The sequence below is a fragment of the Pelobates fuscus genome, chromosome 3, assembly GCF_036172605.1.
Source record: "Pelobates fuscus isolate aPelFus1 chromosome 3, aPelFus1.pri, whole genome shotgun sequence".
Classification (NCBI taxonomy): domain Eukaryota; kingdom Metazoa; phylum Chordata; class Amphibia; order Anura; family Pelobatidae; genus Pelobates; species Pelobates fuscus.
The window spans coordinates 383,042,231-383,145,443 of record NC_086319.1 but is presented as its reverse complement, the minus strand read 5'-3'; the positions used below and the strand labels follow the sequence as shown (position 1 = coordinate 383,145,443).

The following is a 103,213-nucleotide window of genomic DNA, read 5'->3' as shown; positions in this document are numbered from 1 at the left end:
AATAATTTCCTTCACAGCCAGGATTATCCCCATTACTGGCAGTAATTAAGGTTTAATAAAGAGGTTTTTTTTTTGTAATAATTTCCCTCACAGCCAGGATTATCCCCATTACTGGCAGTAATTAATGTTTAATAAAGAGGGTTTTTTTTAATAATTCCCCTCACAGCCAGGATTATCCCCATTACTGGCAGTAATTAATGTTTAATAAAGAGGGTTTTTTGTAATAATTCCCCTCACAGCCAGGATTATCCCCATTACTGGCAGTAATTAATGTTTAATAAAGAGGGGTTTTTTGTAATAATTTCCCTCACAGCCAGGATTATCCCCATTACTGGCAGTAATTAATGTTTAATAAAGAGGGGTTTTTTGTAATAATTTCCCTCACAGCCAGGATTATCCCCATTACTGGCAGTAATTAATGTCTAATAAAGAGGGTTTATTTTGTAATAATTTCCCTCACAGCCAGGATTATCCCCATTACTGTCAGTAATTAACGTTTAATAAAGAGGTTTTGTTTTTTTAATAATTTCCTTCACAACCAGGATTATCCCCATTACTGGCAGTAATTAATGTTTAATAAATGTGTTTCCAGCATTATCACGTGGATATCTGGGATTTTTCCTTGTGATTAATAATAATTAATGATTAATATAATAATTCCTCTCATTATCTGATACCTGTTAATTAACTCTTTACAACCCGAGGTTCATATTGAATACAGACCGCGCCCTGTCGCTCCCTCTCACACCTCGGCTAACCAGCTCGACTATTCCCGCCAAAAATCTGACACCGTGACGTCACCTTCAGCGTAGCACGACGCTCGGTGCACCCGGAAGAGTCGCGAAGGATGCCGGGATTTGTAGTTTTGCCGCGTTCACGTGACTGGCCGCCTTCAGACGCGGAAGTAGCTGTTCTGGTTGACAAAGTGTCAGCCAAAATATTATTATTTAGTTTTATTTGTATTTATTTTTATTTCCCCCGGTATCTGTTAACAGCCACAGAGGATGAACGGCCGGAGAGTGGCTCGAGGGGGAGGAAAAGGACCGGCACCCAGGGGGGTGAGACTATTTCTATTAATATTTATATACCTGCAGCTACTGGGAGGGCTGTCATACATCACTGCAGGCTGTATGGGGACCCTGTGTATTGTGGGGACCCTGTGTATTGTGGGGACCCTGTGTATTGTGGGGACCCTGTGTATTGTGGGGACACTGTGTATTGTGGGGACACTATGTATTGTGGGGAGACTATGTATTGTGGGGACACTGCACACCTTGGGCTAACAAGATATCCTAGGGATCAGTGATAACCAGTGTGTAGCCCTCCACATGATGTGGAACTGCAACTCCAATGATGCCCAGCCAGGCACAGGTACATTCCTTCTCTTTTTATTGTGTTGGCCCAGTGTCATGGGACCTGCAGTTCCACTAACAGAGAGCATGGAAAAACAAAAAGAGGTAAATTCCTTATCGGTTAGGTAATGGTTTAAAGCAGGGATAGGCAACCTTTGGCACTCCAGATGTTGTGGACTATATCCCCCATAATGCTGTCTAAGCGAGGTGTAGTCCAAAACATCTGGAGTGCCGAAGGTTGCCTATGCCCGGTTTAAAGGAACACTCCAAGCACCATAACCACTACTTACCTAGGTCCTGCCAGTCGAACACCGTTGCCCTTGGAAGCTAGCCGATGAGTTTGCCCGGCATAGTAGGGAATACCTCAGGGAAGCCAATAAAAGCGCTTTGCTGTAGCTTACGGATCGAGGGGAGGCAGTGACTGGTTGGTTCCCCTTGAATCCCAAGTAAGCTGTCAAATTTGTAGTGGCCCCACACTGACAGTTGAGATCAGCATCCAGTACTTTCAATTAGGGATTTCAATTCACATTAGATACCTGGGACTCTCCTCTGTCAGCTGGAGGCATTTTTAGTGCAGCAGCATACCACTCTGTTTAAAATTCTCTTTGCTAATATCAGTGCTGATATTAGCGGAGGAAACCTTTTGGGATTAGGATTAAGATTAGGTGTAGAATTAGTATTACGGTAGGTTTATTATTAAGTTCAGATTTAAAATGGTTTTAGAGGTAATTTTAGAATAGGGATTAGGTTTCAGATTAGGATTAAGACCTGCAAGGGAATCTATCTGCTGAAATCAGTAACATAATTCCTATGCTGACATCATCAGAGTTAATCCTTCTAAGACTATTTATAAGGTTAGGATTAAGGTTATAATTTGGGTTAGACGTAGGATAAGGGTATTGGTTAAGGTGGGGTTTATTATCGGATTTCGGTTAAGGTTTAGTTAAGGATTAAAGACACATTATGTGCACACAGACCACTCCAGCTCATTGAAATGATCTGGGTGCAGTGTCCCAGTCCCCCATAATCCTGCAATGTAAATCATTGCAGTTTTTGAGAAAGACAGCCTTTAGTGGTTGTCTATCAAACAGCCAGTAGAGGCACTTCCTGGATTCTAAGGAAATCTCTGTTCCTTAAACGATGCTGGACGTCCTCACACTCTGCATGAGTATATCCAATGTTGGCTATTTCCCCATAGGACTGCATTGAAACAATGCTTTCTTATGGAGAGAGGCTAATGGGCTCGCCTCATCGCTGGAGGAGGCTGAGCAATGAACCAATGCAGAGGGAGATTGGTGCTGGAATCGGGTAAGGGCAGGGGGGTGCAGAGCGAGGTATAGGGCTAGGAATACAGCTTTGTATTCCTAGAACCATAGTATCCCTTTAAAACTGGGATTAAGATTGTTACTTTGCCAAGGTATGGGGTATTGTCGTATACAGGAGATGCTGCTGAGTTTAGTTAATATAATTGTATTACAATGGGATTTAAAAATGCAAAAAAAAAGGTGAGATACCCCAGGGTGTCCACTTTCACAAAAGGTAGGACTTTGTGGGGGTAATTTGAACAGTCAAACTGCTATATTGATTTACAAAATAAAGCCTTGTGCTCAAACCGCCACTGCTCCTGGGTGGCAGCAATGACTATAGTACACATCAGCCCCAATACATAGAACACACAAAAAAATCATTTACAAATCCCTATTAATATCACTCCAATGACCATTAAAGTGTAAGCTCATCTGTCACTTCAAGGAAAAACCTCTTAGGTGAGTCCTACACTAACAATTCACCTTGCTGCTAAATTGCAAAATCTTTACTGGGAGTGGGGGATTATTGGATATAAGAGCTGTGCTGATGAAGTCTGATCTATATAGGTTGCTGTAGCGTGCGGGAGCAAAGGGACTGTTTTAAATGTAATGTAACATTAATGCTACTGTCTGTGTTTCAGTGCTTAGTTTAGTCTTAGATTTATGAACAGAAAATGCTGTATTTCAATCTACTAAATTGCAGGACACACCTTCCTGGCTGACAGATTCTGATTGCCGGAGTGTTACTGTAGGGTTTCGAAACCAAGGATGTCACAGTATTGAGAGGTTTATGTGACAGTTCTTTTATAGCACTTTTATCCAGAGCACTTTAGTCTATATATAAATAGGACATTGGTAATTATACAAACAGTACTGTGCAATCGTTTTAGGCAGTTCTTAAAAGTGCAGTAACTTAAAACAGCTCTGTGCCCTCTCCTTTCCAAAATGAATATTTCATAAAGATAAAATATTTATGAATTGCTCACATTGTCTGTGTTAGAATTTCAATGAAATTTCTATGCAGTCAAAAGATATACTATCTCATTTCTAACATGAAATTGAACGCGGATAAGTCGGAAGCAATGCCCATCTCACTGAAGGAATCGGAAGTCGCCCATCTACAAGCCCAATTCAGATTCACCTGGTGCGCGACGAAGCTTAAATACTTGGGGATTTGGCTCACCTCAGACCCCACGCAGCTTTACTCGCAAAATTTCACCCCAATACTACTCACGCTGAAGCAGGACCTCACTCGTTGGGCCGGCCTTTGTGTGTCATGGTTCGGCAGAATGAATGCCATTAAAATGAACCTCCTCCCGCGTCTGCTTTACCTCTTCCAGACGATCCCGATACGAATCCCGACGACGTTCTTCAGTACCCTGGACACCGCTCTCTCCGGATTCGTATGGCAATCCAAGCCACCCAGAGTAAAGAGAATGCAACTGCAACAAGCAAAAACACAAGGTGGAGTGGGACTCCCATCGATCCTAACCTACTACAGGGCAACACACTTACACCGATTAGTGGACTGGCACACACAGAAGACGGACAAAATATGGATACACATGGAGCGGGAGCAGGCCGCAGGGACGCTGCTGGCCGCTGTCTGGTTGGACGAGCAGATGAGGAGCAAGCCGACGCGGACCCACCCCCTGATTGGGGCGACACTGCAGGTCTGGTACTCCATACGGACCAAACTCTCGTTGACCACGACACCGGGTCGGATGACCCCAATCACCCACAACCCCGCCGTAGCGGGGGGTCTTAACCCACAAGATCTCAGGACGCTTGGTGCAACGGAATTCACGTACATGCAGCAATGGTGTGCAGCGGACTCCCTTAAACAACTCCCAGACCTTATCCCAGACAGGACCCCGACAAGTCTAGAGAGATTCCGCTATTTTCAAATCAAGGCGTACTACACCTCACACGGCGGACGATGCCTATTCCACAGGAGCATGACGGAGTTCGAAGACCTCTGCAGGGCCCGCTCACGCCTGAGCAGGGGGATATCCACATTATACACGATGCTTCAAAAGGCGGCCTGTCCGGAACCGGCTAGGTACATGGCGCGATGGGAGGAAGCCACGGGAGTCACGCTCAACGAACAACAGTGGACGAAAATCCACATATTCACCCATCAAAGCTCGATGAGCTCAAAACACCAGGAGCTTAATTACAAATTGCTGACGGGCTGGTACAGAACCCCGGAGCGGCTACACCGGATGAACCCAGACGCTACCGACTTATGCTGGAGATGCGAGGAGGCTGTTGGGACAGACCTACACATTTGGTGGTCCTGTAGAAAAATAACCCAATACTGGACACAAGTCCACGCACAGATCAAGATAATTCTGGACACCGACCTCCAACTACAACCTCTCCAAATGCTCCTCCATCACACGGAGATGCCAGTATCGAAATACAAGAAATCGCTCACGAAACACCTGCTGAATGCAGCCAAGCTGCTCATCCCGGCCAGATGGCGTACCGCACAGGTTCCTAACCTACAACAGTGGATGGACAAAGTAGAAGAGATCCACGGGATGGAAACACTCACAGCTTCCCTACGGGGAACCACGGAGAGATGCCTACAGACGTGGATGCCGTGGACAGACTTCATCTCCCGGAGAGAGACCTAGAACCCCAGCCCCGCTCCCCGGAAGGAGGGAACATTGTTGAACAGCTTCGTCTAGTCCCAGGTGGAAATGGGGAAACACTGGACTAAGGTCGTTGGGGCCGGCGGCGGGAGGCGCACGGCGACGGGCCTTGTGGCATGGGCGGACGCCCGGGGGGGTAGTCTTTCCTTGTCCTCCACACGCCTAGCCCTCCCCTCCCCGTCCTACCCCAACACGTTAGGCGGACCGCCACATTGGTCCTAGCACCAACTCACACTTAGTACATATACGGCTCGGACATGATCCTTACATAAACCAGAACGACACACGACCCTAGCATCTGCACCTGCGCGGAGGCGGGAACCACAAGACCCTTGGGAGATCCGATTTAGAGGCCAATCCGCAATCGGGAACCCATCAGCCACATAGGGGGACCACAGACAGCACACACTCAGATTTTGAGGAGGGATATAGGAGGCACAGAGGGTCCCACAGCGAGCCCATTGTACGCTTCAAAGACAGTGGACTTCCAAAGAACGCTCTGAGGGAGAAGCAGATAGGGGGAACGGATGACGGATACCCCAAACAGTCCCCAGACAAGAGAAATCTAGTTAACGCACTAGACCACTGACATACCCCCCCCCCCCATACACCCACGCACGTCCTGGCCCCATACCCTACCAATGGACCAGACTTCAACTGGTAGCCGCCACACTCGAGCTAGCAAGATCTACAATCTTTCATAGCAGACTGAGTTCAGTAAGACCGACGTAGACCTGTTTACTCCCCCTAATCTGCATTACGGCCAATACAGCGGTTTCTTACTGGTAACATGGGCCAAAACTTAGCTATCGGCCGAGGACACCATGTCTGGCCACTTTGATGTATAGGTTGATATAGTACAATAGAAGTGAAGTTTAAATTGAACTTGTTTATCCATGTGATACAGACTTACTACAATATCCTTGTTCAAATCTCAAATGTCATGTAACTTTTCGCAATGTTGTCAAATAAACACAAATTAAATATAAAAATTGTAAAAAAAAAAAAGATATACTATGACAAACTAGGGACTATTTTGCTTAGCATTTTTCCTCTGGCTGTCAAAAAAGGTGGAGCCAAGCCTTGTCGAGCCCCCAGCCGTCACTAGTGCAAGTTGTAGCTATAAAGACTCTTGTCTTTGGAGGACATTCTGAAAATGGTGCAGTCGCCATTGAAATCATGCTGTGATGGCTATAATTCTGGGAGTCCCCTGGCACAACACAACGTTAACTGTCAGATCATTTACCAATCACTATTGGGTACTCATGATGCTTCTGTTCTGAGCTGGTATGCTACAGCTGAAGTTCATGCTTCCAAATTTTATTAAGACACGGAGGCTCCTATAATGCTGCACTCTTTCTTTATTTCCCTCAGCAGCAAAGAAAAAACTTTATATAAACATAACCAATAATAACATTAATAGTCTCAGGTGTATTCTTCCCAGCAACAGGAAACAGCCGATCAGGTTCCACTCCTCCAGCATAATAGGCTCTGGCAACCAATCCTCTTCCTCTTTCTTTGCTGCTCCCTCAGTTAAGTATATCTGATCCCTCAGGCTCCTTATCTGTGGGTTTACTGTTTTTCTTGTAATTTTATTACTTATAATTTTATTCTTTTATTGCCATTATATTAATACTGTTATTTATAACATCACTGTGTTATTATTACTATCATTATTGCTATTGTTAGTTCATATCAGCATTATTGCCATTGCTATTGATGACTCCTGTGTAGCTTCATATTCCCTATGTGTATTTTCCTATTTTCACTTCCCCCACTTTGGGTCTCCCCAGCCCAGCCTGACTCCCAGAGCCTAATTCTGCCGGGCTCGGGGACGTCGGCTGGAGCCGCACCCGCCCTGTCACGGCGCTTCGCGCCCTTTTTTACATTACCGGAACGGCCGCCACCCACGTCGGCTCCCTGCTCGCGGCTCGCAAATGTGTAAACATTTAAACTGATTACACATTTGCCGCGAGCTCTGCTTAACCCGGCGTACCTCCCGGGCTCTCCTCACCGCCGCTCACGGCGGCCATTTTATTGGTTTACCGCGCTCGGCAAGCAGCTCCACCCCCAACGACCGGACCTCGGAGTTGGGATTCAGCTGCAGTGGCGTTTCGGACGGTTCCTTGCCCCCTCTAGTGTGTATGATTATACCTGTTATATATATTGCTGTTTTCTGTGAGTAATACCCTTAAAGTCCTACCCCTTGTTTTTCCTCTGGGTTACTCAACCCTCCACTTTAGGTTCAATTGTTTTACCAATTAGGTTGCAATTGCTATAACAAATTGGGATATTGGCATTTTTTATATACAAAATGCCTGGTGTCAAAGATATGCCCACTCCTTCTGGGTCTCATGGCACCAATCTAGGGAGTGCAAAAACACCTACAGGAGTATCTGATATTGCAGCGGCTATCCCCACTGAATTTGATCCTGCTACTGATATGCAGTTACTGATTGACAGCACTATGTCTAATGTCATGACTAAGGCCATCACGTCAGCCATGGGACTGATGTCTGAGTCAATTTCACAGACTCTTACACATGCTCTGCTTGAAGCACACAAATTGGCTCAGCCGACCGTTACCCAGGCTTTGCCTGTAATAACCCCAACACAGCCTCACACTGGCCGCAAGGCCATGGCAAAAACTAAACATGCTTCAATCTCACAGATGGACAGCTACACACCTGTCACAGATGGCGCGCCTAAGGTACCACCGCGCAAAAGAGCCACTAGCCAGGCAAAATCGGCTAGATTATGGAAAAGGGCAAAAGCCCAACTAGACTCTGAGTCGGATCTCAGCGAGATTGAAGAAGAGACCTACATGGAAACAGAGGATCCATCAGATCCTGAGTCAGATGACATGGCCGAAGACCATGATCCCAGAGTGCACAATACGCCTCAATCTGATTCGTATGACATGGAGCTTAAGGCCCCAGACGATGCAAACAAACTTTTAGACCCCTATGGGGAACCTCTGTTTGACCCCGATGACCTGCGTCATCCAAGGTCGGCGGAATGGTCCCCTTCGGCCCATGTGGCCAAATACATTGCATCAAGAATTCGCAAGCCTTTAAATAAGGCAACGCATAAAAAGCTGCGGGCAGAATGCCCACGTCCCACTATCCCTGATGAGGCCTGCAGAACACCTGCAGTGGACCCAAAAATCATTCAATTCCTGGGCAAGACAGGTTGGAAGCCTAATAAGGGCCTAGATTCCTCCCTGCGCAACTGCCAGGATAAGATATTAGATATATTGGGCCCAGCAACCAAACTATTTGATATGGTCGAAAACGACCAAGAGTTGGATCGTACCGCCATAAGTGGTTGGATACAAAGGGTGATTTGTCTGATTGGCAATGCCAACTGTGCGATGGCCACAGAACGTCGCAAAGCGATTTTATTGAAAATAGAACCCAAATTGGTGAACATGGCTATAACCAAGCCGGGCACCCAGGCCCATGGTCTCCTGTTCGGAGACAATTTTGTCAAAGAGCTTGGCTCTTTTGTACATACTTTTACTGCCACTAGACAAGGCGCAATCGAATATGCGCAGAGTTTTCCACCCTAAGGTTTTTGGTTGGGCCGGAAGAGCCAGGAGCCGTCTGTCCGGCCGTGTTAACAGGGGTTCATTCCGACAGAACCGAGGCTCCTACACTGGACAATGCTCCTTCACGGAGCACCGCAACACCCCGGCCTTCTTCCCACAACGTGGGCGGCCATGGGTTGCTCGTGGATCACTACGCACCCGCCCTGGAAGACGACCTTATGGTAAGTCCTCTCATATTTCCTTCTTCCCTATGGGCAGTGGGGGGCAGACTCCGACATTTTTTCCATGCATGGTCACACATCTCATCAGATGCCTGGGTATTGAACACGGTAAGAGGGTATACCTTAGAGTTCCTGTCCCTTCCAGTACAACTCTCCCCACCACGGGAAATGCTGTTTTCCCAACAAGACGCCTCCCTTGTGTCCGAGGAGGTCTTGGAATTGGCACACAAACTAGCCATCTTAGAGATCCCTATGACTACCCCAGGCTATGTGAGCAACCTATTCTTAGTTGCCAAGAAAGGCGGCGGCGTCCGCCCAGTGATCAACTTGAAACAACTCAACACTTATGTTGCCTACAACCATTTCAAAATGGAAGGCATACACTGCCTCAGAGATCTCCTCCAACCGTCGGACTGGATGGTCAAGTTGGACCTACAGGACGCCTATCTCACAATTCCAATCGCACGACACCACCAAGACTTCCTACCATTCATATGGCAAGGAAGGAAATGGAGATTCACCTGTCTCCCATTTGGACTATCCTCAGCCCCATGGTGCTTCACCAAACTCATGAAGCCCGTGATGGCTCTACTACGAAGTCGAGGGGTTCGTCTCATAATCTAATTAGACGACATCCTCATCATGGTTCAGTCCACCCAAATTACCGAGACCCATCTGACATGGACTTAGACTCTTTTACAGAATTTAGGTTTCCTCATCAATTGGAAACAATCCATCCTAACTCCCACACAGCACATAGAGTTTTTGGGTCTCTTAGTGGACCCTACACTTACCGGCGACAAAATTAACCAACATAAAGGAGATCAGATGGACTCTGACGACCTCCCTGATCTCCCTAAAACAATTGGCGAGAGTAATTGGCCTCTTGGCGGCCTCCATACAGGCCATCTTCCCGGGCCCTCTACATTATCGAGCGCTACAGCGCCTACAAGCCTCCCATTTGAGAGACGGGACCTCATACACAGACATGATCGCTCTGAACACAGAGGCGAAAACAGAACTCAAATGGTGGCTCTCCCATATGGAAGCCTGGAATCGCCGAGCCATTTTCGGCACCGCACCAGACATAATAATAGAATCCGATGCGAGCTTGCACGGTTGGGGTGCACGCTGTGGCAATGTGTCTACAGGTGGCAGATGGTCCGAAGTGGAATCATCACTTCACATCAATTGCCTGGAGCTCCTGGCCGGTTCCTTTGCAATCCGCAGTTTTTCTCCGACTCAAGCCCGATGTGCCATCCTTTTGAAAATGGACAATATATCGGCAGTCCGTTATATAAATCACTTGGGAGGCACGAAATCGAAGGTCCTGGCTAATTTGGCATGGGACTTTGGGCAGTTTTGCCTGGCACAAGGCATCTCGGTCACAGCGGAGTACATCCCAGGCCTTTGCAACACAACGGCGGACTGGTGCTCAAGACACCTCATGGATTCCAGCGATTGGCACCTGGAACCCAGAGTCTTCCAAGACATCCAGTCCCTGTGGGGCCCTCTGGACAAGGAATTGTTCGCTTCCCGTTTGAACACACAACTTCCCAGATTTTTCAGTTGGAAACTGGACCCAGCAGCACTGGCAACAGATGCCTTTACCCAAGAATGGTCCTCCACAAAGAACTACGCGTTTCTTCCCTTTGCATTGATTCCCCGCTGCCTACTGCAACTATGGCAACAGACGGGAACTGTAGTGATCGTGGCACCATGGTTTCTTTCCCTCTTGGAGATGGCGGTAGACATACCCTGCCACACTTCGACTATCTGCTTTGGGTCCCCCCATTCCCTGATTCAACAAGGTTTACTACACCTCACAGCGTGGCTGGTTTCAGGGAGCCCTACTCAATCGAGGGAATTTTGGAATCAACTCTCCAACTTCTCGAGAGCGCATGGGCACCCGGCACGAGACAAGCTTATAAGTCTGCTTGGAGCAAATGGCACGATTGGGGCATGGAACGGGACTTGGATCCCATATCGGCTCCTCTGACTTCGATCCTTCAATTCTTAACCTCATTATTTGAAAGCGGCAAAGCATACCGCACGGTGAACCTCTACAGATCGGCCATTTCTGCCGCACACCAAGGCATCAATGGAAAACCGATAGGACGCCACCCGCTGGTATGCCGACTCCTACGCGGCATCAGATTTGCACGAACCCCGCTGCCACGCTATTCAGTGCTATGGGACGTCTCCATTATCCTCAACTTCCTCGAATCTTGGCCAGATAACGCAACATTATCTCTGAAACAATTGTCGGCAAAACTGGTTATGCTCCTCTGTCTCGTATCCTGCAAAAGGGTCTCTGACGTCAGGGCCTTAGACGTCACCGCACGTTCCTATATTCCAGAAGGGGTCACTTTCGATGTATCCCGGAGAATGAAAACTTCAACAAAGAGAGTGACATTCCCATCTTTTCCTGACAAACCTCTCTTATGCCCGGTTAAATGCCTTCAATCTTACAAACTTCGCACCACTGCATTCCGGGACCCAACTAAACATGAACTCTTCATATCTTTCCAAAAACCACACCTACCGGTGTCTACCCCGACCCTAGCTCGCTGGGTCAAATGGATTATGGCTACAGCAGGAATCGACACCTCCATATTTTCACCCCACTCCATACGAGGAGCGATGGCTTCCAAAGCCTCTTTGATGGGTTGTCGTCTGGAAGACATTTTGAAAGCAGCCGACTGGTCCTCGGAATCTACCTTCCGCGATTTTTACTTCAAGCCAATACACCATTCCGCAGGAACGGTAGTCTCTCAGCTTTAAACCAGCATAATAGGAGCCTCTGTGTCTTAATAAAATTCAAGGATTTTACTATTACCATGACGTAAAGTCATGATTTTATTAATGACACGGAGGCGAGTATTATCCCTCCCTCCCACCCGACGACGGTGGAAAGGTTGACAGAAGTTGGGTAAGCTGACCCACGGTAAGTCATTTTAAACATGTATCTGCTACTGTTATACTCGCTAAAATGTTAAGTTACCTTTGTGATTGGAACCAGGTAAGCCCCTAGTTATGATAATCTCATGCCTATACGGTCACCCAATTTATAGGTTAAACAACAATATTCCCTTTGGCAAGAACACTGACCAAACCCTATCTCGAATACCTATGATTTATGCGTACACCCAGTATTCTGCTAAGGTATTACTATATTTTCCCTCTCTTACAGTCTAATCTACCTCACATCGAGTGGGACATTCCCTTTGTAACCGGTTCAATGTTTGGTTGGATAATTTTACTTCTTCGGGACCGCAAATAAAGAGGAAGAGGATTGGTTGCCAGAGCCTATTATGCTGGAGGAGTGGAACCTGACTGGCTGTTTCCTGTTGCTGGGAAGAATACACCTGAGACTATTAATGTTATTATTGGTTATGTTTATATAAAGTTTTTTCTTTGCTGCTGAGGGAAATAAAGAAAGAGTGCAGCATAATAGGAGCCTCCGTGTCATTAATAAAATCATGACTTTACGTCATGGTAATAGTAAAATCCTTGAATTATCATACAAACTCACTGATTGCTTGAGACCCGTGACATGAAACTCTCAGCCAATGAGAAAATGTTTAAACTTGATATGAGTTGTAGTGGTGGTATGAACGCATGCTCAAATTGGAATATGCATGGGCGCCCAACAGTGCCAGGTGAGTGTCAGTTTGCAAACGGTTTGACAATTTACTGTTGGACAGCGTCGGTGGAATCCTGGTACCATAACTACCACAGTATCTTCTATTGGTTATTGTGCTTAATATTCATTTAAAGGAATTGACCCCTATTTTCAATGTACTCTGTTTGTAATTTAAAAATAATAAATAAATAAACACTCCCATTTGAAGTGTCTTCATTGACTGCTGATCCCAAAGTATTGCAAAGTAAGAAGTCAAACTATGATATTGTGTACAATGGTACTTCTGGTGTGAGCAGGGAAATACTGCAGATTCTCTGAGCCAACTGTTTTCTCTACTCCATCAATCTCTATTTGGCTAACACGTTCATACGGTCTTCACTAGGCCCCTTTCCTCCTGGATGGGTTAGCTGCAGATGGTGATTCAGAGGATGATGGAAGCTTAGAGGCTGAACTTCTCGCTCTGACTGGGGGGCGCCCAGCTGGGAACAAAGAAAAACCCAAAGGAAAAAGTAAGTACCTTCTCAGAACCACCTGTATACGTTTCGGATACTGTAAGGCCGCTCACATTTGAAGCTGACTGTTTACCTTTCATCCCCCAAAGCTCCGCTTCCTATGGAACATATTGAGAAGATGGCTGCTTTGTGTATGCAGGACCTTGATGATGAAGACGATGGAGAAGATTTAGACGATGACGAGGATCTGTTGGTGAGAGACAAGTTTATGGTTGGAGGGCGGGAGGTATGTAGATTTTTGATAAAGTAGAACCTAACTTTCAAACTGTGATATTGCACCATGACAGGCAGAGTTGGATGAGGTCCTCGGGGATGATGATGAGAAGCTCACCGTTGTAGCCTCTCCTTCACAAGTAAGTGTGACCTCTGCGTTTTCATAACCTTGACCACAGACACTTGGTCTTGAGATTTTTCTGCTTCTGTTCCTGTCCCCATTATATAAGCTATATTATCCATACAATTTTTGTACTAGAGAAATTGGCATGAATATGTTTTGCTGTTTCCTAACCTTTGTTTGCTGTTGTAGCCTTCTCATTCCTCTTCCGATTTTTCCCTGCAGTTAATCATTTTCTCAGACTCCCCACCAATACCTCCACATCCAACCTCAGTTGTCCACTTCTTTATGTTTATTTCCTATAGGCTATTTCACACTCTTCTCAATCAGCCCCTTCTTCTGAAGGGAGCATGGAGAGTACGCTCACAGATCGTTTGGCCATGTATAAGGACGCTCTGTCTAATGCCAAACAAGCTGGAGATGGAAGCAAAGCTAGGAGACTGGAGAGAGGTGTGAAGGTAATATTTACCATTATTAATGGTTCTATATTTAATTGGGTAATGTTTTCTACTCTAACGTTTTATGTTTCCTGCAAACACATTTTTCTACTAGACTTTGGAAGACTTGCTCCGTTCTGTCAAAAAAGGCAGGTCAGTGTCTCCGGATGACATTCCTCCTCCGGTGGCAGTCGGAAAGAGCCAGAATTCTCCTGTAACTTCTCCACCGGCCCCCGTGTTTACTGAACCCCCAAATCAGCCACTCTCAACCTCTGTGAACAAACCACCCTCTCCAGCTCCTACTACAATAAGGGTACCTCCCCCTGTACCTGTCAAACCCCAGAGCCTCCCCCAACTTGTGACACCTGTGGCATCAAGTTCACCTGCCACCCCAAACCCAGGTGAGTATAGCCATAAAGTGTTTGCCATGAAGGAAGTAACGTATAAAGACCTTAGATTGATTGTGCCAGATTGATGATTGTGGTGTTCTGGTAACCATAGAAACAGATGGAGACAAGGCTCGTGTTCTGGAGAGGCAGAGAGAGTACAAACTGGCAGCTTTACATAGCAAACAGCAAGGAGACACAGAGATGGCCAGCAAGTATTATCGCGTTGCCAAGGTAACCGATTCTCTTTGACATCCTGGACAACTTTTCTACTAAAGATGGGCAACCATTGGCCAACAACTAATGTGAAAACCCCATCTTTAGCAAAGTAGTTTTACGCTGATCTGAGGATCATCTGGAAAGCGTTATGAATCCTATTCTGTGTTGATATCTACAGAAATAAAACGTGTAAGATATTTATACAGTAAAATCATTTTCATCATACATACTAAACGAGGATTTTACAATGCCAAATCACCACGGCAACTAGTACAGGACCTGGCCCTTTTACATTTTGTTTATTTTGTTGATCGCTCAGTGTAGTTTCTAGACTGTCAGCCATTGTGGTTTTTATTTATTTTATTCCTATTCCCCTCATTCAGTCTCTGGATGCAGTACTGACTGCTTTGGACTCTGGACAGAAATTGGATCCGCGAAGCCTGCCGCCTCCTGCAGGTGAAAGCAAAATGAGCTTTCTCTCTGTCTCTCTGTGTATCACCATTCTTCCTTTTATTCATGTTTTCTTTTTTTTTTTTTCTTTCTTGTAGATCAGCTGCCAGTGAACAAACCTGGGCCCCCCCAATCTCCGGTGAGCACAGCACCGCCGCCGGCTGCACCAGCCCCAACCGCACCAGCCCCAACCCCAACCGCAGGTAATCACTTCCCATTTCACTTACATACACTAACTCCAAGAATGGCTGGCCTTTTATTTGTTAAGCTGTGAGGCATGTCGTCTAATGTGATAAAACTTTATAGAAGCGGTAACTGAAGAATTATTTTATTTATGGTAGTGAGGTACCTTAAAAAGCACTAGCGTATACCAAGTCATACGAATGCCCATTCTGATATGCATGTTTAATCCTACTTCCATACAGTGGACACTGAGCAAGCAACAACAAGGAAGATACTCCAATATTTGCCGGATCCTATCATTTTTATTTTACAGATTTTTGCACTTTTATTAGGCATTGGGTAAAAGTGTGAATTGTAGAGGCATTCAAAGGGAGTTTATCATTTTTTTTATTTAAAAATAGCCAAACTCCTATGTACTATCATATGGCTTTTGCATAAGCCTAAAAATGTTACTTTACCACAAGAGCTGCCATTGGAAAAATAAAGATTTAAATAAACTCCTACAAAAAAAAATTGCTAAACTAGCAATAGCTGACGGGAAGTATTATGTCAATATGGCTATTTTGGCTTCAAAGTGGAAATTCACTTTGAATTCCTAAGAATTATCTCGTTGGTGATCCGCTCTATATGTGTACGTGCTTACCTGTATTAACGTTGTGTCTGTCTGCGCAGATCCTCCACCACCACCTCGTAATACACAGGAAGCTTTGCAACAAAGGATGGAGCGTTACCGCAGCGCGGCAGAGCAAGCCAAAGGGCGAGGTGATGATCGCAAGGCGCGCATGCACGAGCGCATTGTGAAGGTGAGAATAGTCAGAGAATGGTTACATAGGGGGAGTATGTATAGTACTTTTATATTGTTTAAAGAGTGTTTCCTTTACATTTCGTGTGTTCTCTCCTTACATTTAAAATTGTTTTCATGTTTTCTGACTTCTTTCTCACAGCAATATCAGGATGCCATCCGAAGCCACAAAGCGGGTAAACCGGTCAATTTGGCAGAGCTTCCTGTCCCTCCTGGTGAGTATGGTGAATCCATGACTGACCGTTCGTTATTCCTTTTAAATACTGTACTTAACAAAAATGTCTCACTTGTCTGTTTTATAGGGTTTCCTCCCTTGCATGGATTAGAAGCCTCTCCCCAGGAACAAAGCATTGTGGGAGTTCTGGAGAACGCAATGAAGCTGGCCAATCAGCCAGACGGAGAGGGAAGCGACAGTGAAGATGAAGAAGGCGAGACAGACACAAGAAAGGTCAAAATCCCAAACAGATTGTATTGTAAACAGCCATTACTGAACCTCGTCGTGCCACATGGCTACCTGTAGCCATGACTAAATAGTTTTAGCTTAATCTTGGAATGCAATGCAGCCAGATAGCACAATATGAAATTCATGGGCTATCAGTAACCATGCGCCCTTTAACAACCCCAGGTTTTTTTACATTTCACATGCAATTTGCTTTTATTAATGGTCTTAAAGGGATAGGTAAATGAATTGGTTGGTTTGGTTTTTTTTTGGGGGGGGGGGGGTTCTTCATTTTAGTCTCTCCATTGTATACAATTGGCAATGCCGGACTATTAGTCCTTCTTATAATCGCAAATGGAAGTTCTAGGAACTCATAGCTCCTTAAGACTTTATTAGGGACCATGAGCACAAAGGTTGACAACGTTTTGGCCGAAACAGACTGTTAAACCTTGTCTGGGCACTAATCGTTCTGCTTGCCTGACGCACAGCCTACCCTGATGTGAAGCACTATGTACCATTGGTTATGGGTGCTATTCTGATATCAAGCTAGTGACCCTTAGAATTTTTAAGGTCACTGCTTCTGGTATAACTTCATCTGGTGGGACCCAAAGATTTGAATTGTGTTTTCTCTTCCTTGTATCTTATTACAGCTCGCTCCTCAGTCAGGACATGCATTACAGCCTCAGGTGGCTGCTCCAAAGGTCTCCCCATCAAAAAGTCCCAAGCAGTCTGGAAAAGGTGTGTGTGCTCTTTTTTATTTGTGGGGTTAGAACAATATCAAATATTCAATTTCTTCATTATCCAGATATTTTTGAAGCATTTGTGAAGAATTGCTTTTGCAAAGTGCAAGGCGCGGTTTTTTGGGGTTTTTTTTTTTATTGTATTGTGGCCCTTCCATTTATGAACCCAGCACAGTTGTCCACATTTATTATGCTGAATAGGGGAACCTCACACAATTAAATTATAAAGGAGATTCTACTAATTGTATTGTATAGGGGAATTCAAGTTAGCCACTCGTATTGCAGTGTTTAATAGTATTTCAATCTAGCCATTGTATTAGTGAATAATAGTATCTCAAGCAACCATTGTATTACAGTGTATAATAGTATCTCAAGCAACCATTGTATTACAGTGTATAATAGTATCACAATCAAGCCATCCTTATTACAGTGTATAATAGTATCACAATCAAGCCATCCTTATTACAGTGTATAATAGTATCTCAAGCAACCATTGAATTACAGTGTATAATAGTATCACAATCAAGCCATCCATATTACAGTGTATAATAGTATCACAATCAAGCCATCCTTATTACAGTGTATAATATCTCAATCTAGCCATTGTATTACAGTGTATAATAGTATCTCAAGCTAGTCATCCATATCACAGTGTATAATAGTATCTCAAGCAACCAGTGTATTACAGTGTATAATAGTATCTCAAGCAACCAGTGTATCACAGTGTATAATAGTACCTCAAGCAACCAGTGTATTACAGTGTATAATGGTATCTCAAGCAACCAGTGTATCACAGTGTATAATAGTATCTCAAGCAACCAGTTTATTATAGTATCTCAAGCTGTCTAGAATCTGACTTGTTCCCCTTTAGCCCAACAGCAGCTCCAGTTCCTGGAAGGTAGGAGGAAACAGCTCATGTCTGCTGCCCTCCGTTCCAAGCAGCACCGGGATATGGAAGGTGCCAAGATGTTCCTACGGCAAGCCAAAGGTTTGGATGCCATGATTGAAGCTACAAAGAATGGACTTCCAGTGGACATTACTAAGGTAATAGGGAGACTGGGAAGCTGGGCCTGATTTATACTTTCATTCTGCATTTCTTTACTCCATTAAAGGGAACCTATACAGGGTTATTTACTGACGCGAGAATTCAAGGTCCAAATAGCTGAAATGGAAACATTCTCTAAGGCTGCTATGCTTTGAGTTTGGCTACCCTGGCCTTCAATTTAATCGACTTTGAATTCACTTTAAATTCTCAATTTAATACCAATCATTAGTTTAGGACGATGGGTTCTCTTCTGTCCACCCTTCTTTGCTATTAAAAGAAAACAACTTTTAATAAAGCTCACCTCGTTTCCAGTGCCGGGACTGCTGTAGCCGCCTGTTATAAAAAATAAAAAACACGATGTTTTACGTTTTTTCGGTAAAATGACCGGACACCGCACCCAGACCATTTCATTCAGATGATGTGGTTTGGGTGACGTTAGTGGTCCTTTAAATATCAGTTTATGTCCTTCAGGTCCCATCTGTCCCTGTGAATGAAGATGATTTTACACTGCAGCGGAAAGGAGGAAGTTCCGTTCAGAATGCGGAGATGTACCTCAAAATGATGGAAAAGTTAAAGCAACAGCATGAGGTGAGGCTGGATTTAAAGGCTTGGGGAGAGATAAAGGGAACTAGGTAGGTTGTTAACAAATATTTAGTAGAAATGTATTTCTAATATTCTCTACCTCGCCTCCTATGCATGCTGCAAAGTAACCCAAGTACCCCCTTACCCCTTCCAACACTAATTATTTGATGTAGTATATGTATTGTTCCCTAAGGTCCCCCTGAAGAAGTGAAATGCCACCCGTCTCCTGGTTAAACACATGTTAACAGAACTGTTTTTCACGCTGTGGTTAAAGGTTTTAGAGTATCTTTAAATGCTGTCTCTCCCTTTCTCAGATGTGCATGTCGTATTCTCAGCAATTCACTCACCTGGGGAACATCACGGAGACGGCAAAGTGGGTGCTAATTCGTCTTTTCTTTCTTCTCTCTCCCCTAAAGTCTTCTTCTTCTCTAAAGTCTCATGCTTGGGGAAGCCAGCTTCTCGTTTAATACAATCCCAAATATCCTACCCAGATTCCACTTCCCAAGCCGTTACAGTGAAATATTGCTTGAAACCATTAAGCATGCTCGCAGTTATTGAAAATACACATCCAATGAATCCCACAAGCCTGGAGCCACTTTCAAACTATTAGTCCCATATTGCTTAGCTTGTCTGCTGATACTGTTTTCTGGAAAGTACATAGGTTAAAATGTGCCTTTTGTGATACACACAACTTATGCACAAATTAAAGAGTATATAAATTAATGAAATTTCATCAGTACTTTGAGATAGCAGTATTGTTTGAATATATATATATATATATATATATATGTATGTATGTGTGTGTGTGTATGTGTGTGTGTGTGTATATATATATATATATATATATATATATGCCACCTCCCCCCTTTCAATTGGAATCATATAGGGCTTGAGGGTAACATCTATACAGTCTTATGTTTGACTGACTTATTTCCCAAACTGGGAAGATAGGACTTTAAATCAGAGCTCATTGCCCTGCCAGTGATAGAGCAGGGAGATTCATATACATAATCGTGAAAATGCTATCACACAGCCCATAACTCTGGTTTTTGGTTGTAGCTTTGAATTCGTATATCTGCATAAACAACCTACAAAGCTTTTCTGTGAACATGTGTCCTCCTGATCTCTAAATCCTGGTACCTCCTCCTGCATGCACTCTCTACCTTTTTTTATTTTTCCTCTAACCCATTTCCCTTACGCTCCCTCTGTTTCCCATGTTTCCTTTCTCCCTCTGGGGGTCTTATATCATCATTCTTTCTCTCGGAGCGCTGTAATTTACTAATGGTTCTCACTCCTTTCTTGCTAGGTATGAAAAACTGGCAGAGGAGTGCATGAAGTATATTGAGCTAATAAAGCAGGCTCACACCAGAGGTCTCCCTGTGCCTCGCTATCACTACGAAGAGAGGACCGTCAGTGTTGTCAAGTGAGTGTTCTCTCATTACCGAGACCCAAGTCATTCTAATACCCATTCTCAGTATGAATATACCCAAACCATTCTAACCCTCAGTATCTGTATAATGAGACTCAAACCATTTCTAACCCTCGTTCTGTATAAGGACACTCAAACCATTCTAACCCTCATTCTGTATAATGAGACTCAAACCATTTCTAACCCTCATTCTGTATAAGGAGACCCAAACCATTCTAACCCTCAGTATCTGTATAATGAGACTCAAACCATTTCTAACCCTCATTCTGTATAAGGAGACTCAAACCATTTCTAACCCTCATTCTGTATAAGGAGACTCAAACCATTTCTAACCCTCATTCTGTATAAGGAGACTCAAACCATTTCTAACCCTCATTCTGTATAAGGAGACTCAAACCATTCTAACCCTCATTCTGTAAAAGGAGACTCAAACCATTTCTAACACTCATTCTGTATAAGGAGACTCAAACCATTCTAACCCTCATTCTGTATAAGGAGACCCAAACCATTCTAACCCTCATTCTGTATAAGGAGACCCAAACCATTCTAACCCTCATTCTGTATAAGGAGACTCAAACCATTCTACCCCTCATTCTGTGTAAGGAGACTCAAACCATTCTAACCCTCAGTATCTGTATAAGGAGACTCAAACCATTCTAACCCTCAGTATCTGTATAAGGAGACTCAAACCATTCTAACCCTCATTCTGTATAAGGAGACTCAAACCATTCTAACCCTCATTCTGTATAAGGAGACCCAAACCATTCTAACCCTCAGTATCTGTATAAGGAGACTCAAACCATTCTAACCCTCATTCTGTATAAGGAGACTCAAACCATTCTAACCCTCCGTATCTGTATAATGAGACTCAAACCATTCTAACCCTCATTCTGTATAAGGAGACTCAAACCATTCTAACCCTCATTCTGTATAAGGAGACCCAAACCATTCTAACCCTCAGTATCTGTATAATGAGTCTCAAACCATTCTAACCCTCACTCTGTATAAGGAGACTCAAACCATTGTAACCCTCATGCTGTATAAGGAGACTCAAACCATTGTAACCCTCACTCTCTGTATAAAGAGACACAAGCTAGCTTAACTCCCAGTCTTAGTATCACGAGATCCAAACCATTCTAACCCCCCACTCTTGGTATAAGAAGACAAGTCCTTCTAACAGCTTCTGTTCCCACAGGATCTTCCCAGAGCTTAGTAACTCTGATCTTGTCCTGTACGTTACCAGAGCCGTCAATTTGCCGATTCCTGCAGGTTGGTCAATCTATCCATCTAAATGTCAGTTTCCCTGTCTGATTGTCTTCACGTCTTTTATCACATTTCTTTTTGTGTTTTTAAGGAACATCTCACCAAGACATGGACACATTTGTGCGGTTTGAGTTTGGCTATCCCAGTCTGGTAAGAAGGGAATGGTTTGGGGTTTGTGTCACTGTGTTCAGGACATTTATAACAGCCACGTGTGCTTTGTAACTAGGGTGTATAGTCTGATACGAAGAGGCTACCAGGGTGATATGTTGCTGTTTAACATTTTGTTGGTGGGTGACATACTGAGAACTATAGATCCTTTAGTTTCTGTCACTTGCTAGTTACTTGTGCTCATCATTCCCTGTTGTTTCCCTGTTGTTGGGAATTATTTGTACTTGTAGATTGCACTCCTAATGCACAGTGCATGGAATATCAATTGCATTAGGACCCTTAAAGTCTCAGTGTCTGGTCAAAATCAAATTGGTCAAGAAGGTTATCATAATAATTATCTTGAAAACTCCTTGAAAGTCATGGATTGATTTAAACGGCCTCAGCCTCGATCATTGGAGAAAAAAAGTGATTGAAATTTTAAAGAATTACAGTAGCAAAACTGTGACTTTTACATTTTAGGAAGAAGCTCAGAAAGACAAAACAAACATTGTAAAGGGCACCAATTCTCCAGGTACGACATTGGGGGGACATCGCGCAATGTCTGGCAGCTCTGTCACTGAACATTTTATATAAATCTGTCTAAATTTTACAATTCATATATAATCTGCTAAAACGTGAAACTTAGTGAGCCTGAGTGTCTTCATTTTTTTTTTTTAAATTAATATTTAAAGAGGAACTGTTATTTCTTTGGAAGGTGACAGTTCCACATTCCGACACCCCAGTACATCATCTTACTGGATTGAGCAGCAGAGATAATTAATAAAACACCATTGTCCCTGCAGTACTTCTGAGCAAGTGATGTAGTCCTGTTTTGGACAATGCTGTATGCGATCATGTGCCACGCCGTACAGGCCACGTCCGTTTCCGTTTATGCCTCCCTTTTTTTCCTTCCTTCTGTCTTTTACCTTATAGTTCAAATAATTATTTTTGTTTATGGTTATGCTCAGCCAATATTGTTATTGTACAAAAATTGATCTTGGCTTACTTTATCTGCAACGTAATGACGGATCATTTTGTCATCTGTGCCTGGTATAGGAATTTAAAAAAAAAAAAAAAAAAATGCTCTGGCTGGGCTAGGCAACCTAACATACAGTGTCAATAAAACGTACAACCGGTCATACTGTGCAAAAACTGTTCCCCTTTAATTATACAAATAAACTCATTTTTATGCATTTTTCTGTAGTATACAAAGAGAAATTTACTCTACAAATTAACCGCAATCACCGTGGTCTGAAGAGGGCAATCCAGGCGAAAGGCATGAAGTTTGAAGTTATTCTGAAGGGGTGAGCAGACGCTGCCAGTATTGGTTTCTTCCAGAGGCTACGTATGCATGAAACAAGCAATTTACTGGCCAGTTCCAGACTTTACTCAGCCAAGACCTATGTCGTCTCATGCATTTTTATTCAGGTTTATTTTTTATTAATGCCAGCCATAAGAGGAGGAGAAACTGTTTTAGTCAAAATGCTCCCTGAAAAAAGTGAATGTGTGATTTTTGCACAATAATCACTGCATTTGGCTGTAGAGCTATGAAGTTTAGAGTGACCCTTTTAGTACACAGTACATCTGTAACACACTAACTTCCCCACTAGGTGGCAGCTCTACTCTCTGCAGTCTCTCACAGTTGGCTCAGTTGGATAGTGATAGATCTCTGACCTGTTTCTAACAGCCAGACAGTAAACCTGTGTTGTAAGTGAGGTGTTTTCTGATTGACCTTGGCAACATTGCTCATTGGGTTTACTCACTAAGCTTGGGGATTGTCAGAGATATAAAATTTTTAGTCCAAAAAGAGCCAATTTAGAAAATGTTTTGTCCAAAGTTCTCTTTCCGCATCTCCACAATTTCTGGTTCAGTGGATAATTTCCTATTATGTTCTGTAGGCTGTGTTTGTTCAGAGTTGTGATTTCCCATGACGGTGTTGGTGTTTGGGATTTCACTGTGTGAAATAGTGATATATGTGTGACACTGTGCCGTCTCTCCAGGGGTCTCTTTAAGTCTGATCGCCTGCTGGGGACCTCACATCTCAAGCTGGATGCTCTAGAGTCTAACTGTGAGATCCGGGAGATACTGGAGGTAAAGTGCTGTCACCCAGTTTTAGTATATTTTATGCCTGTTTTGCCGTGCAGTGACCTCACTCCTGTTTCTTCCTTTCCCAGGTGATGGAAGGACGCAAACCATCAGGTGGAAAGCTGGAGGTGGCTGTCAAAATCCGGGACCCCCTCACATCTCAGCAGCTCAGCACCACCACTGAAAAATGGCTGGTTATAGAGCCATTTACATTGCCTCCAGTAAGAACTCTCCTCCATCTACTTCCTCCTGTCTCTCATTTGAGCCACTCAAACACTCACCTCCTGTCTATCGCTGCAGCACAGATTAGTTGAGATTATTCTGAGACTTGATGTTAATGGTCTGGAAACCAACACTATAGCAGTATAGCTGTCCAGAATTTAAAACCCTTCACAAATACCAAGTGGTGCAACTACATCTCCCATCATCCCATGTGTAACCTGGTACCAATCTCATGCATTATTTGTGTCATTTCTGCAGTCAGTCTGTCTGTTTTTATTGCAGGTGTCTGCTCCGAAACCCAAACAGCCAACACCAGCTAAGTCTCCGGTCAGCAGGTTGGTGCCGACATATGGTGATCACTTTGATTTGGTGTCTGTTTCATGTTACTTTAATTCTTTACTCACACTTTTATTCTTTCCCTCTCAGCGGCCCCACCTTGTATTGTTTGAGTGTTTTGGCTTATGAGGAGGAAAAACTGGAAAAGAAGGTGAGTTGAACTGTTGTACAGCGTATCCTCTCCCCACCACCTGGTGAGCCACTCGTAAAATGTGTCCTCTCCCCCACCACCTGGTGAGCCACTCGTAAATTGTGTCCTCTCCCCCACCACCTGGTGAGCCACTCGTAAATCGTGTCCTCTCCCCCACCACCTGGTGAGCCACTTGTAAATCGTGTCCTCTCCCCCACCACCTGGTGAGCCACTCGTAAATCGTGTCCTCTCCCCCACCACCTGGTGAGCCACTCGTAAATCGTGTCCTCTCCCCCACCACCTGGTGAGCCACTCGTAAATCGTGTCCTCTCCCCCACCACCTGGTGAGCCACTCGTAAATCGTGTCCTCTCCCCCACCACCTGGTGAGCCACTCGTAAATCGTGTCCTCTCCCCCACCACCTGGTGAGCCACTCGTAAATCGTGTCCTCTCCCCCACCACCTGGTGAGCCACTCGTAAATCGTGTCCTCTCCCCCACCACCTGGTGAGCCACTCGTAAATCGTGTCCTCTCTCCCACCACCTGGTGAGCCACTCGTAAATCGTGTCCTCTCCCCCACCACCTGATGAGCCACTCGTAAATCGTGTCCTCTCCCCCACCACCTGATGAGCCACTCGTAAATCGTGTCCTCTCCCCCACCACCTGATGAGCCACTCGTAAATCGTGTCCTCTCCCCCACCACCTGGTGAGCCACTCGTAAATCGTGTCCTCTCCCCCACCACCTGGTGAGCCACTCGTAAATCGTGTCCTCTCCCCCACCACCTGGTGAGCCACTCGTAAATCGTGTCCTCTCCCCCACCACCTGGTGAGCCACTCGTAAATCGTGTCCTCTCCCCCACCACCTGGTGAGCCACTCGTAAATCGTGTCCTCTCCCCCACCACCTGGTGAGCCACTCGTAAATCGTGTCCTCTCCCCCACCACCTGGTGAGCCACTCGTAAATCGTGTCCTCTCCCCCACCACCTGGTGAGCCACTCGTAAATCGTGTCCTCTCCCCCACCACCTGGTGAGCCACTCGTAAATCGTGTCCTCTCCCCCACCACCTGGTGAGCCACTCGTAAATCGTGTCCTCTCCCCCACCACCTGGTGAGCCACTCGTAAATCGTGTCCTCTCCCCCACCACCTGGTGAGCCACTCGTAAATCGTGTCCTCTCCCCCACCACCTGGTGAGCCACTCGTAAATCGTGTCCTCTCCCCCACCACCTGGTGAGCCACTCGTAAATCGTGTCCTCTCCCCCACCACCTGGTGAGCCACTCGTAAATCGTGTCCTCTCCCCCACCACCTGGTGAGCCACTCGTAAATCGTGTCCTCTCCCCCACCACCTGGTGAGCCACTTGTAAATCGTGTCCTCTCCCACACCACCTGGTGAGCCACTCGTAAATCGTGTCCTCTCCCACACCACCTCGTGAGCCACTTGTAAATCGTGTCCTCTCCCACACCACCTGGTGAGCCACTCGTAAATAGTGTCCCACCCACCAAATTTCACCCCGTTCCAAGACACTCCTGTTTACCTTGTTTTTTTCACTCCCCTTCCCAGGTACATGTATATCGGCAGCAGCAAAGAGCGGTTCCTGATGACCTCTTTGCTCAGCTCAGTGATGTCAAGAAGCGTAGGGAGCGACAGATGCAGCAGCTGCGGCAGGGAGGACCTGTACGATCCGGTGAGTCTCACACACCACATTACTTACCATACTCACCAGCAAGCTATCTTCACTTCCTTATTTATCTTGGGGGTCATATTCTGTAATATCTGATATGGGATATGTTGTTTTCTCTCTTCCTCCTTGCTTTAAATTTTCTTGATCTTTCATGTTTCCTAATTTCCCTACAGCTTCCCTCCTTTCTCACGCCACCAGAGATATAAACCTGTTATTCTGGTGCAAGGTTGTGCCTGTCTTCTCCTCCACTCCAACTTATCTCCTCTTTATGTCCCACCTCTGAATCCACTTCTTCCATCCTTCCCATTTTCCTATCCAGCCTTTCTAACCTGGCCAGTGTTTCCCTTTATCTGTTTCTCAGAATATGTTCGCCAGCTACATCGCTATCTACAGTTTTATGAGGACTCTGCACGTCGACTTGGACAAGAAGGAAACAGGGTGTGTGGCTGATTTAAATAATTTAGGAGGGATTTTCAGTGTTCCATTATTATTTCTCCGTAATCCCCTTCTCCTTGTTTTCACTTTCTAGGAAGGAGCCAAGGAAGCGTTATATAAACGGAATCTTGTAAATAGTGAGGTAAGTTTAAAGTACGAGATGCGGCAAGCCAGAGAAAATGTTCATCAAGCAATGAGAATAGTCTAGTCTAGTCTAAATGTGCAGACGTCCAGTTTTTAACAGATCACAATGAATTTGTTTAATCTGTTCCTCTGAGTGAGGAATGTGTGTGAATGTTTAACCTAACTTGTTGTCTTTGTAAGAAAATGTTTGCAGTATCTGGACTTCTGAAATTTGGGTAGTCATTTGTTATATAATTTATTCTGTTGATACAATAATAGCAATACAAAATAATAATCTAAGGGGCATGCAGGGTTCCGTGTGTATTTCAGGGTAGACTGGCTTGCGTGATTAAGTATATTTTAATGTATAATTTTTCCAGCTGCAGAAAATGAATCAATGAAGAATTTGCCAGATGAGGAAGACCTAGGTGGAGGTGTTTCAGTGCCTTATTGCCCCCACATTGGCACCAATCAGTACCCCTGTCTCCATCTGCTTCTCCTGTCTTCCCAGCCACATCCGTGTGTTCTGAGAGTTGGCTTATTTGGACAATCTGACATATTGAGCACTTTTTTTAGTCATTGTGAACTTTCACTCTGAAAAATACACTACCAAAGGCACCAGCAGCATGGCAATGTGGGAGCTTGTGAGCAGCAAGATGTTTGTCATATTCTCTTATACTGCACTAAATTGAAAATCGTTTTTTCTTGAAAGCTGTGTTTTCTAGAATGGACGGGTTATAGAAGTGCGCATGCACGTCCGCTAGTGTGAGCATCTGAGTGCATGTGTGCGCGTGTTGTGATTTAAATAAAGAAGAGGAATGCTTTTTTTGAAGAGATAAAAGTAATCGCATTGTGAGAAATTGACTGCATTTCCAGCATGTACACAAAGATGATGTAAAAGCGGACAAATGCAGGTTTACACACGTCCACGTTCGTTCTGTGCACTCGTTCGTCCTTTAATATACTCCCTTTTTTTTTTATTCGCTGCATGTGTGTGTTGTAATGACAGCTCCAGCACCGAGCTATGTAACATACCTCAGCGGTGCCATGTTGTACATACATATAGCTGGATGTTGCTCCCATCTTCAATATGTACAAAGGAAATCTACAATTGTACTATTCGAGACTTTAAAATATTAAACACTATGCACTCTAGTTACTGTAGCAGCTCTAATTCAGATACAAATTAATTAAAATTTAAAGAAAGGTGGTTTACATGTATATTTATGTATAAATTCATTAAGAGACAGACAGGGCATTCTTTTAAAAATAGGTGTATGACTCATTTAGTTTGAATTAAATTTAAAAAAGGAATAACAAAAAAAAAAAAAATTCTCATGGCGTAGCCTCGGTTAATTTTTTCTAAACTAGTGCAGCTAAAAGAAACCTACCGCAAAGTAGAATCACATTATTTTATTTTCTTGATCTTGGCTAAATCTGTCATGCCTAGGATATTTCTCTGCTTTTGGCTGTCACGGGTCATATAAGAAGAGTATCGGTGATTTCAGATATAAATGTAATCAGAATTTGGAATGTTGGGCCTGTAAGCACAAACTACTACACACAAAGTAAATGTTCTTGAATAGCAGGCATCCCAGGGATCTGTCACTTTATTGGAAAGCACACTATTAAATAAAACCTTGAAAATCATAACTTGTGTTAAGCGTTTTCTTTTAAATGCATATTAAGTTTGACATCACAATCCAGTTAAGTCCAGGCATGGCCCGGGCATATATTGCATGGAGGAAAAACATAAACAGTGCTTCTGTCTCTACCTCCACATACTATGTTAAATGGCAAAACATATGACAATGATGGACAGGGAAGCACTTAGTGCCAGGATAGAGCATTGTACATTTCTACATTTAATTTTATTATTCCTGGCTAATCATGGCCGCATCATTTATGGGTAGCTCTACCCGCAGATCAATCAGGACAGGAAATAGATATCTAATTAGAAGCCTGCATGCATAAAAGGTCCCTCCTCCTCATGCAGCAATCTGTTTTTCTGTCCACAGACAGGAATTTATCCTCAATAAGTTTTATTTTTGTGGCCACCTTTCCATGTATACCATTGGTGTCAGAGATGATGTTTCCCCTCTCTACTTCTGATGATGCCAGTAAACATCCTGAATGAGCAGGACGAACTGGATTAGCTTCAGTTTAATATTGAAACACAGCGTGGGATTAATACGCAAAGTGTCATAGAAACAAAACCAGACTCGCAATACCTCACACAGTGGATGAATTGATACATAGAATGTGACGGCAGATAACAACCATTCGGCCCATCTAGTCTGCTCAATTTTCTAAATACTTTCATTAGTCCCTGGCCTTACCTTATAGTTAGGATAGCCTTATGCCTATCCCACGCATGCTTAAACTCCCTCACTGTGTTGACCTCTACCACTTCAGCTGGAAGGCTATTCCATGCATCCACTACCCTCTCAGTAAAGTAATACTTCCTGATATTATTTTTAAACCTTTGTCCCTCTAGTTTAAGACTATGTCCTCTTGTTGTGGTAGTTTTTTTTTCTTTTAAATATAGTCTCCTCCTTTACTGTGTTGATTCCCTTTTTGTATTTAAATGTTTCTATCATATCCCCCCTGTCTCGTCTTTCCTCCAAGCTATACATGTTAAGATCTTTTAACCTTTCCTGGTAAGTTTTATCCTGCAATCCATGAACCAGTTTAGTAGAACCTTCTCTGAACTCTCTCTAAAGTATCAATATCCTTCTGGAGATACGGTCTCCAGTACTGCTGCGTACAATACTCCAAGTGAGGTCTCACCAGTGTTCTGTACAATGGCATGAGCACTTCCCTCTCCCTATACCACCAAGCATTCAGCTAGCATTTCCTGCTGCTCTATTACATTGCCTGCCTACCTTTAAGTCATCAGAAATAATCATCCCTAAATCCCATTTCTCAGATGTTGAGTTTAGGACTTTATCAAATATTCTATACTTGGGTTTTTACGTCGAAGAGGCATTATCTTGCACTTATCCACAATAAATGTCAGTTGCCACAGCTGTGACCATTTTTCTAGTTTACCTAAATTATTTGCCATTTGACTTATCCCTCCTGGAACATCAACCCTGTTGCATATCTTTGTATCCGCAAAAAGACATACCTTACCATCAAGATCTTCTGCAATATCACTAATAAAAATTATTAAACAGAATGGGTCCAAGTACAGATCCCTGAGGTACCCCGCTGGTGACAAGCCCAAGCTTCGAATATACTCCATTGACTACAACCCTCTGTTGCCTGTCACTCAGCCACTGCCTCACCCATTCAACAATATTGGAATCCAAACTTAAAGATTGCAGTTTATTGATAAGCCTTCTATGTGCAACAGTGTCAAAAGCCTTACTGAAATCTAGGTAAGCAATGTCTACTGCACCACCCTGATCTATAATTTTAGTTACTCAATCAAATAAAGTGATTTATCTATTAGAGTGGAGGACTGGCCTAATGCTGGTATTTACAATTTAAGTCCCTATTGTTGTTAACCTAAACCTAAAGTGTCTGTCCTTTTCAGAGCTGAAATTCTGCCTATCCTTAGATTCTCTCGTTTTATCATTTCTAACTCCCACAGAACTGCCTAGCCCTGGTAAGACTTTTATATGTTTTAGCTTGTTGTTGTTTTGTGTTGAACTTCACGTTTTCTGCGGCTTGGGTGCCCACCTTCCCACTTATATCACACCTTCGCCACTGGAACCTTCCTGCTCCTCCATTATGGTCCAGTGCTGGAGAAATCTGTGCGCTTCGGCTCCCAGTTCGGAGACCATGCATACTAGCGTCAGTGTTCTCTGAACACTCCATGAACTCAGAATATGTTAAATATGCTTTTTACGTGGCGGGGCCTGACAGCCATGCTGAGTGTTCGCACATAGTGTGAGCTCCAAGCAAAATCTCTCTAAAAAGTTTTTTCCTGTATTATAAACCGTGAACTCTGTACATCTTGCAGTGGAGCTATCAAACATTCACCTGAGGCACTAAGTTCTGGAAGTGTTTGGCTGCTCGACTGGTATGGTAACCTAGTCTGATTGCTTAGCTGCGGCCTGCACGTGGATGCGAATGGGGAGAGATGGCTGATCGCTCCGCTGATTTTACTGCCAGAGTGAGTACGAGCAAAGGAGTCTTTGTTCTCTCTGGGCTATGAGTTCACTCGCCTACTATAGAAGATATGGAAGGAAAGAAGGACAGTGATTGCCAACATTCCAATTTGGCCAGCGAGAACCTGCTATGCACTCCTTACCAAGATGTCTCTTACCCCACCTTGGAAAATACTACACAGAGAAGATGTATTAGTCCAAGGCCCAGCTGTTCCCAACCCCTCAACATAGGAGTTAGGGGCATGGTTCTTGAAAGGAGATCCCTCCTAAGCCAAGGCTTGTCTAATACAGTGGTAAATACTCTTCTGAAATGAAGAAAATTCCTGCTATTATTGCATTTGGGATACCTTCAAGTCTTGGGGCAGAAGAAAAAGCAGTCGATTATCTTCAGCCTTCTTGCTTACATATGCTGGAATTCCTACAAAATGGACTAGACAAGGGCCTGAGCTCCTTAAAAGTCCAGTCGTGAGCTCTCTCAGTCCTTTGCAACACTTCTCAGGAAGCAGATCCTATATGATTTCTACCTTTCGATCTTAGGAGCTTTGATGGAACCTCTGTTTGCTTCATTACAAGATATTCGTACACAATTTGTAACTTACAAAGCTTTATTTTTAGTTGCAAACTCTACAGCTAAACATATTTCAGAGATGCATTCCTCCACCTGTCTGAACTCTTACACCAAAGTGTTTCAGGACAGAGTGCTTTTAAAACCCAGATCCTACTTCCTTTCCATTGTAGTTTCAAAAAAGTGGTACTACCCTTTTCCTTATAAGGTAAAGACTCATTCTACAAGGTCATTATCTACTTATTGTGCTAATGACCAGAAGTCCCTTCAGATGACATATGAAGGGCAGACACTTGTTCTTCTCCAGATTCCTTCATTAAGCACTGCAAGCTTGGGCTTTTTGCGTGAGTGGATTTTAATTCACAACTTGGCTGAGAAATTATAAACAGGTAGTGATATCCTTACGATATGCCTCTACTGCAGCATTCTGCAAAACATTTATTCTATGCAAAAACTGTAAAGATTAAGGCATTCAAAAAATATAGCATATTAATGAGGCCAAAACCAGATGTATTAAAGTAGTATTGGTGCCCGAAGTGTCTTCAAAATTTAGAAACAGTCTTGTTCCAAATTGGGAGACAATCCGCTCTACTCTCTCCATATACCCCACTTTTCCCGACTTTACACCAGAAACAAATCACTATCCTTCACAATATGGTCAACACACAGGGTTAAAGCGCTAAGCTCTTTTGCAGATTTTATTACCCAGAAATGTTTCTCTCTGGAGAGATTCAAAGAAATGCTTCTTAGACCCTCTACTACTTTCTATGATTGGAACAACCTCGTATTCACTTCAAACCCCACTTCTAACTCCATCTCAAAATGATATACACTTTTACGATACACCCCGACTGGACTAAAACCCAGACGAGCTTCGGGAAGTGGAGGACACGTTTTCCTGATGTCAGTCCAGAGGATATCCTTATTGCATACTGTACATAAAGCAAACCATCATCCATGATGTCTTACAGAGATATGTTCTTAATAACCATAAATGATGCCTATTACTCCCCTCATTGACTTCATGTAATGGCTAGGAAGGACACAGCAACTTCTTTCAAATTACACAAACGAAAGCAGACTTATATCGCCGTCTGTGGTGCTCTCTCATCAAATCCTTCTGAAAAGAATTCAAGCAGTAACTGGGCACTAATAATGTGCCCTCTCTACTGCTCAACCCGGGATTATTGTTGTTGAATCACATATGTATGTGCTGGTGAATGGCAACAGAACTTTGATTGACCGCTTGGACAATTCTGGGTATTCTTAGCGTAAATTACCCCAAAAAGCAATAAGAGAAACTTCTTTAAATATTTGGCTTAGATGACTGTCAGACGTTATATCAATCAGATTCTCAAAATCTACATCAGAAGAATTGGCTGACTTGTCTTTTATGAATGGATTTCGAACCCACTCATTATTGTTTTCATTCAAGAATGGAAAATACTGATTAATAGATGTGATTAAATGGCGAAGATGATCTACAATTTCATTGCCGATTTCATCTTCAAGTTCAATTTCTGATTCTTCAAGAAAATCCTTAAGTGTTGGCAAAGCGTTCAAATTATTTTGCTCAACAGATGAGGTCCAAAACTGCAGCTGACAAGACAGTGAAAATATTTTATCTCTTGCATTAAAAATATTAGTGTTTTTTCCTTGGAGTGATAAACATACGTCATTTAATTTTGTGAATATGTCTGCAAGATATGCTACTTTGGATAACCACAGAGTGTTTGTTAATCGATCAGATAATCCAAATTTATGATCCTGGAAATGTGCAAACAACTCTTGACGCAATTTAAACATTCTAACAGGGACTTTACCTCGTGATCGCCAACGGACTTCTGAATGCAAAAGCAGAGCAGAGTGGCGACTACCGATATCTTCAAATATTATTTTGAATAGTCGTGACTGTAATGGTCGACTTTTTACAAAATTAATAATCTGGACTGATTCGTCTAGCACAGTTTTAAGTGAGATTGAAATATTTTTAGCTACCAGTGCATGTCTGAAGAACACAGTGAGAACTGCAGCTATTTTTTGCTACATTTCTTATTCGTGTTACAGCGCCTGCCACTTTCCCAACCATTGCTTTGGCACCATCACTGCACACATCTACACATTTGTCCCAATTTATACTGTGTGCGTTCATGAATTTCTGGATACAGTTAAAGATGTTCTCACCAGTGGTATGAGTTTTCAAAGTTTTAAAGCAATCATTTTTTTTTTTTTTTTTTTTTAATTCTTTATTTTTCGTGCTTGATTTTACAATTTGGCCTGTAGAGCCACGACAGCACAACAAACCGAGATAAACAAAACTGTTATACAACGTCATGGCAGAAAAAATAAATGCACAGTTTTATATAATATAATCATGCTCATACTGTAGGGTTATATTCATATTGCTGTCCTGCACATTATTAGTAACCATAACTGATGTCTGGAGTGACCTTATGCAGGGAATAAATGAGTGTTTCAGCCAGCGGTGGAGTATCAGGAGATTCATAGTGGTAAAAAAATCGAACAAAAGATGTCGTAACTAACTGTGTTTGTGACACGCTTAACTAGGCTGCTGCTCTATCATAGTAAGCCGTGGTAGGCTAGGTTAGTAAAGCGGGTTGCGTCTAACTATGCCAGTATGTCGTCCTGCGTGCATGCAGGTGTAAGTGTGTGTGCAGCCTGACTCTGGTGGGTTAAACATTTTAGACCACTTTAAATTAAATGGAAACTGGCTAGCATAAGATAAATCATTGTGAGAGTGTTCACTGTGGTCTGGGGACCTCACGTGTATCCTGCTGCTCGGATCTGGTAAGTGGCGCAGCATGGTTACGATATGTCCATGTGACAGCACAGTCAGGATGCCTAGGGGAGCATCTCCGTCATCCGATGCCCTCTCTCAGGAGGTGGCAGAGGTTCGCCAGTGGAGCTCCGCAGTCTTCCGCGGTGTATGTGTGCAGGAGGGTATCCCTCCAGCCCCAGGCCTTCGTGCAATCCAGCATCTCTCGGCCGCCTGCTCGGTCGTCTTTGGGGTTAGAGTTGTCTCCGTTTGTGGGGGTAACAGGGGGTCTGACAGTTGGTCGTTGTTTGAGAGGTTTAGGCTTCCGCCTGCGTGGGTAATGCCTCTGGGTTCTTGGCCCTGTGATTCGCATCCCGGGTGGGGCAGGGTATGGATGGGGAGGTTGGTGCGGCAGTTGTGCGCCTGAGGGTCTTCCTCTCACCTCCTGTCCCCTGTGGTTCTGCTCCCCTGTTGTCTGTGGTGAGGGCAAGTCGCGACGAGACTTCATTTGCCGTTCCTTCAGTTTGTCCCAGAATCTAGTAAAGATGGCTTCTAGGCGTTGCGATAAGTCTGGTTGTCTTTGTGTTACATGCAATCTGTGCTGGTTGTGCGGGATGCCGCCAGTCGACATTTTGCCTGCGCCACGTGGAGTGCTGCTTTTACACCTCTCGGAGTCATGTCGCAGGAGAGGTCTTGGCTGGCTGCCCCAGATGTCTAGTGAGGACCGAGATGACCCCCGCCGGTCCATGGGGGGGGGGGGGTAGGCAGTGGCTTTGCTGAGGATTCAGTCCCAGGCTTCACCTGTACGGAGAGCGGCCGCCTCTCCTCGGTTTGACCGTGGGTAGGCCTCATCTGCTTGGTCGGGTTCCCGGGCATACTTCGTCTCAAGTCGGGTGTCTGCGTGTGCCCCCAGGTTTCCCAGTTTGTGTTCCTGCTGCCTTGCTGGTGTGTCTTCCGATTTTTGGGGTATATATCCAATTTTTGTCGCTTGTGAGCCGGAGCTGTGTCTCGGCACGTCTATCCAGCTCGGCGGTTAGGCTCCGCCCCCCTTTCAAAGTTTTAAACAGAAGCAAGTCTTCTTCAATCTGTTTGTCAACATGATATCTAACAAAAACCAACAAAAATGAAATTCCTGAAACATCTGTGGACTCGTCTAATTGCAGTGAGTACCCATCACATTTATGCAGTCGAGAAATTAGTTCAGTATGGATGTCATCAGCAAGATCATCAGGATGTCATCAGCTTAAATTTTTTTTACTCAACTTCTCCTTTAAAATACATGACACTATTTATTTTGCACATGGTTTTATTAGTGATTCCCCATTTGTGTGTGCTTCTCCTGTAAGTGCTATGCGGTAACTCACTCTGTAAGAAGCCTCTGTGGCTTTTTCATTAGCGTGTTGACATTTTTTGCTCATAAATGGTTTACTCTTCTGATACGCCTTTAGCTTTCGCTTAGAAAAGTCAATGTCTTTATCTTTGTACTCTACGTGGTTTTGCTCAAAATGACGACGTTATTTAGCAGGTGCTAATGAACTGTTTGGCAATATTTTATTGCAAAGTACGCATTGTGCTTCAGGACAATCTTAATTTCTGGCACTTGTGAATCCAAATTACAAGTAGCTATCATCATATTTTCTCTTCTTTGTTTGAGAAGAAATTGGCTAGCATTGTGTGCTTTTCTTTTTTTCTTTGACTTGTCACTTGTCTCTGCTATTTGAGGAACAGTAGGTAAAACTATTTTGGGCATGTTTTCTGGATTTTTAGTTGTATCTTCTTTCTCAGTTTCTATAAGTGCCGAACAGGTAGAAGTAGTAATAATTTTTCTCTGAAGAGTTCCCTGCTTTAACCAGCTTTCCAAATTCATGGTTGTTTGTTTATTGGTAAAAAAAAAAAAAAAAAAAAAAAAAAGTTTTGAACACTTTGTATCAATACAGATCTCCTCAAAGAGTCTTTCAATGCCCCTGGCAGAGTCTTTCAATGCCCCTGACAGAGTCTTTCAATGCCCCGGCAGAGTCTTTCAATGCCCCTGACAGAGTCTTTCAATGCCCCTGACAGAGTCTTTCAATGCCCATGGCAGAGTCTTTCAATGCCCCTGGCAGAGTCTTTCAATGCCCCTGGCAGAGTCTTTCAATGCCCCTGGCAGAGTCTTTCAATGCCCCTGGCAGAGTCTTTAAATGCCCCTGACAGTCTTTCAATGCCCCTGACAGAGTATTTCAATGCCCCTGATGGAGCCTTTCAATGCCCCTGACAGAGCCTTTCAATGCCCCTGACAGAGCCTTTCAGTGCCCCTGACAGAGCCTTTCAATGCCCCTGACAATCTTTCAATGCCTCTGACAGTCTTTCAATGCCCCTGATAGAGCCTTTCAATGCCCCTGACAGTCTTTCAATGCCCCTGACAGAGTCTTTCAATGCCCCTGACAGAGCCTTTCAATGCCCCTGACAATCTTTCAATGCCCCTGATAGAGCCTTTCAATGCCCCTGACAGAGCCTTTCAATGCCCCTGATAGAGCCTTTCAGTGCCCCTGACAGAGCCTTTCAATGCCCCTGACAATCTTTCAATGCCCCTGACAGAGTCTTCCAATGCCCCTGACAGAGCCTTTCAATGCCCCTGACAGTCTTTCAATGCCCCTGACAAAGCCTTTCAATATCCCTGCCTTACAGATTTCTATGTCCCTACCTAACAGAGCTTTCTATCTGGCAATAACAGAGCTTTAACTAACAGATCCACTCTCTTTCACTCCTCTACCACGAGTGATAGAAAATGGCTGACGGCAGGGCTGGCTGACTGCTGGGCGGGCTCTCTCATGGACGAGCTAAGTCCCTAAGTGGCTGGCTGATGGCAGGGCGGGCTCTGACGGCAATGCGTTCTTACGGCAAGGCTGTTGGCACGGCAGGGTGGGCTTAAGATCGCGTTCGATCTCTGCTGTTTCCGACCTTCCGGGAACAGCAGGTAGCAGCGGCCATCTTGGATGTGGCAAAGTGCCGCGGAACCCCAATTTTGGTATGTGGCTAGTTATATGGGTATGTGGCTAGTTGTATAGCTATGTGGCTAGTTATGTTGGTATGTGGCTAGTTATATTGGTATGTGGCTAGTTATATTGGTATGTGGCTAGTTATGTTGGTATGAGGCTAGTTATATTGGTATGTGGCTAGTTATGTTGGTATGTGGCTAGTTATATAGCTATGTGGCTAGTTATGTTGGTATGTGGCTAGTTGTATAGCTATGTGGCTAGTTATGTTGGTATGTGGCTAGTTATATAGCTATGTGGCTAGTTATGTTGGCATGTGGCTAGTTATATTGGTATTTGGCTAGTTATGTTGGTATGTGACTAGTTATGTTGGTATGTGGCTAGTTATGTTGGTATGTCGCTAGTTATATTGGTATGTGGCTAGTTATGTTGGCATGTAGCTAGTTATATTGGTATGTGGCTAGTTATGTTGGTATGTGGCTAGTTATGTTGGTATGTGGCTAATTATATTGGTATGTGGCTAGTTATATTGGTATGTGGCTAGTTATGTTGGTATGTGGCTAATTATATTGGTATGTGGCTAGTTATGTTGGTATGTGGCTAGTTATGTTGATATGTGGCTAGTTATAGAGCTATGTGGCTAATTATGTTGGTATGTGGCTAGTTATGTTGGTATGTAGCTAGTTATATAGCTATGTGGCTAGTTGTATAGCTACGAGGCTAGTTATATTGGTATGTAGCTAGTTATGTTGGTATGTGGCTAGTTATGTTGGTATGTGGCTAGTTATATAGCTATGTGGCTAGTTATGTTGGTATGTGGCTAGTTATATAGCTATGTGGCTAGTTATGTTGGTATGTGGCTAGTTATATTGGTATGTGGCCAGTTATGTTGGTATGTGGCTAGTTATGTTGGTATATGGCTAGTTATATTAGTATGTGGTTAGTTATGTTGGTATGTCGCTAGTTATATTGGTATGTGGCTGGTTATGTTGGTATGTGGCTAGTTATGTTGGTATGTGGCTAATTATATTGGTATGTGGCTAGTTATGTTGGTATGTGGCTAGTTATGTTGGTATGTGGCTAATTATATTGGTATGTGGCTAGTTATGTTGGTATGTGGCTAGTTATATTGGTATGTGGCTAGTTATGTTGGTATGTGGCTAATTATATTGGTATGTGGCTAGTTATATTGGTATGTGGCTAGTTATGTTGGTATGTGGCTAGTTATATTGGTATGTGGCTAGTTATGTTGGTATGTGGCTAGTTATGTTGGTATGTGGCTAATTATATTGGTATGTGGCTAGTTATATTGGTATGTGGCTAGTTATGTTGGTATGTGGCTAGTTATGTTGGTATGTGGCTAGTTATATTGGTATGTGGCTAGTTTTATTGGTATGTGGCTAGTTATATTGGTATGTGGCTAGTTATATTGGTATGTGGCTAGTTATGTTGGTATGTGGCTAGTTATATTGGTATTTGGCTAGTTATGTTGGTATATGGCTAGTTATATAGCTATGTGGCTAGTTATATAGCTATGTGGCTAGTTATATTGGTATGTGGCTAGCTATGTTGGTATGTGGCTAGTTATATAGCTATGTGGCTAGTTATATAGCTATGTGGCTAGTTATGTTGGTATGTGGCTAGTTATGTTGGTATGTGGCTAGTTATATAGCTATGTGGCTAGTTATGTTGGTATGTGGCTAGTTATAGTGGTACGTGTATAGGAATGGATTTGTAGCACGTGGAGTCACTAAGGAGGGAAAGGCTCGGCATCTATTGGTTTCAATGTCGTTTCCATGGATACTGCTGCCTTGCCCTGTCCTGACCCTGATTGGTCCAGATCCCCCGCAGGGCACTGTGCACTGTCCAAACAGAACGCAGGAAGCGGAGACCTCCGCCGTAGCCAATTGGCTGCCTCGGCCGCTGTGACGTCATCGGAAGAGGGGGTGTGGTTTGTTGCCGGAAGTGAAGGAACCGGCGGGGAGATGGCGCCGAGCTCGAAATCAGAACGGGGCGGGAACCGGAAGTGGGGCCCCAGAGACCATGTAATCCGCCAGCTAGACCGAGTAAAGGTATCGGATATCGCCCGGGGCCGTGGGAGACACTATATCCCGCTGAATAGGCGGAAAGCAGCTCTCCAGGGCCCGGGGCAGCCAGCTAACCAGAACCGAAGTGATACAGCTTGGTGGGAGACTGGGGAGGGTTAATGTGGCCCCTGGGATCCTCAGACAGGGGAGGGTTACCGTGGCCCCTGGGATCCTCAGACAGGGGAGGGGTTAACGTGGCCCCTAGGACCCTCAGACAGGGGAGGGGTTAACGTGGCCCCTGGGACCCTCAGACTGGGGAGGGGTTAACGTGGCCCCTGGGACCCTCAGACTGGGGAGGGGTTAACGTGGCCCCTGGGACCCTCAGACAAGGGAGGGGTTAACGTGGCCCCTGGGACCCTCAGACAAGAGAGGGGTTAACGTGGCCCCTGGGACCTTCAGACAGGGGAGGGGTTAACGTGGCCCCTGGGACCCTCAGACAGGGGAGGGGTTAACGTGGCCCCTGGGACCCTCAGACAGGGGAGGGGTTAACGTGGCCCCTGGGACCCTCAGACAGGGGAGGGGTTAACGTGGCCCCTGGGACCCTCAGACAGGGGAGGGGTTAACGTGGCCCCTGGGACCCTCAGACAGGGGAGGGGTTAACGTGGCCCCTGGGACCCTCAGACAGGGGAGGGGTTAACGTGGCCCCTGGGACCCTCAGACTGGGGAGGGGTTAACGTGGCCCCTGGGACCCTCAGACTGGGGAGGGATTAACGTGGCCCCTGGGACCCTCAGACTGGGGAGGGATTAACGTGGCCCCTGGGACCCTCAGACTGGGAGGGGTTAATATGGCCCTTGGGATCCTCAGGAGAGTAGGGTTGCCTCTGGGATCCTCAGCAGAGGGTGGAGGCTGGCTTCTTGCTCTCTAACGCAGGGCTTTGCAGCAGGCAAAACACCATGGCAGTTTTAGTCCTAAACGGCTGGGGCTTTACATTTTACCCATCCCAGCAGTGTCCATGGCAGATCATCATGGGAAATGTAGTCCACAATAGAAGGTGCAATAGAGGTTAGCAATCAGTGGATTACAAAAGATGTGATGCTGTAAAGGAACACACTGGTCACCAAAACAGCTTTATCTTAAAGCAGCATTATCATTAAAAATTAGTATTTCATACAGATAGTATCTTTATGAAATACTTATTATGACTGTGACACTGAAATACCAACCCTTTCAAGATGTCTCTGTATTTCTCCTGCATCTGACATTTCCTCTCACACATACTTTTCCCCTGCGGCAAACTAAACAGTGGCGATGTCACCATCGGTAGCCTTTGCTAATTCGGCTTTAAGGCTGCACTATCATCCCCCTGAAAAATCTGTATTTTATTCACTTAAATACCAACCCTGTCAATAGATATACAGAGATAACCTAAGGACTACTTTGTCTCTGTGTATTTCCTATGCCTTGATGTTTGATAAAAAACTAAAGATCTTTTAGGAACACTTGGCCTACTCTGGCCATGCCATATTTCTAATGCAGAATGTAAGCAATATATTGCCTAATGAAGGGACAAATGTGCTTATCTCACTTTCTTATAGCCCATGCTATTTCAGTGTATTACGCGGTCTTCATCTCCTCATATTTCAGGCCTCTGGATTAAATGCCACGGTCACCACAACATTCATATAATTCTAACAACATCCAGGAACTGTATCCATTAATTATTCGCCTCCTTGGCTGACATCGTCAGAATTGATCATCTCCGTCAATCGAATGCTTTCCCTCAGAAAAATCATTGTATTGGCTGAGATTGTCAAGGAGGCGGGGCCAAACACCGGCTTGATCTAATCAGCATCTCCTCATAGCGATGCATTGAATCAATGCATCTCTATGGGGAAAGTTCAGAAGAGACGAATGTCAGTCACACTGTGCAGCAGTGGCCACCATAGGTATCCCTAGGGCTTTTCTCTGGGTGGCTGCAGGGACATACTATGCTCGCCAATATAACTACATTAAGCTATGGTTGTTCTGGTGACTATAGTGTGCATTTAATTTATATTTGAACTGCAGCAATAAAGTGAGTGTGACATCCTTAAAAAGAAGACACTTCAAGCACCCTAACAAATACAGTCCATTATTATAGTCGGAGTCTATGGGTGTTGTCTTATGGTTAGTTTTTTTGGCAAACCTTTTGAGAGCAATGTTAAAACAAAGGCCTTTGCAGGCACCAAGGCTTCTTTTCTAGTTGCATTTAGAGTGGGCCAAAAATCAGAGCATGATTTGACAGGTAAATAACTCCTTTTCTTAGTGGCTATTTTTTGTTGTTGTTGCAGGTACATATTAGCCATGTGAGATTCCTTATGGGTAATTTCATGAAGGAGTGACGAGTAAAAATAAAGTGAGATATCGGGATATGATTGAAAAGTTTTATGTCCTGTTGTGGAAAATAGTCCTGAATTGTGGTTTTAACTGGACGGCTATTGCCTTTTTGCAGACAGAGCCACACTGGACATCCTCGGACAACTATTTCTTAACAAATTCCCAGATTAAAGGACCACTATAGTGCCAGGAAAACATACTTGTTTTCCTGGCACTATAGTGCCCTGAGGGTGCCCCCACCCTCAGCGTCCCACTCCCGCCGGGCTGGATGGAGAGAAAGGGGTTAAACTTACCTCTTTCTCCAGCGCCGGGCGGGAGTCTCTCCTCCTCTTCGGCTGAATGCGCACGCGCAGCAAGAGCCGCACGCGCATCCAGCCAGTCTCATAGCAAAGCATTTACAATGCTTTCCTATGGACGCTGGCGTCTTCTCACTGTGAAAATCACAGTGGGAAGCGCCTCTAGCGGCTGTCAATGAGACAGCCACTAGAGGCTGGATTAACCCAAATATAAACATAGCAGTTTCTCTGAAACTGCTATGTTTATAGAAAAAAGGGTTAACCCTAGCTGGACCAGGCACCCAGACCACTTCATTAATCTGAAGTGGTCTGAGTGCCTATAGTGGTCTTTTAAGTGGCCACCACATTCGCCTGGCCTTTTAGCTTCCAATTAATTTCCATGGAGATACGGAAAGGAGCATTTATCTGTGAACAAACCGCATACACTTGGGTGGTACACGGGAATATCCGTGCAGAAATGTGAGCACTAGAGCCTAAAACCTTAACTAATGTTATGAGCAATGCAATTGAAATAGACTTTGCAAGGCGCTGAATGGAGCTAATTTAAAATGTCACCTTCTGTACCTAGCAAGACAAATCTCCAAATGTTATGCTCTTGTTGCATATAATATAATAAAAATTGGTTAGATAAGTTATGGACTCTTCAAACCATCTGAAATTTGGCTCATCCTGCACGTCCACATTGTACATTTCAGTTGTTTCCAACCTGGACAGCTGTGGGCTAGGGAAATAATCGATGTTGGGGGTGTGGAGACGTACATATTACCAATGGGGCTGCAGAGAGTGTTGATACCAGGGGCAATTTCTGGTTCTATCAAACACCTAAACTTTTTGACAAAAATAATTGAATACAAAAACCAGTGAGACACTGCTCATAGCCTTTTCATCATAACCGCTATTCTGCAGTGATTATGGTGCATAGCCTGCCACTACCGTTAGACCATTTCAAACACACTCCAAGTTAGAAGTAGATTCCTGTTTTTAATTTGTTACAAACTGTTCTTTGCTTTCCCTCCCCCATGTAAGAAAATACATCGATTTAATTACCTTGTTACTCTGACTGGCAGTCCTCTGCTGCTCCTACCCTGACTGAGACTATCTCATTCAATGCACCTCATGTGGGGCTTCATGTAGAGCTTTTAGACGCTGAATGTTGGTCCTGCAAAGATTGCAAGAAGCCCCTCTAGTGAATGACAGCCACTAGAGGGGACTTTAGTAAGCATTGCCTTATCTTATAAAAGGCAGTGTTTACACTACTGAGATTGCAGGGAAGGACAGTTTCTTTACACCACAACCACTACATTTAGCCGGAATAATTATTCTGCTGTTTAGAGCGTTCTTTTAAATGTGAAACCTGTATTTTTACCTGACAAACTCTTTGCCTGCTGGCTGTGCTCCTCTGTTTTACATTTTACACACCACCACAATTCCCACAAATGGAGGAGGCAGCGAGGTAGACAATTGTATGCCCCCATGCAACAGCTGCCCAGTCACAATTCTATTTTCCTTGCACCCCCTCAATGCTGGATGGATGGGATACAGGGGGGTGGGCATAGACATGCACTCCCTTTTTCGAATACCCCATCCCACTAACAACTCAATTACCTGGTGGCTGCTCACTGTTCAGTAGATATGCCTCTAATCATAGATTGGGGTATATGGGAGGACGTATTCCTAGTATATTGATATGACAGTCATATTGTCCCCATTTGCTTTTTAAAATTCATTTAGTTTTTCTTCGTGAAGCCTATCAGCAACCACTGTAGAAAGTACAAAGTGAATCCGTGCACTGCTGGTGGTTATTTATTTGTGCTGTGCAGCCAGCACACAGTCAAACAAGCAAGTGTATTTATTTACAAAATGTGCCTGTCTCCAAAAAAAGATCCATCTGAAATGCGGTATCCATTCCGTTTTTTGTAAATCCGTTAACCCAATGTTGTATAAAGGATTTCCATGCTAATGGTACTTATTTCGCTCACTTGCAACCTTTGCCCTGACTTTGCCTTGTCTAAACCTGTTTTGAAGTAATTTGCTAAATCTTTAAATGGTTACTCCAACTGCTTTTAGACGTGCTCGTGGTGGTATGTGTCTGTGCGGCATTTCTGCCTAAAACGCTTCACATTCAGAGATATCTTCACTTTTGTACCAGGGGTGTAACTAGCCCATAGCACAGGCCACTTAGGCTCTGTTTTGGGCTGAATAATATCAGTTCTGTCAAAAATGACATCTGTTGTCTGCACACTGGTATCATACATTATGCCTGCAAGGTGAAGCTGTGATCCTACCTCCCTGCATTGATTATATTATTTATTTTATTTTTTTACAAATACCCTCCCCTACCTGGCTCAGTGTGCGCATGCACTCTGAGCTGGTACAACAGCACAATCAAATGTTTTCTCTTTAATCTCAACAGGGGCTTTGGAGATTTATAAAAGGGGGACCTAGTTAAAGGACCACTCTAGGCACCCAGACCACTTCAGCTTAATGAAGTGGTATGGGTGCCAGGTCCAGCTAGGGTTAACTAATTTTTTTTATAAACATAGCAGTTTCAGAGAAACTGCTATGTTTATCAATTAGTTAAGCCTTCCCCCTTTTCCTCTAGTGGCTGTCTCACTGACAGCCGCTAGAGGCGCTTGCGTGATTCTCACTGTGAAAATCACAGTGAGAGCACGCAAGCGTCCATAGGAAAGCATTATGAATGCTTTCCTATGCGACCGGCTGAATGCGCGCGCAGCTCTTGCCGCGCGTGCGCATTCAGCCGACGGGGAGGAACGGAGGCGGAGAGGAGGAGGAGAGCTCCCCGCCCAGCACTGGAAAAAGGTAAGTTTTACCCCTTTTCCCCTTTCCAGAGCCGGGCGGGAGGGGGTCCCTGAGGGTGGGGGCACCCTCAGGGCACTCTAGTGCCAGGAATACGAGTATGCTTTCCTGCACTAGAGTGGTCCTTTAAAGGAATACTTTAAGCAACAAAATAACTTGGTAAAGCTGTTTTGGTGTATAGATCATGCCCTGGAGTTAAATCGCTTTGTTTATACAGCTTTATCTTTGCAGGAAGATTTTAGAAAGGCTAACGTTTAAACTTTCATTATTGCACAGTCTGTTCAATTTACAATTTATTTTATTTCCTTCTCTGCTAATAGCCTTCTAGATCCTGTAGGAGCCCCCTGTATATGATGGAGTACTGTTTTCAGAGCAGGATATTTAAATCTAAAGCAGGTTAACATCTGATTGAAAATTAAACCATTTTGTTTTCATGCAGGCTGTGTAAGTCACAGCTGGGGGAGGTGTGACTAGGGCTGTATGAACAGTAACAAAAGTGATTTAACTCCTAAATGGCAGTGAATATAAATATATACATTTAAAAGAAAGCATCTTATAAAAAAATAAAGTTCTATAAGTGGCTTTCAGTGGTGTGAATTCCAGAGAAATTACGGCTTCTCTTTCAAGCAGATCTGTTTTTGTTTTGTTTTTCTCTTTTTACACAGGATAGTTTTCCTTAATCTAGTTATATGTTGACTGTTTTTTGTAAAATCTTCCATCTAAATTAAAAAGAATACTATAGTGTCCGGAACACAAACATCTATTCCTGATACTGTAAAGGTTAAAGGAACACTCCAGGCACCCAGACCAACTCCCACTACCCTTAACCCTGCAAGTGTAAATATTGCAGTTTTCATAAACTGCAATAATTACCTTGCAGGGTTAACTCCTCCTCTAGTGGCTGTCTACTAGACAGCCACTAGAGGGCACTTCCTGCTTCATAGCACAGGTTTTCTGTGCTAGAGCATCGCTGGACGTCCTCATGCTTTCCTATGGAGAGCTCTAATGCGCATGCGCGGCCTTGCCACGCATGCGCATTAGGTCTCCTCTGCCGGCGGATTGTTTTCCTGGCACTGGAGAGTCCCTTTAAATCACTATTAAGGTCCCATAGGAAAGCGTTGGGAGGCTATTGCGCGTGAGTGGAAAAACGTTGCTCTGCGCCATTTAGCATCTCATAGAGATGCTTTGAATCAATGCATGTCTATGGGAACGTTTAGCGCCTGCATGCAGAGCGTGGAGACGCTGAACATCATGAAGCACCTCTAGTGGCTGTCTGAGTGACTTCCACTGGAGGTATCCCTTTCTATGAAAAGGCAGTGCTTACAGCAGAAAGCCTGCAGGGACTGCAGTTGCAGTTGTTCTGGTGACTATAGTGTCCTTTTAATATGTAAACATTGCCCTTAAGTTTGTGATGGTAATATCAGACATTTATTGCCTTCATCATGCGTAACATGTCATCCTTTTCTCCAGATCACAGGTCAACTTTCATCCCGGCTGTTTAGAAAACTACCACCTCGGCTGTGTGTCTCTCTGCGCAACATTGTGGATGAGGAGTTCCTGCAAAAGGGGTACGTACACATATTGCTATTTCATTGGAAAGTGTTCAGATGTTGAGGGATGTCTTTATTGGCTCAGTCTGTGTTTGCTTTGGATCACAGCAGTAATATGTGATGTCTGACTGTTAATGGGACACTTTATTCGCAAATAAAAAAGAAAAATCACTATTTAACAGACATACCCCTAATGATAACATGCATGTAGGTTGGGGAGGCAAAACACAGCACACGCACATTACTCACAGCCAGCAAATATAATATATTAATGCATTACATGTAACCAGCAAACCTCTCACATTACAAACAGACGAATAACCATGTGAATGTCCAGCGTCTAGGCAGGGACCTGAAATCATTTTGAGTGTCTGGACAAGTAAATTGGGCTACTGGTTTAATCCCTTGGATAACTAGATAGACCCCTGAATCAGGAACTTCTCATTCTGGTAAATGGGGTCTGGTCCTCTCCATCAGAAGCTGAGATTTATGGGCTATTTAGTTCATCCCCCAGATGTGTGTAACTGCTGGATAAGCTGGTAGCAGTTATAATGAATCTTCTGCCAGCATATTGACAACACCTTTAAAACTCGAGCATTCCCAGTTTGGGCCCCCTGAGACCCATTGGGAAGGAGAATTAAGTGTCATGGGGTCACACACATTCTCTCCCACATTTACACGCACACTGTCACTCCATGCTGCAGACAAAATTGGAATCTAAAAACAAAATGCATTTTGGTGGTGACCTCCACCTAACACTACCATAGTTCTCTTTCAGGCTACGATTGGGGTTTGTCTAGGAAGCCACGAGGGATTCTGCCGTTAGATATCTCGGTCCATTGTCCCACTTAATAGCTGCACACAGAAATAAGGCCAACAAAAATAATGCAATTTAGCAGAGGCTTTAACATTCCTATCAAATTCCTCCTCAGTTCTACGTTCAGTCTTGTGTCCATTTACCAATAGCATAACTCCACCACATACATACATAACTCCAACACTAGGGAAAACTGTCCACTGTTAGCCTTTTCTGGTAAATAGTGATGTTCTTATTTTGCTAATATATCTCAATTGGTCTGTACCCTTTGTGTACTAGCATTGCAGTAATTCTTGCTTTTAAGATGGAATATCTGGTTCTCTGCAAAGGGAATCTGTGAAATGTCAAACTCTGTAGGTTTTGGGGTTGGTTTGATTAGGAGCCACTTACTGAATATCTTTCCCTGGTCCTTATTTCAGAGCTGTCCCACGATTCCTACTCTTTCCTGCCACTCTTTTTTTTTTGTACGTCCTTGTTTATTTCCCCTTCTTTCTGCTGCCTCTCCCCCTTGCCCCTTTCCCTCTTGTTAATGGTTTTTCTCGTTTTCAGTCACATCTTCCTGGGTTTCACCAAGTGTGGCCGTTTCGTGTTGTCATACACCAGCGATGTCCTTGATGATGATTTTTCTTTCTACTCGTATCACCTGTACTGGTGGCAGTTTCAAGTGCACAGCAAACTGCGTCTGGTGCGTCTCCCCTCCTACTAATCTTATCATTGCCTGTTTCCCCTGTATAACACCTCTTTCCAGCGCTGTTATTCTCCCAATAAACTCCAAATCCTTTGCTATTTACAATCCACTTTCATAACTTTTCGTGTTCCCTTTTATACCCTTATCTGGCTCTTTTTTTTTTTTTTTCTTTTTACTCGAATACCCCTGACTTCCTGTCTTCTCCCCAGGTGCGACAGGTCCGCCTGTTCCAGGATGAAGAAATCTACAGTGACCTTTTCCTGACAGTCTGTGAGTGGCCAAGTGACAGCTCCAAAGTTATTGTGTTTGGCTTCAAGTGAGTCTATCTTACTGCATTGTAGTTTATTCCACCCTGCTGTTGCTTTCTCCACTTTCCTCCTGCTTATAGTTTTACCCCGTATCTGTTTTTTTCCCCTACTCGCCTCCCTGGCATAGTTGTCTATTTCCCTACGTTTGTATGATCTGTCTAACCCATCTCAGATCTTTTGTCTTGTTCACACTGGGATTCTCTCCACCTTGCCCCTGGTGGAGTTATTTTGCTGCCCCATCCCCCCCTTAGTATTTGACTGTGTGAGTCATATTGCCCCGTACTCTTTGTATAATTCATCTTTCCCTCTGAATACCTTTAATGTACCTTTCCTACTGACTGTATCTCCCCCAGGCTGTCTGATTATACTTTTCATACTGATCCTTTCTTCTACTAGAATCACTGACTTCACTGTCCACGCTGATCATCCTTCTTCCTAGGAACTTGGACCTGAGACTTTCTTTTGTTCCAGGATCTCCAGCTCTGTTGTCCTTACTGGCTTTCTTCTCTTGTATTGATTCTCTTCTCCCTTTGACCTTGTTGTCCTTACTGACACATTACGTCCTGGAATATCTGACTCTATTCCCATTGATTCTCTTCTCCTAGTACTTCTGGAAATGGGATGTTAATGAATATGATGAGTGATGAAAACCACCGAGATATATATATCAGCATTGTGTCTGCCCCTCCAACATCACCTTGTACAGACTGCCGGGAGTCCACATCCGGTACGTACGTACACACCTTGTCACCTGCAGAACCTTCACATTTTCTCCCTCTTGCATGAGACTTGAGTCAGGCACTTCACCTCCAACAGCTATTCCCCCTCCTCGAATATCGTCATTCTGTCTGCATTGCTAATGTAATTCACACTAGGTTTTACCTGTGAGGAAATTATTCTATTTGCTGTAATAAAAACATAACATCGAGAAGTGTCTTGTTTTGGGGTTTAGTGTCTGTCTTTTCCTCTAGGTCCGTGTCTTCTACACAGCTTCATGCTGCACACCAAGTACCAGGTGGTCTATCCTTTCCCCACCTTCCAGCCAGCCTTCCAGTTGAAAAAAGATCATGTAGTTTTGCTCAACACAAGCTATTCTTTGGTTGCTTGCGCTGTGTCCGTGCAACAAGCAGGTAAAATATAGCCTAATTTTCCTGCTGTAAACATGCTGTCTTCTCTCCATGCAGGGTTACTCTTTTGCCATGGAGGTGTCATTAACAAGCTTTCTCAAATCTTTCTTTTAGGGAATACTGAACCCAACCAAATCTTGTACAGCAAACAAAGCCAACATCGAATTACGTGCAGCTGTTCATCCTCCTCTTCTAGTCCATCGTCCTCTTCTGCTAGCAGTCGCTCCCCACTTATGCCTGACCAGTTCTGCTCCAGTCCCCCCACTACTCCACCAGCCGTCACTCGTGCCAGAGAGTTTGTGGCTGGCATCTTTCGTCGTGCCAGAGAAGCCTCAGGGTTGGAATCCCAAGAAAGGGGAGAGAAGGCTGGGCCAAGCACAGAAAGTCCACCACGAACCTCTGACCCAGAGTCCCCCATATGGCATCGTCCTTCCAGTGAGGGGCATGGACGGCCAAACACTGGCCATACTGAAGAACCTAGTTATGTTAATTACACACGGCTACGATATTTCCTTGGAGAAGTGACAGAGACTGACCAAGAAAGTGGTGAGAGCTTCAGTGGGAACATCTTGTATACTCAGAGTAAGATGGAAGAAAAGGGGGTTAAAGAGATGAAAAAAGATAACTAGAGGGTTCCCATGGTGTGGGGGGTGTTAAATCAGTGACCGCGTGGAAACAGGATTAACTCTTTCTGTCTCTATAGAATATGAAGATGACAAGATTTCACTGCCATTCCTGGTCACTGATCTAAAAGGACGTCATCTAAAGCCAATTAATGATAAAGCTTCATTCCAGGTGAAACAATGTCCTTTAAACTAATTTTTAACTCTACCATGTCTCATTAATTTAATATTCATTATGTGAAACCCCTGCTCTTGTCTTAAATCCCCACCCCCAGGGCCAGCACCTGAACGTAGAGCAGTTGACTTTGGATTTTGAGTATGTGATCAACGAGGTGATCCGACATGACGCTTCCTGGTCCCGGCAGTTCTGCTCGTTTAGTGATTATGATATTGTCATCCTGGAGGTGAGGAATACAGGTGTATGGGTTTGCATTTCAATAGATTTTGTGTTAAATGAAAGACGTTTTATATTCTTTAAAATGTGAGCAGGATGGACGCATAGGATCAGAACATAATTCTACTAGTAAATCTTAAAAAATTATAGTGAGGGTGAGAGAGAGAAAAATCCACAGAAGAGTTAGAATAAATGTATGACGTCCATAGCCAGACAAATATAATGTCTCAATCAATGATAACAAGTTTAAATTATTAATGTATTTATTTATTTTTTAAAGTAACTTCCCGGCATGTTGTTATACGAATCAATTCAGTCACTAGCTTTTATCATTTTATCTTAAAGGGACACTACATATACCAGAACAACTACAACTTTAATGTAATTGTTCTGGTGAGTATAGTATATCCCTGCAGGCATTTGCATGTAAATTCATTAGAATTGATTATCTCAGTCATTCCAATGCTTTCCTGTGGGAAAGCATTAGATTGAGTGATATAGTCAATTTCGATGATCTCAGCCAAGGAGGCGGATCGTGTTGGCCTAAGTAGTGTTTTTAACAATATACGGTCAGGAATACATGGTTGTGTTCCTTAAATCTCGTGTTCACCTTTTGTGTGTGTTTTTTTTCTTTTTCTTTTTTATAAACCATTTTTTCCCCCCCCTCCTCTTTGCTTTACTCAGATGTGTCCTGAGACCAACCAGGTCATCATAAATATTGGCCTTCTTCTCCTTGCATTCCCAGGTCCCCAAGATGAGGGTCAACTGAGGTATGTTCCATTAACAGCCTCACTTCCGCTTTGCATTCCTTCTTTATAGTGTTACCGTGAACCAATTGGTCTGTCTGTCTTCTGTCTTAGGCCCAAGACCCATCACACCAGCCTGAAGGTTGCATGGGATCTACATACAGGGATCTTCAATACTCTCAGTGTGGGTGACCTCATTGAGGTTAAAGGTCAAACAAGGTAAACATTCATATTCTGCTGACTTTTATAAACCAAAAACAAATCCTAATTCTGGGCTGTAGTGGAATTTAACTATCTCCCTTCCTTCCAGTGGAAGCGTTTGGAGCACGTATCGAAAGAGCTGTGTTGACACCGTTATGAAATGGCTGGTCCCAGAGAGTGGTGTGCGTTATGTGAATCGGATGACCAACGAGGCTCTACATAAAGGTGAGTAGAATTTCAATTACTCAGGTTACTCAGTAATGGGATTCTGCATTATAATACATCAACCCTTATTTTTCCCACTCTCCCCAGGCTGCTCTCTCAAGGTGTTGGCTGACAGTGTCCGATATACATGGATTGTGCTGTAATCTGGTGTGTCCAGGTTTTATTAACGCTACCTCTGTGCAAGTCTCGTGGTGCATCTCAAAGGGGGGGAGGGGGCGGGGACACAACAGGAGCTTATCACCTTGCCTTGTTACACTGCCATCTAGTGACATTACTGTGCACAGCAACGATGCAATGGAGACTGTTAGGAGACAAGATGTATTTGCATGATTTATGAAGATTTTGCATATCCTGGAGCAGGATACATGAGTGGTTAAGATGTTGACCTGCAACATTCCTTGCTAACGTGATCTATCCCTTTTCATGCTACGGGGATAATTTCACAGCAGAATACATTTATTTTAATTTTTGTCCTACCAGAACAAAGCAGAGTTCTTATTTTTTTAATAGCATGTGTAGATATATATGTATAAAATTACACCACCCATTGTCCTATGTTGTGAAAATAAATCACATTATTTCTGATTGTGGTAGTCTTATTTGAGCACTGTGTCTCTGAACCTCATCTATGTATGAGAGGAATGTGTAGGAAACACACAGAATTACAGACAAATAGAGATGTTTGCTTCATAAAAATTCCAGAAAACGTTTTAGGAAGTGCACAAAAGAGTTACTTAAGTGACGCCTCATTAACAGCTCTGTGTCCTTTTGTAGCACAATTAAAGGGGCTGTCCAAGCAACACATTTCCTCTCTCCTTTTTTTTTAATTTTAAATGAGCTGTGTATGCTGCCGAATTCTGCTTGTGCTATTTTTACTGTAATGGCTTTGTATCATTGTATTTGTGCGTATATGCAGGGCCGTCTTTAATATTGACTGGACCCTGGGCAAAACATTTGCTTGGGGCCCCCTGGACCCTGTTCCTCCTCCCCAGGCGTGCAATCACGTCCTCCACCCCAACGCAGTGGCGGACCTAAATTAGAGCGGTACAAGAATTTTGGGGGGCCTCCCTGTCGCACGGGTGATTAAAAGGTAGATCCCCATCTGTCGTGCAACTCCAGAAATGCATTGACAGCTGGGGCTCTACCATTTACCCATGTTTGCAGGTCTGTATTTATCACTAAGTAGGTTTTGTGTGTTTGAATGTAAACAGGCTTTTGTATGGAATATGTTTGTATGTGGTGTTGGCGTGAGTGCAAGCATGTATTTGTGTAGTGTTGGTTTTTGAATGCAGGGGTGTATTTACATATAATTTTGGTGTGTAACACAGACATGTGTTTGTACGTAGTGTTGAAAATTGAATGCAGGGGTGTATTTGTGTGTACAGACATACTGACACACACACATACTGAAACACACACACATACACTGGCAGACGGATATACTGGCAGACGGATATACTGGCAGACGGATATACTGGCAGACGGATATACTGGCAGACGGATATACTGGCAGACGGATATACTGGCAGACGGATATACTGGCAGACACACACACACACACGGACATACTGGCAGACACACACACACACGGACATACTGGCAGACACGGACATACTGGCAGACACACACACACAGACATACTGGCAGACACACACACACACGGACATACTGACACACACATACTGACACACACACACACTGACATACTGACACACTGACACACACACGGACATACTGACACACTGACACACACACGGACATACTGACACACTGACACACACACGGACATACTGACACACACACACACACACACACACGGACATACTGACACACACACACACACACACACACACGGACATACTGACACACACACACACACACGGACATACTGACACACACACAGACAGGCTGGCTCGCGCACACAACATTTACACTTTAAAACCCACCCTCCAGTTTCCTACCTTTCCTACTGGTGGTTGAAGGTGTTGGGAGTTGGGGTCTAGCTCTCTCGGCTAGCCCCCCCCCCCCCTACTCTGCCTACTCTTCTTTCCCACGCGCTCCTCTATTTGTGGGAGGAAGTGATGCGCGGCTGTCACTTCCTCCCAGCCGGCTGCCGAAAAGCAAGGGGCCCGCTCGCACTGTTAAAGCGCCTCAGCGCGCTACCGTGCCCCTACTGACAGAAGCCCACCGCATGGCCCTTTGTGCATGGGCCACCCGGGGGGCCTCCTTAGTGTGCGGATTACCGGCCGAGGGGTGAGAAATAGTTGAAGCCAACAGGGCTCGCGGTGCAGCTGCTTCGGGCCCCCCAGGAGTAACTAGGCCCGGGGCAGCTGCCCCGTTTGCCCCACGTTAAAGACGGCCCTGCGTATATGAGCTATTATATTGTATATGTTCATGAGTAGTTTATGGTATTGTGTATGATACATATGAATGGGGGCTGCTTGTGGAATTGTGTATGTGGATGGATATATCACATTGTGTGTTTGGTAGTGTGTGGGGGCTGTTTGGGGTATTGCATGTGTGAAGCTGCGTGTGGGGTTGTGTGCATGTGTGTGGATTGTTAGTGGTGTGAAGCTGCGTGTGGGGGCTGTCCCTATTATTTGTATGAGGGGAGGGTTATTCTGCATTTCTGTGTATATCTAGCCGTTCCAGTGGGGACCAGGCCGGCCAGGTACAACTGCGAGCTGCTCTACTACTGTGTGGATTCCCATTCACAAGTGCTGGGAGGAAGTGATCTGAGATCACTTCCTCTACGTGCTGCAATGTATAAATTGAGGATTGTCCTTCAACTCCTTTTCGGTTTAGCAGATATCTGAAGTTTTACTGGGACTCCTGATAGGCCAGAACGTGTTTGGCTCTAGCAGCCTTGAGTGCCGTGCACTCCTGCCCCTGATCTAACCTATAGACTAGGTGCCGGAGTTCTTTTACTTGGTTCATTTTGTATACTATTTATAGAGGAGGAATTTTTTCAGCATTGTGCACCTTAATCATACATCATCTGCTCTTCATTCTAAAATAATTATTTCTACCTGGTATCACAGCTTTATAAGTGTGCCCTTCTTATCTGTTCCTCCTAACCTGCAGTGTTTCTCCAATAGCACAGGCTTGTGGGAGTTGAACTGCAAATAATGTATTCCACATGGATTCACTTCAGATACCAATATCTTGTATTTTGGATTGGTTCTTTTTATTCCAGCCTGGAGTGCAACTTTAAAAGTTATGTTAATCCAGATATATATATATATATATATATATATATATATATATATATATAAAAAATAAACACGCACCATAAGGTCTCTCCAGGCCCTTTCACTGTATTAGTCTGAAGAAGAAATAAGGAGGGGTGCGGGGGGAATCATCAAGCTCCTGTAGTATTTCTGGTGTTTATAGTGTCCCTTTCAGCCCTGCAAACTGCCATCTATTTGCTGTCAAGCCCAATCTGCCTCTCTCTCACAGTAAATGCTATCTGTAGTAGTAATGGTAGTCACCCCGAGCAGGGATACATAATATCTTTCAGGATATTTATGGTGTGAGCCATATGCACAGAAGTAGAGATCTTCTGAGATTTTGTTTAGGTGGGCATTTAAACATGTAATTACCGGGGGGGAGGAGCGATGACGTAGGACACGCGTGATGTGCGCGCCTACACTCGAGGCGATGCTGTGACCCAGAGAGAGATTTGAGGAGATACCTATGAACCACTGCTTGCGTAATTTGCACCGGCTTTTCCTTCTTCCCCCGGTGAGACGCCGAGATGACACGACAGAGACATATAGATGGATCCCCTGAATAATAGCAGCAGACTAGATGCGGAGCAATCCGCAATAATAGACAGCCTTCCACGTGGAGTACTTCTCGGAAGAGGACAAGGGGGAGAGAAAGGAAAAAGGGGGGGGGGGGGGGGAAGAGATAAAGCTAAGTCTGCAGTAACAGAGCAGAACCCGCAATGAAAGATTTTCGGAAGAAATCTAAAGCCAGGTTATTGGAGACAAGCTCTGTGACTGCTTCACTACTATTGAGCTAAAGCGAAGTAAAAACAGTTATCTTAAACCCCTATTTTTTTCATTTATTGCTTTTCTTCCTTTTTTTTTTTTTGCAGTTTTTTTCTCCAAAGATGTAAAGCCATCCTCTAATATTGGAGTGATCAACCTGTTTGTTTTTCTTTCCTTATTGTGACAACGTAAGGGTTTTTGCTCCGATCCATTAATTATGGCTTAAAAAAAAAGCCCAAGAATACAAGTAACTTTTAAAGAAGGAAAAGGAATATAAACTGGAGAATAAGAGAGAAAAATGGCTATCCTTTTTTACTCCGCCTCATTTACAGAGACAAGATACAGATCATCATAAAGAAATGGATATTTCGATATCGGCAGTCAAAGAAACAGAAATAACGACACCAAAGATCACATCTACTCTACAGCTTCCCAAGGAGATCATTCAGGATGATTTACGTGAATATCTAGATGCAGGCTTTAAACGCCAACTAGATCAAATTAAAAATGAAATCAAACCGGTCTCACATAATTCAGAACGGAATTCCTATTGATGGAGAAAAAAGTTAAGATGAATAATATAAGAATAGAATCCTTGGTATGCCAAGAAGCCCAACTAAAAGACTCACGGGGAAGTTTAAAAAAAATAAATAAATAGCAGATTTAGAATTTAAATTAGATCTAGAAGACAGATGGCGATGCAACAACTTAAGATTTAGGGGAATTTCAGAAACCATAAATGATAAACTGAATTTATTTTAGATCTATTTCTACAATTAGGCATTCAATCAACAAATACCTTAAAGGTTTTAGAACTGTGTCACAGGGTAATGAAACCATCTACCATTTAGAAAAGTTCACCAAGAGATGTTCTTTTGTTCTTTCAATTTATATGATGTACAAGTCTTGAAAGCAGTAAGAGTGATCAGATTCAAGGAACCATATAATAACATCTCTATTTGTCCTGATCTGTCATATTATACCAGGATGAAAAGAAAGCCATTCTCAACTTTTACAGCAAAATAATATTCGTTACGCCTGGAGATACTCATGTAAAATGATTGTCTCTCATGAGGCAAAGATACACGCGTTCTCGGATACACTAGCCCTATCTAAGTGGTTCAAGGAACTGAACTTTTAATTGAGTTAAGAGGCACTGAAAAAATGAAGAGAGAAGATTTAAAGACCACAGGATGGGGACTTTTTCTGGCCAAGTATCACAATTTTTGAAAGAGGGATATTTCATGCAATTATGTACATTGACAAACTAACACAAGTGATTACTTTGATATATTTCTGTTTTTTTATTTTTTTTGTTTTATTTATAGGAGCAAACTAGATTTAAAATATTAGGATAACTGTATAACTCACGAAAAACAGAGATTTAAAAAAAACAAACAGAGAATTTAAAAGAATTGCAGATAAATTATGTTAAGCAATTTTTATACAAGTCACATAAGATGATAAAGATGATTGTAAGCACTAATCACTATATGCAATTTAAAGTAGGATGATAATTCATGCAAAAGTGATAATGCACCTAATTATTCAGGCTGGAACGTGTTACATGTGGGTATTCTTTTTCTGCGTCTGATGGGTTTTATTTTAATTTTGTTAATAACAGGCTCACGAATAACACACAGAAGGGGAAGAAAGAAATAGAATAACAGAACAAACACGGATAGGATATAGGAGAATTTGATTGTAGATATGTAAAATAACGCTTACACAAGACCCCTAAAAGGGCAAAGATTACCTCAAACACAAATCACTTTACGTAATTAAGTAGGACAATAAGCAAGATAATTTTGGTTAGAACGATAATTTTAGAAATTATGTGTGGTGGGAAAGCTCCACAAGAAAGTTTTTACTACTACTCTCTCAAAGTGAAACTTTTAGTGGTTTTTGAGATTAGTGGTTATAGGTTTCTCTTATAGAGGTAACATAGCATCAAGATCGATCCTTGAATATGATCACGGTGGAAGGCCCAATGAGGTGGGGTAAATTATTGATCCTTCCAGACTTCCTTATAGGGTCGTTCTTTAAACATGTCACTGTCTCTGTATTTAACGTCTTGTCTTCACGTAAAATTTAATTAACAAGTGTTGTGCTGGATAACGGAGTTGGGAATTCCTGTGGCGGTTCTAACTTTCTTTTGAGGTTATATCAAATAGAAGGTACTTGTGCCCTAAATATAGGATACAAATTGATATTACAAGGGTAGAATTCAGCATGCCTAGATATGTGGTTTTTCTAAACCAGATAATGTTAAATATTGTCTCCATTAATGCTCAAAGGATCAATTCGCCTTAAAAAAAAGAGAATTTTAGTTGATCGCATGAAAAGAAAAAATTGCTCTTATATGTATTCAAGAGACTCATTGGCGACAAGCAGATGAAGACCAAAAATACAAGTTTAAAGATTTTCCTCTCTCCGTTTACTCCTCTTTTAAGGAGAAAAAGAAGAGTAGCTCTTCTGTTTTCAGCAAAGTTGACCGTTTCTACGATCTGTTATATAGATGAGAAACTGTACACAATAGCTAATAAACTAGATAAAAGAAAAGAAAAAAAAACATCTAAGAATGTTTTTAATCAAGACAGGAAATTTCGTAACATTCTCCAAAATGTGGCTCTCTATGACTGTTGGATGATTTATCATCCCTCCGAAACAGATTTCACCTGTTTTAGTAAAACACACTGTGCATATTCTAGAATCGACCTAATTTTTATAGATCGTAATTTGCTGGAAAGAGTAAAATCTTCCAACATTATTTCGATTACTTGGTCGGACCACAACATGGTTAAATTACAACTGAAAACGGAAATACTAGACATTGCCCAGATTGGAAATGAGATGATAAATTACTTATATCTAAAGATAACCGATCATATCGCAAAGGCAATAGATTTTTATTGGTCAGATAATGGGGACAATGAAGTTTAATCTATGATGAAATGGTGTGCCTTTATAAGTGTCATTAGAGGTGACATAATTGGTTTAAAAGCACATGTAAAATTAACCAGGGAAAAGTCATTATCAGATTTATATATCGAACTTGATGAATGCAATAAATTAAATACATCATCTCCTGCGAGAGCTTCATCAAATCAAATAAATATTCTTGAAAATAAAATGAATGACATGTTAATATTTAAAGCAAATAGAAACATTCAATTCATGAAAACTAAATATTGTCATAGGGGGGAACAAAGCGGAAAATTACTTACCAATAAAGTCAAAGTTTAACAAAAAAATAAAATAATAAAATAAGACAAGGCCAAGAAGTAATATTAAAACCTGGAAAAAATTGGCCCTGTTTTTTTAAAGAATATTATAGTACTTTATACAATTTGCCTGTAACAACTTCTCAAGAATCCATAAATAAATATTTATCTGATAAGGATCTTCTCTGCTTAAATAATGATCAGTTAGAGCAGCTGAACGACAGAATAACGCCTCAAGAAATTGCAGAAGCTATTAATGCAATAAAAATAAATAAGGCTCCTGGACCGCATGGGTTTGTTGATTCTTTCTATAAAATATATAAGGATTTACTCCTTCAGAGACTCGTGGAATGTTTTAATTCAGCTTATGTGTACAGGGAAGATGACAAAAGAGATGCATGTAGCTAACATTGTCCCCATACGTAAACAAAATAAAGACCCAGAAGAAATAGCCAGTTATAGACCAATTGCATTGCTGAATACAGACTATAAAATCTATGCTTCGGTCTTATCTAAAAGAATAAAACAATATAATTCCCACTCTAATTTCTGAAGATCAAGTGGGCTTTGTTTCGGGGAGAACGGAGTCCAACCATGTTAGGATAATTTTAAACATATATGCAAAGGTCCATGTTACAAAAAAAAAAACCTTTCTCACTATGGCTATCGATGGGGAGAAAGCTTTTGATCGAGTTAGCTGGGACTTTATGCGAAACAATTTTAGAGGTTTTTGGTTTTTCGGGACGGATTCTTTCGGCAATTATGGCCCTTTATTCCTCTCCATCGAGCAGAATAGTGGGAGGGGGAATTTGGTCTCAATGGTTTGATATCTCAAATGGCACTCACCAAGGCTGTCCACTTTCTCCACTCCTTTATATACTAGTGGCCGAACCACTAGCACATGAAATTCGTTTAAATTCACAAATAAGGGGCTGTCACATAAATGAATAAAGAATTTAAGATTAACCAATATACGGACGATACTTTATTAACTCTTGCTAACCTCATTTCTTCAGTACCAAAAGTAATGAATACAATAGAGCAATACAGCCTTCTTACAAATTATAAACTTAATGTTCATAAAACGGTTGTATTACCCATGTATATAGAAGAAAAAGGTTATCTTTAAAAAAACAAAAAACCCATTATGCCTTTAAATGGGAAAAAGGTTTTAAATATCTTGGCATAAATATTGCATACGACCCCTCTAACATAATGAAGGCCAATTTAATTCCATTAATAAGAGAAATGACTCACCTTTTAAAACAATGGATTACACTAGAAATATCATGGTGGGGCAGAGTTAAAGGGACACTCCAGGCAGGGGAGGGCTGGCAGCCTTAGGCCTGGGGGGCAAAACCAGTCAAGTGGCCCATTGCGCCACCAAATCAGTTCACCATCCATGCCCACCTTTTCCTGGTTTTATAACGGATATTGATGTTATGCTAATCAGTAGCTCTTTGCCATACCCGCTCCTTCACGGCTCTGACTTTCAATGTTGTCAGAGCACAGGCTGAGAATCTCTGAGCCTTGTGCTCTGACTCACTAACTGAGCGCCGGAACCACGAGGGAGAGGATATGATCTGACTGCACCTACTGCTGGTGCGCACCAGTGGACCACCAGCGAATCGTTTAAATTAAATATGCTGGTGTACCCAACTTGTGAGCTGTGTTGGCCGCCGGGCGCCTCTGTTGTCATGGCACCCTGCGTGACCGCACAGCTTGCCCACCCCAACGGCTGGCCCTGCTGACATACACTGATGTTACTACTTAGACATCCCTCAATATTAATACAGACATCAGAGTAAACACCAATAAACTATGGAAACAGAGCTGATCCCCGCCAAATTTATAAAGGTTTGCTTAGAGGATTTATTCAAGATTAAATCATGCCTCCTCCTCTCTCCCCCATGCGCTGCTCTGTAGGCTGGGAGGAAGTGAAGAGTAATCACAGTTTCCCAGCACAACGCCACCTGTGGCTGCATGGGGAACAGCTGTTTAATGTAATGCTTGCAGGACGGCCAGCTGCCGCAGAACCTCTTTGTTTCCGTCTCTGCAAAGGGCTCCAGGCACTGCTTGTTGTGAGTGTGAGCCACTGTAAATTAGGGGCAGAGGGCACTTGACGGGTCAAGACGGGTCTGGGCAGGAGGAGAGTGCAGTGCAATCAGTGCACTCCCCTCCTGTGGGTCACCAGTAGACTGGTGCACCTGCCCAGGATCAGAGCCGGTGCAAGGATTTTTGCCGCCCTAGACAAAATATAAATTTGCCCCCCCCATGTGACATCACAATGCCCCACCCATATGATCTGCCATATGAACTAACGCCAGTGCTGCACACAGTGTGTGTTTACATTAAAAAGCCTGCAGGGACCAGCTATAGACACCAGAACCACTTCATTAAGCTATAGTGTCCCTTTAATGTGAGGTAAATTATAGATTAGTGTCACTAATAATATACTAGATTGCCTACTCACAATTAGATGAGGATGATGATGGGCTGCAGTTTGGCTCCACTGGTCTGGTGTAGAACAGGACCTCTGGAGGCTGTTTGCAACTGTGGTCACAAAATTCAACGTTCTGGGAGAATTGGAAGCAGCTCCATTTTTTGGGGGCCTCTTACACAGCTCAAGGTCTGGGCCCCAGTGCCTGACGGTGAGTATGCCCATAAGGCCCACTCATAAGTCCACTTATATGTTCCACCCACCCATGAGCTCGCTCACAGGGAGTGGAGTGTGTAGGGGATGTGTTATGTGTTATCTAATATGTGTGCTTATGGTATGTAGTGTATAGGGATACCAGTTTGTGCAGGTGATGCAGTGTGTTTGTGTGTAGTGGAAGCAGTGTGTATTTGTGTATGAGGGATGTATTATGTGTTTCTGGTTGTGTGTGAGGGATGCATTGTGTGAATCTGTGTTTGTATGCATAAGGGATGCAAGGTGTGTGTCTGTATGTGTGTGCATTGAGTGTAAGAGATGCATTGTGTTTCTGTGTGTATGTAAGAAAAACAGTGTGTGTGTTTGCATGTGTGTGTGTAAGGGTTTGCATTGTATGTTTCTGTGTATGTGTGCAAATGATGCATTGTCTTTGTGTGTAAGGGTTGCATTGTGTGTGTGTGTAATGGATGCATTGTGTGTTTCTCTGTGTGTAAGGGAAGCATGTTCTGTTTCTGTGTATGTATACGGATGCATTGTGTGTTTCTGTGTATGTATAGGGGTGCATTGTGTGTTTCTGTGTATGTATAAAGATGCATTGTGTGTGTGTGTGTGTGCGCATAGTGTTAAAGAGCTCCCTGTCTTGCCCCCTGTCCTATAGAGCTGTCCCTTCTGTCCCTTAGAGCTCTCCCCTGCCCCTTAGTGGTCTCTCCTCTCCCCCACCCTCCCCTAGCGGTCTCTTCTCACCCTTACCCACCCTCCCTGTGCTCTTCTCATCCCCCCTCCACCCTCCCTGTGTTCTTCTCACTCCTCCCTCTGTGTGTTCTCACCCCCCCTGTATTCTTCTTACTCCCCCCTTGTTCTTCTTACCCCCTTCTTCTTATTACTCCCCCCCTTCTGCTTACCCCCCTTCTTTTTCTTAACCCTCCTACTTCTTCTTACCCCCTCTTCTTCTTCTTACCCCTCCTTCTTCGTCTTACCCCTTCCTTCTTCTTCTTACCCCTTCCTTCTTCTTCTTACCCCTTCCTTCTTCTTCTTACCCCCTTCTTCTTCTTACCCCCTTCTTCTTCTTACCCCCCTTCTTCTTCTTACCCCCTTCTTCTTACCCCCCTTCTTCTTCTTACCCCCTTCTTCTTCTTACTCCCCCCTCTTCTTATTCCCCCCTCTTCTTCTTACTCCCCCTTCTTCTAATTACTCCCCACTCCTGTTCCTACTCCCCCCTTCTTCTTCCCCCCTCTTTTTCTTATCTCCCCTCCTTCTTACTCCCCCTCTCTTATTATCCCCCCTCCCCTCTTCTTACTCCCTCTCTTCCCTCTTCTTACTCCCCCCTCCCCTCTTACTCCCCCCTCTTCTTACTCCACCCTCCCCTCTTCTTACTCTCCCCCTCCCCTCTTCTTACTCTCCCCCCTCCCCTCTTCTTACTCTCCCCCCTCCCCTCTTTTTACTCTCCCCCCTCCCCTCTTTTTACTCTCCCCCCTCCCCTCTTTTTACTCTCCCCCCTCCCCTCTTTTTACTCTCCCCCCTCCCCTCTTCTTACTCTCCCCCCTCCCCTCTTCTTACTCTCCTCCCCTCCCCTCTTCTTACTCTCCCCCCTCCCCTCTTCTTACTCTCCCCCCTCCCCTCTTCTTACTCTCCCCCTCCCCTCTTTTTACTCTCCCCCCTCCCCTCTTTTTACTCTCCCCCCTCCCCTCTTTTTACTCTCCCCCCTCCCCTCTTCTTACTCTCCCCCCTCCCCTCTTCTTACTCTCCCCCCTCCCCTCTTCTTACTCTCCCCCTCCCCTCTTCTTACTCTCCTCCCCTCTTCTTACTCTCCTCCCCTCTTCTTACTCTCCCCCCTCCCCTCTTTTTACTCTCCCCCTCCCCTCTTTTTACTCTCCCCCCCCTGTTTTTACTCTCCCCCCTCCCCTCTTTTTACTCTCCCCCCCCCTGTTTTTACTCTCCCCCCTCCCCTCTTTTTACTCTCTCCCCCTCCCCTCTTTTTACTCTCTCCCCCCCCTTCTTCTTACCCCCTCCCCTGTAGGTGGCCAAGCTGCACTCCGGTCCGCTGTCCCGGCCGGAGTGATAGGAAGGTGCTCAGTGTGCACCTTCCTGTCAGTCCGGCCGGGTACAGGAAACAGAAACTCCTGTTCCGCGCGGAACAGGAGTTTCTGTTTCCTGTACCCGGCCGGACTGACAGGAAGTGCACACTCAGTGTGCACCTTCCCATCACTCCGGCCGGGACCGCGGACCGGAGTTCAGCTCGGCCACTTACAGGGGAGGGGAGAAGCAGCTGCAGCCGTCTGAGCGCTCTTTACAGAGCGCTCGGCGGCTGCAGCATTTAAAGGGCCGGCCCGCCGCGGCCGGTCCTAAAAGAATTTCGGGCGGCCTGGGGGGCAATTGCCTCCCTGCCCCCCGGCCCAGCCCGCCCCTGACTCCAGGCACCCAGACCACTTCTGCCCATTGGAGTGGTTTGGGTGCCAACTCCCACTACCCTCAACTCTGCAACTAAACTGCAATAATTACCTTGCAGGGTTAAGTCCTCCCCTAGTGGCTGTCTACTAGACAGCCACTAGAGGGCACTTCCTGGTCCATAGCACAGAAAACCTGTGCTATAGCGTTGCTGGACATCCTCACGCTATGTGAGGACCTCCAGCGTCGCTAAAATCCCCATAGGAAAGCATTGAAAAGCATTTTCAATGCTTTCCTATGGAGAGGTCTCCCCAGCCGGCGGGCGGGATCAGTCTCCCCCGCCGGCTGACGTAATGAAAGGGAGGAGCGTCGGAGGAAGAAGCAGCGACGTGGGACATGTCGCTACCTCTGGTAAGTGACTGAAGGGGTTTTCACCCCTTCAGCAACCGGGGATGGGAGGTGGGAGGGAGAGGGGACCTGCAGTGCCAGGAAAACGGATTGTTTTCCTGGCACTGGAGAGTCCCTTTAACTCTATAAAACTCTATAAAACCTAAGATAATCTATTTACTAAGAATGATTCCGATGCTTATACAGCCTTATTGGCTGACTCTTATAAATACATTTTTTAGAAATTATACATGGCTCTATAAGAAACCTAGAATAGGGATTGATCTTTTATATTTAAAACATAAACAAAGGGGAGTAGTTTTCCAATCATTTTGTTATATCATCAAGCGGCTCTTTTAATGCAATTACGATTACCACAAAATTAGTTTGAAATTTAATCTGATGATATCAAGGAGCCATATAACGAGGTCAATTTGTTCTGGTCAACAAGAACAAATACTCGAATTAAAAGTAGGATATGCCAAACTGACAAATTAATATTAAAACATCTAATTCAATTCTGGACTCACTTTAAAAAACAAGTAAATTTAAAAGATAAAATCTTACCGGCATTACCATTTACACATTTAAATAGATGGATCGATAATCTAGATTTAAGGGAGTGGACATGACAGGGCATTAAGACAATTTCAGATCTATTCGGAGAGTCAAACATGTCCTTTGCTGATTTACGGAGTGCATTTGTGTTCTCTGTAACACAGAATTGTAACTTTATTAGAATAAAAAGCTTTTTATATAGCTCTACATATTATCTGAGTGGGTTATCTTCAGTCTTTAAATTAAATGAGCTAATTATGAGAAATTAAAATGGGAAATCTGCAAAGCTATTAACTAAATGTGTAGATATTATAAAAACGGCTAAAATTCAGAATCTTCCTCCTGCTAAATGCAGATGGGAAAAGGGCTTGCATATTAAAATTGATATGAAAGAGTGGAATGCGGCCTTAAAATCCGTATAAGCTTCAGTCCATTGTTTAAATATAATGGAAGCACATTATAAATTGGTGAATAGGTGGTATTTGACCCCCGCCAAATTAGTCAAATTCTCTAATTCTGACACTAGAAGTGCAGGAGCAGATGAGAGTGGAATTGTATCCTGATTAAGAGAGCTTGGGATTGAATTTTATAAGAAATTAACATGCTATTGCTATCACATATCATTGGACACCTGAAACAATATTGCTACATCTAAAACTCAAATATCAAAAGAGAAGAAATATCTTTTGATTTATGCATTGATGGCTTTTAAAATATCCGTAGCCAAAAATTGGGGGAAAAAAAACAACAATAGATACCTGGCCGCAAGTTAAGGCTATTAGAATCCAATGCAAAATGGAAAGAGGAATTGCCTCACAATTTTGCATGAGTCCGTATAGATACAACATTTGGGAAAAGTGGATTAAGATTCTTGATATGCCCACTAGTGATTGAATATGAATACCCCCATTGCTTGGTAAGATTCTGCCACAAAGGAATATCCTGACTCGGAATAATGCAAAAAGAAAGACAAACTTGTTTACTGAAAACAGACGTATAAAGGATTTGTTTTATGTATATATGTTGTATGTATTGTTAAATGTAATATATTATGTTGAAATAGATTAAGGTAGGGACAATGGATAAATGTCGCTACCTGTATGTAGCGTTTTTAATGAGGAAAAATTTTAAAATAAATTAATTTAAAAAAAAACATGGGGGGGCGGGGCCGGGACCTGAAACGGAGCAGACGCCATTACAGCGAGCTCCCACCTTGTAAACCCAAATCCGCAAATATCCCGGAAAACATCCACCATCCGGACCGGAGCACGTCAGAACTGAATCCGGGTCCACACACCGAACCGGCAGATGCCTTTCCGGTACACTCCAAAGCCTGGGAGTGCAAAACGCAGGCCTAAGGCCTACCAAGCTCCGAACCTACACGGCCTCGAGCAGCTACTCGGCGGGACATACCTACAAGGTTACTCCGATCCGGAAGACGACTTTGACCCATACGGGCAGGAGAATCCCGAACCCATGGGCAAACGCACACAGAAGGCTCACATGGGCTCCTCCACAGCACAAGACATCGGAACTTTGCTCCAGCGACCAGCACAGCCTAAAACTACCGCCATGGCCCACATAACATCCCACACACCGGCCCACTCATCAACCCAAACTGACACAACACTCACAATGCCGGCAATGAACACTGCAACAGGTGACTCTAATTTTGCCACTAAACAGGACCTACAAAATTGGGTCAAAGATATACAGAAGACGTTGGCGGTGGATGTGGGACGCCTGAAAACGGACGTGCACAATGTCACAGCGAGAGTCCAAACATCCGAACAGGACATCATGCACCTCCAAGCCGGCATGGCCAAAATGCAGGACGCCGTACACCAACTACAAGCCACACAGCATAACTTACTGCTGCAAATGTCTGCAATGGAGGACCGAGCCAGGCAAAACCATGTTAAAATAAGGGGAATACCCACGGAGATCCAGGCCACAGAACTGCCACATTACATCCGCAGACTCTTGGCAACCATCTTACCGCCGGCAGCCAACCGAAAATTTGGAATAGATGGCGTATACAGACTCCCGGCTCCCTCCAGGTTACCTAACATGCCCACCAGAGATGTTATACTGAAATGCGCCTCCACCCACGATAAAGCACAGCTCCTGGCGGCAACCAAAGGTAAAACTCCCCTAACCTTTGAGAAGACCCAACTTTCTTTTTACCAAGACCTTACCAGGGCCACATTACAATGGCGCAAGACACTGTCACACTTCACAAGCCATCTGCGCACCCTGGGAGTGCCGTACCGATGGGGACCACGAAGATCCCTGATAATACCCCACGATGACCTCACTCACACGGTGACATCGGGCGAGGAGGCACCAGCACTCCTGAAGAAGCTTGGCCTACCAGACCTACCTGCTATCCTACCGCCAGCGTCACAGCATGGGATGGGAGACCCAGCCACCAGCATGCCGTTCACCCCACGAGACAGGACGCCACCGAGCCCCCACACCTGACAACAACTGCAGGAGCGATCGCACGGACCTTCGCCACTAAGCTGACATTGTGGGGCACAGGGTACTTTTCAACCCCCCCACACACTGCCCTAACCACCAGCAGCACGGCCGATGGACTTTGGGACTATTTTTTTTTTTTTTTTTTCTTCTCTTTCTTTTTCTTTTCCTCTTTTTTCCTGTCGCTCTTCCCTTTCACCCTAGTCTAAAATTCATGTCGGTAACTACAGCTCTGAAAGGTACAGAATGAGACAAGGCCCAGGGCCTAAGAAGTGCACCGACACACTGCAGCTCCCCCCTCCCCCCCCCCCCGCCGCCCCCTTGGTTAGGGGTAAGGCACCATCAAATCCGCCTCTCACCAACCAGGTTTCACTACCCGACCGCAATATTATACCCTGTACGTAACATACCAAAACCACCAACCCCCTTGCACCCATGCTTCTAACTTGAGCCTACATTTAGACACACAGGAAACCTAACATTAAAACCTGTAAGCCTCGTTAAATTGTATGCTTAACCCCGCAAGAGACCAACCTCACACCTCACTCAACCATGTCTGCTATAACTGCTAAGCTGGCATACACACTGTTTCAGACCGAAAAGCTCTTCCTTTCTTTCCTATGTGGCCTATCAAAACGCATCAGCCTGATTATAGTTCAATGCAATGCAAACGAACACTGTGATTGCCTCAATACCCCACTAGATTGTTAGCATTCACGCTACTAATCTATACTTAATGGAGGTTCACATTGTGACCTTCCAAGCTTGATTTAGACAATCCACTGACGTACCTACCATTTTACCTTTTTGCTCTGCCTGAAGGTGTTAACTTAATTGCAAGCATGTTTAGGATATACAAAATTTGTTGTTTCATGTTTGCCCAAAAAAAAAAAAAATGTGCGGTATCAGAATGCCACCCATCGCTATGTCATGTATTACTAATCTATACTTAATGGAGGTTCACTTTGTGACCTTCCAAGCTTGATATAGACAATCCACTGACGTACCTACCATTTTACCATTTTACCTTTTTGCTCTGCCTGAAAGTGTTAACTTAATTGCATGCATGTTTAGGATATACAAAATTTGTCTATACTTCATACTTCCCACCATTTTACCTTTTTGCTCAGCCTGGAAGTGTTAACTTAATTGTATGCATATTTAGGATCTACAAATCTGTTGTTTCATGTTTGACATAAAAATGAGCTGTATCAGAATGCCACCCATCGCTATGACATGTATTACTAATCTATCCTTAATGGAAGTTCACATTGTGACTTTCCACACTTGATATAGACAATCCACTGACATGCCTACCATTTTACCTTTTTTGCTCAGCCTGAATGTGTTAACTTAATTGCATGCATGTTTAGGATATACAAAATTTGTTGTTTCATGTTTGACTTAAAAACAAAAATGTGTGCTGTATCAGAAAGCCACCCATCGTTTTGTCATGTATAGGCCTGCAGGAGCTGTTGTGGCCCGGCAAGCTTACTTGTACCCTATATGCACATACAAAAATAAAGATTTATAAAAAAAAAAAAAACATGGATCATTTAGAGAACTGGTTGCAGACAAACAAAATGTAGGTTTCACAGATTTTTGACCAGTCATATTTTACTATAGTAGAGGCTGATAAAGACACACTAAAAGCACCAAAACAACAACTTCAGTTTAATGAAGTGGTTTTGGTGTATAGATCATGCCCTTGCAGTCTCACGGCTTTAACTCTCTGCCATTTAGGACCACACCTTCCCTGGCTGTAACTCAGCCTCCAGACATACTTCCTGAAAAGAGATCTGATTTTTAAACTTCCTTTACTGCACAATGAGCTTAATTTAAAATTAACAGTGTAGAATAAAATTAATTCACTTAACAGAGCAGGATAAAAGACGTTTGTAAGGGGGGCGGGGTCTGGTCGCTATCCAAGATGGCTGCATGCTGCTGGAGATCCTGAGGGAAATCCTACTTCTAAGCCTATAACCTGGACTTTCGTAGCACAATATTGGCCCAAACCTGCTTACCCTCACCAAGAGGACATTGGCAGGCACTGGGCCTGATAGTGCTCGATTCAGCATGAAAAGCTTCCTCTGCGCCCTTCACTAGTACTCGTGGTGTAGGTGGTGGCCGATGCTCTGCCAAACATCAGCTTAAGAGCCCTGTTTTCCCCCCTCTGGACCGGTAGGGGTTATCCCGGTCCCCACTAGTTACCTCTAGTAGTCTATTACTACAAGCAGCACAGCGTTGTAGGAAATTGAGGCCTATGGATTAAGATGGCCGCCCCGACTAGCTCTGCAGATCCTACCCAAAGCCATCCATCCACGTTGACCCGCTGCTCCAAGCCTTTGACAGGCTATGTGCCCAATTCTGGGCAAAGCTGAGTACTCGGGTACCTACCTCCACTTCTATCAGCAAAGGCAGAGCATACAGGAGCCGGTCCGTGGGCTGATGCCACGTGGCCGGCTATTGCCCATGCAGCCAACACTGGATAGTGCGGAGGAGGTGCAAGAGACCGCATCGGCTGGCACTTACCCGCCGACACTGGGTGAAGGTGAGAGGAACTTGGGTGCCGCAGCTGATACACGCATGCAGCAAATCTACCACTATGCCCTACAGATGTGTCCCCGCACGGCTCTCAAGAGCCAAATACTCCTGCGTAACCCGCGCAGTCAGTGGATTCCCACTTGGCAAGGCCTGCGGTGTGCATCGTTTTGGTCCACATGGCGGGTTTGCATCAGCACCTGGAGCTGCGGGGGGAACCCCCCAGGCCCCAATGGACTCTCAACTCCGACTGTCCTTGGCCCCCCCACCGGAGGCATTTAAAGACTGTCTGACATGACCCACATTTGGCATAGGAGAGATCGGGGCAACAGTTCTCCGGCTTATATCTACCCACTCCGGCTCTCATGGCAGGGACATTTCAATTTCACTTTTGCTCTCATGTATTTTATATTGTTTTACTCTTTCTCTCTATTTGTAATTCCTCTCTGGTGAGGTGTACTCAGTGGTATTAATACTCAATAATTATCGACACAAAGCTTACAGCCACTCAGCCAAGTTCAATGCTCACTTCTATTTGAGATGCCGTCCGTTAGTACAGCTTTGCACTGACACGCACAAATACTTAAGTACTTAAGTCTCCTGGTGGGCACTCTAACACAAGTTGACATTTATGCTGTCACTAGACACTAGCTTCGTTTTAACTATACCGTTTGGATAACCGTTTGACACATACCTTATCATTTATATATATAAAAAAACAGTGCAGTTTTTCCTGATATTGTATGTCAAATCAATGTGCTTTATATTGCAGTCAATCTTTTACAATGTTCATGCAAGCCCGTATACATAATCCTGCACTGCAAAAAAAAAAAAAAAAAAACTTTGTAAACACACTGTGCTGTAAGATCGTACTGAAAATGCCATGTTGACTGTGTGATTCTGTTTGGGGAGGTGCAGCAAGGGCTGAGAACTGAGCAGTGAGACTGCAGGGGGCATGTTCCATACACCAACACTGTTTCATTAAGCTACAGCTTTGGTGCATGTGGAATTGTCTTTATTGCTGCACTTTTGCCCAAGTAAATTAAATAAGACCTCCCTCAACAACTTTTTGACTAGCTTCCTGATGTTAGTGTATTGAAGTGTGTTTGGGAACGTTGACACGTGTTTATACTTAAGCCGAGCCCCAAAACAACTTTTAGCTTAATAAAGCAGTTTTGGTGTATAGATAATGCTCCTGCAGTCTCACTACTTAATTCTCTGCCATTAAGGAGTTAAATCACTTTTGTTTCTGCACTAATTTAAACACTGACTTTTCTCTGAAAATGCCGTGTGTACGTTAAAATGCATGCAGGGACAGACAATAAGCTGTAGTTGTGCTGGTGACTATAGTGTCCCTTTAAAAATATCTTATTGGAAAAAGAAATTGGGTTGTGGAAAGGGATATGGTAACATAGGTGGTGTGAGGACGTGGGATTGGTGGTTCTCTCTATGGTTTTGTAAAGGAGATTATGTGTGGGTTCAAAGTAGATCAGTTGTGTTCATATATACATATGTCTTCGGTTTAGCTTTGAAATATTTCTAATACTTGACGAATCCACGCAGCTTCTGTAATTGACTATGATGACAAGGAATTTTAAGGGACATGAAAAAAGTAAAAGACTCAGGACCAGATTTACATAGGATTCATGGTTTCTGCAGTGCCTCCTAGACTCTATACACAAGCTTATCAAACTCTCCATTAATCTCCCAATACAGCACTGCTGAATCTTAAACAATGAAAGCTTTAAAGAACCCAGAGGCTGAAATAAACACTGCTAAGTAACATACAGAACACAGCAAAATTTTATTTTGTATTAAGAAATACTACAAAATGTTAGAAAAGGTCCCACTTGCTGTTACCCTCTGTCTTCCTCTGGTCTCCACTGTACTCTTCTCAAAATATTGACACAAAACTAAGATTTATAGATATATAATTTATACAAAATACAATGTTTCCCCTCCCCATACAGACAAGTATATCACAGGATTGACACACAGACAAGTAAGGCCATTATGTGGGCGCCGCCAGGCGTCCTAAAACAACATCACAATATCCAATATATTAACAATTAGTCATGTTACCCCAAAAAGTACAAGCATCGAGAAGTGGAGTCCTGCACTCTGTGCTAGGAGGAAGAGGGCAAGGTACATGAAGAGCTGGATAGCTGCTAGGGGCACTTTAAGGCAGTGGACTCCAGAGATGTTAAATAATATTTTAAGTTCCGATTTAGCATTAGTGGTGGATTTTGGCAGCAGAAGACGGTGGATGCCGTAGCTGGACCACGGTGGCACTATACAGAAGCTTGGGGGCCAGGATCAAGTCTGTACAGGATGGCTGCCATCTTGCACACACATTATCTATAATCTGCAGTTTCTACAAATGTGGAACAAGGTGCGGCTTAATGTGTGCTTAAAAGACACCGACATATAAATATATACACACACACAATCTGAGTTTCATTTTAGCCACATTTAGTGGGCTATATACACCATTACATTTGTTAGACGCACAGTCAGAGCCTATGTGGCAGTTTAAGAATGTATGTGCGTGCATATATATATATATATATATATGTATATATATATAATTAGCTTTATTTGCAATCTCTGCATTAGAAGACCTGCACAGATCTCTCTTTTCGAGACAGTTGCAGTTGACTCATCCAAATAATTTTAGACTTTTCCTTTTATACACAATACTTAAATAAACAGGTTTACAACAGCCCTTTTCAATGTTGGTTTGGATATGAGGAGTTCGGTCTTGATAACTAGTGCATCATTGGGGCTTCCCATCAGCCTGTTTTGTAAAATATAAAAAGGGAATCCCCCATGTATCCCATAACTACTGCTGTGAGAAGGCTTTGGTGCTGGTCGGGCTGGGCCCAGTCAGATTAAGAGTTTGGTGGAACCTGCACAAAGATGGGGTCGCTCCGTGCCAACTTTGCAGGTGGTTCCAGAGAATCCGAGCCCATAGGGTTGGATGAATCAGTGGCGTTGAGTGGCAGCTCGTGTGTTAGATCGTCATCACTCTCGTCATCTTCCTCTTCCTCCTCATCTGTTAAGAAGAAATCACATATACGTTATGGATTTGTTTTCCTCTATTTTTTATTTTGATCAAATGGGATTGGATAAAACATTAGCATAATATACACTGAACACAATTATAAACGCAACACTTTTTTTGCCCCCATTTTTCATGATCTGAACTCAAAGATCTAAGACATTTTCTATGGACACAAATCTGTGTTAGTGAGCACTTCTCCTTTGCCGAGATAATCCATCCACCTCACAGATGTGGCATATCAAGATGCTGATTAGACAGCATGATTATTGTACAGGTGTGCCTTAGGCTGACCACAATAAAAGACCACTCTAAAATGTGCAGTTTTATCACACAGCACAATGTCACAGATGTCGCAAGTTTTGATAGAGCGTGCAATTGGCAAGCTGACTGCAGGAATGTCCACCAAAGCTGTTGCCTGTGAATTGAAGGTCATTTCTCTACCACAAACCGTCTCCAAAGGCGTTTCAGAGAATTTGGCAGTACATCCAACCGGCCTCACAACCGCAGACCACGTGTAACCAAACCAGCCCAGGACCTCCACATCAAGCATCTTCATCTCGAAGATCGTCTGAGACCAGCCACCCGGACACCTGCTGCAACAATCAGTTTGCATAACTAAAGAATTTCTGCACAAACTGTCAGAAACCGTCTCAGGGAAGCTCATCTGCATGCTCGTCATCCTCATCGGGGTCTCGACCTGACTGCAGTTCGTCGTCGTAACCAACTTGAGTGGGCAAATGCTCACATTCGATGGCATCTGGCACTTTGGAGAGGTGTTCTCTTCACGGATGAATCCCGGTTTTCACTGTACAGGGCAGAAGGCAGACAGCGTGTATGGCGTCATATGGGTAAGCGGTTTGCTGATGTCAACGTTGTGAATCGAGTGGCCCATGGTGGCGGTGGTTATGGTATGGGCAGGCGTATGTTATGGACCACGAACACAGGTGCATTTTATTGATGGCATTTTGAATGCACCGAGATACTGTGATGAGATCCTGAGGCCCATTGTTGTGCCATTCATCCACGACCATCACCTCATGTTGCAGCATGATAATGCTCGGCCCTATGTTGCAAGGATCTGTACACAATTCCTGGAAGCTGAAAACACCCCAGTTCTTGCATGGCCAGCATACTCACCGTATATGTCACCCATTGAGCATGTTTGGCATGCTCTGGATCGGCGTATACAACAGCGTGTTCCAGGTCCTGCCAATATCCAGAAACTTCGCACAGCCATTGAAGAAGAGTGGACCAACATTCCACAGGCCACAATACACAACCTGATCAACTCTATGTGAAGGAGATGTGTTGCACAGCGTGAGGCAAATGGTGGTCACACCAGATACTGACTGGTTTTCGGATCCCTCCAATATAGTAAAACTGCACATTTTAGAGTGGACTTTTTTGTGGCTAGCCTAAGGCACACCTGTGCAATAATCATGCTGTCTAATCAGCATCTTGATGGGCCACACCTGTGAGGTGGATGGTTTATCTCGGCAAAGGAGAAGGGCTCACTAACACAGATTTAGAGAATTTGTGAACAATATTTGAGAGAAACGGGCCTTTTGTGTCCATAGAAAAAGTCTTAGATCTTTGAGTTCAGCTCGTGAAAAAAAGTGTTGCGTATAATTTTGTTCAGTCTAAATGTAGGGACTATTTATAATCATGGGCTACTCTTACTGTCTGCAATCCTACATGTTCGATAGCTTTCTCCGCCCTGTAACTTGAATAATGGCTACGGCTAGTCAGAGGGTTTAAGGGGGGGTTTAATACATGAGCTTACACTTTGACTGGACCGTAGGCCTTTAAGGTAAAGTAATTCCTTTTATTTATTTTTTTGCAATAGCTATAGAATGGAACACATTTTGGGGGGGGGGGAAACTAAAAGAAAATTACACGATTCAGGCACACTAAAAAACAGACTAATTGTACCTTTATCCGGGTCCATTTGATGCAAAGAAGTTCCAGTATTGGCAAACTGCAAAAATAAGAGATAAGTTCAGTTTTAGTGTTATGCCTGAAATGCACAATATATAGCTAACATCCACACTAAATTCACAATACTACGGTGACTTTATTTACATAAAGAAACAGTTACAATAGTACATTGGGGATATAAAACAACAAGTGTAGAAATACAAAGTCATGTGGACACAATTGTTTTAGATCAAACCAAGTGTTTGCTTAATTATCTGCCCTTTTCCAGATTTCAAAGTATAAGTGCATGCACGCCGAATAAATCACACTGACAACAGAATCAGTTAAATGAAAGCTTCGAGGAATGTTTACTTATAAAGGCAGAAATACTTCATATGCAAAATATGGGAGGACATGAAATGTACGTTTTAATTGGTATTGGTATTTGTTTAAGTGTTTTATCTTGATGGACTTCCAACAGGGTGTGAGGTCATGGAGCTCCGGATGGAGATGCCATCTTATTACATGAAATTCTTTAGTCGATGGGAGGGGGTGCTCTAGTGGCCATTTTGAGTAGTAAATAAAAGCACAGATGCACATAGGAAATAGACATTTTACTAACATTAATTTCTATCCATCACACAGACAATTACTTAGGCCACATTTATGTAAAAATTCCCAAATTGTGTTAACTCCTTTTTTAACAAATTTCCCACAGGAAAGCATTGGATTGGCTGAGATTTTAAAGGAGGCAGCTCAGGGGCAGAGCCAGCACAAGCCAAACACAGCCCTGGCCAATCAGCATCTCCTCATGTATTGAATCAATGTATCTCTATGAGGAAGGTTTAGTGTCAGTCACAATGTGCAGCACTGCTCCAGGAAGCACCTCTAGTAGCTATCGGAGGAGTGGCCAGTGGAGGTATCCCTAGGCTGTAATGTAAATACTGCATTTTCCCTGAAAAGACAGTGTTTACTGAAAAAGCCTGAAGGGAATGATTCTACTCACCAGAACAAATACAATAAGCTGTAGTTGTTCTGGTGACTATATTGTCCCTTTAAGTCTAACCTGTATTTCTAATGATTAAACTTGTTGGCTCACCAACACGGTGAGCACAAAGCACTTCTTACCTCTCCCATGACAGCGATGGGGGTCTCCCCACGGGCCTGTGCTACCCGGTGCTCTATCAAATAGTACATGTACTCATCATACAACAATCGAATTAAATGGAATGACCCAAAGCTGGCAGCACTCCTCAGGGTCAGATCCCGGATCACCATCGAACTGGCAGTGGAAGAAAACCAAAATGAGATTCAGAAAATAAACGTTATTTCCATCCACCAATTCATGAACAGAGCAATCCCTCTCAATAACCAATTAACATGGCTAGCTAGCCATAACCGGGCAAAGAGTACAGCTAGCTAGCCATAACCGGGCAAAGAGTACAGCTAGCTAGACATGGTTGTGGGCAGGTGACTGGGTGAGCAATGAATGGCTAGCTAGACATGGTTGTGGGCAGGTGACTGGGTGAGCAAGGAATGGCTAGCTAGACATGGTTGTGGGCAGGTGACTGGGTGAGCAATGAATGGCTAGCTAGATGTGATTGTGGGCAGGTGACTGGGTGGGCAATGAGTGGCTAGCTAGATGGGACTGTGGGCAGGTGACAGGGTGAGCAATGAATGGCTAGCTAGATGTGATTGTGGGCAGGTGACTGGGTGGGCAATGAGTGGCTAGCTAGATGTGATTGTGGGCAGGTGACTGGGTGAGCAATGAGTGGCTAGCTAGATGTGATTGTAGGCAGGTGACTGGGTGAGCAATGAGTGGCTAGCTAGATGCGATTGTGGGCAGGTGACTGGGTGAGCAATGAATGGCTAGCTAGATGTGATTGTGGGCAGGTGACTGGGTGAGCAATGAATGGCTAGCTAGATGTGATTGTGGGCAGGTGACTGGGTGAGCAATGAATGGCTAGCTAGATGCGATTGTGGGCAGGTGACTGGGTGGGCAATGAGTGGCTAGCTAGATGGGACTGTGGGCAGGTGACTGGGTGAGCAATGAATGGCTAGCTAGATGTGATTGTGGGCAGGTGACTGGGTGAGCAATGAGTGGCTAGCTAGATGGGACTGTGGGCAGGTGACTGGGTGAGCAATGAGTGGCTAGCTAGATGTGATTGTGGGCAGGTGACTGGGTGAGCAATGAGTGGCTAGCTAGATGTGATTGTGGGCAGGTGACTGGGTGAGCAATGAGTGGCTAGCTAGATGGGACTGTGGGCAGGTGACTGGGTGAGCAATGAATGGCTAACTAGATGTGATTGTGGGCAGGTGACTGGGTGAGCAATGAATGGCTAGCTAGATGTGATTGTGGGCAGGTGACTGGGTGAGCAATGAGTGGCTAGCTAGATGTGATTGTGGGCAGGTGACTGGGTGAGCAATGAGTGGCTAGCTAGATGTGACTGTGGGCAGGTGACTGGGTGAGCAATGAATGGCTAGCTAGATGCGATTGTGGGCAGGTGACTGGGTGAGCAATGAATGGCTAGCTAGATGTGACTGTGGGCAGGTGACTGGGTGAGCAATAAGTGGCTAGCTAGATGTGATTGTGGGAAGGTGACTGGGTGAGCAATAAGTGGCTAGCTTGATGTGATTGTGAGAGCAATGAGTGGCTAGGTAGATGTGATTGTGGGCAGGTGACTAGGTGAGAAACGAGCCATCTTTTGATAGAGAGGGCATGATGCTTGTTAGGCACAGATGAGGTGAGTGCATGATATGGGGTTTGTAGATGTGGCGATTACATGAATTGCTAGCTATTCTTTCACAGAGACAGCGTGTGGCAAGCTGGGCACAGTAAGTATTTAAAATATGTTTCTCAATGTTGGCCAGGGGAAAACATTGAAGCAGGAGGAAGACGCAGACGGGTGTGAAGGGCATACACCATCTGAAACACTTTTGGGTTATAGTGAGGTGAAAGCATTATAGTAACCAGAGTTTAATTTTGTTTCAGTCCTCACAAACAAACATTAAGTGTTAAGTATAGGGGATTTAAGCATTTAGTTTTGACCAATTTACGTAAAACCTTCAATCTCCAGCTCTTTGTTTACTGTCCTGGCTCTCGTTTCCCATTCAACTCTGCGGTCTATAACATCTGCCACTTATCTCTCAGGTTGGTCATCCCTCACCTGTAGAATGACCACTTTAGCAGAAAGAGTTTGGCAGCCTTAGAAAAGCCAGGGTTCCCCTGATATGGTTTGAGCACTTGTGAGACGACACTGTCAAGCCAAACCGCCCACTGCTCCAGGGAGCTCTGCTGCTGTAATGTCAGCTTGAAGTCCTGCTCCAGCCGCTGGACCACACGGTCCGCACAGCGACACACCCAGGAAGCCTGCTCCTGAAACGAAGAAAAGCGAGAGTGAGAGAACCTTGCCAAACAACGCTCACAGCAGGGAACGTGATGGTCAGGAGAACACAGATTGAAAGTAGTTGGGGGTTGACCAAAAAGCATCAACAATGGAATTAGGAGGTCAGGTAAGGGTGATTACTATGGAGTAGCAGGACTGATTCTAGGTTCAGATGCATTAAGCCATTTCCCAGAAACAGCCGGGTGCAAGAAGCAAGAAGCAGCTACAGTTTAAACCCTGTCCTTGTGCTACCCCTGATACGACTCACAGTTACAAACACTGGTGAGCATTCAAGCAGTCTGATTTTGGTGCCATCATGTTCTATGGGTAGACCATTACTGGCTTTAAGCAGGATTTACAATGGTGACTAGAGCAGGTAACAGGTCATAGCAGCATCTTTCCATCATAGCTGATGGTTTAATAGGAGAATGGCTATTACAGTATCTCAGCATTTCCACTGGAGAAGGTGGATGGAGAATGGAGTTAAATGCTGGTCTCCCCTGCGTGGAGAAGAGGTACATTCATTTATATTTGAAATAGGCTGCAGAGAAAACACCTCTTAGTTTCATGTGTATCACCTCTCACTTAACGGGATTCTATGGCGAAAAAAATAAAATAAATAAATAAATTATAAAAAGCTACGCATTAAAAATAATGCAAATAGAAAAAGTATAATAAAAAAGACAGTACAGTACGGTATAACTTGGATCTCTGGGAGGGGGGTGGGGAAGGCTGTGTAAATTCTACAGATTGCTCTACACAGCATCACCACTGCAATTATGGAAAGCTGTGATGCTGCATGGTGAGACACACATTTCTATTTACCTTATTTGAGATTTTAGTTTTGTTTTTTAATTTTTTTATTTTATTTTATAAAAGTGCAAAACGAAGAGGGATCAGCACTGATGTTCTCCCCAGTTGTTAATAATACAGGCAGTAGTGATACTTCCTGGTTGTTTGACTCAGTGGACCTAAACACTAGAGGCAGCCAACTGCCCAGAGTACCTGCCTGGCAAAGACTTGTTACATAGTGTGATTGGATAGCCACAGAAAGTCTGGGCTTGGGAAGAATGAGAGGGCTAGCAGTAGCTGCAGTTACATATTGCTTTGTTACCTGTACATTGGTGAAGTCTACACGGTTGAGGTCGCTGAGCATCTGGTTGATCTGTGCAGTATTCTGAAGCACAGCCCGGGCCGCCTGAGCCAGGTGATTCAGGGACGTATAGCGACGCAATGTCTGGGCAAAGGCACTTGCAGCACCAACCTGATAAACACGGACAGACAATCAGTAAGGGAAAGACAAAAGGGACTAGTGTATAGAGATTGTGATTACACCACTCAAGAGATTGTGGTTATCTTAATGGGATCGAATTTTGAAAAGGTTTTGTGATAGTGCTATTATTACATTGTGATGCCATGATGTATGCTAGATGTGCTGTATGGGATAACGCATCATATGGCGTCAGTAATTGGGCACTGAGGCAGCACCTGGAGCATTCTGTGTACCCCCGATCTTTCATTAGGTTTATCTCCCTCACCTTGACTCGCACCATCTCTTCAGGGATGTTCATCATTGCACTTGTTAACCAGCTCTCCAGGCTCTTGGCAAAGTTGCGGATGGCTTGTGTCAGGGCACCTGTGGAAACACATGGAAATAATGAAGACTATTAGTAGTATTCTAGGTATGAGGTCAGTCTGTAGAATTATGGTTCAGAGATAAAAGCGTGTGAGTGTCAGCAGAGGTAACAGCTGAGGGAAGGGTTGGTGCTAACAGAGGTCACACTTCAGAGGGGAGTAGAATGGTGGCCAGCATAGGTATGTACAGTGGCGGCCAACAGAGGTCACGGTTTAGAGGTGAGTACAGTGGTGGAAGCACAGGCCACAGTTTAAAGATGAGTAGAATGGTGGCAAGCAGAGGTCATAGGTCAGGGGCAAGTTAATGTGGTGGCTAACAAAGGTCATGGTTCAGAAGTGAGTAGAATGGTGGTCAGCGGAGGTCGTGGTTCAGGATTGTGCAGAGTGGTGGCCAGAAGAGGTCACATTCCATATGGTGTTAACAGTTTAACAGTAGTTTTCACAATACTCACTGGGGATAGGGCGTAACACGTCAGGTATAAGGGTTTCCACTAAACCCTGGTAAAGAAGGTGGTCACAGTCTCGGCTCCATTTCAATAAAGGCTCATATTTGGACAAAAGCACTAGACAATCCTTAGGTAAACGCTTCTCTGCTTCATCATCACTGTGTGGATAAAGACAAACAGAACTGAGAGACAGTTACCCTAGGGCTGCGTTAATGCCATTTTGTCACTGGACTGTATTGCCCAATCCATGCGGTTCCTGTGCTTCCTTATGTATGTAGTGCCGTCCCTGAGGCTAGTTACCCAGATATGAGCTGTATTATTCGTGTTACATAGTCTATGTTCCTATTCATATTCAGTATGGATTCTAATCTGCTAAGAAGGACAGATAGTAATTTGCTATTTTGTACCATGAGAAGTCTGGAATGTGGGGCTGTATCCAGAGGATCTAGATTTGTCTTTATATGACCAGATGTTTAGCTAAATATTCTGATGTCACTAAAGTCATAATTATTTAAAACAGGGCAGTCCAATAGGTAGATCACTAGATGTTGCAGAACTACAACTCCCATGATGCTTTGCCATTCTAAAGGCATGCAAAGCATCGTGGGAGTTGTAGTTCTAATACGTCTAGGGAATCTACCTATTGGGCAGCCCTGATTTAAAACAATGGACAAAGGACCACATCATCTATTTAAGAAAACTAGCTCAAAATAGATTCACTAATTAGTCCCGATTGTTAAAATGTCCAGTAAGTCTAGGATTAAAAATAATGTTTATTAGTTCTAAAACAGATACTGCTGGGGGTGAATTATGGTTTTAAAACTAACATTTTACAAAACGTGGCATGCTGAGATTAGAACTTTTATATAGCCGTCACAGAAACCATAACCGCTACAGAAAAGTATATATTTGTGGAACGTACATCCCGCAGGCTATGTAACTAGGAGCCTTTTGATACTTTTCATTTAAGTTCATTTGTTCCCCACACACGTTTTATTTTGGGGAAGTTCACAGAATGTCCCACTACTGCATCACCCCATATTCGTATACCTTTTCGCTAATCCAGGATCAGGTCCCTGTATTTGGAAGGCAAGCAGGCTGGGGGGCAGCGACTGAAATATGCAGCTGTCGCTCTGTGAGTGATGTCGCTCTGCTGCGGTATTTAAAGGGCTGCATGCAGCTCTCACGTTGTTGAGTGATGCACACAGCTAATATGTACTCTTAGTGGCCCCAGGTAACAGAGGGGGTCCTCAGGTATCGAAACATACCTGGGGTAATCTTGGTGCCAGCGAAATTTAACACCTGCTGGTAATTTACTGCATGATGGTCTATGCCGACACTGGGCATTAAAGGCATAGACCGTCATATGGTCTTTAAGGGGTTAAGTTACCCAAACAGCATTGTCGCTGTACTTTATTGTCCCTGTGCTGTTACTTCCACAATGTTGTGTTCCTCCCGCGGAGTTGTCTGTATGCGGCATTACTCACACTGTGCTGTCACTGTGCTGCGTCTCATTGAACCTCCAAAATGTTTTCCACAAAGTCTCTACCAGCGTAAACTGCAGATTTACCACCACATCCACAATAGCCTGAAACAACAGCAAGGTGTCAACGCGTTTCACAAATCACTTTACACTTCGAAAACAACTTGCAAATGGAACATATGACAGTACAACAACTTAAATGACCAAATTGGAGTCAGCTACACATAACATGTGGAATAAGGAATGTTTTCTGGAGTTTTTAGGCTGGTATGGTTCCCTTCACAGTTCTCCTGAAAGTGTTCCCCAGTGGAGAGGCAGTTACCTCACAATGTTCCCGATAGAGCAACTGGAAAGCCTTAACATTGCCCAGTGTGATGCCATCAGGAAGTGGTTTTCCCTGTAAATCTATGTCTCCAAACTCTGGCAAGGTCCGGGTGGCATCTGTGGAGATATTAGGCAGTAAAGATGTAACTCTTAGTATGAGGCTATGACCATCTACGATGAGGAACAAGAGCAGACCTGGCCAAACTTACCCAAAAACTGCTGGTACTGCTGCACCTGCGAGCTGATATCTGACAGGCCCGATGCTTGCTGCTGTGAGCCCCCGACACCATTACTCATTCCCTCCATTTTTTGCATGGTTTTTAACCTGTGGAGAGACATGGACTGTCAATAATGGAGCATAGGTTCTATGGAAGTCTAAAAAAAGGGGTTACACAGACAATGGAGTTCGGGGGGTTTGCTGGCTTCATTACCTCTGTTTCTGGGAGAATGGCTGCTGACGCATGGCAAGGTGTTGCTGGTCCTCCATGAGACGCAGGAGTGGGGAGCTGGCTTTGATACGCAGGCCGTAGTAGTGGTACTTGGAGTTGCCCCTATGAGAAAAGGCAGGTCACAAGTAATCTGTGTTAAGGGATCATAGAATCTTGCATCGTTTGTGAACACAATGTGTTCATTATCAGCACTATGTACTACTTACCACAGTTCATTAATGGTTATGAATTTTAATAATCTATATTCACACACACAATTAAATAGCACACTGGAATACCACTATCCACAATGCTGAGCAAATCCCATTAGCTGCGGGATGCCACCTGGTGGTGTAAAAGGGAAACTTATAATATTCCTTTTCTGTTAATGAAAGTTAGTCCTAATTTAATAGAAGAAAAAAAAAAAAAGATATAATTCTGTGATAGTCGAATGGAGTAAACTGGACATGTATCTATGCAGGCTCTGAGTGCACTATCAACACATTAGTCACTCGGCAGCAAATAATGAATTTAGAAACTGGATAGTATAATAAGCCCTAAAATGTAATGAAATGGAGCGTACCTGGTGCCCAGCCTACGAGTCCTCAGTCCCATGAAGACAGACCGTATCAGCTTTCCGAAAGAGGCAGCATTGACAGGCTCCAGCTTCTGCTCCTGGCAGTGAAGCAGGTAATGGCAATACAGGGTGCTGCGTGGGAGGCTCACCCCTTCTGCTGTCTCGTAATTGTCCAGCAACCACTGCACCTGACAAAATGGGGGCGTACTGTCACATGGCAGAGCAGGAGGATGGAAGCTACCATAGAAGTGTAAACAGGCTGACTATGTTGGGGTTAACACTGCTGTTACATTAGGAAAGCAGGACATGGTTGGAAAAAGTGACCATTCTTTGGTTTGGGAGACAAACCCCGATCTCACGAGGAGGAGAAAGTTGGATCAGAAACAAAATGTGTAAGAGAAGGATCTGGTGAGGAGCAGACAATGCCCGGCAACATGGAGGAGCTGTCTGGGAGAGCAGGTTAAGGACCTAATCTAACCTAATTCAATGAGCCGTTCTCCACCAAGATAACAAAATTCCATAATCTCCAAAGATCTCCACGGTAACACAAGGAAAACACGGGGACCAATCACTGGGATACACAGAAGGGCAGATCCCACAGCCAATGTAAGCAAGAAAAGAAGTGACGTGAGAAGAAAAACACAGACGCACAATAGAAAGGGGTGTCTCACCGTGGCAGGGGAGGCACGTGTGGTGTGAGAGTAGGACTGAGTAGAACTGCCCATTATGAATCCACCTTGGATGACATAGGTCCCAGCTCCTGTCCCTCCGCTGCCTCCTGCTCCCCCTGAAGCAGCAGTCGGAGTGGAATTGGCGAGGATCTGACCTCCAGACACATACATGGGCACAGAGGGGCTGCTGGCTACGGCAGGGGATGAGGTGGGTGAGCTGACCTGGCCTGTGGCACTCTGAGATTCGTAGTACGTGGATCCTGTGGCCTGGCTGTAAAGTGGCGTCTCTGTGTAGGAGTATGATCCAGAGCGTCTGCAGAGGGGAAAAAAAGTTACCATTTTGAACATAACATATAAGGTACAGAATTTTTTTTTTTTTAGCATTAGCGAATTTTAAACTGCAGGTTTCCATGCAATAATGTTTAATGTTAGAAGAAAATTGTCTTTTTTTTTTATTATTTAAACATAACATTATATGGATTACAGCTTGTGTGTGTGTGTGTGTAATAATTTGGAGAATATAAATACCGTACAAGTAAACACCTCTTAAACTTTCACAGGGTTTGTCACTAAAGTGTGAATTGTTGTTTATTAAAAGTGAATTCCAAATTTTAAGGCAAAAAATATACAAACTGAAAACATAGTTGACTAGACGGGTTATTCCAATAAATATTCTTTGGCCTAAAATGTGAAACTTAAGTGCATCTAAAGCACTCTATTACATATGTAATTGTTTACAGCAAGAATGAAAAACAATTCGGACAGTTTTCCTTTACCTTGGTGTTGACCTGGTTTTGGGTGACTTGCCAAACAATTCAGTAACACAATAAGATTAAAATATATACTATTCAGTCAATCAGGACTAAACAAGAGTTCCCAACTGCCCACCCCTCTGTGCTGCTCAGGCAAATGAGCAAGCATTAGCATGAGCAGCATGGACTGCGGTAATTAGAGTGTCAGCTGACCACATTCAGGCGAACACAGCGCCCACTGCAGGTATAAACTGGTATGGCTAGAAGGAAGTGCGTAATCTCTGCCTAAGCCGTACTTACAGTGGGGGCGGGGCTGTAGGAAGCCAGGGACCCTCATTAAGTGTTGAACTGTTTAAAAATGGTCTAACACTGGATGGAGGGACAGGGCCAGGGGCTCCAAGCACTATAACCAATTTAATTAGCTGTAGTCAAAGACTGACCAATGTAGTCTTTTTAATTGGAAAAATACAGACTTTTCAGGAGTCATAGATCTCCCCGTGTAGTACATATATAAGGCATGTGGTAGATACAGCATACGCCAGGGGTGCCCAAAAGGTAGATCCCCAGATGTTTTAAAACTACAGCTTCCATGATGCATTATCATTCTAAAGCGTTCTAAGTACATGCAAAGCATCATGGGAGTTTTAGTTCTAAACATTTTAGGCACCCCTGCCATATTCAATTTATTTGTAATGCAACTGGCATTTTTGGTCTATGTGTAACTTAATTTTAAGATGTCATTTATTTATAGTGCAGTTTGCATTTTTTGGTTTGTGTTTTGTACCACTTTCTCCCTGTTCAGCCCTGCTTGAAATTTGTATATTAATTTTAAGGTGGCGTAGAAGAATGACTTAGATATGGGATTAATTAGTAAATCATTATTTCAGTTGGGCAAAATGTCATTTTCAAAAGACAGAGATTAAAAAAGTGTAGCAAAATGATTAAGTCCTGTCTCGCCACAAAGTCATTTTCATTTCTTGTAACATCCCCAAAAGGTCAGCTTTTTACATGAATGGTTTGAAAGGACAATCTGTGAGTGACAGATAGCTTTAAGAAGAGATTAGGAGAGAATCAATTCTGCTATTAAAACAAACACATTCAAATGCTAACCAAATGGGAGAATTACCTAAAATAAACTGCACACTAGCCACTAGATAACAGCTATGCCAAGCTGGATACCTAATCAATACGTTTAGGACTTTTTTTTTTTTTTTTAATTGATTTAAAAGTTTGTACTTTTTTTTTTGAAAGAGACACCAAATATGGCTAATGTGAAAGGCATGAGGGAAATCGGGGGGACAGATGTTCCTTTATAAAAATACTCTAAGCTCAATAACAACTTTAGATTACTAAAGCTGATTTGGTGTATAGATCTTGCCCCTGCCAATTAGAAGTTAATTTACTTTTGTTTCTGTTTATGCAGCCCTAGCCACACCTCCCCTGCCTGTTACTCACACAGCCCGCATGAACAAAATGGTTTCATTTTAAATCAGCACATTATGTTTACTTTAGAAGATTGTAGCTCCTGCTCTGTAAATTGAACTGTAAACACACACATGGGGCTCCTCCTACAGGCTCAAGTGTAACAGCAGGAGATAAGAAATTCTAAATCAAACAGAAAGGAAGTTTACACATTGTATCTCTCTTTACAGAAAGTGTGTAGGGAGGCTGCGTGAGTTTCAGTCATTGGAGGTGTGGCTAGGGCTGCATAAACAAAGGGATCTAACTCACAAATGACCATTAAGTAAACAGTGAGACTGCAGAGGCATGGTCTATACAGCTCTAAAAGATGGACAGCAGCCATGGAAAACAATGGAATCAGAAGAAATATTCATTTAGCTCCATTTAAAAAACTTTTTTTCACTTCATAGATTTTATGTACTGTAGCAACACAAAATGACACCGATATACACACTGTTCTTACATGGTGCTTGCAGTGTAGCTGGTATCTCCTCCTTCCACGTATTGCACCTGGCTGGGATACACATGTTGCACAGGGACCTGCTGGAGCTGCTGGACCTGGGAACAGGACACAACACATGAGCCTATTGATCAGCAGAGAGAACACATCATGCCCAGTGATCCATACACAGCCCACCTAAATGGCTATGTCTCACAGCCTATTACCTGAGGGTGTTTGCAGCTGGCAAACCTCCAGCTAAAAAACTACAACTGCAACGGTCCTCTCAAAACCAATGCATGGCAAAGGATCAGAACAGTTGTAATTTTCAGTACATGGATGCCTACCCCATGTTGTGAACAGTCATAATCTGGTACTTCTCCGTTTTCAGCCCACTAAAAAGTAAAAGCATCATGTCCATTTAGTGTTTTCAGGGTTGTTTCTTTTTGTGATGAGAAATCCTTTGTCTCTCAAAATTTTAAACTGTTGTAATCTTTGGGTAGCTAACGGAAAAGTAACCAAAATGTCTTTCTGTCCTCTTCTCTTGTCTCCAACACCTGCTTTTTCCCTGGCCCTCTACTCCTATCTCTGTTACCTGTTCCTCTACTCCTGCCTCTGTTACCTGCTCTTTCCCTGGTCCTTTGCTCCTATCTCTGTTACCTGCTATTTCCCTGGTCCTTTGCTCCTATCTCTGTTACCTGCTCTTTCCCTGGTCCTCTACTCCTATCTCTGTTACCTGCTCTTTCCCTGGTCCTCTGCTCCTATCTCTGTTACCTGCTCTTTCCCTGGTCCTCTGCTCCTATCTCTGTTACCTGCTCTTTACCTGGTCCTCTGCTCCTATCTCTGTTACCTTCTCTTTCCCTGGTCCTCTGCTCCTATCTCTGTTACCTGCTCTTTCCCTGGTCCTCTGCTCCTATCTCTGTTACCTGCTCTTTCCCTGGTCCTCTGCTCCTATCTCTGTTACCTGCTCTTTCCCTGGTCCTCTACTCCTATCTCTGTTACCTGCTCTTTCCCTGGTCCTCTGCTCCTATCTCTATTACCTGTTCTTCCCCTGGTGACCTGCTCTTTCCCTGGTCCTCTGCTCCTATATCAGTCACCTGTTCTTTCCCTAGTCATATGTTCCGGTCTGTCACCTGTTCTTTCCCTGGTCATTTTCACTGTCCCTGAAACCTACTTTCAATGCGGTGGCAGCTGTTCCAAACATCAGCATTTGAGGAACCCTCTGCACTTTGACTCTCTGCTGAGGGCTGTCTGTGAATGGGGAGGAGAAGAGAAAAGGCTGATGCATGACTCGAACCATTTCCATGTATTCAAGGACTGAGCATGGAGCTACAGGTTGCATGTAGTGGAAAATCGGTCCAGCACTATCCAGATAATGGAAGGACATCATTCTGTCTAAAAACTCTTGCCTTGCCTGATCCTCAGCTGCTGCACTACAAGGACATTGTCTGACTGAACTCTGAGGGATAGAAAGAGGTGAACAACTGAAAACCATTCTACGATATCAAGGAAATTCAGAAAAAAGAAACAGGATAGATATCACTGCATGGAAACATTGACAGAGACAGAAAAATAATGACACACTGATTATATTATGGTAGACAGATACACAGACATTGTATGTAGTCTTTTACCTTAAGTTTACATAGCTCGTTGTAGAACTAACTTGGTCATTATAGAGGCCCAAAATAACCTGCTCCTCGTATATCAAGGCCACAGTGAAAGCATCTCTTGCCCTCACATGTTCCCTCCCAGACATCGCCTCCTGCCCTCACATATTCCCTCCAGACATTGTCTCCTACCCTTACAAGTTCCCTCAAAGACAGTGCCTTCTTCCCTCCCGACATTGTCTCCTGCCCTCACGTGTTCCCTCCCGACATCGTCTCCTGCCCTCACATGTTCCCTCCCGACATCATCTCCTGCCCTCACATGTTTCCTCCCGACATCGTCTCCTGCCCTTACGTTTTCCCCTCAGATATCGTCTACTGCCCTCATGTGTTCCCTCCGGACATCGTCTCTTGCCCTCATACATTCCCCCCAGATAACGTCTCCTAACCACTTCCATATACTCAGATCTTACGTAAAATTAAGGACATTTCCTGCCCTTTTCCTTCAGAACTTGTTTTAAAACTAAAGATGTCTTTTGCCTCTCACTTCCCATCAGAACTTATGTAAAGCCGAGGACTACATCTTCCCTCTTATTTTCCCTCAGATCTCATGTTAAAAATGAGGATGCCTCCTGCCCTCTCTCTTCCCCTCATATCATATAGTGGAACCAAACACCATGCCTGCACTCTCACTTTCTCTTACACATTTCATGGTCAAAAGAGACATCTCCAGCCCTCTCAATTTCTCATCAATCACAGGGTGACAGAGGACATGTACTGACCTGTTACTGTCTCTTTCCCACCAACACTTTTGGTTGTAAGCAGCCTGATGTTTGACTCACAGGGAGCCCCAACTCTGGCCTTAGGTTTAAGGGTACACAAAGGAGACCTAAAACCCCAGTTTCTACTTTTCAGTTCTATATCCCACAAACAGTGAGACACCAAGTCTTTCACCCACCACATAAGCAGTCAGATAATTTCTGATTTTCACACTTCGGCTAACCCCCCCCACCCCCCCTGCATAAGCTGATGTATCCTGAGAGTACCTCTGATGTCCCCTGGACGTGCTGGAGGCCTTGGATGCTCAGCTGATGGACAGGGGAGGATTTCTGAGTCTGGGGGGTCGTCTGAACAACTGAACGCTAAGAAAAACGAGGAAAGAAGAGATGGCGTAAGACACAGAACAACATGCAATGTATACCAAAGCATGGGTCATGTGGAGAGGGGAGGACAAATAGAAATGTGCTGTTTGGGGACTGATGAAGGAGTGTTACTGCATGAATAGCCTGCCCATGGTACATCCTTATAGCCAGTTACAAGGTCTTGAGTCTGAAGAAAAGACAGAACCAGATATACACAGAAAGACAAAGAAATGAAAGTAGGGGGCAAAATAAAGCTTCAACATGGACTTGCAATCCTGGAATAGAAACCATTGGTAACATGATTGTGTGTTCTCGCTTGATCCCACTACACCTCCAGCAGCTTGATCAAATATGTCAGTATGTGAAGCGCTTCAAACTGAAACACTGCACGTAAAGACTCCGTGCACCACGATCAGTTGTAAACACTGAAGTGGTGATGGTGCTTTGGAGTAACCTTTTAATGATTAAACTTTCTTCCCTTGCCTTTATGTATATTATCTTTCTCCCTCGTGCCAGATCTTAGCATCTTGGCACTGCAGTTCCCCTCTGTCCATGATGTTTGCAGTTTGGCTCTCTATTGGCCTCTTCTGACTGATGGATTGTGGGTTCCCAGCAATTCCAATAGCGCAATAAAGAGATGATTTGTTTAGTAACTTTCTCTATTTCAACAAACACAGGTGTTCCAACACAGATAAACCTTATCCACGTTACCATGGCAGTGGCACTAAACCCTGTATGTCGCCATCATTAACATAGGATCAGTATTGCAATGCCCATTAGAGATTGGCATGTACCGGGCTACAGCTTGACTGCGTCACAATGAATTAGTCCAGCAATACTGCTTGCCCACCCCCAAGTCGAGTGATCACCCTGAGAGCCAAATCCCAGCTAACACTTAACTGTCAACAAAGTCATGTTTTCACTGTGATTGAGGCCAATCCAGTAAACAGAGTATTGTTAGTTAGTGGTTGCTAAAGTTAGCTCGAGTTAGATGGGCTAGATAGAGTTAGCAAAAGGTTAGAAACGGTTTAGTATGAGGACAGAGATACCGTTTCTTCAACAAAATCTCAGGGAAGGTTGTAAAACTGGCAAAGGTGTACATGTGGGGTATTTCTGCACTCAAAACAGACTTGGATGTCTCATGTTAAACAGCCTTATTTTGTTTTACAAATGATATGCCATCATGGAGGTTAAATACAGCTTGGCATACTCCTTTTCTTTTGCCTTTTAAGCGATTTGTTACTGCTCTACTTGTATGTTATGAGGTAATGATCAATATTGTCAGAAAGAGAATGTCACATGCGTTTTTTTCTTACTCTTATGTCTATTTTTATGAAAATTCCAATAAACATGTATTTGAAGAAGAAGAAAAATGGAGGTGAGTGCTTTAATTTTCTCTCAAAGGAGACATGGGCTCAGTAAACCAACTGATGAAATCTGAAAACAGAAACGGTCATGTCTGAATTTGACTCTATAACATCTCGTTGGTATTGCTGTACCATCTCTTTTATGGTTCTGGGATACCAGAGCATATTTGGCAGAGGATGGGAATAACATGGGTCTATGCGAAATAACATGGGTCTATGAGAGCCCACCCTTGCTGCCCCTTTCTCCATAAGTGCTAATGTAAATGATATCATCAGGCTGCACAGTACAGGTTTCAAAGAGCTGTACCTTCACCTATGGCCTCGATTTCATTAATTTGGATAAGCATTTCAAACTATTTAAAGGGACACTAAAGTCACCAGAACAACTACAGTTTATTGAATTTGTTCTGGTGAGTAGAATCATTTCCTTCAGGCTTTTTGCTGTAAACACGGTCTTTTCAGAGAAAATGCAGTGTTTACATTACAGCCTAGTGATAACTTCACTGGCAACTCCTCAGATGGCTGTTAGAGATCCTTCATTGATTCAATTCATCTCTATGAGGAGATGCTAATTGGCCAGGGCTGTGTTTGAATTGTGCTGGCTCTTCCCCTGACCTGCATCTTTGTCAGTCTCAGCCAATCCTATGGGGAAGCATTGTGATTGGATCAGGCTACCACTTATGCTGATGTCAGCAGGCAGTGGGCAGGTCAAAAGGAAACAGGGACAAAGCCTGCAGCTTCAGGCTTGAATACAAGTAAGATTTTACTATATTTATGGAGGCATGAGGGGGGCAGGGGGGCTAGATGGTGGTTTTAACCCTTTAGGGTCAGGAATACATGTTTGTGTTCCTGACCTTATAGTGCTCCGTTAATATTTTTTGGATATAATTTTATTTATTTTTTTCCCACCTGTTCATTCCTTTCCATTATTGTGTTTCAAGACCTCCATACACTAGACTAGACCATATCCAGCGAATAGGTGACTGCCGGTCATTTTCTGACCTGGCTCCATGAGCCCACACTCTTCTTTCACTCTACTTGTTCCTCTTGCCACAGCTTGCGCTCATAAGGAAACGCAGCGGCCTCATTTTTATGTACTCAGTCCTGTACATACATGCAAGTGGCACGACTCCTTTGCTGGCGGAGGTTCATACACTGTTTGTAAGTGGTCTGTATCTCCAATAAAAATTGAATGATGAAACAAAAAACAACTCTCCAAGCCCTCCTTGTTTGAATTTGGTGCCAAAGCGCTGAGAATGCCCTGCGCATGCGAGTAGCGAACCCCGATCTCTAGGTGAAACGCATCGTGCCAGTATGTGTATTTCACCAGCGGGACATCCCAGCAGTGAGCCTGCGCTACTTTAGGCACCCAGAACACACTGGGCGAACGTTATAAGAGTGTGGAACTGTTAAGATCGCCGTGGAACCTAAACGTGCAGACTATAGCACAACAACTAGACTTGCCGTGTGCTGGTCCTTAAAGTGTCCTGACTAATGGTAGAGGAGTGAGAGAAAATGCTGAGATAACGGACAGGAGACATATGGATAAACGATATAACAAGCCATTGTCCAAGAATTACAGACATCAGGAGAAACGATTAAACAGACAAATCAGTAAAAAAAGAATAGAACATACAAGGTACGCGCTCTTGGGCTACTAGAACTACAACAGAGAAACAAGGAGTGGGAGAGGTGAGTAAATATAGGCATAGCTTAACTTCTATTGGTCCACGTCATAATGGAATTCCTTATGATTCGTGGATGGTAGAAATCCTTATTTGCATAATATATCATAATTATTCAGCAAATTTGGCATTTGGACATGAATTCGAGCTGGCATAAAATAGTAAAGTAAGTTTGAGACAATTCGGTCACAAAGGAACATATTTCAGATAAGAAACACAACCACAAAAAAGCAGGCTTGAATCATTACAGCTGGAATACTACTGAAACAACAGCCTAAAGAATTATATAGAGAACAAATCAGTAGAACAGATACTTATAAAAACTTCAAATCTTACGCATCATAAAAACGACAACATGGTGTAGTGGTTATGGTGCTGGCAGTCATCGAGTGCCATCACTGGGTAAGCTGTCAAACAGTTTACAAACATTCTGACAGTGACTAGGCTCTGTAGGGAACCCGTACTCCTTTTGACCATCTTAGCCAACGATTAATGTCCAATGTATTGGTAATCTAATAAAGAATAATGTACTTCTCTTTCTACATCTAACTCTAAGACCCCCTCACATCACACATATGCCCTAGACGAGAGCAGAGGGGATAAAATGAAAGGAACGTTTCAAGATAGAAATTCACAATAAAGGACTTTAATCCAATATAAGTATTACAGGTCACAAGATTTAGTTCTCTCATCTATTAAGTAAAATTGAGTTAGGTTCTACAGGGACTGTATCTCAGGGCTGTAGATCTCAGAAGACATTTAGGTAAAGGTTTGAGACGGTTAGCTTCTGAAAGGATAAGCAACATTTCAACATTTGTTTTATATGTAGTTAGAGTCTGAGAGGACCGGGAGAGAGGCTTCATTCACATAACCAAGAAAAAAATTACACTAGCAATGATAGTATGCACTAAATAAAAAAAAATATATCTGTATGGGAAAATGACAAAGGAATTGGCACAGGTTTCAAAAAATAAGTTCACGCAAAATACACGTAATAAAATATGTGTTCTGCTGACAATCTATGCAATACGCTGGATCCTGAGGGACTAGCACTAGTGCATAGTTTTAAAACTCAGGAATCTGTAGGCTAGAGTACTAAATCCAAGCTCATTGAAATGGCTGGTGAAGAGATGCATGCTCTTCTCACAAAGGAACAAGTGGCTAGGATGATGGAATGATAAAAGATAGAAGGTCAGCACCCTAAGGAATAAGATATAGGTGTGGCTCAGTGTGAGATAGAGGTTCAGCGTGCATTGAAAGTGGGTGGATGGAAGCGTAGGGCCAATATATGATCAGCAGGCATAGCTCACACAGGCAGGAAGGTATTAGATGGGGATTCTGGTAAGGAGGAAGGGTAAAGATGGCTGCCCACCTCTTGGGGCCCTCCATGTATCTGCAGCGGCTGACTTTGTCCTGCCTTCAGGGCTGAGCCGTCACTCTGTAATAAAAAGGAGGCTTCATATCCCCATGCACCCAGCAGAACCCTCGCACACTGTTCCAGGTATCCTAATTTTAAATCCAGCATCAAGACTGCTTTTTTTTTTTTTAAAGAAAAGTTTTAAAGTCAAAAGTCTCAAATTATAATTTATTATCTAGCTTAGGGTGTATTAACACATGAAGCTGTTAATACAGGATGAGTCAACAGGCTGTGATTTCACATAAGGTAAGATGGCAGACTAGGGTAAACTGTCCAGGGACATTAGGGGCAAAGTTCATACCACCATATGAGAAGGATGATGGAGAAAGGCCTAAGAAAGGTGTAGAAAACACGTAGCACTTCAGCTGGCATGGGACTAAACCGCTTACTATGCATTGTCGACTTATGGTGGAGCTGTATGTGAGGCATGGGCAATTAACCCTCAACAACTGTTCTGGAACAAATTTTCCCATGATGCTTTGCCAACCCCTCCCTCCCTCCTTCTAAGTTTTTAACCCACCTCAGATGTGGAGTGTGCTGGTTGCTGCACAGTGTGCACTGCTAGGGCGACCTGTGCAGCCTTTGCAGTCTGTGGAGTAGTCTGCACCACCAAACGCTAATGGAGGGGGGGGAAAAGAAAGAAGTGGTCAAGACTAAAGGGCAAAGAAATCTTTATGTAACACGTACACAGACAGCAACAAATACAAACATTACATAAAATAAATTGTTTTATCAGTGAAAGAGAGATTGATCCAGGAAGAGAGCTTGCATTGATTTCTGAATGTGAGGAGTGCTGAGAGAGATCTGCAGACTGCAGCAGGAGGGCAGCACACAGAGAAAGGGAGCTGTAAAGACTCGAGAAGGAGAGAAGCACAGGGAGAGTGAGCTGTAAAGACTACAGAAAGAGAGAAGCACAGGGAGAGGGAGCTGTAAAGACTACAGAAAGAGAGAAGCACAGGGAGAGGGAGCTGTAAAGACTACAGAAAGAGAGAAGCACAGGGAGAGGGAGCTGTAAAGACTTGAGAAGGAGAGAAGCACAGGGAGAGGGAGCTGTAAAGACTCCAGAAAGAGAGAAGCACAGAGAGAGTGAGCTGTAAAGACTCCAGAAAGAGAGAAGCACAGGGAGAGTGAGCTGTAAAGACTACAGAAAGAGAGAAGCACAGGGAGAGTGAGCTGTAAAGACTACAGAAAGAGAGAAGCACAGGGAGAGTGAGCTGTAAAGACTCGAGAAGGAGAGAAGCACAGGGAGAGGGAGCTGTAAAGACTACAGAAAGAGAGAAGCACAGGGAGAGTGAGCTGTAAAGACTACAGAAAGAGAGAAGCACAGGGAGAGTGAGCTGTAAAGACTCGAGAAGGAGAGAAGCACAGGGAGAGTGAGCTGTAAAGACTCCAGAAAGAGAGAAGCACAGGGAGAGTGAGCTGTAAAGACTACAGAAAGAGAGAAGCACAGGGAGAGTGAGCTGTAAAGACTCGAGAAGGAGAGAAGCACAGGGAGTTGTAAAGACTACAGAAAGAGAGAAGCACAGGGAGAGTGAGCTGTAAAGACTCCAGAAAGAGAGAAGCACAGGGAGAGTGAGCTGTAAAGACTACAGAAAGAGAGAAGCACAAGGAGAGGGAGCTGTAAAGACTCCAGAAGGAGAGAAGCACAGGGAGAGTGAGCTGTAAAGACTCCAGAAAGAGAGAAGCACAGGGAGAGTGAGCTGTAAAGACTACAGAAAGAGAGAAGCACAAGGAGAGGGAGCTGTAAAGACTCCAGAAGGAGAGAAGCACAGGGAGAGTGAGCTGTAAAGACTACAGAAAGAGAGAAGCACAGGGAGAGGGAGCTGTAAAGACTCCAGAAGGAGAGAAGCACAGGGAGAGGGAGCTGTAAAGACTCCAGAAGGAGAGAAGCACAGGGAGAGGGAGCTGTAAAGACTCCAGAAGGAGAGAAGCACAGGGAGAGTGAGCTGTAAAGACTCCAGAAAAACAAAAGCACAGAAAGAGGTTGCTGTATAAATAAATGGAGGAGAGCAGCACGGAGAGAGTGGGTGCTGTGTAGATAAGCGGAGGAGATTAAAAGAACAGTAAAAAGAGAAGAGCAGAACATTTTACTTAATACTACTTTCCAACAATGCAGCCCTTTCATTATTGGCTTTTATCCTGTTTGGTTACCTGCTGGGCTGCCTGCACTTGCTGTACCACATGTGTGGGGACCACAGCCTGCGATGTTGACGATCCTCCAGGGCTAAGCTCTCCATCACTGGATCTCATGGCTCCTTCTGTGGGAAAGGAGACAAGATGGAGAACTCACAACAGTCACGACCAATACAACCCTTCCTTACCAAATGCCAAGAAATAAAGAAGTATGGTGCCATGACTATATGTAAATGGGTCATTTTGGTCTAAAATATCAAATTCCCTTTGTCGGTTCTCAACAATTCTTGTTTCTGCAAATAAACTCAGCTGTTTATTCACCAGATGCTCATGTACAGACCTACATTACAAACTGTCACAGAAGTGGCTTTTTGGTCATTTATTGAATTTTTGCCTAAACCTTTTGCAAGTGGGTTTCAATTCACTACAATTTTGTGTTTAATAAAAATAAAATCCAAATAGTAATTGTAGCACAGCCACAGACCTTCATTAACCTCTTAAGGACCAAACTTCTGGAATAAAGGAAATCATGACATGTCACACGTCATGTGTCCTTAAGGGGTTAAATAGACAGTCACACAAGATATAAAGAATCACTGTGACATTCGGTCCCAGGTTGTTACTCTTCCATTATAATGTCTCTTTTCTAGAAACTCCCCATTTTTATTGTGTATGAGTGATTAAGAGAGATTCGCATTAGTAAAAGCCTACATAATCTGTCTATAAACCTACTAAGTGACTCGCCTTCAAGAGTCTGTCACATTCATAATAGAAGAGGTATTCTAAATCCATGCCTTTAGAGGAAACTAGCTATTAACACGGTTATTTTCTTTGACAAGGATAAAATGTCACTAGATACTGTGCTGCATTTCGTCAAACAATATATCCTTTGCTACTTCAACTTCCATAGTGCTTTATCGGCATTATGGGTAGGGAGCGAGGGTGTCGGTTTTTGTGATAAACCCACCGGAATGTTAATGGTAAGTGTCGGGGTAAGATTCCCTCTGCCCAGTCATGATGATGTACCTTTTAATATCCTAAGTTTTATTTAAGAAAAACAAAATATGTTTTTAAAGAGTTTTTATCCTCTCTACACAGCTTTTTTTTTTAAAATTACATTTTAACAAAAAGTGGGATGCAAAATATCAGTGAAAAACCTTTATTGAAGAATAATTTTTTGGTGAGAAATTGCATATTTACACATACATTAAAAGACGAGGTCAGGTAGCTGAAATAGGTCCACATCCCATTTTAATTAAGTCTTTCCAGTGAGAAAGAATAATTTGATCCGTGATAAAATGATTTACTATGTGCTGCATTTTTGTAATAAAATACCTACCACAGCTTGTCCTTGGTTCCTAGGATTGTGGGGGGAAACATTTAATGGCCACCAATGTTTTAGTGGGACAGAGGAACTTACCAGATACAGTTACAACAATGTACTGCTGTGGGGTGGGGGTCTGCGGCCCGCCAGGCTGTGGAGTTGGGGTGGGGGTCTGTGGAGCTACTTGCAGTTCTGTCACATACTGTTGTGGAGCAGTCTGGGATGGAGCAGGTGCAGCTTGCTGAAGTTCTGTCACATACGTCTGTGTTGCCATTTTGGCCGCTGAAGGAGGAACAAAGATGATTTTATGTTAAAACAAATAAGAATAAATACATCCGGTAGTTTATTTTGACCATTTAACAAATAATCTCAGGGAATTCCCAGGTTCATATCATCAGGCGTTCCCTTCGGGTAATGCAGCTAAAGTATTACTACTATTGCACTCTATAGGGATGTGGAATTTATATCGCTAAACACACAGGACTTGCAGTTTGGGGCTCCAGGCAGGAAGATTTTTTTAATTGTATTATTATTTTAGCCCTGCCGCACACAAGCAACAGGGCTGCCTTGGGGTGAGTTGGTGCCCATCAGGGTCTGTATCTCCAGCAGGTGTAGCGGGACACCGTGACTAGGGCTGGCTGCAGCTCGTAGGGAGGTGTGAGGAGCAACAGCAGCCAACTGCTCCTCATGATGCTCAGGACTAATGACCGACGGGATTCAGTGGGACAACACACTGTTAAGGGCAGAGTGAGTATGGGAAGGGGTGCACATTCACAGAACATCAGCTGATGGTATTCTGTGCTGTGTGTGCATGTGTAGTTTGTGTGTGTGTATATGAGTCAGTGTGTGTCAGTGTAAAGTGTGTGTTCACAGTGTGTTAGCATATGGGTCCGTGAGTGTGTGTCTGTGTATGGGTCAGTGTGTGTGTGTGTCGTGTTTGTGTATGGGTCAGTTTGTGTCAGTGTGCTTATGTATGGGTCAGTGTGCAGTGTGTTTGTGTATGGATCAGTGTGTGTGTCAGTGTGTTTGTGTATGGGTCAGAGTGTGTAATGTGTTCCTGTATGTCATGTGTATGTGTGTACGCTGGCTGTATCAGTCATGGGTCAGGGTGTTTGCGTATGGGTCAGTGTATCACAACAACATAATCAAACCCATATACAGCCAGCATACACTCATCACATGCAGCCAGGACACACAATGCACACACACATCAAATACAACCATCACATACCAAACACAACATACAGCCAACATAAACCACACTTGCACTAAGCCGTCAGTGTTCTCCGCACATACATCACACACAGCCAGCATACACTGCACACTCACATGACATATAGCACAGAGATGATACACAACAAGCATAAACTGCACACATTATGAAAAAGAGGGGGACTATGGGATGGCAGAGAGTAAAACACCGAGAGAAATTTGCAAGAATTTTTGAAAAATAAATCCAAATGGCAAAACTGAGGAAAACAGCCACGTTGTGACCATATCAGGTTTAGAGAATTTTTCCACATGAGCTATTTTTGCCTCCATTTCTCCTTTCAGATTTATTTTGTGAAAGTTCAAAGTTCAGCAAATAGCCCTGTCAATGTCCAGAGCTTTGGGCAGTGACCGCAATCTTTCTAAATGAAATATTTTGTGTCAGGACACGTAGCTTGCCATGACGAGCCCTTGCTTGACCTTCTTTTAGTTTCCCTCACACTTCCAGGAAGCCGTATTCTGTCTGGACGGAAGCACACAGTGGTAAACTATCTAAACTTGGTGGGAAAGCAAATGCAGATTTGAGGGTCTTGTTTTCTCTGGTGACCTGCGTCAAGGTAACAATGCTAGGGCACTGCTCTGCATTTGGGCAACCTGGCAGCCTGTCACCCAAGCAAATGCCCTTCCCTGTCCTGGTCTCATACATGACAAATACGGTATGTTCCCAATAAATCCCTCTGTAACATGGATTCAAAGAACGTGAACCGGATCAATGAAACCATTCACAGATTCTAATTATTAGAGAAAATTAGCTGACAACTGTTCAAGCAAATGAATGGAAGCTTGTAAGTCTTATTTCAGTGAATCTGTTAACACAGAACTCCTGACATTTCTAAACAAAGAAGGGCTTTCATTTAATTGGTGTGGCTTGTTCCACGTCCACATCAACCATTATTACCATGTGACTGGGATCTATTTGTATAGTGAAGTAATTCAAAACAAGGCCATGTCTTTTACCTATATCTTTACTGCACTTCGGGGAGAAATCCGTAAGCTCTAAATATCAACATTAGGGAATAGTTAATGAATATACATCAACATTTTTATTTTGAAAGTTGTTTTCCTGGCACTATAGCTCCCTATAGTGCCCCCTTCCCTTATGTCCCCCATTCTTAAAAAAACCCTTCTGTCACTTACCTGATTCCAGCACCAATGGCCCTCGGCGCTGGTTCAGGCTCCGCCTCCGTGCTTGCATTTGTACTGTCCCCATAGGAAAGCATGTATAATGCTTTTCTATGGGATTTTACATGACGCTGGTTGTCCTCATGCATAGCATGAGCACATCGAGCATCAGTTAACCAACCAAAAGTCACCTAACAACATGGAAGTCCCTCTAGTGGCTGGCTGGTAGACAGCCACTAAAATAGCAGTTAACCCTCAAAAGGTAATATTGCAGTTTATTAAAAGCTGCAATAATTACCTTTGCAGGGTTAAGCGACCTGGGCACTGCACCCAGACCACTTCAATTAGCTAAAGTTGTCTGGGTGCCTACAGTGTCCCTTTAAGACTTTCACTGTCAGTTAGGGGCATACGTTAAAGAGACACTCCAGACCCCCTAAAGCACTTTGAGTGTGTCCTCTCTGTTTTTTCTTTTTATATTCTTTATTTTTGTAGTGCATAAGCTGATAACAGGTTGTTGCGAGGTACCCCAAAGGCATTCCTCCAACGCATAAAAGACATTTGAAACATATAGGTACATGCAAAATCAAGCACAATTTTTATATTTAGAGACAGTTTAGGTAATTAACAGTAGATGGTCTAACAGCTGATTCAGTCTCATATCTGAAGGTAATATCACTGGTATGTCTAGTCAGCTAGTTTTGGGCATCAGAGAGTGGTATTCGATTAGTGTTATTCAGGCTTAGTCTAGCTTTTATGTCAGAGAAGAGGCAAGATTGCTACACTGGCCCTGGCAATCTGCATTGCTGTTCTCTTACTGTATTAATCGCAGTAGCAGGGGTTATAAAAGTAGAAGTACACCGTAAAATGAACATTAAGCGCTAGCAATATACGTTACAGGACTGTTACGAGTGCCCTAGGAGTTGCATGCCAGGGGTGGTAGAGTCCTCAGTATAGCTGTGTGTTCAACCAATTCCCCGTTGGGGCCAAGCTACATTTTGCCACAGGAGTCCCGCAACATTTATTTTGCCCTTGTACTGCCAGTCCCAAAAACCTGAACATCGTTGCATCTTGGCTGTTGTCGGGTAGCGGGGTTCTCTTCCCGGGCTTTGTCCCCTCTGTCGCCTTTGTGCCTGTAGATGGCTCTGTGGCGTGTGCCTTCTCCGCCAGGAAGAATTGGGAGTATGGAGTCGATGTGTGCCGGGCTGGCGTGTGGTGGAGCTGCGGTAGGGTTGGCAAGTAGATCTGCGTTGGTGCCGTGCCCGGATGAGTGTGAGTCTAAGGCGGCTGTGCATGCGCCAGTTCGCCTGCTGAGAGGTTGGTAGCGGTGACCGCCTTGTGAATGTAGGAGGCTGTTGCGGGGCTCGCAAGTGCAGCTTACCCTCCAGCTTCCTCCAGAATGCCTCAAAGTGGTCGCGGATTCGTGAGAGGATGTCTCGTGTTCGGTCTGTCAGGGTCTCAGCGCTTGTCTCTGCCGCCATTTTAGGTAGGTCTCTGCTGTCCCGTCTTGGCGCCTTTTTGCTTCTCCGTTTGCCCGGGGTAGCCACCCCTGGATGGACCGGGATTACCCCCGCCGGTCCGGGTGGGGAGGTACAGGGCTTTCTTGTGCTGTGAGCAGCCTCAATATGCCTCCAGGCTGAGGGAGCGGCCGCCGCCTCCGCCCGTCGTGCACCAGGCCACAGTGTCTGTCGCGGTTCCAAATGGTCCCAATCGGATTGCCCGGTGTCCCATCGTGTGCCCCCTGTTGTGGGTGGCAGGAGGGTGCCTTGGATTGCCACTTGGGTCGCCTGTAGGGGCCTTATTTTTTTAGTTTCGCCGAGTTTGTGCGGGAGCTCGTGGAGAACACGTCTCTCTGCCATGCTGGTCAGGCCCCGCCCCCTCCTCTTTCTTTTTCTTTTTTTGACTATAGGGCTAAACATACCTTTAGTATTATTATTATTTATAAAAACGCCAACAAATTCTGCAGCGCTGTACAATGGGGTAGCTGTTTTCCTGCACTAATAACTGAGTTCAACATGGTTTTGGTACTTCTTCTCAATTGAACAAGAAGCTAGAAAGCAAGCTTTTGGTAGCATTGTGTAAGTCTTGGTGCTGGAAGAAAAGGTGCTATTTTACTTTTTTTCATATTCGAAGGAACACGGTAGGCACTATAACAACTTTATCTTATTACATTTGTTATAGTGCCTTTAGCCCTACCTCCCAAAATGTAATATTTTATTATTTTCTAAAGACTTGGAAGCGCTGCTTCCGCCCACGTCTCCAAGCCCTCTGGATAGGAGAGCCGAGACTGTTGGTTACCGTGGTGTTATTCCCACTTACCGTGGTGTTATGCCTGTCATAGAGATTCATTGCATGCAGAATCTTTCGCGCGTTGCAGACAGCGCCGCGCATGCCCCTACTGCTACTGGCCTCCATGCTAGTCTTTGAGGAGCATTGGATTAGACCATCATCTTGGATTAACGCCTACAAGACAATGCCACCTGAGGCAGATCGGGCGGCAGCAACAAGGAAGACTAAGTGCTGGAGATCAGAGATGCCAAATATAAATAGAGCCAGGAATACTATAGTGTTAGGAGTGCAGATTTGTATTGCTATCGCTATAGTGTTACTTTGGGACGGGGGGGCTCCATCCTACACAGCGAGGCGTCACCGACTAGAACAGGGGTTGGCACACTGCGGCACTCCAGATGTTGTGGACTACATCCCCGCTGTAGCTTTGCCAGCATTACGGCTGTAAAAGCATTATGGGAGATGCAGTCCACCCCCACCTGGAGTGCCGCAGGCTGCCTACCCCTGGCTATAGCCATTAGGATCATCACAGGTCTGTGTGGAAGAAGGTGTACTGTTCCTTTAAGAAGAAGGGCTGTGTTTCCTGGAAACATTCATCCTCCGCCCCGCCCACTTCCAGCTCCACCAATCCGCGCGGGGCCAGGCTGGTTTCTATAGAGACCGCTCCTCCCCCCTCCCATCTCAGGTTTCCATGGCGACGCGCGGCCTGCTCCCTTCTCCCGCTCGCAGCAGGCGCCGCCATTTTAACCGAGGTGGGGGGGCGGGGGCATGGAGATACCGTTTGAAGTCGTCACACTGACCGAGGGCTCGCGCTGCCCCCTCACCCCCCCCCCGCGGTGTCAGCACCCCGCCCGCCCGCGCGCACTCACTGGGTCCCTGGGCTTCGCTCCAGCGGTGGGTCCCGGGGAGGGTCCTGCGGCCGGGCAGACCGGTCCCCCGCTAGCGGTCACGGGGTGGTGGGTGTGCGGGGATGGGCTGGCCCGGGCCCCGCGCTGGCGGCGGCGGTTGTTGTTGTTGTTGATCCCTGTTGCCGGGGTTCTTGTCGCCACGACTACCGTGGCTATGGCCGCTCCGTCCCTCACCCGGGCAACTGTTGCTACCGTCCCTCCCCCTTCTCCATTGACGTAAGCCAAAAACCAGCTCCAAGGAAGCACATGATTGGTCAGAGGTCACGTCAGTCATCGCAGAGCGTGCGGCGGATAAGCACGCCGCAGCATCTGTCAGACCCGTAGGCGTGAACTAACGGTGCTCGACAGCCCCTGATTGGACAGTGCCCTTGTCAGTCAGGGGATGCATAGCTGCCATTGGCTAGCCAGCCTACAGGGTCCCGCGAGATGCCATGGAAACCGTTAGGCTTGTCATGGATGCTGATTGGCTGGTGCTTGGATGCCTGTCAGAAGCTGATTGTGTGAAGCTGACTGTCAGTTACTTGACTGCTGGAAGCGCAAAGGGTTCTGGGAGTTGTAGTTCCCAGGATATATCTCTTAAACAGCAGATTCAGAGCCATTGGGCCATGTTATGTCAGTAATGTGAGGGTCATAGCAGTGTCCTATTAATAAACTGTGTGACTGTATCTGGATGGTGTTCTCAGTTACTCCAATAAACTACATCCCAAGAGCTCCTCCTGGGAGCCCTGATCCCTATCTCCTCTGCTGGGTGGATACATGGCTGAAATTATTATTTTTGCCCCAAACCCCATTGTTGGTTCTGTAAAA

At 44.0% G+C, this 103,213-nt stretch overlaps 3 protein-coding genes across 11 annotated transcripts; 2 read left to right on the top strand and 1 right to left on the bottom strand.

Annotated features, from left to right (window-relative positions):
• Window positions 1–883: 883 nt before the first annotated feature.
• CC2D1A (coiled-coil and C2 domain containing 1A) lies at window positions 884–28,349 on the top strand. The gene is made up of 29 exons (XM_063449623.1): window positions 884–1,058; window positions 13,119–13,245; window positions 13,338–13,441; window positions 13,536–13,601; window positions 13,888–14,040; window positions 14,135–14,420; window positions 14,521–14,639; window positions 15,008–15,080; window positions 15,173–15,277; window positions 15,930–16,060; window positions 16,202–16,274; window positions 16,362–16,507; window positions 17,149–17,236; window positions 18,110–18,282; window positions 18,755–18,871; window positions 19,180–19,238; window positions 20,172–20,288; window positions 21,490–21,563; window positions 21,649–21,707; window positions 22,185–22,236; window positions 22,909–23,008; window positions 23,705–23,795; window positions 23,879–24,010; window positions 24,294–24,346; window positions 24,438–24,498; window positions 26,034–26,157; window positions 26,516–26,592; window positions 26,684–26,731; window positions 27,093–28,349. Exons 1-29 carry the CDS (start codon window positions 1,005–1,007, stop codon window positions 27,111–27,113), a joined length of 2,883 nt encoding a protein of 960 aa, XP_063305693.1. The 5' UTR covers window positions 884–1,004; the 3' UTR covers window positions 27,114–28,349.
• A 10,758-nt stretch (window positions 28,350–39,107) lies between these two features.
• Window positions 39,108–51,924, top strand: DCAF15 (DDB1 and CUL4 associated factor 15). The gene is made up of 13 exons (XM_063445973.1): window positions 39,108–39,215; window positions 46,131–46,228; window positions 47,577–47,712; window positions 47,925–48,031; window positions 48,629–48,750; window positions 48,995–49,153; window positions 49,265–49,696; window positions 49,854–49,945; window positions 50,049–50,177; window positions 50,852–50,937; window positions 51,028–51,132; window positions 51,224–51,339; window positions 51,427–51,924. The coding sequence occupies exons 1-13, from the start codon at window positions 39,129–39,131 to the stop codon at window positions 51,480–51,482; spliced, it is 1,725 nt and encodes a 574-aa protein (XP_063302043.1). The 5' UTR covers window positions 39,108–39,128; the 3' UTR covers window positions 51,483–51,924.
• Window positions 51,925–71,348: 19,424 nt separating this feature from the next.
• Window positions 71,349–102,622, bottom strand: RFX1 (regulatory factor X1). Of its 9 annotated transcripts, none has more exons than XM_063449614.1 (20): window positions 102,581–102,622; window positions 96,918–97,103; window positions 95,516–95,622; window positions 93,885–93,980; window positions 93,320–93,385; window positions 88,800–88,895; window positions 86,171–86,265; window positions 83,495–83,807; window positions 82,830–83,011; window positions 82,250–82,369; window positions 82,028–82,143; window positions 81,817–81,935; window positions 81,499–81,599; window positions 80,018–80,169; window positions 79,469–79,566; window positions 79,045–79,194; window positions 77,712–77,920; window positions 75,673–75,826; window positions 74,560–74,605; window positions 71,349–72,618 (listed from the first exon to the last, which is right to left on the bottom strand). In XM_063449614.1, the coding sequence occupies exons 2-20, from the start codon at window positions 97,093–97,095 to the stop codon at window positions 72,455–72,457; spliced, it is 2,562 nt and encodes an 853-aa protein (XP_063305684.1). In that variant the 5' UTR covers window positions 97,096–97,103; window positions 102,581–102,622; the 3' UTR covers window positions 71,349–72,454. The 9 variants fall into 9 exon arrangements, with proteins under 9 accessions (XP_063305684.1, XP_063305683.1, XP_063305685.1 ...); XM_063449613.1 differs by having other exon boundaries at window positions 102,368–102,604; XM_063449615.1 differs by having other exon boundaries at window positions 82,830–83,005; window positions 102,368–102,604.
• Between the last annotated feature and the right edge of the window lie 591 nt (window positions 102,623–103,213).

What these genes read in the sequence shown, in the direction of transcription:
- DCAF15 (XM_063445973.1), top strand. Translation starts at nt 39,129, where the DNA reads ATGGCGCCGAGCTCGAAATCAGAACGGGGCGGGAACCGGAAGTGGGGC. An exon ending in GTTATTGTGTTTGGCTTCAA is followed by an intron (nt 48,032 to 48,628) that starts GTGAGTCTATCT and finishes CTCTTCTCCTAG; the next exon opens with TACTTCTGGAAATGGGATGT. An exon ending in AGAGACTGACCAAGAAAGTG is followed by an intron (nt 49,697 to 49,853) that starts GTGAGAGCTTCA and finishes CTGTCTCTATAG; the next exon opens with AATATGAAGATGACAAGATT.
- RFX1 (XM_063449614.1), bottom strand. Translation starts at nt 97,095, where the DNA reads ATGGCAACACAGACGTATGTGACAGAACTTCAGCAAGCTGCACCTGCT. An exon ending in TACATGGAGGGCCCCAAGAG is followed by an intron (nt 88,896 to 93,319) that starts GTGGGCAGCCAT and finishes CGTTTTTCTTAG; the next exon opens with CGTTCAGTTGTTCAGACGAC. An exon ending in TCTATCGGGAACATTGTGAG is followed by an intron (nt 81,600 to 81,816) that starts GTAACTGCCTCT and finishes CTGTTGTTTCAG; the next exon opens with GCTATTGTGGATGTGGTGGT.
- CC2D1A (XM_063449623.1), top strand. Translation starts at nt 1,005, where the DNA reads ATGAACGGCCGGAGAGTGGCTCGAGGGGGAGGAAAAGGACCGGCACCC. An exon ending in CAATTTGCCGATTCCTGCAG is followed by an intron (nt 21,564 to 21,648) that starts GTTGGTCAATCT and finishes TGTGTTTTTAAG; the next exon opens with GAACATCTCACCAAGACATG. An exon ending in GGAATCTTGTAAATAGTGAG is followed by an intron (nt 26,732 to 27,092) that starts GTAAGTTTAAAG and finishes TAATTTTTCCAG; the next exon opens with CTGCAGAAAATGAATCAATG.